The 143,769-nt window shown below is 42.8% G+C and overlaps 8 protein-coding genes, 1 long non-coding RNA gene and 2 other non-coding genes across 18 annotated transcripts; 8 read left to right on the top strand and 3 right to left on the bottom strand.

Annotated features, from left to right (window-relative positions):
* The first annotated feature begins 26,278 nt into the window (after positions 1 to 26,278).
* Positions 26,279 to 31,276, top strand: LOC142368826 (uncharacterized). The gene is made up of 9 exons (XM_075451024.1): positions 26,279 to 26,577; positions 27,296 to 27,357; positions 27,448 to 28,219; positions 28,330 to 28,394; positions 28,567 to 28,751; positions 29,122 to 29,528; positions 30,136 to 30,197; positions 30,287 to 30,435; positions 30,564 to 31,276. The coding sequence occupies exons 1-9, from the start codon at positions 26,284 to 26,286 to the stop codon at positions 30,650 to 30,652; spliced, it is 2,085 nt and encodes a 694-aa protein (XP_075307139.1). The 5' UTR covers positions 26,279 to 26,283; the 3' UTR covers positions 30,653 to 31,276.
* A 14,865-nt stretch (positions 31,277 to 46,141) lies between these two features.
* On the top strand, positions 46,142 to 54,118 carry LOC142368913 (claudin domain-containing protein 1-like). The gene is made up of 4 exons (XM_075451121.1): positions 46,142 to 46,955; positions 49,089 to 49,196; positions 49,401 to 49,538; positions 51,024 to 54,118. The coding sequence occupies exons 1-4, from the start codon at positions 46,664 to 46,666 to the stop codon at positions 51,242 to 51,244; spliced, it is 759 nt and encodes a 252-aa protein (XP_075307236.1). The 5' UTR covers positions 46,142 to 46,663; the 3' UTR covers positions 51,245 to 54,118.
* Positions 54,014 to 57,051, bottom strand: LOC142368914 (N-acyl-aromatic-L-amino acid amidohydrolase (carboxylate-forming) B-like). The gene is made up of 6 exons (XM_075451122.1): positions 56,792 to 57,051; positions 56,525 to 56,720; positions 55,697 to 55,790; positions 55,490 to 55,597; positions 55,238 to 55,350; positions 54,014 to 54,402 (listed from the first exon to the last, which is right to left on the bottom strand). The coding sequence occupies exons 1-6, from the start codon at positions 57,049 to 57,051 to the stop codon at positions 54,154 to 54,156; spliced, it is 1,020 nt and encodes a 339-aa protein (XP_075307237.1). The 3' UTR covers positions 54,014 to 54,153.
* A 2,966-nt stretch (positions 57,052 to 60,017) lies between these two features.
* On the bottom strand, positions 60,018 to 72,896 carry LOC142368530 (oxysterol-binding protein 1-like). Of its 3 annotated transcripts, none has more exons than XM_075450722.1 (17): positions 72,238 to 72,895; positions 71,022 to 71,192; positions 70,546 to 70,754; positions 70,203 to 70,362; positions 69,694 to 69,805; positions 69,319 to 69,502; positions 68,636 to 68,753; positions 68,322 to 68,376; positions 67,916 to 68,080; positions 65,462 to 65,707; positions 64,747 to 64,867; positions 64,463 to 64,566; positions 63,976 to 64,071; positions 63,611 to 63,798; positions 62,000 to 62,235; positions 61,835 to 61,873; positions 60,018 to 61,731 (listed from the first exon to the last, which is right to left on the bottom strand). In XM_075450722.1, exons 2-17 carry the CDS (start codon positions 71,153 to 71,155, stop codon positions 61,589 to 61,591), a joined length of 2,310 nt encoding a protein of 769 aa, XP_075306837.1. In that variant the 5' UTR covers positions 71,156 to 71,192; positions 72,238 to 72,895; the 3' UTR covers positions 60,018 to 61,588. The 3 variants fall into 3 exon arrangements, with proteins under 3 accessions (XP_075306837.1, XP_075306836.1, XP_075306838.1); XM_075450721.1 differs by having other exon boundaries at positions 68,322 to 68,379; positions 72,238 to 72,824; XM_075450723.1 differs by lacking the exon at positions 61,835 to 61,873 and having other exon boundaries at positions 68,322 to 68,379; positions 72,238 to 72,896.
* A 34-nt stretch (positions 72,897 to 72,930) lies between these two features.
* On the bottom strand, positions 72,931 to 73,017 carry trnar-ucu (transfer RNA arginine (anticodon UCU)). Its single transcript is given in 2 exon segments — positions 72,931 to 72,966; positions 72,981 to 73,017. It is a non-coding gene; the product is annotated as a tRNA-Arg (tRNA).
* Positions 73,018 to 73,552: 535 nt separating this feature from the next.
* coro1b (coronin, actin binding protein, 1B) lies at positions 73,553 to 82,174 on the top strand. 2 transcript variants are annotated; one of them, XM_075450758.1, is made up of 12 exons: positions 73,553 to 73,751; positions 73,884 to 74,029; positions 75,265 to 75,470; positions 75,659 to 75,781; positions 76,664 to 76,793; positions 77,944 to 78,125; positions 78,259 to 78,378; positions 78,500 to 78,604; positions 78,708 to 78,853; positions 80,093 to 80,150; positions 80,273 to 80,608; positions 80,697 to 82,174. In XM_075450758.1, exons 3-12 carry the CDS (start codon positions 75,267 to 75,269, stop codon positions 80,817 to 80,819), a joined length of 1,527 nt encoding a protein of 508 aa, XP_075306873.1. In that variant the 5' UTR covers positions 73,553 to 73,751; positions 73,884 to 74,029; positions 75,265 to 75,266; the 3' UTR covers positions 80,820 to 82,174. The 2 variants fall into 2 exon arrangements, with proteins under 2 accessions (XP_075306873.1, XP_075306872.1); XM_075450757.1 differs by having other exon boundaries at positions 73,553 to 74,029.
* A 1,601-nt stretch (positions 82,175 to 83,775) lies between these two features.
* On the top strand, positions 83,776 to 87,171 carry LOC142369059 (uncharacterized). The gene is made up of 4 exons (XR_012767503.1): positions 83,776 to 83,949; positions 84,319 to 84,424; positions 84,594 to 84,750; positions 85,881 to 87,171. It is a non-coding gene; the product is annotated as an uncharacterized LOC142369059 (long non-coding RNA).
* Positions 87,172 to 87,291: 120 nt separating this feature from the next.
* Positions 87,292 to 87,363, top strand: trnaa-cgc (transfer RNA alanine (anticodon CGC)). The gene has a single exon. It is a non-coding gene; the product is annotated as a tRNA-Ala (tRNA).
* Positions 87,364 to 87,979: 616 nt separating this feature from the next.
* dtx4a (deltex 4, E3 ubiquitin ligase a) lies at positions 87,980 to 102,016 on the top strand. Of its 3 annotated transcripts, XM_075451275.1 has the most exons (9): positions 87,980 to 88,142; positions 88,366 to 88,580; positions 89,944 to 91,120; positions 98,870 to 98,931; positions 99,133 to 99,309; positions 99,387 to 99,448; positions 99,785 to 100,105; positions 100,222 to 100,311; positions 100,408 to 102,016. In XM_075451275.1, the coding sequence occupies exons 2-9, from the start codon at positions 88,373 to 88,375 to the stop codon at positions 100,636 to 100,638; spliced, it is 2,328 nt and encodes a 775-aa protein (XP_075307390.1). In that variant the 5' UTR covers positions 87,980 to 88,142; positions 88,366 to 88,372; the 3' UTR covers positions 100,639 to 102,016. The 3 variants fall into 3 exon arrangements, with proteins under 3 accessions (XP_075307390.1, XP_075307389.1, XP_075307388.1); XM_075451274.1 differs by lacking the exon at positions 87,980 to 88,142 and having other exon boundaries at positions 88,198 to 88,580; positions 99,133 to 99,294; XM_075451273.1 differs by lacking the exon at positions 87,980 to 88,142 and having other exon boundaries at positions 88,198 to 88,580.
* A 2,746-nt stretch (positions 102,017 to 104,762) lies between these two features.
* Positions 104,763 to 106,688, top strand: msantd1 (Myb/SANT-like DNA-binding domain containing 1). The gene is made up of 3 exons (XM_075451200.1): positions 104,763 to 105,387; positions 105,468 to 105,761; positions 106,121 to 106,688. The coding sequence occupies exons 1-3, from the start codon at positions 105,134 to 105,136 to the stop codon at positions 106,410 to 106,412; spliced, it is 840 nt and encodes a 279-aa protein (XP_075307315.1). The 5' UTR covers positions 104,763 to 105,133; the 3' UTR covers positions 106,413 to 106,688.
* Positions 106,689 to 109,454: 2,766 nt separating this feature from the next.
* Positions 109,455 to 141,108, top strand: LOC142368493 (regulator of G-protein signaling 12-like). 3 transcript variants are annotated; one of them, XM_075450669.1, is made up of 17 exons: positions 109,455 to 111,278; positions 112,403 to 112,495; positions 126,058 to 126,079; positions 127,902 to 128,071; positions 129,868 to 129,960; positions 130,169 to 130,312; positions 130,961 to 131,143; positions 131,262 to 131,412; positions 131,588 to 131,685; positions 131,853 to 132,044; positions 132,278 to 132,351; positions 132,438 to 132,564; positions 132,947 to 133,043; positions 133,289 to 133,347; positions 133,842 to 133,953; positions 134,175 to 134,738; positions 139,946 to 141,108. In XM_075450669.1, the coding sequence occupies exons 1-17, from the start codon at positions 109,491 to 109,493 to the stop codon at positions 140,230 to 140,232; spliced, it is 4,254 nt and encodes a 1,417-aa protein (XP_075306784.1). In that variant the 5' UTR covers positions 109,455 to 109,490; the 3' UTR covers positions 140,233 to 141,108. The 3 variants fall into 3 exon arrangements, with proteins under 3 accessions (XP_075306784.1, XP_075306786.1, XP_075306785.1); XM_075450671.1 differs by lacking the exons at positions 109,455 to 111,278; positions 112,403 to 112,495 and adding an exon at positions 115,584 to 115,864 and having other exon boundaries at positions 139,946 to 141,101; XM_075450670.1 differs by lacking the exons at positions 109,455 to 111,278; positions 112,403 to 112,495 and adding an exon at positions 122,677 to 122,928 and having other exon boundaries at positions 139,946 to 141,101.
* Positions 141,109 to 143,769: the final 2,661 nt, after the last annotated feature.

Genomic DNA, 143,769 nt, shown 5'->3' with positions numbered 1-143,769 from the left:
ATAAATGGTATTCCAAGTGGTTCATCAAGTTCCTCTGCATTAAAAATATGACTCACTGTTGCTCTAAACTGAAAGCCCCAAGCAATAGCATTAAGAGTAAGATCTGTGCTGAAAGCTGTAACAAATTATGTCCATCAAAAGTTAAAGTATTATTTTGGTGAAAGGTTACTTAACTGTTGAGGGAAAATTATGAATGTATTTGTTCCATGAAAATAAACTGGGTGTGTCATACTGTGTGTGATTTTATCGTGCAATTTAAAGCAATTTAGACAAACTGTGGCATTGTAAATCAAGGTTTTATGGAAGAAATAGGAATTCTTTCATTGTGTTTTAAAGCACAATTATACTTGTAAACTGAACTTTAAAAATCTTTAGACATTTTGTGTTGGTAATGCTTTTTAAGACATCAGTTTGAAAGTGACAAATGATGAAAGAATGAGGTAGGATGGTTGGTGGTTGGGTAATGGGTTGGACTACAGATCAAGATAAGCTGCGGGAATGCTGTTTTTCTATGAAGATAGAGTAATGTGCAGTGTAATATAAGTCAGTTGAGTGATACTGGATTTTATATAGGCTTAAAGTGATTCACAGTATCTTGTTTTTCTTCAAAGAGGAACAAGTGCCTATTGGTTGCATGCTTACTCTTGCAGCGAACATAACAAATTACAAATTAATTACTTATTAATGACTAACATTTGGATAAATAAAAAAACGTCACAACAATATTTAATAAGGAATATTTAGAGTGACATCTGAAACATTTGAAAATAAGCTTAACCAAACCTCTCTGGGTTGGTTTACTGTAGCAGTTAACTAATTTCCCCCTGGGAATCCTTGCAGTGGTGATGATATATGTGCTAACGCAGCTGGATTTATAGCTTTTTACTAGAGCTCATACATGACATTAACTAACCACAGCCTATCGTGCCCATCGTAAAGTAAAATTCATCTGTTTATCCTAACAGGTTGAATTTAAATCCTGCACCATTTTTTTGTAAATTTGAGCTTTTAGACTTTGTTTGGGATAACCAAATAATTCAAACAGGGTATTCAAAATCAATGATTTAGCCTTGGGAACAATTTTGTAAGTGCACGTAAAGAGCAACTGAGCAACAAATAACAATGCTAATAATAATAATAATTACAATAATGTTAAATGTATAGAACAGACAGTCATTTGTTAGCCTTTTTTCAAAGAACATTCATGATAGTGGGAGCCAACATGTTCCTCTTCAGATGTAATATGATGCTGCCGATGAATCACATATGAACTATGGTATCACACAAGTGACTTCTGAAACAAGTAGCAAGACTCCTTCTAGACCTCCATACCCTCCTGGACACAAAGTGTAAAATAAAAGATAAATAAAACAGCTAGATCATTCAGCAAAATACAAACATTTTCAAACAATACCTAAACATGTTGTCTGCTTACAGTTTATAGGCTGAGACAAATTTTACAGAAACTGTCCTGAATGTGAATTTTAATGTTTGTGTGGTTTGAAAATACTGTACTGAATATTATCTACTGTAATAAGTAGGTCATGTGGAAAGAGTGATTTATTAGTATGTTGTTAAACTTTGGTTGGTAGAAGTTGGTAAATTCTGCTTGGAACTCAAATGAGTTATGAAAATAAATGAAATAAATATTTTATAAATCCAAAGGGAAAGGATCACTTCAGTAAGTTTTTTAAAAATCTATTTAAACAATTATTGTAATAGCAGGTATGACTTCCTTTACCTTTCTCTATTGCAATGGAGCTGAGGAAGCCTATGATTAAACACATTTAGTTGTTTAACGACAATGTTATTTAGTAGTTATGTATTGTCCATTCTGTTCAGTTGGTTGTGGATTATGCTTCTCTACAATAACAGTTCTAGGGTTCTCAAGGACAGTCCTAAGTAAAGTGTTCTGGAGCTGTTGGGTGAATGTTGGCCAAAAAGATAATTTAATGTTGGACTGATAAGTAAAGAATGAGTTATAGCTATGATGAACTGCTGAGCTGGATTCGGAAAAGTGATAATGAGATATTGCTCAGACAATGTTGTATAAAGTTGTATACTAAATATCATAGATTAGAATTTAAATCAATAATAAATAAATAAAATATCTGATTATTCATGGCTCTGTAGTGAAGAGCCATTGCCTTGTTGAGAAAAATTTTGTGACAATCCCGAATAGAACTTAAAAAAGTAATTAGAAAAGAACTTTGGAAAAAAGCATTAACTGTAATTTGTTTTTCAGTGGGTTTACAAATTGTTATGTAATTTTTAGTTAAATTGTACTAATATATACATAAACTTATCAAATATTGCAGGTTCAAATACAAACTACAATGGGCTTTGGACATACCTTGTCAGTACTGCTGATACTTGCAGGTAAGTTTATTATAATCTGAATTTTAGATTTAAGTAATTATGAGGGTCTAAAAAGAAGAAAGTTATTGAATAACACTGAATAAAATCAAAAACTTTATTTCTTAAGTGGGAAGATCCACCCCATCAACAACCACAGTTTTGTCCACGACAACAACTGCTTCTCCGAAGACCACCACAGATACACCAACGACAACCACAACTATGCCATCAACAACCACAGTTTTGTCCACGACAACAACTACTTCCCCGACGACCACCACAGATACCCCAACGACAACCACAACTACGCCATCAACAACCACAGTTTTGTCCACGACAACAACGAGTTCCCCGAAGACCACCACAGTTACCCCAATGACAACCACAAGTACCCCATCAACAACCACAACTTTGTCCACGACAACAACGGTTTCCCCTACGACCACCACAGATACCCCAACTACAACCGCAACTAGCCCATCAACAACCACAGTTTTGTCCACGACAACAACGGTTTCCCCTACGACCACCACAGATACCCCAACTACAACCACAACTAGCCCATCTACAACCACAAGTACCCCATCAACAAACAGAACTTTGTCCATGACAACAACAGCTTCCCCAACGACCACCACAGTTACCCCAACGACAACCACAACTAGCCCATCTACAACCACAGTTTTGTCAACGACAACAACAGCTTCCCCAACCACCACAACAGTTACCCCAACGACAACCACAAGTACCCCATCAACAACCACAACTTTGTCAACGACAACAACGGTTTCCACTACGACCACCACAGATACCCAAACTACAACCACAACTAGCCCATCAACAACCACATCTTCGTCCACATCAACAACAGCTTCCCCCACCACTACCACTCTTTCCCCAACGACAACCACAAGTACCCCATCAACAACCACAGTTTTGTCCACGACAACAACAGCTTCCCCAACAACCACCACAGTTACCCCAACTACAACCACAACTAGACCATCAACAACCACAGTTTTGTCCATGACAACAACAGCTTCCCCAACGACCACCACAGATACCCCAACGACAACCACAACTACCCCATCAACAACCACAGTTTTGTCCACAACAACAACAGCTTCCCCCACCACTACCCCTCTTTCCCCAACCACAACCACAGTTACCCCAACGACAACCACAAGTACCCCTTCAACAACCACAACTTTGTCCACGACAACAACAGTTTCCCCTACGACCACCACAGATACCTCAACTACAACCACAACTAGCCCATCAACAGCCACAGTTTTGTCCACGACAACAACAGCTTCCCCAACCACAACCACAGTTACCCCAACGACAACCACAAGCACCCCTTCAACAACCACAGTTTTGTCCACAACAACAACAGCTTCCCCCACCACTACCACTCTTTCCCCGACCACAACCACAGTTACCCCAACGACAACCACAACTACCCCATCAACAAACACAGTTTTGTCAACGACAACAACGGTTTCCCCTACGACCACCACAGATACCCCAACTACAACCACAACTAGCCCATCAACAGCCACAGTTTTGTCCACGACAACAACAGCTTCCCCGACCACAACCACAGTTACCCCAACGACAACCACAGTTACCCCAACGACAACCACTAGTACCCCTTCAACAACAACAGTTTTGTCCACAAGAACAGCTTCCCCCACACATACCACTCTTTCCCCGACCACAACCACAGTTACCCCAACGACAACCACTAGTACCCCTTCAACAACGACAGTTTTGTCCACGACAACAACAGCTTCCCCCATCACTACCACTCTTTCCCCAACGACAACCACAACTACCCCATCAACAACCACAGTTTTGTCAACGACAACAACGGTTTCCCCTACGACCACCACAGATACCCCAACTACAACCACAACTAGCCCATCAACAGCCACAGTTTTGTCCACGACAACAACAGCTTCCCCGACCACAACCACAGTTACCCCAACGACAACCACAGTTACCCCAACGACAACCACTAGTACCCCTTCAACAACAACAGTTTTGTCCACAAGAACAGCTTCCCCCACACATACCACTCTTTCCCCGACCACAACCACAGTTACCCCAACGACAACCACTAGTACCCCTTCAACAACGACAGTTTTGTCCACGACAACAACAGCTTCCCCCATCACTACCACTCTTTCCCCAACGACAACCACAACTACCCCATCAACAACCACAGTTTTGTCAACGACAACAACGGTTTCCCCTACGACCACCACAGATACCCCAACTACAACCACAACTAGCCCATCTACAACCACAAGTACCCCATCAACAAACAGAACTTTGTCCATGACAACAACAGCTTCCCCAACGACCAAAACATTTACCCCATCAACAACCACAGTTTTGTCCACAACAACAACGGCTTCCCCGATGACCACCACAGATACCCCAACGACAACCACAACTACCCCATCAACAACCACAGTTTTGTCCACAACAACAACAGCTTCCCCCACCACTACCACTCTTTCCCCAACCACAACCACAAGTACCCCTTCAACAACCACAACTTTGTCCACGACAACAACAGTTTCCCCTACGACCACCACAGATACCTCAACTACAACCACAACTAGCCCATCAACAGCCACAGTTTTGTCCACGACAACAACAGCTTCCCCCACCACAACCACAGTTACCCCAACGACAACCACAACTACCCCATCAACAACCACAGTTTTGTCCACAACAACAGCTTCCCCCACCACTACCACTCTTTCCCCGACCACAACCACAGTTACCCCAACGACAACCACTAGTACCCCTTCAACAACGACAGTTTTGTCCACGACAACAACAGCTTCCCCCACCACTACCACTCTTTCCCCAACGACAACCACAACTACCCCATCAACAACCACAGTTTTGTCAACGACAACAACGGTTTCCCCTACGACCACCACAGATACCTCAACTACAACCACAACTAGCCCATCAACAGCCACAGTTTTGTCCACGACAACAACAGCTTCCCCCACCACAACCACAGTTACCCCAACGACAACCACAACTACCCCATCAACAACCACAGTTTTGTCCACAACAACAGCTTCCCCCACCACTACCACTCTTTCCCCGACCACAACCACAGTTACCCCAACGACAACCACTAGTACCCCTTCAACAACGACAGTTTTGTCCACGACAACAACAGCTTCCCCCACCACTACCACTCTTTCCCCAACGACAACCACAACTACCCCATCAACAACCACAGTTTTGTCAACGACAACAACGGTTTCCCCTACGACCACCACATATACCCCAACTACAACCACAACTAGCCCATCTACAACCACAAGTACCCCATCAACAACCACAGTTTTGTCCATGACAACAACGGCTTCCCCGATGACCAACATAGATACCCCAACTACAACCACAACTAGCCCATCAACAGCCACAGTTTTGTCCACGACAACAACAGCTTCCCCAACGACCACAACAGTTACCCCAACAACAACCACAACTACCCCATCAACAACCACAGTTTTGTCCACGACAACAACGGTTTCCCCTACGACCACCACAGATACCCCAACTACAACCACAACTAGCCCATCTACAACCACAAGTACCCCATCAACAAACAGAACTTTGTCCATGACAACAACAGCTTCCCCAACGACCACCACAGTTACCCCAACGACAACAACAACTAGCCCATCTACAACCACAGTTTTGTCAACGACAACAACAGCTTCCCCAACCACCACAACAGTTACCCCAACGACAACCACAAGTACCCCATCAACAACCACAACTTTGTCAACGACAACAACGGTTTCCCCTACGACCACCACAGATACCCAAACTACAACCACAACTAGCCCATCAACAACCACATCTTCGTCCACATCAACAACAGCTTCCCCCACCACTACCACTCTTTCACCAACGACAACCACAAGTACCCCATCAACAACCACAGTTTTGTCCACGACAACAACAGCTTCCCCAACCACCACCACAGTTACCCCAACGACAACCACAACTAGCCCATCTACAACCACAGTTTTGTCAACGACAACAACAGCTTCCCCAACCACCACCACAGTTACCCCAACTACAACCACAACTAGACCATCAACAACCACAGTTTTGTCCATGACAACAACAGCTTCCCCAACGACCACCACAGATACCCCAACGACAACCACTACTACCCCATCAACAACCACAGTTTTGTCCACAACAACAACAGCTTCCCCCACCACTACCCCTCTTTCCCCAACCACAACCACAGTTACCCCAACGACAACCACAAGTACCCCTTCAACAACCACAACTTTGTCAACGACAACAACAGCTTCCCCAACCACCACCACAGTTACTCCAACTACAACCACAACTAGCCCATCAACAGCCACAGTTTTGTCCACGACAACAACAGCTTCCCCAACCACAACCACAGTTACCCCAACGACAACCACAAGCACCCCTTCAACAACCACAGTTTTGTCCACAACAACAACAGCTTCCCCCACCACTTCCACTCTTTCCCCGACCACAACCACAGTTACCCCAACGACAACCACAACTACCCCATCAACAACCACAGTTTTGTCAACGATAACAACGGTGTCCCCTACGACCACCACAGATACCCCAACTACAACCACAACTAGCCCATCAACAGCCACAGTTTTGTCCACGACAACAACAGCTTCCCCGACCACAACCACAGTTACCCCAACGACAACCACTAGTACCCCTTCAACAACAACAGTTTTGTCCACAAGAACAGCTTCCCCCACACATACCACTCTTTCCCCGACCACAACCACAGTTACCCCAACGACAACCACTAGTACCCCTTCAACAACGACAGTTTTGTCCACGACAACAACAGCTTCCCCCACCACTACCACTCTTTCCCCAACGACAACCACAACTACCCAATCAACAACCACAGTTTTGTCAACGACAACAACGGTTTCCCCTACGACCACCACATATACCCCAACTACAACCACAACTAGCCCATCTACAACCACAAGTACCCCATCAACAAACAGAACTTTGTCCATGACAACAACAGCTTCCCCAACGACCACAACAGTTACCCCAACAACAACCACAATTACCCCATCAACAACCACAGTTTTGTCCACAACAACAACGGCTTCCCCGATGACCAACATAGATACCCCAACTACAACCACAACTAGCCCATCAACAGCCACAGTTTTGTCCACGACAACAACAGCTTCCCCAACGACCACAACAGTTACCCCAACAACAACCACAACTACCCCATCAACAACCACAGTTTTGTCCACGACAACAACGGTTTCCCCTACGACCACCACATATACCCCAACTACAACCACAACTAGCCCATCTACAACCACAAGTACCCCATCAACAAACAGAACTTTGTCCATGACAACAACAGCTTCCCCAACGACCACAACAGTTACCCCAACAACAACCACAATTACCCCATCAACAACCACAGTTTTGTCCACAACAACAACGGCTTCCCCGATGACCAACATAGATACCCCAACTACAACCACAACTAGCCCATCAACAGCCACAGTTTTGTCCACGACAACAACAGCTTCCCCAACGACCACAACAGTTACCCCAACAACAACCACAACTACCCCATCAACAACCACAGTTTTGTCCACGACAACAACGGTTTCCCCTACGACCACCACAGATACCCCAACTACAACCACAACTAGCCCATCTACAACCACAAGTACCCCATCAACAAACAGAACTTTGTCCATGACAACAACAGCTTCCCCAACGACCACCACAGTTACCCCAACGACAACAACAACTAGCCCATCTACAACCACAGTTTTGTCAACGACAACAACAGCTTCCCCAACCACCACAACAGTTACCCCAACGACAACCACAAGTACCCCATCAACAACCACAACTTTGTCAACGACAACAACGGTTTCCCCTACGACCACCACAGATACCCAAACTACAACCACAACTAGCCCATCAACAACCACATCTTCGTCCACATCAACAACAGCTTCCCCCACCACTACCACTCTTTCACCAACGACAACCACAAGTACCCCATCAACAACCACAGTTTTGTCCACGACAACAACAGCTTCCCCAACCACCACCACAGTTACCCCAACGACAACCACAACTAGCCCATCTACAACCACAGTTTTGTCAACGACAACAACAGCTTCCCCAACCACCACCACAGTTACCCCAACTACAACCACAACTAGACCATCAACAACCACAGTTTTGTCCATGACAACAACAGCTTCCCCAACGACCACCACAGATACCCCAACGACAACCACTACTACCCCATCAACAACCACAGTTTTGTCCACAACAACAACAGCTTCCCCCACCACTACCCCTCTTTCCCCAACCACAACCACAGTTACCCCAACGACAACCACAAGTACCCCTTCAACAACCACAACTTTGTCAACGACAACAACAGCTTCCCCAACCACCACCACAGTTACTCCAACTACAACCACAACTAGCCCATCAACAGCCACAGTTTTGTCCACGACAACAACAGCTTCCCCAACCACAACCACAGTTACCCCAACGACAACCACAAGCACCCCTTCAACAACCACAGTTTTGTCCACAACAACAACAGCTTCCCCCACCACTTCCACTCTTTCCCCGACCACAACCACAGTTACCCCAACGACAACCACAACTACCCCATCAACAACCACAGTTTTGTCAACGATAACAACGGTGTCCCCTACGACCACCACAGATACCCCAACTACAACCACAACTAGCCCATCAACAGCCACAGTTTTGTCCACGACAACAACAGCTTCCCCGACCACAACCACAGTTACCCCAACGACAACCACTAGTACCCCTTCAACAACAACAGTTTTGTCCACAAGAACAGCTTCCCCCACACATACCACTCTTTCCCCGACCACAACCACAGTTACCCCAACGACAACCACTAGTACCCCTTCAACAACGACAGTTTTGTCCACGACAACAACAGCTTCCCCCACCACTACCACTCTTTCCCCAACGACAACCACAACTACCCCATCAACAACCACAGTTTTGTCAACGACAACAACGGTTTCCCCTACGACCACCACATATACCCCAACTACAACCACAACTAGCCCATCTACAACCACAAGTACCCCATCAACAAACAGAACTTTGTCCATGACAACAACAGCTTCCCCAACGACCACAACAGTTACCCCAACAACAACCACAATTACCCCATCAACAACCACAGTTTTGTCCACAACAACAACGGCTTCCCCGATGACCAACATAGATACCCCAACTACAACCACAACTAGCCCATCAACAGCCACAGTTTTGTCCACGACAACAACAGCTTCCCCAACGACCACAACAGTTACCCCAACAACAACCACAACTACCCCATCAACAACCACAGTTTTGTCCACGACAACAACGGTTTCCCCTACGACCACCACAGATACCCCAACTACAACCACAACTAGCCCATCTACAACCACAAGTACCCCATCAACAAACAGAACTTTGTCCATGACAACAACAGCTTCCCCAACGACCACCACAGTTACCCCAACGACAACCACAACTAGCCCATCTACAACCACAGTTTTGTCAACGACAACAACAGCTTCCCCAACCACCACAACAGTTACCCCAACGACAACCACAAGTACCCCATCAACAACCACAACTTTGTCAACGACAACAACGGTTTCCCCTACGACCACCACAGATACCCAAACTACAACCACAACTAGCCCATCAACAACCACATCTTCGTCCACATCAACAACAGCTTCGTCCACCACTACCACTCTTTCCCCAACGACAACCACAAGTACCCCATCAACAACCACAGTTTTGTCCACGACAACAACAGCTTCCCCAACCACCACCACAGTTACCCCAACGACAACCACAACTAGCCCATCTACAACCACAGTTTTGTCAACGACAACAACAGCTTCCCCAACCACCACCACAGTTACCCCAACTACAACCACAACTAGACCATCAACAACCACAGTTTTGTCCATGACAACAACAGCTTCCCCAACGACCACCACAGATACCCCAACGACAACCACTACTACCCCATCAACAACCACAGTTTTGTCCACAACAACAACAGCTTTCCCCACCACTACCCCTCTTTCCCCAACCACAACCACAGTTACCCCAACGACAACCACAAGTACCCCTTCAACAACCACAACTTTGTCAACGACAACAACAGCTTCCCCAACCACCACCACAGTTACCCCAACTACAACCACAACTAGCCCATCAACAGCCACAGTTTTGTCCACGACAACAACAGCTTCCCCAACCACAACCACAGTTACCCCAACGACAACCACAAGCACCCCTTCAACAACCACAGTTTTGTCCACAACAACAACAGCTTCCCCCACCACTACCACTCTTTCCCCGACCACAACCACAGTTACCCCAACGACAACCACAACTACCCCATCAACAACCACAGTTTTGTCAACGACAACAACGGTGTCCCCTACGACCACCACAGATACCCCAACTACAACCACAACTAGCCCATCAACAGCCACAGTTTTGTCCACGACAACAACAGCTTCCCCGACCACAACCACAGTTACCCTAACGACAACCACTAGTACCCCTTCAACAACAACAGTTTTGTCCACAAGAACAGCTTCCCCCACACATACCACTCTTTCCCCGACCACAACCACAGTTACCCCAACGACAACCACTAGTACCCCTTCAACAACGACAGTTTTGTCCACGACAACAACAGCTTCCCCCACCACTACCACTCTTTCCCCAACGACAACCACAACTACCCCATCAACAACCACAGTTTTGTCAACGACAACAACGGTTTCCCCTACGACCACCACAGATACACCAACTACAACCACAACTAGCCCATCTACAACCACAAGTACCCCATCAACAAACAGAACTTTGTCCATGACAACAATAGCTTCCCCAACGACCACAACAGTTACCCAAACAACAACCACAACTAGCCCATCAACAGCCACAGTTTTGTCCATGACAACAACAGCTTCCCCAACCACAACCACAGTTACCCCAACGACAACCACAAGTACCCCATCAACAACCACAGTTTTGTCCACAACAACAACGGCTTCCCCGATGACCACCACAGATACCCCAACGACAACCACAACTACCCCATCAACAACCACAGTTTTGTCCACAACAACAGCTTCCCCAACCACTACCACTCTTTCCCCGACCACAACCACAGTTACCCCAACGACAACCACTAGTACCCCTTCAACAACCACAGTTTTGTCCACGACAACAACAGCTTCCCCCACCACTACCACTCTTTCCCCAACGACAACCACAACTACCCCATCAACAACCACAGTTTTGTCCACGACAACAACGGTTTCCCCTACGACCACCACAGATACCCCAACTACAACCACAACTAGCCCATCAACAGCCACAGTTTTGTCCACGACAACAACAGCTTCCCCAACAACCACAACAGTTACCCCAACAACAACCACAACTACCCCATCAACAACATCAGTTTTGTCCACAACAACAACGGCTTCCCCGATGACCACCACAGATACCCCAACGACAACCACAACTACCCCATCAACAACCACAGTTTTGTCCACAACAACAACAGCTTCCCCGATGACCACCACAGATACCCCAACGACAACCACAACTACCCCATCAACAACCACAGTTTTGTCAACGACAACAACGGTTTCCCCTACGACCACCACAGATAACCCAACTACAACCACAACTAGCCCATCTACAACCACAAGTACCCCATCAACAAACAGAACTTTGTCCATGACAACAACAGCTTCCCCAACGACCACAACAGTTACCCCAACAACAACCACAACTACCCCATCAACAACCACAGTGTTGTCCACAGCAACAACGGCTTCCCCGATGACAACCACAGATACCCCAACGACAACCACAACTACCCCATCAACAACCACAGTTTTGTCCACAACAACAACAGCTTCCCCCACCACTACCACTCTTTCCCCAACCACAATCACAGTTACCCCAACGACAACCACTAGTACCCCTTCAACAACCACAGTTTTGTCCACGACAACAACAGCTTCCCCCACCACTACCACTCTTTCCCCAACGACAACCACAACTACCCCATCAACAACCACAGTTTTGTCCACGACAACAACGGTTTCCCCTACGACCACCACAGATACCCCAACTACAACCACAACTAGCCCATCAACAGCCACAGTTATGTCCACGACAACAACAGCTTCCCCGACCACAACCACAGTTACCCCAACGACAACCACAACTACCCCATCAACAACCACAGTTTTTTCCACAACAACAGCTTCCCCCACCACTACCACTCTTTCCCCGACCACAACCACAGTTTCCCCAACGACAACCACTAGTACCCCTTCAACAACGACAGTTTTGTCCACGACGACAACATCTTCCCCCACCATTACAACTCTTTCCCCAACGACAACCACAACTACCCCATCAACAACCACAGTTTTGTCAACGACAACAACGGTTTCCCCTACGACCACCACAGATACCCCAACTACAACCACAACTAGCCCATCTACAACCACAAGTACCCCATCAACAAACAGAACTTTGTCCATGACAACAACAGCTTCCCCAACGACCACAACAGTTACCCCAACAACAACCACAACTACCCCATCAACAACCACAGTTTTGTCCACAACAACAACGGCTTCCCCGATGACCACCACAGATACCCCAACGACAACCACAACTACCCCATCAACAACCACAGTTTTGTCCACAACAACAGCTTCCCCCACCACTACCACTCTTTCCCCAACCACAACCACAGTTACCCCAACGACAACCACAAGTACCCCTTCAACAACCACAACTTTGTCCACGACAACAACAGTTTCTCCTACGACAACCACAGATACCCCAACTACAACCACAACTAGCCCATCAACAGCCACAGTTTTGTCCACGACAACAACAGCTTCCCCGACCACAACCACAGTTACCCCACTGACAATGACAAGCACCCCTTCAACAACCACAGTTTTGTCCACAACAACAACAGCTTCCCCCACCACTACCACTCTTTCCCCGACCACAACCACAGTTACCCCAACGACAACCACTAGTACCCCTTCAACAACCACAGTTTTGTCCACGACAACAACAGCTTCCCCCACCACTACAACTCTTTCCCCGACCACAACCACAGTTACCCCAACGACAACCACAACTACCCCATCAACAACCACAGTTTTGTCAACGACAACAACGGTTTCCCCTACGACCACCACAGATACACCAACTACAACCACAACTAGCCCATCTACAACCACAAGTACCCCATCAACAAACAGAACTTTGTCCATGACAACAACAGCTTCCCCAACGACCACAAAAGTTACCCAAACAACAACAGCAACTACCCCATCAACAACCACAGTTTTGTCCACAACAACAACGGCTTCCCCGATGACCACCACAGATACCCCAACGACAACCACAACTACCCCATCAACAACCACAGTTTTGTCCACAACAACAGCTTCCCCCACCACTACCACTCTTTCCCCGACCACAACCACAGTTTCCCCAACGACAACCACTAGTACCCCTTCAACAATGACAGTTTTGTCCACGACAACAACAGCTTCCCCCACCACTACAACTCTTTCCACAACGACAACCACAACTACCCCATCAACAACCACAGTTTTGTCAACGACAACAACGGTTTCCCCTACGACCACCACAGATACCCCAACTACAACCACAACTAGCCCATCTACAACCACAAGTACCCCATCAACAAACAGAACTTTGTCCATGACAACAACAGCTTCCCCAACGACCACAACTGTTACCCCAACAACAACCACAACTACCCCATCAACAACCACAGTTTTGTCCACAACAACAACGGCTTCCCCGATGACCACCACAGATACCCCAACGACAACCACAACTACCCCATCAACAACCACAGTTTTGTCCACAACAACAACAGCTTCCCCGATGACCACCACAGATACCCCAACGACAACCACAACTACCCCATCAACAACCACAGTTTTGTCAACGACAACAATGGTTTCCCCTACGACCACCACAGATAACCCAACTACAACCACAACTAGCCCATCTACAACCACAAGTACCCCATCAACAAACAGAACTTTGTCCATGACAACAATAGCTTCCCCAACGACCACAACAGTTACCCCAACAACAACCACAACTACCCCATCAACAACCACAGTTTTGTCCACAACGACAATGGCTTCCCCGATGACAACCACAGATACCCCAACGACAACCACAACTACCCAATCAACAACCACAGTTTTGTCCACAACAACAACAGCTTCCCCCACCACTACCACTCTTTCCCCAACCACAACCACAGTTAGCCCAACGACAACCACAAGTACCCCTTCAACAACCACAACTTTGTCCACGACAACAACAGTTTCCCCTACGACCACCACAGATACCCCAACTACAACCACAACTAGCCCATCAACAGCCACAGTTTTGTCCACAACAACAACAGCTTCCCCCACCACTACCACTCTTTCCCCGACCACAACCACAGTTACCCCAACGACAACCACAACTACCCCATCAACAACCACAGTTTTGTCAACGACAACAACGGTTTCCCCTACGACCACCACAGATACCCCAACAACAACCACAACTAGCCCATCAACAGCCACAGTTTTGTCCACGACAACAACAGCTTCCCCGACCACAACCACAGTTACCCCAACGACAACCACAAGCACCCCTTCAACAACCACAGTTTTGTCCACAACAACAGCTTCCCCCACCACTACCACTCTTTCCCCGACCACAACCACAGTTTCCCCAACGACAACCACTAGTACCCCTTCAACAACGACAGTTTTGTCCACGACAACAACAGCTTCCCCCACCAGTACAACTCTTTCCCCAACGACAACCACAACTACCCCATCAACAACCACAGTTTTGTCAACGACAACAACGGTTTCCCCTACGACCACCACAGATACCCCAACTACAACCACAACTAGCCCATCTACAACCACAAGTACCCCATCAACAAACAGAACTTTGTCCATGACAACAACAGCTTCCCCAACGACCACAACAGTTACCCCAACAACAACCACAACTACCCCATCAACAACTACAGTTTTGTCCACAACAACAACGGCTTCCCCGATTACCACCACAGATACCCCAACTACAACCACAACTAGCCCATCAACAGCCACAGTTTTGTCCACGACAACAACAGCTTCCCCAACGACCACAACAGTTACCCCAACAACAACCACAACTACCCCATCAACAACCACAGTTTTGTCCACAACAACAACGGCTTCCCCGATGACCACCACAGATACCCCAACGACAACCACAACTACCCCATCAACAACCACAGTTTTGTCCACAACTACAACAGCTTCCCCCACCACTAGCACTCTTTCCCCGACCACAACCACAGTTACCCCAACGACAACCACAAGTACCCCTTCAACAACCACAACTGTGTCCACGACAAAAACAGTTTCCCCTACGACCACCACAGATACCCCAACTACAACCACAACTAGCCCATCAACAGCAACAGTTTTGTCCACGACAACAACAGCTTCCCCGACCACAACCACAGTTACCCCAATGACAATGACAAGCACCCCTTCAACAACCACAGTTTTGTCCACAACAACAACAGCTTCCTCCACCACTACCACTCTTTCCCCGACCACAACCACAGTTACCCCAACGACAACCACTAGTACCCCTTCAACAACCACAGTTTTGTCCACGACAACAACAGCTTCCCCCACCACTACCACTCTTTCCCTGACCACAACCACAGTTACCCCAACGACAACCACAACTACCCCATCAACAACCACAGTTTTGTCAACGACAACAACGGTTTCCCCTACGACCACCACAGATACACCAACTACAACCACAACTAGCCCATCTACAACCACAAGTACCCCATCAACAAACAGAACTTTGTCCATGACAACAACAGCTTCCCCAACGACCACAACAGTTACCCAAACAACAACCACAACTACCCCATCAACATCCACAGTTTTGTCCACAACAACAACGGCTTCCCCGATGACCACCACAGATACCCCAACGACAACCACAACTACCCCATCAACACCCACAGTTTTGTCCACAACTACAACAGCTTCCCCCACCACTACCACTCTTTCCCCAACCACAACCACAGTTACCCCAACGACAACCAAAAGTACCCCTTCAACAACCACAACTTTGTCCACGACAACAACAGTTTCTCCTACGACCACCCCAACTACAACCACAACTAGCCCATCAACAGCCACAGTTTTGTCCACGACAACAACAGCTTCCCCGACCACAACCACAGTTACCCCAACGACAACCACAAGTACCCCATCAACAACCACAGTTTTGTCCACAACAACAACGGCTTCCCCGATGACCACCACAGATACCCCAACGACAACCACAACTACCCCATCAACAACCACAGTTTTGTCCACAACAACAGCTTCCCCCACCACTACCACTCTTTCCCCGACCACAACCACAGTTACCCCAACGACAACCACTAGTACCCCTTCAACAACCACAGTTTTGTCCACGACAACAACAGCTTCCCCCACCACTACGACAACCACAACTAGCCCATCTACAACCACAAGTACCCCATCAACAAACAGAACTTTGTCCATGACAACAACAGCTTCCCCAACGACCACAACAGTTACCCCAACAACAACCACAACTACCCCATCAACAACTACAGTTTTGTCCACAACAACAACGGCTTCCCCGATTACCACCACAGATACCCCAACTACAACCACAACTAGCCCATCAACAGCCACAGTTTTGTCCACAACAACAGCTTCCCCCACCACTAGCACTCTTTCCCCGACCACAACCACAGTTACCCCAACGACAACCACTAGTACCCCTTCAACAACCACAGTTTTGTCCACGACAACAACAGCTTCCCCCACCACTATGACAACCACAACTACCCCATCAACAACCACAGTTTTGTCCACGACAACAACGGTTTCCCCTATGACCACCACAGATACCCCAACTACAACCACAACTAGCCCATCAACAGCCACAGTTTTGTCCACGACAACAACAGCTTCCCCAACGACCACAACAGTTACCCCAACAACAACCACAACTACCCCATCAACAACCACAGTTTTGTCCACAACAACGACGGCTTCCCCGATGACCACCACAGATACCCCAACGACAACCACAACTACCCCATCAACAACCACAGTTTTGTCCACAACAACAACAGCTTCCCCGATGACCACCACAGATACCCCAACGACAACCACAACTACCCCATCAACAACCACAGTTTTGTCAACGACAACAACGGTTTCCCCTACGACCACCACAGATAACCCAACTACAACCACAACTAGCCCATCTACAACCACAAGAACCCCATCAACAAACAGAACTTTGTCCATGACAACAACAGCTTCCCCAACGACCACAACAGTTACCCCAACGACAACCACAACTACCCCAACAACAACCACAGTTTTGTCCACAACAACAACAGCTTCCCCCACCACTACCACTCTTTCCCCAACCACAACCACAGTTACCCAAACGACAACCACAAGTACCCCTTCAACAACCACAACTCTGTCCACGACAACAACAGTTTCCCCTACGACCACCACAGATACCCCAACTACAACCACAACTAGCCCATCAACAGCCACAGTTTTGTCCACAACAACAACAGCTTCCCCCACCACTACCACTCTTTCCCCGACCACAACCACAGGTACCCCAACGACAACCACAACTACCCCATCAACAACCACAGTTTTGTCAACGACAACAACGGTTTCCCCTACGACCACCACAGATACCCCAACAACAACCACAACTAGCCCATCAACAGCCACAGTTTTGTCGACGACAACAACAGCTTCCCCGACCACAACCACAGTTACCCCAACGACAACCATAAGCACCCCTTCAACAACCACAGTTTTGTCCACAACAACAGCTTCCCCCACCACTACCACTCTTTCCCCGACCATAACCACAGTTTCCCCAACCACAACCACTAGTACCCCTTCAACAACGACAGTTTTGTCCACGACAACAACAGCTTCCCCCACCACTACCACTCTTTCCCCAACGACAACCACAACTACCCCATCAACAACCACAGTTTTGTCAACGACAACAACGGTTTCCCCTACGACCACCACAGATACCCCAACTACAACCACAACTAGCCCATCTACAACCACAAGTACCCCATCAACAAACAGAACTTTGTCCATGACAACAACAGCTTCCCCAACGACCACAACAGTTACCCCAAACACAACCACAATTACCCCATCAACAACCACAGTTTTGTCCACAACAACAACGGCTTCCCCGATTACCACCACAGATACCCCAACTACAACCACAACTAGCCCATCAACAGCCACAGTTTTGTCCACGACAACAACAGCTTCCCCAACGACCACAACAGTTACCCCAACAATAACCACAACTACCCCATCAACAACCACAGTTTTGTCCACAACAACAACGGCTTCCCCGATGACCACCACAGATACCCCAACGACAACCACAACTACCCCATCAACAACCACAGTTTTGTCCACAACAACGGCTTCCCCGATGACCACCACAGATACCCCAACGACAACCACAACTACCCCATCAACAACCACCGTTTTGTCCACAACTACAACAGCTTCCCCCACCACTACCACTCTTTCCCCAACCACAACCACAGTTACCCCAACGATAACCACAAGTACCCCTTCAACAACCACAACTGTGTCCACGATAACAACAGTTTCCCCTACGACCACCACAGATACCCCAACTACAACCACAACTAGCCCATCAACAGCAACAGTTTTGTCCACGACAACAACAGCTTCCCCGACCACAACCACAGTTACCCCAATGACAACGACAAGCACCCCTTCAACAACCACAGTTTTGTCCATAACAACAACAGCTTCCCCCACCACTACCACTCTTTCCCCGACCACAACCACAGTTACCCCAACAACAACCACAAGTACCCCATCAACAACCACAGTTTTGTCCACGACAACAACGGTTTCCCCTACGACCACCACAGATACCCCAACTACAACCACAACTAGCCCATCAACAGCCACAGTTTTGTCCACGACAACAACAGCTTCCCCAACGACCACAACAGTTACCCCAACAACAACCACACCTACCCCATCAACAACCATAGTTTTGTCCACAACAACAACGGCTTCCCCGATGACCACCACAGATACCCCAACGACAACCACAACTACCCCATCAACAACCACAGTTTTGTCCACAACAACAACAGCTTCCCCGATGACCACCACAGATACCCCAACGACAACCACAACTACCCCATCAACAACCACAGTTTTGTCAACGACAACAACGGTTTCCCCTACGACCACCACAGATAACCCAACTACAACCACAACTAGCCCATCTACAAACACAAGTACCCCATCAACAAACAGAACTTTGTCCATGACAACAACAGCTTCCCCAACGACCACAACAGTTACCCCAACGACAACCACAACTACCCCAACAACAACCACAGTTTTGTCCACAACAACAACAGCTTCCCCCACCACTACCACTCTTTCCCCAACCACAACCACAGTTACCCGAACGACAACCACAACTACCCCATCAACAACCACAGTTTTGTCAACGACAACAACGGTTTCCCCTACGACCACCACAGATACCCAAACAACAACCACAACTAGCCCATCAACAGCCACAGTTTTGTCCACGACAACAACAGCTTCCCCGACCACAACCACAGTTACCCCAACGACAACCATAAGCACCCCTTCAACAACCACAGTTTTGTCCACAACAACAGCTTCCCCCACCACTACCACTCTTTCCCCGACCATAACCACAGTTTCCCCAACCACAACCACTAGTACCCCTTCAACAACGACAGTTTTGTCCACGACAACAACAGCTTCCCCCACCACTACCACTCTTTCCCCAACGACAACCACAACTACCCCATCAACAAACACAGTTTTGTCAACGACAACAACGGTTTCCCCTACGACCACCACAGATACCCCAACTACAACCACAACTAGCCCATCTACAACCACAAGTACCCCATCAACAAACAGAACTTTGTCCATGACAACAACAGCTTCCCCAACGACCACAACAGTTACCCCAAACACAACCACAACTACCCCATCAACAACCACAGTTTTGTCCACAACAACAACGGCTTCCCCGATTACCACCACAGATACCCCAACTACAACCACAACTAGCCCATCAACAGCCACAGTTTTGTCCACGACAACAACAGCTTCCCCAACGACCACAACAGTTACCCCAACAAAAACCACAACTACCCCATCAACAACCACAGTTTTGTCCACAACAACAACGGCTTCCCCAATGACCACCACAGATACCCCAACGACAACCACAACTACCCCATCAACAACCACAGTTTTGTCCACAACAACGGCTTCCCCGATGACCACCACAGACACCCCAACGACAACCACAACTACCCCATCAACAACCACAGTTTTGTCCACAACTACAACAGCTTCCCCCACCACTACCACTCTTTCCCCAACCACAACCACAGTTACCCCAACGACAACCACAAGTACCCCTTCAACAACCACAACTGTGTCCACGATAACAACAGTTTCCCCTACGACCACCACAGATACCCCAACTACAACCACAACTAGCCCATCAACAGCAACAGTTTTGTCCACGACAACAACAGCTTCCCCGACCACAACCACAGTTACCCCAATGACAACGACAAGCACCCCTTCAACAACCACAGTTTTGTCCATAACAACAACAGCTTCCCCCACCACTACCACTCTTTCCCCGACCACAACCACAGTTACCCCAACGACAACCACTAGTACCCCTTCAACAACCACAGTTTTGTCCACGACAACAACAGCTTCCCCCACCACTACCACTCTTTCCCCAACGACAACCACAAGTACCCCATCAACAACCACAGTTTTGTCCACGACAACAACGGTTTCCCCTACGACCACCACAGATACCCCAACTACAACCACAACTAGCCCATTAACAGCCACAGTTTTGTCCACGACAACAACAGCTTCCCCAACGACCACAACAGTTACCCCAACAACAACCACACCTACCCCATCAACAACCACAGTTTTGTCCACAACAACAACGGCTTCCCCGATGACCACCACAGATACCCCAACGACAACCACAACTATCCCATCAACAACCACAGTTTTGTCCACAACAACAACAGCTTCCCCGATGACCACCAGAGATACCCCAACGACAACCACAACTACCCCATCAACAACCACAGTTTTGTCAACGACAACAACGGTTTCCCCTACGACTACCACAGATAACCCAACTACAACCACAACTAGCCCATCTACAAACACAAGTACCCCATCAACAAACAGAACTTTGTCCATGACAACAACAGCTTCCCCAACGACCACAACAGTTACCCCAACGACAACCACAACTACCCCAACAACAACCACAGTTTTGTCCACAACAACAACAGCTTCCCCCACCACTACCACTCTTTCCCCAACCACAACCACAGTTACCCAAACGACAACCACAACTACCCCATCAACAACCACAGTTTTGTCAATGAGAACAACGGTTTCCCCTACGACCACCACAGATACCCAAACAACAACCACAACTAGCCCATCAACAGCCACAGTTTTGTCCACGACAACAACAGCTTCCCCGACCACAACCACAGTTACCCCAACGACAACCACAAGCACCCCTTCAACAACCACAGTTTTGTCCACAACAACAGCTTCCCCCACCACTACCACTCTTTCCCCGACCATAACCACAGTTTCCCCAACCACAACCACTAGTACCCCTTCAACAACGACAGTTTTGTCCACGACAACAACAGCTTCCCCCACCACTACCACTCTTTCCCCAACGACAACCACAACTACCCCATCAACAACCACAGTTTTGTCAACGACAACAACGGTTTCCCCTACGACCACCACAGATACCCCAACTACAACCACAACTAGCCCATCTACAACCACAAGTACCCCATCAACAAACAGAACTTTGTCCATGACAACAACAGCTTCCCCAACGACCACAACAGTTACCCCAAACACAACCACAACTACCCCATCAACAACCACAGTTTTGTCCACAACAACAACGGCTTCCCCGATTACCACCACAGATACCCCAACTACAACCACAACTAGCCCATCAACAGCCACAGTTTTGTCCACGACAACAACAGCTTCCCCAACCACCACAACAGTTACCCCAACAAAAACCACAACTACCCCATCAACAACCACAGTTTTGTCCACAACAACGGCTTCCCCGATGACCACCACAGATACCCCAACGACAACCACAACTACCCCATCAACAACCACAGTTTTGTCCACAACTACAACAGCTTCCCCCACCACTACCACTCTTTCCCCAACCACAACCACAGTTACCCCAACGACAACCACAAGTACCCCTTCAACAACCACAACTGTGTCCATGATAACAACAGTTTCCCCTACGACCACCACAGATACCCCAACTACAACCACAACTAGCCCATCAACAGCAACAGTTTTGTCCACGACAACAACAGCTTCCCCGACCACAACCACAGTTACCCCAATGACAACGACAAGCACCCCTTCAACAACCACAGTTTTGTCCATAACAACAACAGCTTCCCCCACCACTACCACTCTTTCCCCGACCACAACCACAGTTACCCCAACGACAACCACTAGTACCCCTTCAACAACCACAGTTTTGTCCACGACAACAACAGCTTCCCCCACCACTACCACTCTTTCCCCAACGACAACCACAACTACCCCATCAACAACCACAGTTTTGTCCACGAAAACAACAGTTTCCCCTACGACCACCACAGATACCCCAACTACAACCACAACTAGCCCATCAACAGCCACAGTTTTGTCCACGACAACAACAGCTTCCCCAACGACCACAACAGTTACCCCAACAACAACCACAACTACCCCATCAACAACCACAGTTTTGTCCACAACAACAACGGCTTCCCCGATGACCACCACAGATACCCCAACGACAACCACAACTACCCCATCAACAACCACAGTTTTGTCAACGACAACAACGGTTTCCCCTACGACCACCACAGACACCACAACTAGCCCATCTACAACCACAAGTACCCCATCAACAAACAGAACTTTGTCCATGACAACAACAGCTTCCCCAACGACCACAACAGTTACCCCAACAACAACCACAACTACCCCATCAATAACCACAGTTTTGTCCACAGCAACAACGGTTTCCCCGATGACCACCACAGATACCCCAACTACAACCACAACTAGCCCATCAACAGCCACAGTTTTGTCCACGACAACAACAGCTTCCCCAACGACCACAACAGTTACCCCAACAACAACCACAACTACCCCATCAACAACCACAGTGTTGTCCACAACAACAACGGCTTCCCCTACGACCAACACAGATACCCCATCTGCAACCACAAGTACCCCATCAACAACCACAACGTTGTCCACGACAACAACGGCTTCCCCGACGACCACCAAAGATACCCCAATGACAACAACAACTACCCCCTCAACAACCACATCTTCGTCCACGACAACAACGGCTTCTCCCACCACTACCACTCTTTCCCCAACGACAACCACAACTACCCCATCAACAACCACAGTTTTGTCCACGACAACAACGGCATCACCTACGACCACAACAGTTACCCCAACAACAACCACAAGTACCCCATCAACAACTACAACTTTGTCAACGACAACAACGGTTTCCCCTACGACCACAACAGTTACCCCAACGACAATCACAACTACCCCATCAACAACCACAGTTTTGTCCACAACAACAACGACTTCCCCGATGACCACCACAGATACCCCAACGACAACCACAACTACCCCATCAATAACCACAGTATTGTCCACAACAACAACAGCTTCCCCCACCACTACCACTCTTTCCCCGACCACAACCACAGTTACCCCAACGACAACCACAAGTACCCCTTCAACAACCACAACTTTGTCCACGACAACAACAGTTTCCCCTATGACCACCACAGATACCCCAACTAAAACCACAACTGCCCCATCAACAACCACAGTTTTGTCCACAACAACAACAGCTTCCCCCACCACTACCACTCTTTCCCCGACCACAACCACAGTTACCCCAACGACAACCACAAGCACCCCTTCAACATCCACAACTTTGTCCACGACAACAACAGTTTCCCCTACGACCACCACAGATACCCCAACAACAACCACAACTAGCCCATCAACAGCAACAGTTTTGTCCACGACAACAACAGCGTCCCCAACCACCACCACAGTTACCCCAACGACAACCACAACTAACCCATCAACAACCACACATTTGTCCACAACAACAACGGCTTCCCCGAAGACCACCACAGTTACCCCAACGACAACCAACTCTAGCCCATCAACAACCACATCTTCGTCCACAACAACAACAGCTTCCCCATCCACCACCACTGTTACCCCAACTACGACCACAACTAGCCCATCAAACACCATAATTTTGTCCACAACAACAAAGGTTTCACCTACAACCACCACAGTTACCCCAACGACAACCACAACTAGCCCATCAACAACCACATCTTCGTCCACGACAACAACGGTTTCCCCAACCACTACCACTCTTTCCCCAACGACAACCACAACTACCCCATCAACAACCACAGTTTTGTCCACAACAACCATAGCTTCCCCCACCACTACCACTCTTTCCCCGACCATAACCACAGTTACCCCAACGACAACCACAAGCACCCCTTCAACAACCAGAACTTTGTACACAACAACAACAGGATCACCAACGACCACCACAGATACCCCAACTACAACCACAACTAGCCCATCAACAACCACAACTTTGTCCACGACAACAACGGGATCCCCAACCACCAGCACAGTTACCCCAACGACAACCACAGCTAGCCCATCAACAACCACATCTTCGTCCACAACAACAACGGCTTCCCCCACCACTACCACTCTTTCCCCAACAACAACCACAACTACCCCATCAACAACCACAGTTTTGTCCACGACAACAATAGTTTCCCCGACCACAACCACAGTTACCCCAACGACAACCACAAGTACCCCTTCAACAACCACAACTTTGTCCACGACAACAACGGTTTCCCCTACGAACACCAGAAGTACCCCAACTACAACCACAACCAGCTTATCAACAACCACAGTTTTGTCCACGACAACAATAGCTTCCCCGACCACAACCACAGTTACCCCAACGACAACTACAAGTACCCCTTCAACAACCACAACTTTGTCCACGACAACAACGGTTTCCCCTACGACCACCACAGATACCCCAACTACAACCACAACTAGCCCATCAACAACCACATCTTCGCCCACAACAACAACAGCTTCCCCGACCACCACCACAGTTACCCCAACGACAACCACAACTACCCCATCAACAACCACGTCTTCGTCCACGACAACAACGGCTTCCCCCACCACTACCACTCTTTCCCCAACGACAACCACCCCATCAACAACCACAGTTTTGTCCACGACAACAACGGCTTCACCTACGACCAAAACAGTTACCCCAACGACAACCACAAGTACCCCATCAACAACCACAACTTTGTCAATGACAACAACGGCTTCCCCGACGACCACCACAGTTACCCCAACAACAACCATAAGTACCACCACAACCACAGGTTCCCCAAAAACAGCTATTGTTTTGTCTACTTCTTCAACACCTTTTACTACCACAAGGTCATCCACAACTACTTCTACGACCACTACATCTGCAACAACTGCTGAGGCAATAACAACAAGGCGGCTGACTTTCAGGTCACTTGGAGAGACATTCACATCTGATTTGTTGAATCCATCATCCACAGCATTTACGGAACGAGCTGAACTTTTAAAGTTACATGTAAGTCTTTCTTTGAGTGTGATATGATAATGTCCCAGTTTTTGTAGTCCAATATTCTTCTATCTTGCAAACACATCAACTTTTAGTTTTAACCTTGAATATTCGAGCTTGATGATCAATAAATAAAAAATAAGCAAAAGTGCAAAATCCACAAATTTTACATTTTACATTTCCACATTCCCATGATATGTAGGTTATAATCTCAACATTTTTCTGCCACAGACCATTTATATATTAGAGTTAAGCAGCCATTACAGCTAGTGTCAGTAGAATATTTTACAACTATGTGAGAAATGTGGCATGTTTACATTGGCTGTATTTTATGCTCGATCACGGTTTCAACACCTGAATTCATTAGTTGTTTTTCTTACCTTTTTTTTTTTGGTTTGCTTAAAACAGTGTAATTTTGTTTTGTTGCCAAAACGTAACAAAGCAGTGAAAAAGAACAAATGAAAAGAACACAATCGTTTGACAGTTAACTAAATAGAGACTGTTGCCATTGCGTCAAACAAGGAACCACAGTCTTGGGAAAATGTGGTGAATTATACTACCAACAACCAACCTCCACATGCAGAATTACAGTTAAATGTTAAAAGAGCAGTTACTCAGAAACAGTCTACATATCTTATAAAACGTCTACCGTCTACATTGTTGTTATCAAGTTTACAATGAACCATAAACACTTAATTTTTTGTTTTTGTTGTTTCTCTTTCTGTAGCTTCAACCTTTATTCAAAGCACAATCGTCTTCATTCCGCTCTTTGACTGTGATTTCATTCAGGTAATTGTTTTCATGGTGGAGTATAATAAAAACCTAAGATTACTGATCATGAATTTTTACCAATGAAATAAAGTTTTATTACTTTTGCAGAAATGGATCAATCATCAACAACATGGACCTTGAATTTGAATTAACTTTAATTCCTACCAACGTTGAAATAGAAAGTGTTTTGATCAAAGCATCTCCAAACATCACAGCCTTCAACATTGAAAACGATAGTGTCGACGTACAACCCACAGCAACAACAGATGCCCCCGCCACTAAAACGGCTTTACCAACAACGAGTACAACAACAACCACGGCTGCCCCAACAACAACCACATCTGTACCCACAACAACAGATGCTCCCACCACTACCACAGCAGCCCCAACAACAACCAAAGGTAACCTAACAACCACCACAGGTGCTCCAACAACAACCACAGCTGCCCCAACAACAACCACATCTGTACCCACAACAACAGATGCTCCCACCACTACCACAGCAGCCCCAACAACAACCAAAGGTAACCTAACAACCACCACAGGGGCTCCAACAACAACCACATCTGCACCCACAACAATAGATGCCACCACCACTACCACAGCTGATCCAGTAATTCCTACATCAGGAACATCAACTACAATGGCTTCACAGACAACAACTATGGCATCACCAACAACCGAACATTCTTCACCAACAACTTCAGCAGCTCTGGAAACAACCGCTGTTTCTTTAACTACTCTCACTACCACTACTACAACTGAAGCTCCTCCACTCAGATTTGTTGTCCAAGCAGTTTTTGTTGAACCTTTTGTTGAAGAACTTAAAGACAAAACCAGCAAACTGTTTAAGAGTCTTGAACTAAAGATAACACAAATGGTGAGTGCAATGTTAAAACATATTTTGAATTAATATTTTGGGAGGTTACACGTAACTTCACATTCAATTGAAATGTAATTAATTATTTTTTGTGTGATTTCCTGTCACAGTATGACATCATCTACAAAGCTAGATTTGGCTTGCTCTTCGTCCGCAGTTTTGTCATTGAATTTAGGTAAGTTTTTACTTTTTGGAGGTTCCACTTCCTTTGCTTCACCATTCTAAGTGATATTAGCATTCATCAGTTTTGATATTCATAATGACAAAAAAAATTAAAAAAATAAAAACGTGTCCACAAGGTCTAAATTAGATGCGTTTCAATTTCATTATTTCCTGGGTTTTTACAGACCAGCGGCTGGCAGAACACGAATGGAAAATACTGAAGCAGAGATGGGGCTTGAGTTCAATAAAACTATGCAAATTGCTGAAATCCCAGCCGAGGAAGCTGTTCAAGAAGTTTTGATAGAAGCTGTAAATACCAGCACTGCCAAATTCAATCTAACAATTGAAAGAGAGTCTATCCAAATAATAGGTAAGTAAACATGATGACTTCCATTTTTTTACATCTTTACCTTTTTGTTCAACAAATTGTTTTATGTTTTGACACAATTTTGAGTGAGTTTAAAGGAGGCTTTCTTTTTCCAATATTGAATCATCTTTCACGGTCATGGCATAGTCCTTTTCTGATCCCTTAACAATTTGTTGGCATATCAACTGGCATGCACTCACTCACTCATGAGAAATTTAGTAGTGACAAACACTGGTAGAAGTACCTTACCTTACCATACATAGACATAAAGTATACCACACTGATACTGTTGTGATCATAAAAAAATGCTCCCAATCAAGTTGATTTTTTTTTAATGATGTTTATATCTAATTTTTACATTTCTTTTTGACAGAAACACCTGTAAATTCTATGGCTAATCCAAACTCAACGACCAATGCTACAACTACAACTGCCAACATCACAATAACACCAACAAGTCCTGCAAGTTCAGTTTCAAATGCCACAATCCCTTCCACAACTACTGTAAGTGCTGGAACCATCGCTTCAACCACAACTGCCTCTGAAACAACCCCAGCTGCCATTGCTACTACTACAACACCCTTTACAACCACAACTACCACAAGTACAACCACAAGTACAACCACAACAACTTCTACGACCACTACATCTGCAACAACTGAAGAGCCAATCACAACAAGGCAGCTGACTTTCAGATCAGCTGGCGAGACATTTACATCTGATTTGCTGAATCCATCATCTACAGCATTTACAAGACGGGCTGAATTGTTGAAGTCGACAGTAAGTCTTTCTTTGAGTGTGATATTATAATGTTATAACGTCATAGTGTTTGTAGTCCAATATCCTTCTATCATGCAAACACATCGACTTTTAGTTTGACCCCAGAATCTAGGATAATCAGGAAATGAACAAGAAGTATACAGTGCAAAATCAGCATGTTTGGAAGAGTAAAACTTTGACATTTTACATTTCCAAATACCCTGGATATGTAGGTTGTAATCGCAAATATTTTTTAGCCACTGACACATTAAATCTCAGAGTTAGGCAGCCGTTAGGCAGCATAATGTCAATACTATCTTACACAACTTTGTAAGAATTGATTGATTGATTGATTGATTGATTGAATCCTGAGGAAAATTCAAATGTGGTAAGTTTTTAAATAGACTTTCCAAGATGGAAAACCACTCTCTTGTCAAAGTGTGGTGAACTATTTGACCAACACCCAACCTCCACATACAGAATAAAGAGCAAATGTTGCCAGAGCACTGAAACATTGACAGTCGACAAATCTTTGGTTCTAGAAAATCTACTGACTGTGTTCTTATCAAGTTTATAATGAAGCATAAACACTTACAGATTTCTTTTGTTGTCGTTTCTCTTTCTGTAGCTTCAACCTTTGTACCAAAGGCAATTCTCTTCATTCCGCTCTTTGATTGTGACTTCATTCAGGTAATTTTTTCATGGTGTGGTATACTAAAATGTTAAGACTGCTGATCACAAATTTGTACAAATAAAATGACATTTTATTACTTTTGCAGCAATGGATCAATCATCAACAACATGGATCTTGGATTTGCATCGGCATCTGTTCCTAACAACATTGAAATAGCAAATGTTCTGATCAGAGCAGCTCCAAACATTACAGCATTCAACATTGACGTCAATGCTATTTTTGTGGAAGGCACACGTAAGCAAAAATTTAATGTTCATTCAATCAATTATTCATCAAAATGACATGCAACGTGACCAAAATTCTACAATGCCAAAGATCAGTTTTCTAATGATGCCTTGTTTTCTTTTTCCTAAAATTTACAGAAGTATCAAGTGGAGTAAGTCACCAGATCAGTCTCATCACTGCATCCTGCATGGTGCTGTTGTCATGGTTACTGTCAAGCCAGCAATAAGTTCATGTAAAATCTCATTAGAAAAAGTGTAGTTTTACTGTTATGAATAAGAAGGGCCATGCTGTAAGAATCCAAGACCTTCTGACGACCTGCAATATTGACATGACTTTGAACAAGCTTCTAAATATAGCATTTAACGTAAGGTTCACTTCACACACTGAAGTAACAAAGCGTATTGCAAGAGCACATCAACATACCTTTGACTGCACAAAGCTTTGGGAGAACTTTACCTTAATTTCCTGATATATTCCTCTAGAATCTGATTGATGAAGGAAACAACTAAATACAAATGAAGAGAGTAATGAAAGTTATTCATTGAGCTATCTGAGGCTATGCGTAACAGATTCGTGGCAAATAAATGTCACAATGTTATTATAAAATGTAAACTGTGTTATTTCAATGTAATTTATAATTCTTAAAGTTGATTTATGAAGGTATGAACTTAAATGCTGCTTCAGGCAAATCCTGATACATTTTCACTCTTTGAAGATCATAACACAAATCAAATGTAAGGTATCTGAATACGGTCCTAGATGACCAATTCCATTAGTTTTCAAATTTAGATGTATTTATATAATGTATTGTATAAGTATTGTGTTACTGTTCCTATATTTCTTCAAATTGATCAAGGATACTAAAATCTAAAATAACAATTAGATTAATCAACATAATCACAATTATTAGCTTCTTCTCAGTAAAGAAAGTGTATGTAAAAAAAAAAACTAGATATGCTTCTATTAAAGGCACTAACATGTATCAAACACTGTTTCCATTCGTTTTTTTCAAACTTACTTTTTACAATCAGTTGATCCCAAATGGGTCAATGAATCATGCTTCATTTATAAAGCAATAATATTGTTTTTTAGTTTCACATGCTGGTCATGATAAGGATTTGGACAGATGGAAGTATCTAATTGAAAGTAATTCATTTATATGCTCATAAAAAAACATCAATGACTGACATCATACCCCAAATTATCCTGGAATTGTTCTATAAAAACAATGGTAAACATGGAGTAGATAAGTACGTAAGGAGACTTAGTGGTAGAATGAGTTAGTTCAGGAGTGTTTGCAGAGATAACGGTTAGCTAAGAAGAATTGTGACACTGAGAGGACTGAAGATAGTAGGCAGGAATATAGGGATAAGGCCAAACAAAGGGCGTACAATGACTTGTATGCTATGTTGGACAGTAAGGAGGGAGAGAATCATTTTTACAGGTTGGCGAAGCAGAGAGATAGAAATGGGCAGGACATGCAGCAGGTTAGGGTGAATAAGGTTAGAGATGGAAATGTCTTGACAGTTACCAGAAGTGTTATGGGTAGATGGAAAGAGTACTTTGAAGAGTTGGTTAATCAGGAAAATGAGAGAGAACAAAGAGTAGAAGAGGTAACCGTTGTGGACCAGGAAGTAGCAAGGCTGAAGTGAGGAGTGCATTGAAGAGGATGAAGAGTGGAAAGGCCGTCGGTCCTGATGATATACCTGTGAGGGTATGGAAACATCCAGGAGAGGTGGCAGTAGAGTTTTTGACAAAGTCTTTCAACAAGATCTTAAAGAATGAGAGGATGCCCGAGCAATGAAGGAGAAGCTTGCTGGTGCCGATTATCAAGAAAAAGGGAGATGTGTAGAGCTGTGGCAACTACAGAGGAATAGAAGCCATACAATAAAGTTATGGGAAAGAGTAGTGGAAGCTAGATTAAGGGCAACAATTAACATTTTCAAGCAGCAGTATTAGTTTCATGCCAAGAAAGACTACAACAAATGCAGTATTTGCTTTGAAGATGTTAATTGAGAAGGTCAGAGGGAACTCACAGGGTGCCAAGAGAGAAACTGTTGTATTGTATGAGGAAGTCTGGGGTGGCAGAGAAATATGTTGTTGAGTGGTGCATGTATGAGACAGTGTAGAGGTGTACTGTAGGTGTAACAGAGGAGTTCAAAGTAGAGGTGGGACTGCATCAAGAATCTGCCCTGAGTCTCTTCTTGTTCACGATGGTGATGGACAGGCTGACAGACTACGTCAAACGGGAATCTGCATGGACTATGATGTTTGCAGATGACATTGGGATCTGGAGTGAGAGCATTGAGCTGGTGGAGGTATGCCCTAGAAAGAAGAGGAATGACGGTTAGCCACAGCAAGACAGAGTACATGTGTGTGAATGAGAAGGACCCAATTGGAACGGTGAGTTTACACGGAGCACAGATGAAGAAGGTGGAGGATTTTAAGGTAGGAAGACCAAAGAGGAGATTTATGAATCTAGTGAAAGAGGACATAAGGTAAGTTGGTGTGAGAGAAGAGGATGCAGAGGATAGGGTTAGATGGAGGCATTTTATTTACTGTGGCAACCCCTTAAGGGAATAAGGGAAGAAAATATAGTAAAAAATTTGAGTTTCCTCTTTTTTTTTTTTTTTTTGAGCACCAACGAGGATTTCAGTGGTTCTTTCTGATTTAAATTTGGGTGGTCTTTAGTGGATACATACCTCTTACTGCCCTCTTTTCACCCAGCTATAGTGTGGAAGTAAACATCTAATCAACATCCTCATATTAAGATCCTCTATATTTGCTCCTCTCTATAGTTTCCCAGCACCCATTATTCCATCGATCTTATCTATATGGTCAGAGGGAGAAAGCATGCAAAGCAATACAATGACATATTATGATGCTTCAACATATTTCACTGCCAGTCATGCTGATGAGGACAAAATATTCAGTTTGATTTGCATCACATACAAATATCTACTAAATGCGTAAGTTATGAAAGTTTCATACCATTGACATTCATTTTACTGTCCTCATGTATTTATGCTCTCCTCTTTGTGTTATAATTTGTTTACATAAAGCATGCTGAATTGTCTCTGTATGAGATGTACAGCACAAATATACTGGCCCTGTTTATTAATAACCCAATAATCGACACGCATCATCAAACTTTGTGACTATATTATCCTGTGTGTGTGACCCACATATTATTTTTTCACTGTTATATCTCAACAGGAGCTATCTTAACAGCCAAAAGCGTACCTGTCAGCAGGTGAAGGTAAAGTACAGGAACATATTTCAGAGTGGTAAGTAGCCTTTGAAGAAATGTGTTTGTCCAATAAAGAGAGCACCAAACTAGATATGGAACACAAGAAACTGAAAATAAAAAAGATCAAGCTAGAGATTATGAAACTGGAGAGGGATGTTAGTATAAATTCAGATAAAGGAGAATTTCGTGTTGTGAACTGTATTTAATTTTTTTTTCTCTCCACAGCTTGAGAAACATGTAATAATAATTAAACAATTCAACACAACTTGAACTCAAACTTGTCATTATTGTACAGTTCATGCAACGTGTTAGAAATGTGTTTTTTACATTTATATTCACAGTGGGGTGCCATGACCTAAACGTGTGGAAAGTTATAAATCATCTCTGTCCATTTAGCCTTCTTACACTTGCTCTGACTTAAACTGCTACTGTGTCAATGCTAAATTATGAAAAGAAGTTCTAACTCAAAGGTCACAACAATAAGGATCAAAGGAAATATGTGTCCCTGTATAGGTCCCTCACTGTGTCAGGAGAAACTGAGTCCCTTCAGGCACTAGAACTCAACAAAGAAAAGACTTGAGCCTGAAAAGTTGTCCACAAGACAAAATGTATAAAATATAGGGCTGTGACTCGATTAAAATTTTTAATCGAGTTAACTACAGGCTTTGAAATTAATTAATCGAAATTAATCGCATTTTAATCGCATATACTTTATCCTTTAGAAAATTAACATTTTCAACAATATTTCAACAAACACAGAACATATCCCTATTTGAAATCTGAATGTAGCATGCATGAAAACACAGTATATAGAATCTTGGATGTTAAGCTGCGTTGGGCCCCCGTTAGCTTCCACGCTAGCTGCTACATGTTTAGCGTTGAGGTGATATTTGAGGCTTGATACGCTGCGGTGATACGCAAATTCCTTGTTGCATAATCTGCACACAACCACGCTCTTGTCGACGCTTCAGTCCGTCTGTATTTAAAAAAATAAATAAAATAAAAAATAAAAATAAAAAAAAATTATAGTGTGCGATTAAAATGCGTTATTTTTTTTAACTCGCTAATATGTGTGTAGTTAATTAATCGAAATTAACGCGCTAAAGTCCCAGCCCTAATAAAATATGAAGTATACTATTAATTTAAGATGGCTCTGTCAGAAGTCAGCCATGGTGCCTGAGAACTTTAAGCAATGAACCTGTATTTAATTTGGCCAAAGGTCATTTCTATCCGTGCCCTTGTTTTAGCATTGTTGTGGAGAAATTAGAGTCGAATCCCGCGTTGGTCAGCCGTCCATTGGGGAGTTTATTGAACAAATCGTCACAGCAAATGTGCATACAGAATGTACAAAATGTCCGACGAGCTCATCTTGTGACACCCTTTTATACCGTTTTATCATAACAAGTGTACGTGGCCCTCTCTGGAGGCGCCTAGCTTCCGCAGTTTATCATCAACACGCTCATTCTAACTATCAACAATATTCATATGAACCAGTCAACAAGGCCCAGGATGTAACTAGGCCAGAAGTCATGAGCATGTCATGACATCCTTCTCCCACAGCATGTGCATGTGCATGCCCTTATTCCTGGATCAGGATATGGCGTGAGGAGGTACGGCCAGCATGCATAGCCTTTATCCCCAAGCAGGACACCATTGAACTCTCCTGCAGAATAAGAGAAATGTTGGTTGGATATACATGTGTTAAGACTTGGCAATTTGATGCAATATGTGCCTTATATGGCTATTTATAATAAAGCATGACGAGCACTTTAAATTTCTTAAGATGACCTCTACACCTGACCTCTCATTAGATCACCAAAATTCTGCCTATGCTACACCTTACTTCAAAAGTGCACTCCTTCGGGTAAGTAAAATTCTTGTGCAAACCTCTGTGCCAGTGAGGATGCTCGTAAGATCCTAGAATCATGAACTGATCCCGGCCATTTAGCCTCAATGTTGGAAATGAAATGACCTCCATCACAGATCATCTGTATGCACGGAGGATAGGAGTCAATGATGAGGTTTCACAGGGCATAAATGTAACATTGCTCAGCATTACTCAAAGGGGTTGATGTGGTATTTTTCAAAATGAGAAATCCAGTTCAGAGTCTATGGACAATTATCCCCAAGTGTACCTGTACATTTAGGATATGGAAAAATGTTCGGTTTACATAGTCAGCCTCCACGGGTCCAGCAGGGGCCTGGACAATGTGACAATGTTTAAATCCAGACTGAAAACAGTTCTATTTAGATGTGCATATGACACCTGAAAGTATTTTATCTGCACTCTTCACTTTCAAATTAATTAATTAATGATTTTTTTGTTTTTTGGAATGATTTTATTGCCTTCTTGTGATTTTATGTAGCTGTAAAGCACTTTGAATTGCCTTGTGTAGGAATTGTGCTCTACACATTGCCTTGCCTTGGATGCGTACATGGGTACAGTGTAGTGCACAGATAACATTAGGGAAGCCTGAGGGAGATGATGAACTTAATGCAAATACTTCAGCCAGTAGGCTGTTTTACATGATCGGCTACTGTAAATGTGGAGCAGCAGCCTGAAAGGACAGAGGTCATATTTTTAATATGGTAAGATGTTTTAATTCCTGCGTTTTATCTAATATCTTATTTGTACAGTGTCCTTGACTGTTTTGAAAGGAGCTTTCAATAATTTGTATCATTAACATTATTACCTGTCCCCCATTTTTCTGAGTCTGGTCCTACGTGGGTGTAGATCGGATGTTTGTTAGGTATTGATTAGTTTTAATGAATACCATGTTCTCTCTTATTAAATTTCATGTTCAATACGTGTGTATAGTTGCGTTTCTTTAGTTGCACTGGCACCGACTGATTGATTTTTCGAGACAGTGAAAGTGGTGATATGATAACCACAGTTTTTGCTTCGTTTTTTAGACAAGACATGAGTTGCGGGAGCGCAGAATTCTTGGTGAACATTTCTTTCCGGAGTCCGTTTCAGCCGGTCGGACATTTTTTGAGTTGCAGCTAAGCTAAGCTTCAACTTTAGCCTGCCCGGGAGCAGGCTAGTTCAGCAGCATAAATTACCATGGTTACTCAGCGGGCGTTCAAATAAGCCACCTTTATGGAACGGAACTCTCGCTAAATTTAGCCAGAAGTAGCGAAATAAGCCAGGCTTTCCGCTAAGCCAGCTTCTAGGAATATCCCCCAGGCTAGTTCAGCAGCATAAACTACCATGGTTACTCAGGGGGAGTTCAAATAAGCCACCTTTATGAAACGGAACTCTCGCTAAATTTAGCCAGAAGTAGCGAAATAAGCCAGGCTTTCCGCTAAGCCAGCTTCTAGGAATACCCCCCAGGTGCCCCAACAACAACAGCAGCTCCAACAACAACAACAGTTACCCCAACCACAACCACAACTGAATCCACAACAGAATCCACAACAGGTGCCCCAACAACAACAGGTGCCCCAACAACAACAGCAGCTCCAACAACAACAGTTACCCCAACCACAACCACCACAGCAGCTTCAACAACAAGAACAGCTCCCACAACAACAACTGCAGCTCCAACAACAACCACCACAGCAGCTTCAACAACAAGAACAGCTCCCACAACAACAACAGCTGCTCCAACAACAGCTTCCCCAAATACCACCACCACAGCAGCTCCAACAACAAGAAGAACTCCACTCACAACAACCACAACTGAATCCACAACAGGCGCCCCAACAACAACAACAGCTCCCATTACAACAACAGCTGACCCAACAATGACAACAGCTACCCCAACAACAACAACAGCAGCTCCAACAACAACAGTTACCCCAACCACAACCACCACAGCAGCTTCAACAACAAGAACAGCTCCCACAACAACAACTGCAGCTCCAACAACAACCACCACAGCAGCTTCAACAACAAGAACAGCTCCCACAACAACAACAGCTGCTCCAACAACAGCTTCCCCAAATACCACCACCACAGCAGCTCCAACAACAAGAAGAACTCCACTCACAACAACCACAACTGAATCCACAACAGGCGCCCCAACAACAACAACAGCTCCCATTACAACAACAGCTGACCCAACAATGACAACAGCTACCCCAACAACAAGCACAGCAGCTCCAACAACAGGAGCCCAAACAACAACCACATCTGCACACACAATAGCAATGGATTCCCCCACCATGACAACAACAGCCCTAACAAGAAGCACAGCTGCCCTGGCAATGGCACCCCCAACAACAACCAGAGCTCCAACAACAACAACCACAGCAGCTCCAACAACAAGAAGAGCTGCACTAACAACATGCACAGCTGCCCCAACAAGGATCACAGCCATGCCCACGACAACAACAGTTACCCATGCCAGCACCACAGCTGCCTCAACAACTACAACAGATGTCCCAACAATGAGCACAGCTACACCCACAACGACAGCCCCTATAACTTTTACACCTTCCCCAACAAGAACCGCAGCTGCCTCAACAACGACCACATCTGTACCCACAACAATGAATACCCCCACCACTACCACAGTTGCCCCAAAAATACTCACAACTGCACCCACTTTGATGGATGCTGCATCTACCAGTACCTTCACCTTCAAAATGACTCGTAAGTGGACGGGAAAATTTTAACTTTTCTGTTGTGATACAATTTTGAGTAAATTTAAAGGAGGCCTTTTATGTCATTCCCTAATTTTGCATTATCACTGGCTACGTTCACACTGCAGGCAAAAGTGGCCCAAATCCTGCCTTTTTTCTCCTTTGTGACCCATATCAGATTTTTTTATTACCGTCTGAACAGCACAAATCTGATGTTTTTTCAAATCAGACCAAGGCCACTTTCATATGTGATCCTAAAACATATATATATATCTGATGTTTTTCAAAGCAACCTCAGTCTTAACAATCATGTCGTATTTATTCCGACTTTTACCTCATTGAAGTGAGACGTCATTGAAGTGAAGTGTAACAATGGACAAAACAAGCATGGCAGACACCCTTGATGGAGCTAGTCCGTGGAATAAAGTGACATTTTGGACATAGTTTTGTCGGCTCCAATTGCACAACAAATTCAGAATTGATACACACACGCTGACATGTGTAGCATGCATATTTACTTACGTAAATGTGCTGCATGTGATGTCCCGTCTACATCTCCGCTTCAGGGCTTCAGGGCTTCAGGGCTGTAGACTGTTCACACCTGAGTCTGATGGCAGTCGCATTTAAATTATAATGTAAACAACCACGGAAAAAAAAACAGATCTCAGTAAATAATCGAAATTAAGACTTAAGACATTGAGACTTGCAGTGTGAACGTAGCCTTTCATGGTCATGACATAGTTCTTTTCTGATCCCTTGACAAATTGTTGGGATATCAACTGGCATGCACTCACCATCGCATGTGGAATTTTGAAGTGACAAATATAAGTAAAAGTACTATATCTTATCATACATAAATATACAGTATACCACATTGATGCAAACATGATTGTTTAAAATTGCTTCTATCAAGCTGATTTTTTCTATGGTTTTTACATCTTCTTTCTCTATATTTTTTGACAGAAACACCTGTAAACTACACAGCGAAAGCAAATTTAACCAAAGCAATTTCTGCTATAGGTTCACTTCAAGCAGCTTCAACCCCGACTGTTGTCAGAAGTTTTGGTCACACATGTAAGTAATTAACTTCTAATATGAAAAATACCATAATCCATCCAGCCATCTACTTTCAATACCAGCTTAATTCAATTCAGGCTCACGGTGGGGCTGGAGCCTATCCCAGCTGCCACTGGGCAAGAGGTGGGCGACATCCTGGACAGCTAAGCAGTTTATCACAGGGCCACAAAAGACACAAACACTCACTCCTTGGGACAATTTTTATTTTTGGATGGTGGAAAGAAGCCAGAGAACCCGAGAAAACATGCTAACTTCCCACAGAAATGCCCTAACTCAGAACCCTCTTGCTGTGAAGCAACAGTGCTGACCACCGCACCGCTGTGCAGCCCAGGCATCATCGTGTCTGTAAAAATTATTATTATTATAAGAATTATATTATTATATAATATACACGTGCCTGGTATGGTCTGGAAGTGCCAAAGTCAAAGTGGGAAATACCTCCAAAGGTGCTGAAGAATGACAGACCCAAGATCCTGTGAGACGTCCAGATCCAGACTAACCAACCGGATTGTAGTGGTCGACAAACTTTAGAAGAAGGCAGTAGTGATAGATACAGTAATTCCAAGTGACAACATCAAAAATAAGGAACACAAGAAGCTCAATAAATACCAAAGGCTGAAGGAGGAAGTTAAAAGGATGTTGGAAGCAGGAGCGTGGCTACTGGGGGGCTGGGGGGGGACACTCCCCCCCCCAGGAACAAGTCCTGACCCCCTGAGAAATGCCCTGTCCATCCAAAGAAAACTGGCCCGAAAAAAGGCCACGATTTATTATCTCTGTTTGTGTCTTGTATTGATAGAATAAATGCAGGTGGTGATTTTAAAAAAGCATATATCTGCAAAGTTAATAGCTTTATTTATTTTTTTGTTATCGTGTTCCCTCCCCCCTCTGTAACCTTAACCCCTTGCTGCTGAAAAAAAAGGCGATTTTCATATTTTCGGATGTTTTTGTTGTATATAATGATCTGAAATGTAGACTTAATGAAGGTAATAAAAAGCTGGAGTTGGCTGGATGTCTTGCCCCAAGTATCTACTTGAATTTAAACCCTCAATGGAGAATGTGGAGCATGTTAAACAAAAGCTATTACATCCTAAAGTCCTGGTCTAAAAACCTCTCCAAAATCGGACATATTTGCAACATGGCGAAGGGATTAAGGGGCAGAACAATCGTCAAAACTGCTTTCCAGTTGGTTCGTTTGAATACATTTCTTTACAAAAAAAAAAAAATTCATAAAAAAATTCCACACTGTTAACAAAATTGACGGTCATGCTTTATGCTAGTGTGACCATATTTTCATTACCGAATTGAATTATTACTACTATTATTATTATTATTATTATTATTATGCTTGAAGTTGTAGTAGTGGTTTTCCACCGATTTTTTTCAGGTATTGTTTTCTGCCCCCCCAGATGAGCTAACTGCCCACCCACACATGCCATTCTGGTCACACCTCTGGTTGGAAGTGAAGGCACCAGTGGTGCCAGTGGTAATTGGAGCACTCGGATCCATTTATACATCCATAATGTTATAGTCTAAGGGCACTTTCTGTAAAAAATAAAAATAAAAATCTATGTACGTCTTCTTGAATTTTTCACATGAGCAGCTGGTTAGAAGTGAGGTCTTAGTACTGAGTGATGTTGTTCACAATTCAAAACAGAATGCAAAACAGAATGGGAAATATATGTTTGCTGTGGTCACAGTTCTCTTTTTCCGCTTTGACTCCAGCACTTATCATCCCATCGATCTTATCTTCATGGTGAGATGGGAAAAACATATTTTAAAAGCAATACAAGGAAATATCGTGATGCTTCAACCTGTTTCACTGCCAGCTCACCTGAAGAGAACAAAATATTCAGTTTGATTTGCATGACCGACGCATAACTGATTTCACCAATGGCTGTAAGGCAGAAATGTTTACTCTGGGAATGACTTAAAAAGAAGCTCTAATAGCAAGACAGTAAGTTTCACTATCAGTTCACAGGGCAAAGGAATTGGAGGATGCTTCCCAGCTGAGCTGATAAACTAAAAGTTTTACCAGCAGGTATTGTATTTTTGCTCATCAGTAGATTCTGTCAAAATGTCTGAAAAAGAAAAAAATGATCACGCTTTTATGATTTTTAAAAATCCTTAATAGATGCAACATAAGGTGAAACTGTAGCTAAATCATAGATTTGAGGCTAACTGAATTGAAATTGAAACAGAGTAAGTACATTTATTCACTTTTTTAATATACTCTGCAAGTATTGACTGATTTACTTTGCAAAAATATTTCATTTCCAGGCTTCACCCAAGAATTGGGAAAGATTTAAGCACTTTATTCTATTATTAATTTCCTACCCATCAATAACAATGTTTTTGAAAAGTTTTTCTTTCTCTGGACATTGTAATAGTTTAGGTTGTGCACCTCTTAAACTCTAAAAGTGTTTCCACTTTAGTGTTATATAGGTGGACTGATTTAAAAAAAAAAATGCATTTCAGATTCTTTAAATTTAAATGGATGTAAATTCTATTTAAATTCCATTGCAGTTAAAATGTTATTAATCCATAGCAAATCTACATCTTCTAGATTATCGTTTATTTATTACTATCAGGTTTATTTGGGCTGCTGATTGTCATTAATCTAGATCATGGTAATCCAAAGAGACAAGAGCTCACTGGACCTCGTTTTTTATTCTTGAAGACTCTCCAAATGGATCTCTGTTGTCAAAATAGCAGATTAATGTAAATGTAAATGAAAGATAGACAAAAATATGCAGTCCCCAGTCATTGCCACTTCCAAAATTAAACTAATTACTTTACGTTACTGTAATCACAGACAAAGGTCATTTTAAAAAGCCAAAAAAATCCTTTGTGAGTTTATATTTCAAACCTCACTGTTTGATAAAGCAGGACTTCTCTAAATATGTCTTAAAAATGCTACCTGAATGTGCAGGTGTGCAGATATTTTACGGCCTGATCGTTTTAAATTGATTACTTGTCATCTGTGACTGGAAATATTCTCCAGGACTGGTGAGATGTTTCACCTTAGGGTGTTGTTTTAAACTGTCTGCAGATGAAGTTGACATTCAGACCTATTTATTTAGACCCATCAGTTACAAACTACATTCAGTCGACATTTGAGATTTTTAAGGTGGAATCTGAACCCCTACTCCAAAACGTTCACATGGATTTTTTATTTTATTGTGTTCATTCTACCTCTAAATAAAGCTGAATCATTATTTTATAACGTGCCATCATCACACTATCCTCTTCTGAAAAGAAACTAATTCAGTTGAGAGTTTGCTGAAAATATGAATGGGATCTTTAAATTTCTTTGATGTAGGACACAACTCTGGAGTTACATGCTTTGATGTTCAAAAGACACACAAGCATTGGTCCATAGGCAGGCTGTCAGGACCAGCAATGCTTTCTCAGCAGGACAAGAGAAAGTTGGAATTAGAAAATTAAAATAAGTCCATAAACATTTTCATTCAGATATTTGCATATTTTACAAAGTTTGTTCCAGTTTGTCGGTGATGGCATTTCATTACTGCTCTCACAGTAGCTTCAATGATTTCCACACACCTAAAATTAATTTGAGCTGTTCAGACTGTCAGCTAACAAATGAGCTAGAATGGTGCACAGAGAACTAGCTTTTATCTGTTGTGTTTTTTTTTTTTTTTAACTTAGCCTCATTAGTTGAATGAGGAGAAAATTAGAAAAATTAGATTTTGTCAAATATACTGGCAAGGCTTCTTTGAGGAGGACATTGTGAAGAAGGGCCTGTTGGCCCCACAGTTTGTATACTTGTCTCAGCTGGGGAAAGGATCTGTGTTGCACTTTGATTCACTCAAATAGGAAAGATACTCAAGACTTCGTTAGCAGCTTTGGTAAGTTTCATGCATCTTTATATGTTTTACGTGACATTCACGGCGCCATATCAAAGTCAAAGTCAAATTTATTTGTATCGCACATTTCATGTACAAAACAGTTCAAAGTGCTTTACATAAAAGTATTGCAGCAGGGAGTGGAAGAAGCATTAAAAATACATAAAAGAATATAAAGAGAAACAAATAAAAACAATTAAAATGAATTTAAAAACAAGCAACAGTCCAGATAAATTAAAAGATATCGCGCAGATTTCACACATAGACACATGAGAACAGAAATGTTTTTAACCTGGATTTAAAAATGTCTCCATTTGGTGAAAGTTTAATCTCCACTGGCAGTTTGTTCCACTTGTTTGCAGCATAACAGCTAAATGCTGCTTCTCCATGTTTAGTCTGGACTCTGGACTGGACCAGCTGACCTGAGTCCTTGGATCTAAGAGCTCTGCTGGCTTTATATTCTCTGAACAGATCACAGATGTATTTTGGGCCTAAACCATTCTGGGATTTGTAAACCATCAGCAGGCTTTTAAAATCTATTCTGTGACTGACTGGAAGCCAGTGTAAGCCATATGTTTTAAATTGGCTGTTTTTGTATTTAGTTTTTGTCCTGTCTGTTTTGAGCATTGTGCATTAATAGACAAATGGCAAAGGAATCTAAATCATTGATGGAGATATCTACTGTAAATCATCTGTAGTTAAGACAGCATAGTAAACTTTTAAAATTTAGACTTCCATGACATGAAGGCCAAAAATATGGCTATTATCATTGCATGTTATATGTATGCCTACAGTGATTCCAACATTAACATTATAGAGAAATAAATGCTTTTAGTAACTAAATATAAAGCTTTTTCATGTGTTATGTTGCTGATTAAAAGTCTCTGTGTTATTTCATTTTGCAGATTCAAAATACTTCAGAATGGATGTTGGAAAAATCATTACAATTTTTGTGATTCTAGCAGGTAACCTAATTTTCTTTGTGTTTTTTTCATTGAAAGATATAAGACATTGAATCTGTGATGTAAATATGTAATTGAAATTGCGACTACCAATGCTACCGCTGTTTCATCCCTAACTCGATAATAAAACTGCTGCACCTGTGACAGCTTATGCTACAACTTCTGCACCTGCGCTGCCAGTTCTACAACTGCATCGGGCAGCTCTACAGCTGCTGCATGCAATTAAACATTATTCTCATTTTATTCAACCTGAAAAAAGAAATTATATTTTGATAGAAGTTAAAGGTTAAAGAATGAGGTTAAAGCAGGCCTCGTCTTTTCTTTCATCAATCAATCACACCAATCTCAGATAGCACTACTGCAAAGCCAGCTTCAGTTACAACAGCTTAAACTATCTTTTGCACCCGCAGTTTTGGTGATGCAACTTTCTATGTCACAGGCAGATAAACATAACTTTAAAAGTTGTTCAAATGACCTACTTTAGTACAGTTCTTACTAGATTTCAGAATCAACCAAATAAGATAAACTATTTCTAAACAGTGATAGTTATTCCCTCAACTAATATTTGTTCTATTTTCTCCCCAATTTGCAGATTCAGCAGTTGGAAGCCAAGATGAGTCTTGTCACTGCATCCGGCCTGCTGTGGTTGTCATGGTTACTGTAAAGCCAAGAAAAGCATGTCCTCTCGCTTCCATTAGAGTTACAAGCAGAACATAAGACAGAACCATAATGTCTGTAAAAATGAGGGATTCTTGATTGTGCTGTGCAGCTTCATAGACTTACTTAGCTTTACTTTAGAACATTATTGGATGTAAAAGACGTCTTAACTTAAATGAAGAAAATATTCAGCTCATAAAGGGTTGCACATCTCAAACCTGATTCCACGCATAATGCTTGATTAAAGATCAGTGTTCATGATGTGTCTTCTGAAAGGTATATATATGTAATTCAGTGTGGTAGATGTTGTGTTTCAGAGAGTTGGAACTTTGAGCTGGGAATGATGTCACACCTATTTGATATCTAGAAGGATTTGGTCATTGTTGAGCTCACTCATCGGGCCAGACAGAGATTCAGTTATAATTCAGTTATATTAATATAGCGCCAAATCCCAACAAAGGTCATCTAAAGGCACTTGAAAGATACAGCCTAATTCAAGCCCAGGTGGAAGACTGGATTGTGTCATAACTGTGGAAAACTTAACAGGACTGCAAAGTCTTAGTTTAACTGGCAGCATCACCACAGGTACATTTTATTCCATCATTGTCTTTAAGAAAAAAAGACATTTAAATAGCTTGTTGAGGTGTGAGAGGCTTGGATCACTACAGTAGCAATGATGTTTACTATAAACCTGCAAAAATATTCAAACATCTCAGTAAATTCAAAGTTCTGCAGTTATTTTTTTGTGAGGACTGGATAGTAATATGTATGAGGAAATCTTAAAAACGCAAAGAAACAAGTCAAAATGTTAACAAAGGTTTCTGTCACAACAGGTGCACAAAAAAACAGGTACAAACCAGATTCAAGCACCAGTCAAAGGTTTCAAAGATTTATGCTACATCCCTGTCTAACATTACCCGTTCAAACTGAAATGTGATGGACAGCATGGACAGATGATCAAACAACAGGACCTTGGGCAAAGATGTGCAAAAGGCCCTCCAACTGTCCTGCTGCAGATCCAGACAGACACAGACTTTAAGTGACAGTTCACAACATGAACCGTGCAGATCTTATGCATCACTTTGCTTCTCCTCCTGCTTATTCTCCCCACGTTTTGCCTCAGTTTGATGGCTCCATCATTCCTCGAGACCAAAAGATAAGAATTCAACTGGAAACAAAGTTGAAACTCGCATGCATTCACTGAAGCGGTTTCACTGAACACTTTCATTTAGCCTAATATCCCTGCTCTCTTCATCATCTTGCTCCATAAACTGCATTGTGTTGCTTTCCACTGGTTTGCACCAGCTCAGAAACGATTATATGTCTGCTGTTCAGCGGAACCGGAAAAGGAAAGGTGGTGGATTAGTGTTTACAACTCCGAACATCCTGAGTGCACCCGGCATTGGCCTGCCGTCCGAAATAGACCCATGCGATTAGCTTTTACTGGCTGGTGCAGCTTGGGACACAACGCATCTTATTATTTAGGCCTGTTTAACTTGCGTTTGCAGCGGGTGGGGTGGGAATCTATTGTTATAGCTTTTGAGATACCCGCCGCAGCGTCTGGCCACCCACCATCTGTGGAAGTGGGACAACGGAACAGATGGCGCATCCAAGTCGGGCTGCTTTGCTGCTGACGCTGACTGTTTGTGCAGCACCGGAGATGAGTTTCACTCGTTAAAATAAACGCCTGCTATTGCTCGGCACCTTTTCCACAACCAGCTATGTCAGAGGCATTGCAATAATAAGGGGTGACGGGATATTGACTGAATTGATGCGCGACGGCTCTACTACCACTGGCATCAACTTAATCCCTTTGGACGCGAGGCTTGTCTTGGTGAACAATGGTCGACAACCGCTACGCCACAGCTCTGGTCATTGCCTGCGTGCTGAGCTTGCTGGCCACCGTTTACCTGTCGGTGGCCGTCGGGACGCAGCACTGGTACCAGTACAGCAGCCCCACCGTGCGCGGAGAGGCCAACGTGTCCGAGCTGCGCTCCCTGTACGAGGAGTTCATGGACGGAGAGTTTGATGAGAAAACCTACAGCGACACCCTGTTCCGCCTCAACGGGACCGTGGGCCTCTGGTGGCGGTGTGTGCTGGTCCCCGCCACCGCTCACTGGTACAAGGAGCCAGGTTTGTTGATGTTACCGACTCCACCTGTCAAGTAGACTAGTCATGCGATTCACTGGAAGTGTCAAACCAGGCGTCCTTCCGATATGGCTCATTGCCAGGTTAGAAATGAAATACAGGTTTTTTTGTTTTTGTTTGTTATCACAGATGAGTTGCGGAGATATATCAGCTACAGATCACATCTTTCATGCGGGCTACTGCCAAAACGCTTCGTAAATTCCATGACTAAATGTTATGGAACGAGTAAAGCAACGCTCACCTCAATTGTTATTTAAATTCAACGTGGGTTTTTACCGTCGCCTCCCTATGTACTTAAATGGAAAAAGAATCCACTCAGTTTCGGATCTGTCTCATGATCAAAGGCTGGATGACCATGTAGTAAAAGTGTGAAACCACACAAACCTTCCCAAAAAGCCCCAGAATTAAAGCTCCTTTCTCATTTCCATCTTATCAGCCATCTCGTGGCCCTACATGGTGTAAAGAGACAGTTTTAGAACAGCCGTGCTCATTTGTTGTTTATATGTCTTATCAATTTGCTTTCATCAGTCTGTGCTCAAAAAAGATAAATTCACACAGTATTATTCCACATGTAACACACAGTCCCAACAACTACTTACATTATCCAAAGGTCTGGCAACAATACCCTAATCTACTAATTACCGTTACTGTTTGGGGTGTAAAAATAATGACACTCATGAAGCTCAAGTTACTTCTTGTCAGACCAGCGTTCAGACTCCCAATAGGTGTATAGTTCACTTTTATAAAAAGCTAAACTAAAGAGAAATGATGTGCAGATATTTTCCCCAAAGAAGCCAATAGGTGCACACAATTAAGAAAAAATAAAATGTTTCAAATAAAAATGCAACAATCTACTACCCTCATTTATAGAAGATTTGAAAAATGTTGACAGATTCAATTCAATTTCAATTCATTTTTATTTATATAGCGCCAAATACAACAAATGTCATCTCAAAGCACTTAGATAATAAAGTCCAATTCAAGCCAATTGGAATTCAATTAATTGTAATCATAATTATTCATAAAATAATCCAATTCGTTCATATAGAGCCAATTCAAAAACAATTTCCTAGCTAAGGAAACCAACAGATTGCACTGAAAACTTTTTTTTTCGGTCCAATCTCCCGTCCTGAGCTTGCCTGAGGCGACTGTGGAGAGAAACGAATAGTCAATATGAATTGGATTCATTCATCTAGATCTTCATTAAACAGACACAAGTGCAAGGGAAATGTTTTGCTGTCCTCACTATCGTCATTAGATTTACAAGATGGTAACAAAAATGTTATTTTAAGCCAGCAACACATTGAAAAATGCTTGGGAGATGCTAAGAAAGGCAGGAAAGATTGAAGACTATTAAAGAAACACCTGTTCTAGCAGATTCCAGGATAACCAGATTAAGTGGTGACAAGTGAGAGTGCCCGGATTGGTTATAAAAAGGAAAATCTACAAACTAAGACCAGACTGTCCAAGCATGAATGGGTTGTGTCATCGCTTTGTCCTAAACTGCGTCAGAATAATCATATTTGCAACATCTACAGTGTATAGATGGGGTCGTACATATCAATGCAGCAGCAGACCTGAACGGCCCAGTACTCTTTAATCAGTATTTTGTCAGTTTCACCCCCACCAGTATGCATAGATTTAACAGATCAGTGGATGATGACCCCCCCGCTGCACCCAGAACAGAGAGTGGTGTATGCAGGCTGCTCTTAGTGGATTAAAGCTCAAATCCAGCAGATTTTTCTTCAAGATGTCAGACTTAGGCCTCCAACACATCATCTGCCAGTGGAAACAGGACTTCTGGGTGGGCCCAATGAGGATGGGCCCACCCACTCTTCCACTGTGTTACTCAGCATGAGCCCCTCAGGTCTGTGTGTTCAGCCCTTGCCCCGACTGTCTGCGTACTCATGTCTGTACGCCATCCCAAAACAGCAATGCTGTTATTAGAATGGGCAAGACAGTGTTGGGGTTGATCACTGAGGGAGACCGGATGGCATCAAATTCTATATTTGTTCACATTTTCTACATGCATTAAACATTTCTGGGTATGACTTTAGTAGTGGCTTGTACTGAGTGGGGTATAAAGTGCTAAGTAACTGACTCAACTGACTTTTTCAGATGTCAAGTTGGTGCTGGAGTGTCGAAGCTTCACTCTGTTTGAGCAGTTCACCCCGAAATACAAAGAACCGGGGAACCACAACAGTGGAGAGGACATGCTGCGCACCTGTAAGTTCAGCCTCAGAGTTTATCCTCTGCAGCTTGTAGAGAGTGCATCAAGCTGCCAGACAGCTGACACCAGAGTCCGCCTCTTCTCTGAGAAGTTAATAAATGTTGTGATGTTTAATAATACATAGGTGCCAGTTATGGCACTGATTTCTGTCAGGGCCTCGTTTACTAAGAAGTCTTACCTCCCTGTGTCTATCTGTGAAGATCTCTGGAGGTGCCAGTTCCTGTTACCGCTGATCTCCCTTGGGCTGGTGGTGTTGGCAGGTCTGACGGGGTTCTGTGCCTGTCTTTGCCAAAGCCTTGCCCCAACCCTGGGAATTGGAGTGCTTCACCTGCTGGCTGGTAAGACCTGTTCCACTGCACAGCTCAGCCATTATAATGATAGGTTGTAGATAACTTAACTGTGAGATACAAATCTAAGGTTATATTTTTATCTTCTTCTTTTTTTTTTTTTTTACCCTTCTCTTGCACTGAAATCGCATCAGCTAGTCACAGATTTCTTTAAGGGCTTATTGGATGAAACATAGCATATCCAGAAAGTCAAATTACAGCTCTCTCTTGGAAAATCTATAAAAGCTTTGTCTCAAAATAGTCATGTTGTGGAGCATTTTAGGCACGTTAAGTTTTCCAACATGCAATTAACCCGTGGTGCAGAGAGATCACTTACGGCTGTTCAGTAACAGCAGAGCAACGTTTGTACCTTTTGTATTTCCTGCCAGAAATGACATTTTCAGCTTCTGTTAGGGTTGCAGTGTTTCCCACACACGCACCTATAAATGGGAGAAATATACAGAGGAAGAAATTCATTCATTCATTGAGAATGAAAATCCAAATCCTCTGAAATGACACACACAGACCAAGCATTGAGTGTAACATTTACCAGATAGAAACATACTGGTGTAACGTTTCATGTTGTTCGTTATCGTTTACTGGATTTGGGCTCAAACATGGACAGATGGATTTGAGAGGCTGTGATTTCTAATGAAGAACAAATGATTATGTTCCTAAGCAGTTTGCTTTCAGTCCCTTCACACCTGCTCAGTGGCACCAGGTGCTGCTGCTGAGTGTCTGCAAAGGGTAGCGCGCCTTAAAGAGACAGCAGCTAAAACTTCTAGTTTCTGAGGCGCCGTCAGTGTAAGGGAAGAAGGATGCTTTGAAATGCGAGTCTGGCAAAGCCTAAAAATGATTGGAAATGAGCACAATAGGTCCTCTTTAAAAAGCTTGAGAAATATGATTGCACTGATCCACATCTGATCATTTAGAGTTTAAAGTTTGAACTGAATCTAAGATCGTTCTGAGCCACGATTATATTCACAAGACTCGAAGTTTAAAAAAAAAAGAAGAAAGAAATCCAGTATGTGAATGTAGAATACACAGTATTTATAATCAATCTGTTTCATTGTTGTTGTCATCCATGAAAACAAGGTCAACATGATGCTCAGGAGTAATTATACTAACTCTATCTGACAAATACAGACTTTAAGTGTCACATCAGGAGCCTATGAGGAAGTTAGTGTCTCAATTTAATTTGGCTGCTTCAGTTTCAGGGTCTTGGGTTAACCTGTGCTCGTTCTCAGTCCTGACATGCTTGTAATGAAGAAGAGCCATCATTACTGTTATTTGTAACCCCTGTTTGCCCAACAAGCTGTGACAGAAGCAGTGTTTCTGTAAAAAAAAAAAAAAAAAATATTAACCCATTTTAAAAAGACATTGCATTTGTGCTTCTTATGTTAAGAAAATATGCACCAATGCAAATTCTCAGTCACAAAGACTACCATCTGGTTAGTAAGGAAACGCTGAGCACACTCCTCTTTATGTGCCCTGCAGGTCTCTGCACCTTAGCCACAGTGTGCTGCTACCTGGCGGGGATGGACCTGCTCCACAGGGTGTCGATGCTTCCAGATAAGGTCGATGGCTCCCTGGGCTGGTCCCTCTACCTGGCTCTTATTTCCTCACCTCTCCACATGATGGCGGCTGCGCTGCTGGTGTGGGCGGCACGCAGCCACAGTCAGAACTACTACCGCATGACCGCCTACAGGGTGGCGTAGTCAGAGATTCAGCTCTGGATGTCAAAGCCCGTTTATATTCATCCCCCACTCGCCAAGATGCATTTTATAATGATGTCAAAGGAGCAAGATGTAGGTTAATCTGCATTCCCCCCCCCCCCCAGTAGATTAAAGTGCACATACTCTACAAATGACCCCAACAGTATGATGCATTAGTATATTTGCTCTTTTTACTGATCTCTCTCTGGTTGGTATGATTTGAAAACCAAGCCAGAAAGAGATGTGCAGTACAGCTCAGAATTACTGACACCCTGAAATAAGTACAGATGCTTTTCAGGAATGAATGCAAATAAACCAACTCTTTTCATCACATCATTTCAGAAAAAAAAAACTCCATAAGGATTCAACAACAGCAACAACAAAGAGGCTTTGATACAGTGGAATAAAATCTGCACCTGACACAGTTAGTTCCAGCTTTAATAGTACGTTATTCCACAAGAAAAAGGCAAAAAGACTCAGTTAGACATAATAATCCGTGTTCACGTGACCTAGATAACCAATACACGATTTTTTTTCTTTTCTTCTACAATGGTGAAGACAAATCAAAAAGCTCTACTCCAAAAGCTACAAGAGAATAATGTGAGAATGATTTCAAAATGCCTGTTTTAACTAAATGTACTGTTATCAAGAAGCTTTACAGGGAAGTTGGCTCCAATAATAATACTTGAACTTTATTGTTTTTTTTTCCAAAAAGATGCAAACACGTAAGCCCATTTCAGTCTAGTTGGCTGTTGAATCCCCAAAACCAAGTTTAGTACTTTTTTTACGGATTAACGAACATATTTAGGTGAGACTAAAAACAAATTTTATTTTCTAGTGTTGTATAAACGCGCTCAGTGTCAGAAAACAAGGGTTGAAGTGAAGGTCTTGGCTCTTTTCAGCAGGGCACACTTCAAACAGCTCCCAAGAAAACTGAAAATAAGTGTATGGACTGTTTTCAGAGCCCTGCAATGACTCCTGGCACAAATCTCAATGCAGAACTTTGGGGGGAGCTTAAATCTGCTGTTGCAAAAAGGAAAAAAGGGTGCAGCTGCTGATGTGTGACAACTAAAAGCAGAAAGCTTTTAGGGAGCTGCAAGAAAAGTTTAGAGGTTGTTAATGCGGCCAAAGGTTCTGTGCCAATAACTGCTGTTTATATCACCGTCATGCAAGCCTTTTTTGTTGTTGTCCTTCAACAGCTTTGGACAGTTTTTGGATTGGATTATTTGCATTTATTTCTGAACGTGTTCTAAACTCTGTGCTCGTATGATAGGTCCATGTTGACGTTACACCAATCAGAAAGGGAATTAGCCGTGTCCCAGTTTCACACTACACAGAAATTCAGTCAAATTAAAAACTGTAATCTTCCAGGAAAGGTTTCAGCTCTATTCCCCAGCTTCTGGGGAAGAGTCACACGCTCAGTTAACCTTCCCAGTCTTTCACGTCCTTTCGTATGAAAACAGGAAAGTCACTGCCTCCTTTTTGTCATTCGTACAGTAATGGAGCAGTAGATGTGCACAGCATACCTTTAAAGATTCTTATAAAGATCTGACTAAAGTTGCAGGGTCTTTTAAGATTTAAAGATTTTAAAAAAAGCGCAATGTGTTGTTATCAATCCAAAGAAATGATGTCCTCAACCATTTCAAAGAAAGAAAAAATAATACACAACGTGAGTTAGGAATTAGCAAAAATTCCTGTTTTAAAACGGACCGACTGACATCCGGTTATATCATCTGTGGCCGTAAAAAGTAGCACGTTGTAGAGATGAGCGTACAATGTTGTACACGTCGCATACAGAAGGTTTGTGTTCTGAAACTGGAAGGCACCAGTTGACTTCTCCCGCTGGACATTTTCTTTGTGCTGCTGAGAATCTTCCCCTTTTGTGGGACTTCTAACACCATCTGTCAGTAAGCCGTAGGGGTACCGGACATACCCGGAGTGTGTTTGCAGCAAAAGGTTTTTTTTTCTCTGACAGCAGTTTGCTGCTTTTGTACTTACTCAGAAAACGTGACACCAATGAGAACATTACTGTATTTATGTTTCTGTTACCGTTTCTGTTATTTTCATGTTTTTTGAAAGGAAAAGATATTTATTCTCTGCGGTTGTCAATGTCAGGTTGTTCATCTGGTGTATTGTTTTGTTATTTTCATGCATATTTGTAATATTTTCACAGATTTTTGTAGAAAAGGGGACTTTTGATCATTTACTCGACATTGTTGTGCTAAAATACCAACATTTTTTTTTTTAACCTCATAGACTCTTTTTTTTTGTAAATGTAGTTTCTCATCCTTTCTTCGTGTCATTTTATTTTATTTATATGTTCCGTTCTGTCATTGCCATCGGAAAAAGTGAAAAAAAAAAAAAAAAAAAAAAACCCCAGTTCAATTCAACAGGCTTTAAGGGAAACAGCTCTTCCCTTCTTGGCATTTTGAATGTACTACAAAGGCCATGTTATGATAAGCTACTGTATTCCTTTGCACTTAATGAACATATCCTGAATATTGCTCTTGTGGTCAGTAGTGAATTTCTATTTTTTAAAATGTAAATATCTTAGTAATTAAAACCCACACCATTTTAACCCGTGAAGCCATGCTGCGTGTAAATAGATGAGCAAGTTTCATGTAATCCATGGATCCCTGTGATCGATGCCCTATTTGTAACTTTGACAGCTCTCATGAAGAGCCGGACTGCATTTCATGCATTCAGCCCTCAAACACAAGAATCTCTTCTCTCCCCGGATGCGTTGTAACATATAACGTTTGTGAATCTCCGGTGAAAGTGATGCTGTAATGGTTAATCATTGTACACGTAGATTTTTGTGTGAGTGTGTGCAAGCGCACGTGCCGTCATTTCAATAAAAGCTTTCTGGAAAGTTTATTTCACATCAGTCTCATCATGTTGGCAGCGTCTTTTTACTCCTCTTCCTCCGACGCAAAACCCCGCTCACTGGCTCGTCTCTCCTCCTCCTGTGTCTGCGCCCGGATCGCAGGGATCGTCACGCGCCTCTTCCTGGCCAGGGAGAGCGCGATCCCCTTCTCATAGTAAGCGCATTCATTGATGAAGAAGGGGTAAAGAGGTTCATTGCCTTTGTACCTCAGGGTTTCCCCTGAGAATGTCTGAAACAGGGGTTCCTCAGGATGGAGCAGGCAAAAGTCTCGGTCCTGGGAGGAGAAGCAGACGATTAGGTTGATTGGTAATAAGATTAAACGGCAACAAATCCAAAAAGTAATTTCAAAGTGATATTTTCTCAGTTTTGATATTTAATATGTTGTTTTTGTTAAACGCCAAGAACAAAATCCTTGGAAACCCAACAGATTGCAGGTATTATCTGAATAACATCAATAATATATCAAACATTGAATGAGAGATAGTTCAGTATTTCAAGATAACTATTGGCTCGTTTTGAATTTGAGGGCAGCAAAAATGTCACAAAAAGGTTGGTAAATGGCCATTTCCACCACTCTTGTGGTGTCATACTTTATGATAGGTTCTTCTTGTGGAGATTCAGGTTAAAGAATCTCCACCCTCAGGTGGAGACCACTCTTTCAACCAGCTGTGTAAACTACCAGCTTGAACAGAAGATTCCTGGTATTAAAATCATGTAATAGATGTTAATTGGCTTCATTGCTCTATGGTTTGAAGCCATTTCACATGAAAGGGTCCCACTCTGTGTTGTGGACAACATGGTTCATGACGAAAGTGCTTAAAACGCTGACTCACATACTCAAGTGATTTATGGGCGAGAGGTGAGCCAACACACTGAATTATAAACATGATTCATAGGAAAACCTTTTAACAAAGGCTAGCTGTTATATCTGGACTAAAGGGATTTCTCTGTATTCAATTGTCTCAATAAAATATGCCCTGTGATAGTTTATGTTTATTTTGTATGATGTTTATGTTGTCTTAAATAAAGTTAATTGTAAACTACATAGATAGGTTAAGTTGTAATTAAGTCTTTAAATCCTAAAGCCATAAATACTTGTCAGGCCATACCTGGAGTTGAGGATGAATGGCTGCTGTGATGTTGTGAGTCTCACTGTCTCTAGGGTAGTCGATGTTCTTAACCATGGTGAACACGTCCACAAATCCTCCTTCAAATACAGTCCCTGATGGGTAAAGACAGAGCAAGCATTAAACTGTTTAAGGCCAACGCCATCTTCAAAAATGCACAAAGCTTTCAAGACTTGTGATCTTTCCGAGTTGCACAACAAAAATACTCAGTTGCTAACCTTGCACCAGATGTACCTGAGTTAAAAAAGCAGACCCAATCCAGCATGTGCTGCACTCCCGCTCTCATTACTGTGTAGATGTTTGACCTCACCACGCCGTGGGGCTGGGGGCCGATCTCCATGGCTGCAGAAAGTGGGGAAAATATCAAACATTTTCCAGCATTTAAATGCTTTTATTATGTTAAAAAAAAAAAAAAAAAAAAGGAACAAAAGCAAAACACACCGAAGCCATGTTTTCCTACTGAATCAAGGGAATACGATTCTTTATTGGTGACATCAAAATTGATGAATCTCATTGGTGTGTCCGGCATCTGCTTCTGAAAAAGTAAGATAATCACTTTTACTTATTTGCTTCCTCCCCCCACCAACACACACACACACACACACACACACACACACACACACACACACACACACGCGCTCACTCACTGACTCCAGTAGCACTGTGGGGTGTTAGATTGATGACAGTCTGAGTGAGTAAATATAAATGAGTGCTCTGCTTCCACAGAAATTATATGTAAAGTGGCACAAAATAACCTACAGAGCAACCATCTTCACCACTGGCTTCAAGCACAGGAATGACAACTATTAATGTTTCTCCATACAATGACATGATTTTAATGGTGATAATGACTTGGTTAAATAACTTATTACCACACAAAGCTGTGGTGTTAAAAAAACGGTCATGTTTTGCTACTTTTTTTGTAATTTACTGGCATTTTTTGTAGATTGAATGCAATAGAAGAGGCAGATTATCTTATCATTATTTGATCAACTATAAGATGCTAGTCCACTAAATGCAGTGAATATGGATACCCTATTGTGTACAGCATAAGTGTACTGAGCACTCTGCTGCCAGTATTTACTAAGAAGTCAAGGTGGGGGAATAGTCCAAAAAGGTACATATGCTTTGGCTCTACCTGAACCCTATTAGGGTTTAGCTTGAAAAATGGTACATTTTTGCGACCTTTGAAAGAACCATTTTGTAACCTGACGCAAATGTTGCTTTATATTCTGCTGTATGCGTGGGAAAGAAGCAGTTTTTTTCTACCTGCAGGTGATGGAATATGTGAAGACATATCCAGTCGCTGTCAGAGTACGCAATGAAGCACAGGCCCATGTTGGCGGTGGTGTTGTGGAGGTCACAAATGAGATCCACTGCCTCCTGGCTGCCTTTGGGGCCCAGCATGGCGTTCAGTTCTCGGGACCGGAGGATCTCGTAGGGAACCGTGTCTGATATCGGGCCACTGGGAGACAGACAAGTTATCACGATCAGACTCGTTACCATGAGCAACATCATCTCCTCTTACTGCCTTACTTGAGGGTTGCGTGGGTGAAGCAGCGGTTCATATCCGTGTTTATGTATCTGCGGCACTGCTGTATGGCTCTCGGGTTGGACAGCACCATCAGCAGAGACATGGGCTCCTCATCCTCTTCTCGTCTCTTCTCCGTCCATTTCCTCTTCACCTTCAGAAGCTCTCTCACTAAGTACACTCCAGACAGCTCATTGCCATGGGTACCACCACACACAGCGACCCGGGACAACCTCGGCAAATGCACCAGCTCTTCTACCTCCATCTGACTGAGAGCGAGCACAGTTGCAGCAAATGAAAGTATAAGAACAGGAAGATGAAACCAAATAACAGTTTGGTCCCCACAGTTTAGATGTCTTTTCATGAAGTGAGCATCAGCAAATTGGATTTCCCTCATTTGTTTCACTCTGTGGGATGTATCAGCTGTACCATAACACTGCAACACAAGCACGGATATAGATTTGTGAAATCTTACCTCACCTCACTGGCTTGCTGGAAACTGTAAATGGGGCAGTTCCGACTTCAAACCATACAAAGTACTGTACTCAAAATTAGCGCTGAGATTAAAGTCAATTCAAAGTCTCTTTGGGAAATCTTGAAGTAAATCAGGGTGAAATTGCAGCTCCACAGATAATCAATGAAATGAAAGACAAGGAATCATGCCGTGCATCTTTCCCAGTCTGCCCTGGCCGTTACCTTTCTCTTCCCTCCCTGTGCCGTTTACCCTCTTCCTCCCTCTCCCAGGCTTTCATGCAGTTTCACTGATTCAGCATTCTCATCCCTCCCTCTGTACAGACTGTGGCTGCCTGTTATGCACTCTCACCGTCTCTCAACCAACTCTCACACGGCACTGCACTACACCGTACCGTAGGAAGGGTGTGTCCCGAGTGTGATGTGGTGCATCAGTCCCTTCCTTTGGTCACAACAGCTGCGAGGTTGGCCGAACCCTAAGCCCCTCCCCCAACTTTCCCCAACTCCCCGTTTCTCTCTGCACCATGTATAGGATGGTAGGTTCCAGTCTGCCTTTCAGAAAACTGGCTGAAAGTAAATCTGCTGGCATGACACAGCAAGGGGGGGCGCGTGTGATGTGTACAGTGGAAGAAGCAACTCCTCTGCAGGGAGAATAACAAGAGCAGCACGTGAGGATTAAAAGGCAACCCTTATTCAAGCTCACTGAACACAGAGGTTGACAGCTGCATGAAAAATGTAACACTTTTTATGAAATGCCAGCAACATTTGCTTTCACCGTCACACAGTTTTTGCATTTTTTAATTCGCATCAAGTTTTTTATTCAAAGCGCAATTTATTTTAACCCATACACATTCAAATATTTTTATCAAGGAGGATGTCTTGATTTAGCCTTTTAAAATCCACCTCATCTGTGCTTCCCGAAATTGGAGATTTGAAAGTTTCTTTCATGAAAAAAAGCTCTTGCGGCCTTTGAATGGCTCGGGGTAGGACTACCTTTTATCACAGTGAATTCACCTCATTACAATCTATGAGTGGGCTAATGCCCTCTGCCCCAATACTGGTGTCCAATACTGGAAAATCAGTTGTTTTTTTTTTATCCCTCCATCCATTTTCCATACCAGCTTAGTCTATTTCAGGGTCACAGGGGGCTGGAGTCTATCAGGAAAGAGGTGGGGTGCACCCTGGACAGATCAATAAAGGCCAACACAGATGCAAACAACCACGTACACTCACACCAATACATGTTTTCGAAGGTGAGAGGAAGCTGGATTACCTGGAGATAACAATTCCAAATAAATACAGAGTTAGTATTGCTCATACTGATGCCTTTTCCAATGCTTTCCAATACTTTTTACTGTTAAAAGCAGCTTATGCACTTAAATGTAGGGAGGATTTATGGATACATTTTCACTCCATGTCCACTGAATGATTTAGTGATTTCTTTTTTTTTTTTTTTTTTTTTTGCTTTTTCACTGTAATTTAGTTAAGTATGTCCACTTTTAAAAGCCAGCGCAGAGTTTAAGTAAATGAAAGGGCACCACGTTCACCACTGTTAGAGCATTTTTTGCATTCAACAACTTTTACTGAAGTTGTAAACAAAAGTTCAAAGGAGGTTTTTAAGAATATCAGATTTAGTGATCTGGTGTTTGCTATAAACAAAAATGTAACACAGATTCAAGATTTGACCCCGTGATGATGCAATTGTTAACTCGCACAGAACTATTTCCTTCACTGTTGGCCTATTTATACATTTATGCATAAGCCACAAGCTGAGGCCTCGATTTTGGAATTTGGCCATCCCTATTTTGGAATAAGGGACCATAGTTAAACAAGAGAGTGGAGCCTGAGAGCGCGTGTCCTTTAAATTGTAGAAATATTCTCAAAATGACCAACAGCACAGCAGCCAGGAGTAAATCTAACTAAAAATGCCAGGATGAAAAAACACAGAATGAAACATTTAATGATCTTGCATTTTACATGAGTAGTTGATGCATTTTGAATGCGTCCATTCGAGCCAAGGATGATAGGAGACAACCTGTAGTGACCGCCTGAGGGCATTACATCTTCAGCCTCTTCATTATCAGCTTCACACTTCTGGATATCGGTTAAAAAGTTAGTCTGCCAAGAGGGAGCAGCGTTTTCAGCCTTGTTTGGACAGATGAGCGTAAATTTGGAAGTGGCTTGTACGTCATTATTATGATATATCATATTCTATTGACTGACATATATGGGTTAATGAGTAAATACCTAAATTCACATCACACAGTTTATTTTAAACGTGTATTTATGTTTTCCCTCAGCTAAGAGATATCTGTGTTGCCAGATCTCTCAGGCAGGATTCAAATAACATTAACCGTCCTCGTACATTTTTTTCATGTTTTTTTCCAAAAACTAAAAAACTCATAATAAAATTGCATAACTTACATAATTAGTTACTAAAATAGTGTTAAATAATCACTACTTTCTCCTTGTTTTGGGCTTCAAGCTGGTGTGCAGCTATGTTTCAGACGTTACTATAAAGGATAAACTACGCAACAGCATCACTGTTGGAAAACGACCTCAAACATACACTTTTGTATCATCAATACTAATATTTAGCAGTGATATTAGTCAATATTATAGCCCGGTTAGGCTTTTTTACAATGACTTTACGTGGTTCAAACCAGGTTCCGTAAACATACATAATTAGAACTGATTTGGTAAAGTACCAAACTGATATATGATGAGAACAGTGAGATTAAAGAGCAGCGTGAGAAGGCATTTGTTCGACATCACAGCATTTATTACAGATTTTTTCTGTTTCTGTTAATACAAAATACTGAACAATGTCATGTCTTCTGCTGAATCAAGAACGTAAACTCCCTTTTTTTCTGAAAATGAAGACAGTCCCCTTCCAAAATATCACAAGAGGAACCGGAAATACAAGAAAAAAAAAAACTACAAGTTATCCATACTATATGAATTTCTATACATTTATAAAATCAGTTATTTGCAATGACTTTTAAATTCTTTGCTTCTTTATTCTTCATTTTAAGTACACTTACAAACAAAATGATGAATTTCACACACACACACACACGCACGCACACACACACACACACAATTCATGTTTTTGGTGTTAAAAAGTACTTGCATATGTACGAACTCCTCAGCAAAACACACGGGGACGTGCTGTTCATTTTTACCACTGAATTTGCTTTTGTTTTCTTCGCTCGCCCATCTTTTGTCGTGAAAACCGATTTAAATTGCTTGGTTACTTGGTTACTTTATTGGCAAAACATCCTTCCGTCTCTGGGAAAAAAGGGTCACCTCATTAGGAGTAATTTAACACGACTGCTTGTGTGATCATTTCCTTAACACGTCTGTACACAAAGCCAACTATGAATTTAAGTCTTTTGGGTGTGACGTAACTGCTCGGGTTTAAGGCAAAGGTACATAATGTCAGTGTCTTGTATCCAGACCCAAATTTATACCATTATTTCCATTAGACCTACATGAAAAAAAAAAAAAAAGAAAAATAATTGCCACCTATAAAACATGACAGTGTGGATGGTCAACCGGTAATTCTGGACTGTTCTTGAGCACGCTGTGAAGCACATTGGTCGTGTGGAATAAAGATGGAAGAGCAGATAAAACAGTCATACACACGAACACATTAGAACCTTCACTTCATTACATTAAGACACTAAATCAGAGATAAACAAAAAATTCTCGCTAATATTTTGAAGGCCACCAGTTGACATTTTAATGATGATCATTTTAAGCATATTTATATTTAAATGTATATATTAACCAGCTTCCACCCAACCCACCTTCTTTTTTTTTTTTTTTTTTTAGAGTCATGACTAAAGCAGAAAACTCTATGGATGACAGTAGGAATACTACATTATCACGCAGGCATCTGCTCAAAACTTCTTTTGCTCCTGATACCAAGTTTGAGTCTCTCTGTCAACTTGAGACTCAGAGAATCATCTACAACAGATTTGGAAGAACTTGCTTTTTTTTCTTTTTTTTTTTTAAATCCCCTCCTCCTTTTTGCTGACCCAACTCAAACCCACCATTTCTTATTCCAGTCCTTTCGGATACGTGACAGCGACAAAAGGGTAGATGCCGAGGCTCAAGGAGACGACAACCGAAATGGGATGCATGAGGGAAAATACTGCTCTCCCACTGAATCAGACAGCAGCGACTGTCCGGAAGATCTCTTAGAACAGAGAGCCGCTGGAGAGAAGCAGCCATCCAATTAGGGGACAAGCAGGGCTTTGTGTAGCCGTCCAGCAGGCAGTTATGTTGGTTAGTCTCTTCGGGTCACTTTGCAGTCAGTGACGAGGTCAAAATATATCAGGGCAGTTTTCCCAGCTGCCTTGCTCCTTAGCTTCCCAGTAGCCTCCTTTATAGATGTGAACTTGCTCACCTGTGATTCCGTCCTCGCAGCGCTCAAACCAAAGTGCTCTGTAGCTGTCATAAGGTGTGCCTGGAAGAGAGGAAACGTATGAAAAGCAAGAAAATCAAAGCGGACGAAGATGAATGAAAACGTGACCAAGTGACAGCTGATGAGATTAAAGAGGAATACTTGCTTTTCAAGGTAGGATCAGAAAAAGAGTCCTCTTCGACGGCTTTTAGAAGAAAAAAAGAGGGAGGGGGGAATCACTTTTTTTTTTTTTTTACCCCTTAATTCCAGGATTTTGCCCCAAGCGAGGGAGATAGGAATACTAACACGCATTAACACGCTTGATTCTCACCTTCTTCTGATTGGCTGGAGGTGCGCTGGCTCACTGCCTCCCGCTCCCTCTCCCGCCGGGCGATGCGCTGCTTCTCCTCCAGCCGCTGCTTTTCGGAGTTGGCTTCGTCCCAGCGTCCGTCCTCCATTAAACGCTGGTCAGGCCTGCGCCGGCTGTCAGTGGGCGCCACGCTCTCCTCAGACTCGTTGAGGGTCAGAGCCAGGGCAGTGAAGTAGTACATGGTTTCTGCTCCCTCGCTGAGCACAAAATTAGAGGAAAAGCAGCATGGCGAGTCAAAACTTGGTCCAATCTACGTCACACAAAACTGCGCACAATGTTCAATGCTAATACTTATATCGTGGTCCTCATTTATGATTCCATTAACACACACAAAGTGTGGAAAGAATCAGAAAAAACTAAAACATTTTAGGTCATATTTTAGACATTCGGAACTATTTACTTTAGTTATAAAATAGAACTCTTGTAGGACTTCAGTATTTGTAGAAGAGCTTTTGTACCCGAGCATGAATGATAAACTCGGATGCCCACAGAGGTAATTAAACTCTAAAAGTCTCATTCAGGGCTACAAGACTGCATCAGTGCTAACTAAAAATAATCACAAGAAACAAAAACATGTACAGAAAAAGCAATTAATAAGAAGAAGTGTAATAAGGCACAACGCTGTTTGTCTTGTTTTGAAAAAGGTCAACGAACAGAAATCGCAGAATTTTGCAGCATTTTGCTAGCCTGGGCGAAAGCCGACTGTTGACTCTGTCAAACAGTCTGGGAAAACCCAAGAGGAATCCGTTTCCATGGAGGGCGGGACCTTACCCAGCAACTTAAATTCATTTGAGTAACGGAGTTCCCTTAACCAATCATAATGTTTAGAAAGGACGTAGGTTATGCGCCGAGGTTCATGCTTGCTCGCGAATCACGCTTCCCACATCCGCTTTCATTATACCGGTACCATTTGATAAATCAAACTTTTCCCAAAGCCAGTTGGAAGGAGAGCTACGACATCCTTGCCACTAACAAAATTGACGAGGCATTACTCTTGCTCTTGTTTTAATTGTGTAATGCTCTCCAGAGTTGGGACAACTTCATGGATAGCTTCTAGCGTTCTTCCGTCGCCATGTTTATTTCCGCTGCGGTTGAACTACAATTATATGGACTACAATGGACTCCGCGCGTAAGTTCTGCGTCACCACTCGCAACTGTTTGCTGATTGGCAAAACACTGAGCGAACCGAGGTAGAGGGATTTGGCCAGACTATGTGCGGAGCCAAAATCTTTGGGCGGAAGTACGTAGGATGGCGTTGCCAGGCTAGCATTTTGCTGCAACGCTGCTGTTTTCTGAGGACGCTCCGGGTCATTAAACACTGACTGTGTAATTAAAGCTTGCATAACAGAGGTGAAAGCATTTCAAGCGCTTTCGTTTTTTTTGTTTTTTTTCTTCAGCATCGAAACTTTGTGTTCCAAACTCCCTTTTGTTGTTCAGAAACTTGGAATGACTTCAAAATCAGAACTGGATCCAAAGACAGGATAAATAGAGTAATAAGGAAGTTATTAAAGTTGGCTTACTTGCAAATTACCGAATTAATGGTTACCCATGGCGTGCGATCAAAGTACTCACGGTAAAGGGTTCCTCCTCCACACCTCTCTGGCTTTGAGAGTTTGATAGACTGTCTTCTGTTTGCCCTCTGCGCCATTCTCGCCTCCGCGACTGCTCTGCATTACCCTGGAGAACTCCATCTTTTCGTCCCATGTGCCCGACAGAACGTAGTGAGCCTTTCCGTCCTTGTCCATCACCACGCCTGTCACCTGAAAACGGGAGAGACGGGGTTAACAGAAAACAGATACAGGAAAAAAGTTTATTAACCCAAAAAGAATAAGAGACAACGAGGAGATTTCTTTGTAAGGAGGAAGCAAAACAACAAACACAAACAATAAGATGGCTGAAGGCCAAAAAAAGCAGGTTTCTTTCGTGTTCTTTCTGACCTTTCTTGCTACATCTCGAGAGAAGTAGCTGTAAGGAGCAAACTTCAAGTGGCAGCGGTCTCCCGTGGTGTGGTTCACCACATCGATCTCTCCAGACTAGAAGGGGAACAGAATGAGTTTGAGCAAAGCTGCGGCGGGGATGTTATCCGTCTGATTCTAAATAAAATCTCTGCGCCACTTAAACAGCACCGTAGTTTTATTTGGATGACGGCAGGTTAGAGCTGAATGGAAAAGTGCTGTTGTGTGTGTCAAAGAGATGTTGCGAGTAAAGTCAAGGCAATATGTGTATCTGCTGCAACGAAGCACCATGATGTGTCAGGTATTTATTGGCATTTGCCAGGTCTTATTCGAATTAAAACCACTTGAAATACAAAGAGTTTTTCAGTTGATTTCAAAGCAACTTTCCTGTTTCATATGCCATCAGGGTCCAGCGGTTTATTCAATCCTTCTACCTGCACTGTCTTGTACAGGCAACTGTCAGTCCTACCTGGTCGATCCAGAGTTTTCCCACGATGATGTTGTGCACTGTAGTGGTAACTTTCTTCCATGTGTAGTGATTGTTGCCCTTTTCAAAGATGGCATGAATCGTGCCTGAGAAAACGAAACACACACAAGTAATTAAACTGGGGAGGTACAAAAATTCCACAAGCTTTTGTCATGTGTGCTTCATTAGTGTCATACTTTTATGTACATTTGGTACATTCATACCACACCCTAAACCATCCACTAAAGGAGCCAAAAAAACGCTACTAGTCATAAATCATCCCTCACCTAAAGGCATAATGGAGATATATTTTCCTCTGAACTTGCTGGCAACGGTGATTTCCTGTCTCAGAGTCCAGCCACGATCAGAGATCACATGATGTGCTGCTGCAGGGGGGTGGTGACTCACCTGCAAAAGGAAAAACATTGGAGTAAACAAAAGAAAACAACACGGTACTCTAAAATTGTCACGCTATTGTTTGTAGGCTTGACCCGATCCCTGCTGGGTATGACTGTTGTAAACATTTCTTTGACAACAGCAGTGGTGCATCACAAATAACCCAATGCAGAGGATATTTAAATTCAAAACATATTATACTCCTTCAATTAGATTAAATGATTCTACCCACTAGCCGCCGAGCTTTGATGCTCAACTTGGCTACAAAAACAGCCTTTAGTCCAGTGTGCATCACATCCAAACGACTCCATAAAATTGCTGTACTTGCAGTTCAACCTGTTGCTACCTGAGCTCTCTACAGTCATGCAGAAAATGACTGAATGAATGAGAAAAACAAAAGAATCACCACCACCGCTCCGCATGAATTTAACTTCTGGGTAATATGTGCAAGTATGTGCTCACGTCTCAAAAAAAAAAAGGAAGCTAAATTCTCCCTGAATGCTTAGTCAGCGGGATCCTTCAAGTCATTTTCCCTGACACGGATTCTTTTCTCACTCTCATTTCCTGGCTGAAATCCATCGACAGTTCATTTTTCTTTCCTCTTACCTGCTCACAGAGGGAGCGGTAGCCGCTTTCTCTCCTGCGATCCAGCTCGTACGTCTCTCCCAGCAGAGGGTTGAAGGGCTTTCCAGTGCGGTAGACGGTGGTCGAGTAGGCAGAGACGCAGAAGGCCGCTACGTAGCACATCTGCTCCAGAGAGCTGTGACTTTTAGAGGCTTTATCCAGCAACTCGTGATACTCAAGGTCCTCCGACAACCGCTGCAGCATGGAAATCGGCTCGTTGAAGTTTACCTACAGAGCAGAAGAAATTAAAAAAACAACAAGTTTATTCATACTTATTCGCTGTGTTACTCAATACGGACAAATGCATAATCACATCGGGCAAAATGGACACGGAGCAATAATTGTCTGCAACGGACAAGTGAATAGTTGAGCGATTATCCTGTAAAGGTTATCGAAACAAACCTCTGAAAAAGTTATTTTTGTTTATCCAAAGATAAATACAAGTGAGAAACCACATTCAAGCCTCAGCACAAAAGAAACTCTGGTCTATACATGAAAGGATTCGTTTATTATTATAGTATTACAAAAGCAAAGCTTTCACTTGTAGCCTGGCATTGTGTCCTACATGCACAGTGACATGAGATTTGTCCTCTGAGTGGCGCCCGTCTCTGCCTATTACAATGGGAGACATATGACTTTTGTTTGGCCTTTGCAATTTAAACCTCAGCGCAACAAAAGAAGTGAAAACAAGACTTACTGGTAATTACTGGTGATTACTGGTTATTTATATAGAAATGTATTCTTTGCATGAGATACTAATAAGAACATATTCAGGCCTACGTGTCTTGTTAGTTGGTGTTCCTTTTAGGTGCGAAATCAATTCAATTCTATTTAATGGCAGCTCAAAAACCAACCTAGAATTCTTTGTAGATGTTCTGCTTCAAATTTAAGGTTGTTGTGAAACCAGCCGAGGCATTAAAGAGCCAAAGAAAACACCTTTACTTTACAGGAATCAGCTGTTTCATTGTCTCTAGCAACAGAGTCTGATACATAGTGTAATACAATTTTTTTGCACAAGACTTTCGAGTCATTAAAAACACATCAATCATGGAAAAGAGAATCCCTTTCTACCCTTCACTGTTGTACAGAAAGCAAAGCTCTACACTCCCGAACTTGCAGCTTCAGCACCCCACAAATGAGTCTCTGCACTGCATTTAGAAGGAGTAGATTCAAATATTCTAATGCGAGTCCTGTTTTACTGACAGCACCAAGCTACGAGCCAGGAAGTTTCACTGCGGTTTTGCAGAAGCGCAGCAGTCGATCGTGAAGCAGGTCGGGCTCATTGTAAAAATATCAACTTGTCATAACATGCATCAGCTTCAGTTAGCATACGTCTGTCTTTTCCCATCTTTTTTTGAGTTGCTCAGTCAGTGAAATAACTGCTTGACAAAGATGTACATGAAAGAATTCTACAATACAGATCTCTCAGATGCGATGTGCAGCAGTAACTGGTTCCACAGCATCTGTCGGTTAAGCTCTATTACTCACAGATGTAGAACAGAATGCTGTCGGACCCGTCTTGCAGGAATGAGAATCGGTCTCATGAAGACTGTGGAATTGTAGTATGACACGGTTGCTAAAAATGTGCTGAGGTTATTCCTGATGTAGGGATTAGCTTGTTAGAGCAGTCATAGTTTTGTTGTAACAATAGAAAGTTGTGACAAGCCCAACTGACCAGTTTGGAGATGAACTAGGTTAAACTAACTGAGGCTTAATATTTTTAAAGTGACTTTAGAGCTTGTAAAATCTGTATAACATTGTAAATAATTGACATACAACCTACTGTTAACACAGCTTATATTTATTAGTTACAACTCAGAACAGATCTAAAGTCTGAAGGACTTTTCTGGTGTTCTTATGAGAAGAAAAAGCATCTTTTTTATTTTATTTTTTTAGTAAAACTGCAACAAGTGACGAAGAGACAAATGAGACCTGTCGTGTCCTTTTACCACAACCGACGAATAATCAAAACGCTTTTGGAGCAGTCAATTGTGCTGAGTGACCATGGCTGTGACTTTGGAGATATCCCAGACTAAAGTGTATATGCATCTGTAGAGTTTTGAATATCTAAAAGGGCTGTGTACATCGTTCACAATAGAAATCTTCCTGCTGCTTCTTGCTCGATCTGTGCATGGAAGTGTGTCTGCCATGAACTGAGTTACAATGAGCAACAAACTGTGCTGACCCCTAAACGATGTCGTTCATGCAAAATGTTGATGAAAATCAACAGATTTTCTTCCCGTTTAGCTTCAAAAGCCAAGGGAAGAACGAGTCATTCAACTTCGTGACATTAAGCACAATGAAGAACGCCATCAAGAACGCTGTCATTTAGCATTGTGAAAATGTTGCAATAGCTTTTGTTATGGCCACAAAAGATGTTCTCAACTGCTCTGAGGAAAGAAAACTGAAAGTGTTTTTTTTTTTTTAAATACTCACTGGCATCGGGATCTTGGACAGTTCTTTGCCTATGCAGTTCTTCATGATACTCCAAAGGTTAAGCGAGTAGTTGGGCTTGTCTGAGATGCGTGTCCGTCTTTTTTTCAAAGGCACCAACTCCTGGGTGGAAGACTCCTGGTTCATTGCCAGAGGCTCCTCATTAAGCTAAAAGCCAGAAACGTTATCAATAAACAGCATAAAAGTTCCTGGAAACAAGCTTTAAAACACACAATACATGGTTTCCAGCTGAGTCGCTGTCATCAAGTCTAATGAGATTCATCACGTTAGTACGAGACTCACACCCAGGTATTGATCAATACCTCCCAACCCAACTTTTCTCCACAAATGTGCATTTAAAGACCAGAAATTATTGGAATTTAATCAAACTGGCAGGAATGGGACCTACCGACTGATCATCTGGACACATTTCACTGTTGAGACAGCTGGCGTTACTGCTCGACCTTCTAAAAGAGATTTGAAAAAAAAAAATTCAGATCAAACACATTATCAGTGTCTTAAGAGCAACTATTTCAACATGCAGGGAAGAAAGCAAATGGCTGAGCAGGTCTTTAAAACCAAAAAAATACGACTTCTGACTGGGCAAACGGAGGAAACATCGAGCGACAACTCTGCAAGACTTAAGCACACAACAAGCTGACATGTGACATAAAAGGATGTGGGATTAAAAGACAAATAAGGGCTGAAAGACACGACACTGACTTGTGGAACTGTGGGTCTGCAGGTACAGTAATAAACTCTGGAGCCTCCTCCATGGCATCAAAAAACTCGTTGTCATCATCCTCATCGCTGGCCTCGCCTTTTCCTGGCCCAGTAGCACCTTAGAAATAAGTTCAAGGCAACAGTTACATTTTCTATTACAGACTCTTTAAACCTTTAAAGAAAATTCTGCTAACAGCTGCCATTACTCCAGCAGCTAATCACTTATCAATTATTCATTATTTGGCATCTAAAATAACAGAAAATAGTTAACAATCATATTCAAAGGAAGAAAAAAACATATAACAAGTGACATGGTGTCGTCTTATTAAACCACTGAGACCTGATGTGACACACGAGCATAGCTGTGTCGAGAGCACAGATGAATTAATATGGCTATAAATCATATTTGTTGGCAGCGATCTAAAACACATTGCGTGTCAACTTTTAGAGGTTATCAGATGATCAACATGTGAGGCATGAAAAAGAATTAACAGTGAAACAGCACAATGTAATCTTTGAACTTTGTTTCCCTGTTTGACTTTCCAGACAGCTTTCCCTCAACTGGAAGTTAATCTCGTATAAATACATAAAAAAAAGAGACAAAGAGGCAAGTGGAGGGCAAGTTTGGGAAACAATCGGCCATTTTCCAGTGTGAAGTGTTCAGCGTTGGAGTCACAACTTACTTTTATTATCAGAACTAGCGTTAGCCTGTGCAGCCCCTCTGAACGCTCGCTCCAGGTGATTGTGTTGTTTGGCCAGCTGCTCTAAAGTCTCCTCCAGCCTCACTCTCTGCTCCCGCTCTGCCTGCAAGGCCTTCTGCCACCGCTTGCTGTGAGCTTGAGCCAGGGCGAGGAAGTCTCTGCACGCCTGAGGGCACCGAGATAAGAACTTTTAAAAATCAAAGAGCCAGGACGTGCGAGCAGCTCTGACCAGTACATTCAACCTGCAAAGTGAACTGGTCAAGCGTGCTCTGGAGCATGACCACCTTTCTCTCTGTGATGTCACACGACAACAAAAGAGCAGCGAGGAGATAAACTGCGTCAGGAGGTCCCACTTACGTTAATCATGGCATTAGAGGTGATGCGGAACAATGTGGCCCTTTCTGTCACCTGGCGGATCTTCTCGCCGGCCTCTCCAGTCAGACGTAAACTGTCCAGTTCAGATAAAGACCTGAAAGAAATAATAATATATAGCACATGGATAAATAGTTGAGACAATATTCAATCAATTTAAAAGAATAAATTACCACAAACATCAGATTCTATTAGTTTATCAACAGAATTAATATCGTTTTGCTTGTCAGATGCAGCATGCCGATTTTGCAGCAGCATACTTTGTAAACAATAAAACACCAGACTTAAATTCAGCATCTGAATATCAAAATTTACATTAATATGAGTTTTATTTTAATTTCACTGTGAGCAGGTGAAAGCTGGGACAGGCGAGTGTAGAAAATATATTGGATTATGAGCACTTAAATGCTCATAATCCATCTATTGTCTGAGTCATAAATACTTCAATAACAGGTAAAAATGACACGAGTCATGCGATAAACTGCAAGTCTGACCTCTGTAGGGCAGAGCCATGCTTTAAGATCAGGTCATTGCATGTGCTGAGATCCTCCACCTTGCTGCCCAGTGTTCTGAGAGCAGACTGAACTTCTGAATTTTGTGACCCCCCACCTTGCCCGGGGGCCACTGGTTGAGAGAAGTCGTCACCAGAGTCATCTGTTTAAAGCAAAGCCAGAAGGAAAGAGAAAACAATCTGATAAATGCAATGCCTTTTGCTGTTTAAAATAAGAAAATAACAGATTTCTTCTTTTTAAAGTAGATGGGGCTCACACAGCATGAGCACTTTGTGTTTTTCACCCCCCACCCTCTGGGTAACTTCCTCCCCCATGTCTGTTTTACCTGACTCAGCCTGCATGCGGGCTGCTTTAGCTTTAGCCAGCTCTAGCGCTGTGATCCATCGCTGACGCTCCACCTCGCAGCTGGCCTTGAGGTGATATGTCTGAGCTCCGCCATTGGAGATGACAAAGTTGCATGCGTCATCCACAGTGATCGTTGCTGTGGCCAAGTTGATTGTGCCCCGACAAGTGTGACCCATCTCTGCCTGGGTCCTAATAATCAGAGGAGCGCCGCTTAAATTTTCTTTAAAAAAAAAAACGAGCACTTAAAAGCAAACAAGAGGTTTTCTTCAACCTCACTATCCTGTCCCTGCAGAACAGTGTCGGAGTGGTGTGCCGTAAATGCAACATGTACTCAGCTTTACTCCGATGGGTAAATCACACTAAAATAAGACTCATTGTTTCATGCTTTGAAATGCTTTATCTGGTGTAATAACAAAGGTTATAGCCCTCCTTTGTGATATCAGCAAAAAAACATACCTGTAGTATGACAAAAGCCCATTGCTCAGGACAAACCACCTCCGCTGATAACCCTTGATGTAATTTGTCCACTTGAAGACCCATCCTTTGTATGTGTCGCCAGCAGGGGTAGTGGGGGTCTTCGGTTCTGACATCACACCCCCCAAATATTAAGATACAGATCTGAGGAACCTTGATAGAAATGTGACAAATCGTTGCACTTAAGCTTTCGTGTGAGAATGAAACAGTTCACACAGAATAGAAGACCCGCACACTGTCATGTGTGTCACTATTGTGAGTGGTCGAGACATTTTTGGTCTTTCACCTGAACAACTTTTCTTTTTAAGAATGAAAAGTCAATCTGGTCATCAATCACTTCATAAGACACTAAATGAATAGAAAACCAATTTTGATCACGTAAAAGCCAAAACTTTAAATCATACATTTAGTAACTTTAACTTTTCAAATGCAAAACAGAAACTGTTCTTCTGCCATATTAAGGCGGCCATTTTTTTAATGTTACGACTTTAGGTTGAACAGAGGAGGACACTTTCATATTAGCTTAAGTTTGTGAAATTGCTTTCTCATTTAGCAGACATGTCAAAAACAGAGAACAGACTATACTATATTTAATTACTAATGATCATAATCGTAAGCTTACTGTATCCCTGTTATTATGCCTGGACACAGATTTTTCAATGTGGTATGAGGGGTCGAAGGTCAACTTCAGAATCAATGCACGCTAACTGTGAACATATTTTTTACAAACAACATAATTATTTCAACCTCGATCTTTTATTTACGAAGGAACGGACGAATAAAGAAAAAAAAATCTATTTCTGTCCTCTTGATTACAAATTATCGATTGAATGTCCTGCTGTTTGAAGACTTACAAAAAACTGTTTTCTCTTTTTTCTTTCCAAGAAAATGTGACAATAGAACAACTAAAATGAACAAAATAAGCTGAGAATAACAACACACTCCTTGAAGTAGTGTTTCATATACTGACGAGCCTGACAGCAGAAGCTAGCCTACACTGGCTACTTTGACTACAGATAAAACTTCAAATTGCAGTAATAACAACTCACTGCTGACAAGAGACAAAGTGGAGAAACACAAACTGACACGTCTGTTCAAAGTTTTATCTGCTGACGAAAGAAGTGAAGGTAGGATTTATCGCTGAACACTCGTTTGCTTACTAGCTAGCCTTCAAATTAGCTGATAGCTAAATGTTTACCTTGACGTGTCCAAAATGTGAGATGAGGAAACCAGGCAGCCGGTGAAGTCACTGCTAACTCTGACACCCATACGCTACTGTACCTAGCTGAGGAGGCTAACGCAGCTAACTAACCAGTACGGGAAGGCTAATGCTTCAAATAACTAAACCGAGGCCGTCGGCGACAACTGTAACTTAATTAAAAAATTAAGAGGCGACGCCTAGTGTTACCACTATCGCTCTATAGTCATGTTTTTTTTTCTACATCTGCGTAAGATCACAATTATCTAAAGCTAGCTGGCTACATCTAACTAGCCTAATATTAGCTTGTAAGATACATCCGGTGCAACACGATTAGATCCCGTGTGGAAACTCAGCTAAGGCTAGCTACTTTGTTTTCCGATTGGCTGCATCAAGCTAGTTGGTCACTATACTTAACCGGCCCAAACCGGTGTTTTGCTAAGAGTATGATAACACATAATGTCCGTATTTGACACATGATGTCGCTGTAGATGTCGACAGTATCCAAACAACTGTTGTATAGATGATGTCTTCTAAACCCCTGTGATACTTTAACGATGGAAAGGTCTCATTTACACAAACGTTAAACTGTCATAAAGTCAGTTTTACGATTGTGTGATTTTTGTCAAGCTTCATGGTTAAAACGGTAAGTTCGTTCTTCCAGGCACAATTTTTTTTCACGGCCAAAAAATGCGACTCCGGTGGGACTCGAACCCACAACCTTTGAATCCCTTCGATTTTCCTAGAAGTCCAATGCGCTATCCATTGCGCCACGGAGCCACCTGTTGATACCGGATTGTACCAATGTATTGTACCTACTATATGGTGACAGATCCATCACTAGGTGGCGCTCGAGTCGTGGCCAAGGGCCTCAGGAAAATTATGCACGTTCTGTAATAATTGCTTATACTGTACTATATTGTGATAAAATGTAACTTGACAAAATGTACATAGTCCCACCGTAAGTCTAAATGTTTTTTTTTATTTCTATTTCATTATATTGTTACTATTAGTTGTTGCGAATAATGTAGTCGTTTGTCAAAATAAATCAAGATTACAAAGTTGTTTTTGTACTAACCTCCGCTCCCTTCATCCATGGGTTTCATAGGCGTACGTTTAATAAATATATATATATGTTTTTGCTTTAGCATTTGTATGAAACTGTAACTTTTTTAACGCATTTTTTCATCGGTAAAGCTATACACCTTTTCTGAGTAAGTGCCATCTTTTATTTTTGGCAGGTGCTTACTCATATATCCCGGCATGCCAAACAGGACTCTGGGAGTAAAGGGAGATAACCATCTTGTCCACTTTGTGTCTTTGACACATCCTGCCATGAGCGGAAGTGTCTGGGATTCTGCTCAATCCATCGCTCCAAAAGAGGCGTCTGTAAAGGGAGACGAGGCGAAAAGCATCCGCATCTCTTCCCATACCATCACCGTCCATCGGGCTGCATTCACCGTCGCCCTGCATCGTTTACTGTGGCGTTATTATCACGGGACATGCGCTGTCAGGTTAGACTTAAGCTGCAAGAGACATGCGCAGTTACTAGGAAACCAAGAGGAGGGCAGCTCGGAATTAACCAAATGTAATAAATAAACGAATCGAGATTTTATTTCATCCTTAATAATCATATTTTATTGTAGGCCTGCGCAATCGCCGTGAACGCTTGCCTGGACACTGGAGAGGATTAAGTTACTGCTGCTAGCGGTGGATTATTTTATTGGCCTGCTGTCACGCCCGCGTCTCGGGTGATCCTTTTTCCAATTAAGAGAGGTCGCTCAAAACCCAGGTATGTTGTTGTACTCGGGGAGGGGGGGAAAGAAAATCTTTTGAAATGTCTGACTGTGGGGGTTAGCCGCGCCGCAGCGTCCATCTTTAATTGCTCACTCGTGTAGTCACTCTTTGAAAGCCCAGTTGGCGTATCCACTCCTCGCATTATGAGCAGACAACAATAGACATCCAAAGGGGGGAAACGGTGTTAAGAATGCGGCTCATTCTGCAGGAATGTGCAGGAGCTCTTCGGGCGTCATCGTACAAACGACACATACCCAAACATTCGGGGTGTTGGGCTCCTCTGCGTACAGGTTTTAGAAGCGATTGTTATCCTCGCTCGCAAGTTGTTTTTCTGCATCCCTCACAATATTCAATTTGCTTTGACAACTGTGAAGCTTGATGTGGATGCCATATAGAGTTACTCTGCCTCTCCTGCCTCAGCGGCTTTGGCTGCCCAACCCCCTTCCCCTCGCTGCCTCGGCATGTTTTGGTTTCAGGCAGATCATGCCCTTTTGTCCACTGAAGCCTGGCTGTAATTTTCAGGACGGATCCAGTATGAAAGAATTTCCCGGTTATTTTAACAACCTCCATGTGTCTCAGTGATGCTGAAGTGATGACACAGATTCACTGAATCGACTTTGAACTCATTTCCTTTCTTTTTCTTACCTCTAACATCCACCATGGCCTTCCTGAATCGCTTTAAAAGGCATCTTTACTGCTTACTTTGTTGTGAAGCTGATTCAGAAAAAGGAATCTTAATTTTATTCATTTTCACAGGGGCACATTTGAGCAATTTGTTTTTCTATTTGTTCCTTTTATTGGTATTGAAATATTGGAAACTTTGATCCACTTAATGGTTGCAGCTTTTGGAATAATGTCACTGTCCAAAAGTATTAAAAAAAAAAGCTTGAGATGACTTTCTAAACGTTATTTTGGTCAGTATGCAATTCAAACAAAATGCTGTCCATCAATAAAGTTAAACGTGACATACTCTTTTTTTTATTTTTTTATTCTTTACTTATAAAAACTCCCTTTTTGCAAGAACAGAGCAAATTGTGCTTAATACATGACTCAAACAGTGATTAATTTGTTGCTAACTTCTCTGCGGTCCATCAGTTCTTTCGCTTCAAGTCACGTTTTACCCGTTTAAAGTGGTTGCTTTTGGGTTAATAAGTACCGTTTTGTTCCTTGCTTTTGTTTTTACCTGACCAGTGTTTTTTTTTTTTTTTTACCATTTTAATTCCCCCACAGATATGTCTTTCCGAAGAGGTGTGGTCAGGCAGAGCAAATTCCGCCACGTCTTCGCACAGGCCTGGAAATCGGAGCACTGCATCGATGATGTCCGAGTGTCCCGGGTGACGTGGGACAGCCCTCTCTGCGCCGTCAACCCCAAATTCATTGCAGTCATCATCGAAGCGGGCGGAGGAGGGGCCTTCCTCGTTGTTCCGATCAGCAAGGTTCGACCTCCTACATTGAGCATCGGATAAAGAGCGGATCAATAGTCGCAAAGACGACTAAAAGCAATGTGTTGGCCGCTCTGACGCCTCGCTGCATGTCTGTGAAATCTGTATGCTGAGATTTTACACATCTGTAACAAAGTACCTCCCGAAGCCAGATGATTTCAGCTCCTTTTTTCCTCCCACAGAGCGGCAGAATTGACCAGTCCTGCCCCACAGTCTGCGGACACGCGGCGCCGGTGCTGGACATCCAGTGGTCCCCTCATGATGACAATATCATTGCAAGTGCCTCAGAAGACTGCACAGTGAAGGCAGGTTACCGGTTGAGGCTTCCCTACCTCCTGTGACGGCGGGTTGTGGCCACGTATCAGATAACTGTGTCATGAGCTGGCACGAGGCACTCTGACCACAGATATGTAAAACAGGTTTTTAAATTACTCTGAAGAAGAAAAAAACATCTTTATTTTTTTTGAAGAGCTGCCATCTTGTTATAGGTGCGTTAGTTGAGGTAAAGGAATGCTGCTCAGTGACTGCAAGAAAGCAGATAAGTGCTATTGATAAAATGCCACGTTGATCTTTTAAGGTGCTCATGTAGGAAAAAGAACACTGAAGAGAAAACATTGTTCAGGCTGTCAGAAAAGTCCTGACAGAAGCTTTTTTTTCTGGGGTCTTTCCCAGAAATGACAGCCTTTTAGAGGGTCCTAAGGAGGGACTACACGGATTAGTGGAGTATCCTCAGCACTCTATTGCTTCTCTGTCTGAGTCGTCTCACATTTAATCTCCATTTTAGGTCACAGAATCATTAATCTCTGACCCACGGACATGTGTAACATTAGCAGGTTTTGAGTTGATACAACTGAAGCTCACTTCCTGGTTTTGCTCCCCGCCGCAGCATGCTGACCCGCGCCGCCACCCTGACACTCCAGCGAGGAAGGACGTTTCACATTTCAACATCATTTGCCGAATCTGCCCCGTGCTTTAGAGCGGAAATGCAAACGACCCAGGGCTGGAATAATGCTTTTAGCTCCTTGGAAAAAGCCCTTGTGCTGTTAACGTGCTGAGTGCTCAACCAGCCTCACCAGACCTCAGGCTCATTTTAAGACATTAAACCTGTAGGATGCAACAATACTATAAATGGGTTTGAGATTTGGATCCGAATCCTGCACCTCATTTGTCCTGCTTGTTGTTTGAAGGTGTGGCAGATCCCAGATGGGGGGCTCACAAGTCCAATGACGGACCCCATCGTGACCCTTGAGGGACACAGTAAGAGAGTGGGAGTCCTGGCTTGGCACCCAACTGCCTTCAACATCCTCCTGACTGCAGGTGAGATCACTTGTTTACTCTCCCGTATGGAAAACAATCTGGATTTTCTTGTTTCTCTGCACTGCAAAGAGGGCGGTTTGTAAATTAACCAGATGTTGTTTTCCATGCATTTACATGAAAATACGATGTAAAATAAATGCTTGTCCTTGCAAACCATATAAAATTAGTTTTTTATTAGAAATTAAGGTCATATTGCCTTTTCCCAAATTTCTAGGGATAATTATCCTTTTTTATTAAGCAACATGTAACCCCAGGTTATCTGTGAAACCTGCTAAACTTTCACATTATCCAGAGTTAAAATGTGTATACATGTATTTACACATGCATCACTATTGTTAAAAAGTGAGAGTTGAAGTTCTCAACTTATTGTGTTGGTGTTCGATGAATACTGCTCCATAATACAAGCAGGGAATAGGATACCTCAGCAATTCATACAACTTTAAGGGAGAGTGTCATCAAACTGAAGAAAAATTACACGTAATTCCAACGCTGTCAGATTGGTTTAATTTCGATAATCTTTTAATAATCGATCCAAATCAGCGTAACAAGCCCGTACAACAGTTTCTGACGCTGTGAGCTCTCACTTCTGTTCGTACGGGCTCGGATGCGTTGGATGTTCACGCCGCGTCTTCTTCAAGCTCAACTCAGCCACTGAAGAGTCGGTGCACGACGTTGGTAACTGAAGCCGCAGTCGCTGTTTAACTCAAATAAACCACACTGCGACAACGTTTTGCCATCGTTGTCATGGCGTCTAAAGTGTCTAAGTGTATAAAAGTGTATAAAAAAATAATAAAGTGTCTAACAGAGCTTTGTCTGGATCGACTTCGTGATGCAAACTGACATCTCGTATGTGAAATAATCCAAGCTGTTTGAACATTTGCAAAGTATTATGCGGTTTATAAGTGACCGTGTTGCATCAGCGGGGCGGATGGAACTTTCTGCATGACACCCGAGCATGTTGTCAGGAGATGACTTGCTAAACGCACCCCCAGTCATAACGCCACTGAAGAAGAAGCTTTAAACCAAAGTGCGTCTTTGCACTGACTCATCCTTACGGTTATTGATTCAGTGTCTGCTTCACAGCAGTGAAGGCTTACCTTTCAGTGTCTCCTGTTGACTTCTTTGGATGGTGTCTGTTCCCCCCCTCAAGGCTGCGATAATGTGATTTTTGTGTGGAACGTGGGCACGGGGGAGCTGGTGTACCAGCTTGGAGACGTCCACCCGGACCTCATCTACAGTGTCGGCTGGAACAAGGATGGCAGTGTCATCTGTACTGTGTGCAAGGACAAGGCCCTGCGCGTCATCGACCCACGAAGAGGCACTGTCCTTAAGGTGACTTACATTCGTACGTTGGGTGCAGATGTGCAGAATATGGCCGTCAAAGGGGGGACTTACCGAAGTACTCCTATAGTGCTTATTTCCTGGACCTATGTGGTTCTTCTTTAACTTGTTATTGTTCTACCAGGTCAAAGAGAAGGTCCACGAAGGTACGAGGCCCATGAGAGCCGTGTTCCTGTCTGATGGAAAAATCCTCACCACAGGCTTCAGTCGTATGAGCGAGAGACAGCTTTCTCTGTGGGACACAGTGAGTCTCCATTACATCCACGCTTTGCTTTGTCACGCTGCTCACAGCGGAAACCTTGAAGTTCGAATGACGTTTGCATGTCATAACAAAGAGAATCAAATGAATGTCTGTTGTCTTACAGAAAGATCTCTCCGAGCCTATGGTTGTACAAGAAATGGATACTAGTAATGGAGTTCTTCTACCCTTTTACGACCCTGACACAAACATGGTCTACCTGTGCGGAAAGGTGGGACCTCATAAGCACACGGCAAACATGAGATAAGCTTGGAATGCGCAGAATCATTTCCCGTTCCTGCCGGACTGAGTGTCTTTGCTCCTCTGTCTTTTAGGGGGACTGCACCATCCGATATTTTGAAGTGACGGATGAATCCCCGTTTGTTCACTTCCTCAGTTTATACAGCAGCAAGGAGCCTCAGAGAGGCGCTGGCTTTCTTTGTAAAAGAGGGGTAGACGTCAACAAGTGTGAAATTGCCAGGTAAGCAGAGGGTTGCAAGTTCAAATCCCACCATTACCTCTCCCTACACATCTATCCATGGCTGAAGTGCCCTTGAGCAAGGCACCTAACCCCACATTGCTCCTGGGGCTGTAACCAATACCCTGTATCTAAATAGCTGTAAGTCGCTTTGGATAAAAAGCGTCAGCTAAGTGTAATGTAATGTAATGTAATGGGAGCTTTGCTCAAAGTTATTCTAAAAGATAAAGCTGTCAGAAAGTGGCCCATCGGATTATTCGCAAACGGAAAGACACCTGGACCCCATGCAGTCACCACCATGAACTCCTCTGGATACCAAAGTATTCCAGAGTCCGTCCGTGAGGCCGTCTGTCCGACAGCTAAAGCTCGGCTGAATTTGGGTCACGCAACAGGACAATGATCCCAAACACAGCAGCAGATCGACAACAGAATGTCTGAAAAAGAAAAGAATCCAGGTGTTGCAATGCTCCAGTCAAAGTCCAGACGGGAACCTAAAGAAAGCTGGGCATCAACAAAGTCTCACAACAGTTAATGAGCTGAAGCAGAAAAATGAGTGGGGCAAAATTCCTCCACAGCGATGTGAGAGACGGATAATGTCCTAAGTTATTGCTGCTAAAGTTGGTTCTATAAGCTACTGAAACATGGGGTCTGCTTAGTATTTTTTACACAGTGCTGCAGCACTTGTGCTTAGTTTTTGTCTGATAAGTATTGACAGTTGTAATGTGTCATAAGGACCAGATGACTTTTTATTTTTCCCTGAGAAGTAAAACCAGACAATAGAAGGGAGAATGTACTTTCTTTTTACCCTGGTCTATTCGTCTGTTTCATAAGACTGTATCTGATACCCTTAAACATTGTTACTTTTAGTTTATTCTAACCCCACATACACCTTATGTTGCTTTAAAGTGACGATCTAGAAGGTTGTCCTATAGATATGCTGTACTTGTGTCGACACAGCTCCATCTTCTCAGGAAAGTAAAAAAATTTCTGCGTGCCATGTTGCAGTCTCTCACATGATGATTTAATAAAGGCTGTTGTTGCCGGATACTTTTTTTAAAAACTTCTTTAGTTTTGTTGTCTCCAGAATTACGGGACCTGAAGCATTGATCCACATTTGCTTTAAACAGCAGGAACAAAATCTTCAAGACTTCCTTTCTAAATGCTCAGAAAGCACCCAGCTGTTGCTGTTTGGAAGTAACTCAGCCTGAACGGCATAATTGTTATCCTTCTGCTCATCTTCAGGTTCTTTAAACTGCATGAGAGGAAGGTGGAACCCATTTCAATGACTGTGCCGCGAAAGGTAAGTCTCACACAGCCAATAAAAGAATATTTTAAAGATCAGTCTTTAAAAGCTGATTTATAGAACCACAAAACCTATTGATTGGTGGTCAGAAGTGACAGTTTTCCTCTTTGGTTCTCCAGTCAGATCTGTTCCAGGGAGACCTTTACCCCGACACAGCTGGCTTGGAGCCGGCTCTGCTGGCTGACGAATGGATCGCTGGGCAGGACGCGCCGCCGCTGTTGGTCTCCCTGAGCGGTGGGTACACGGCTCATCCATCCAAACACAGAGACAACCTCAGAAGCAAGCCCAAGCTCGTCTCTCAAGACTCGGGGACTGGATCCGCCCCAACTTCAGCAGGAAATGTAGCAGCCGCGTCTACACCTACCTCCGCCGCCAAGGAGACGGAGGAAGAAACGCCACAACAGCGAGTGGCTACAAGGGAGACGGATGGAAATGCCGAGAGGCCGAGGAGAGAGGTGTGCTGACGGATGCAGAGACGTTAATCTTGCACATGTTTCCTCTTCTTTGAAGCAACTGTCTGACTCGTTTCTCTTTCTCTTCTAGGATGAAATGTTGACTGAGTTGTTGGCCGAAATGAAGGCGTTGCGGGCGGTCGTGCTCGCTCAGAACCAGAGGATCGAGCTGCTGGAGAGGCAGCTGGCCCGGATTGAAGACGGGGATGTATGAGGAGGCGGGAGATTCACTACATTCGGACAGCGTTACCTATAAACCAATAGACTGTAGCCTTACTAGAGTCAACAGTACCTGAAGCTGTGGGAGTGGAAGAATGTAGTGTAGCGACTAACTCAACCCCAGTGGCTTAGATTTCCGTCAGCTGTTGTGATCTAGATCACAACTTGAGTTTGAGGTGGTTTTCCTGGTTGGGGTTGAAAATTGGGTGTTATCTGCAGCAGAATAACATTGTTTTTCATATGAAGGATAAGTTAGCAGTTGTTTGATGGTTTGCGAAATCATGCTTGAATTTTGAAAGACTCTAAAGGAGTTGCAGTACCAGCACTGCCTCAAATTAATGCAAAAAGTGCTAAGCATCATATTGAATCTAATGAAGGTTGGCATAGTATAGCAAAGCAGTTAAGTACCTCTTTTTTGTTTTCCTCTGTCTTAAACACTCACACATGTAACCATTAGGGCTATTTAATCAGGTAGTTTGAGCTGCTGAACTGTGATGTCATATCCTGACTCATCGTGTGACTAGTGCTTTGTTTTCACTCTCCTTTGTAGGTCGCTGTGTTCACAGTTATAACTAGAAAATCTTCTGCAACACAAATCAGGACGGCGAGAACAGTGTGAGTGATAGGTGATGAGAATGTAGTTGCATATTTACGTGTATTTTAATCCGAATTAGTCTTTGCAACCAGCAGAAAGGTGCAAGACTTGTGATTTTGTAGCTCACGTTGTCATCTGAGACCAGTGGCTATGTAAAGCAAAACACACTGAGCACATTAATCGTAATCAAACACTTGCTGTTTCCTTCTCTTTTATTTCTATCTTACGTGGAAAGGCTGCAGTGTCGCACGCCCCCCCCCCCCCCCCCCCCCCCCCACCCCCCCCCCCCCTAGAAGAATTAGGAAGTTCCGTGTTTTAGTTGTCACATCTCATTAGCTAAAAAAAAAAAGACACAAGACCTGATCTGACACCAGAGAGACCCAGTAAAACTCTAAAAGTCTCAGCTCTGCATTTATTTTAAGCGGCAATGTTTGCAGTCACAAGAAAAAGGAAGCTAGAATGAAATGTGCAACATTTTCTACAGTGGCATTTGTATTGGTGTAAAAGATGGAAAGCACTTATGATTTTTATTTTTGATTTTATGTTTTTGACAGTGCTGTATCTCTATTTGTTACGTGTGTTTCTGAGTTGTAGCATAACAGTGGTACTGTTCATTCCAAATCCAGATGAATCCTTTGTTACTTTATTTGTGTATGCACTGACCTCTGAACACTAACTGTAAAAACCAGCAGCAGGTTCAATGAGACTACATTGTGAAGACTCATTAAACATTAATTCCTACTTTTTATTGAAAACGTGGCTTTTCTTGACACTAATGACCTTCTCATGTTCAGTTTGTGCTTGCAGTGCTCTGTTGCAGTTTTTTTTTAAATTGATGCATGCACATGAATGCAAACACACTCCTCCTCTTAGCTCCAGATTTGATATTTCTTTTTATAGTTTGAATGCTCGTACTTATTAAAATGTCTTACACATATAAAGTGAGTCTCGCAGATGAGTCCCATGTAGGCATTCTTGATTTCAGGGAATAGCATCTGTAAAACATCTCAACAAAGTAAGCGAGCAGGATTGACAGAAGAGATGACGATAGAATAAATTCTGGCCTGCACTAGAAAGCAGGAAGGACTTTTCATTTTAAGGTTTGTAACAAACGAGCGAAGAATGTGAAAAATCTGTGGTATGGCAATATGAAAGCTAGACCCCGTCAACTGTGCAAACCACTGTGGGGCGTCTCCATGGTTCTGCAGCTCAGAGGGCTAAAGCACGATCCTGCATGAAACACTCTTTAGAGGCAAAGTTTCAATGGTAAAAAGCTTTGAGGAGCCTCTGAAGGTTAGGATGATGGGTCACTTTTATCTAGCAATCGCTGTCCAAACTGCTTTAGGGAGCATCCAAAATTCAGTCCTGGAAATCTCTTTAGACTGACCTGAAGTTGACAAACCTACAGCAAAGGTAGCAGGACTTCTGTGTACTTACCTGAACGTAAAAAAAATAAAGCTTTTGTTAACCTTTTGATTCTAATGATTTTTAAGCTGAGTCGGGTGAGATTGATGGAAAGTAAGAAGCAAGAAAAGAGTTCAAACTTTGTGATCCTAAAAGGAAAAAAAAGAACAAACGTCTCCAGTGATTGTTGAATTTGCAAAAGAAGAAAACAATGATTCTCCCTCATTTTAGCCTTAAGGTAAACAATCCGATGGCCTTTGAGAGAGACCATCCATTAAAGGTTCTACATTCAGATTATTCACGACACATCTCCAGGGGCGTACAGTGCAGAGTTACTGTACAGATTTGGTTGAGATGTCAGTGAAGCGCAAACAGGATGTGGCCGACTAGTTTCAAACTCAGATGCTGTATGCATCTTTTGAAATTGATGTCTTTTCTGGTGGGCTGAGATTCCAGCTGTAATTATGACCTTAAGATTTTTACTTAGATCAAAGAAAGATTTGGGTCATGATTGGATTGGTGGCTTTTTCTAGGTTCAAAGATTCATGCTGTTGCAGTGGTGAATGTTGATGGTGACATTTTTACACACTGGTGTCACGTTTGCTTCAGATGTCCTCTGTGGAGTCGAGGCTGCATTGACAACCCATGGACAGATGCACCTGCTCAGGAAACAGAACTATATTTGGGCAGGGTGAACTTAAGAGAGTAAATGTTTGTTCTTTAAATAAATCATGCATGTATTACAACACGGTCTGCACCTGTGTTGTCAAATTAAAGTATCGAGTCAGCTTGGAAGGAAAATTTCAAATGTCTCTTCCTCTTTCTATATATAATTATGCTTTTTCTTATCTCTACCCTCCACCACGCCCTGCTGCTGTTGTGGGTTCCTGCTGCAAGTTTTTTTCTTTAATCTGCGCTCTCACCCTCCTCAGCCTCCACCTACCTCAAAAGGTTTCAGTAAGCTTTTCTCCACTGCATCTCATGCATTGCCCCCATTCTCTTCTCCTCTCCTTCTCCTTCACACACATGCTGTTCAAACACACCCTGAATGACATAGGCCTGTCTCTTACCAAGCTTCTCTCTTTGGCTCCACAAACTGCAGATATACCTCTACCTCAAAACTTTGGTAAGTTTGTTAAAAGAGCTTATCAACTTTCTTGGTTTTTTTTCCTGCTGCTTATGTGTATTCTGATGCAATTGTCTGGTTTGCTTTCGTATACACGATTTTAATACAACTGATCTAAATCGCTTTAGAAACTTATTCAAGATGCATGCGAAACTGTTTTGTAACCACACCATTGTAGGCATTTCATATACCGTTTTGTTCAGCTGCTCTCATGCATTCAAGCTTAATTTATTCTTTAAATGCTCTCTTTTCTATCAGTAATCTTAAGTTCAATGTTGCAGTTTACAATGTCGCATCTCAGTTTCCACTGCTAAAAAGTTTTCTGTTGTGCAAAGCTGACTGACGCTGTTCAATTATCTATTTTAACAGGAAGCCAGCAATGCTGCTAGCGGTCTGTTAAGCTTCCTGTCGTTCCAGTCAACACAGACAGCTTATGATTTCGTATTCACGCGGCAAAGCAGTACAGACATCCTGTGTATGTATAACACTTTATGAACCTGCAAAATACATTTCTGCTCACAAGAAACCAATTATTGAGCACTGATTTTGCAGTTTTGAATGATTAATTAGAGCTTTCTCTTTTTTCTTTTTTAGCCCAATGTTACATGATCATTTAATGAATTAATTTGATTTTTTTTCCCCAGGCCCTAAGTCTAAACGTAATGGATTTTCTGATGACAAGTTGCCTGATGCCTTGAAGAGTTTGTGACTGCAACGTTCAACCTGCAGCTCAAGCCCCCAAACCATTTGAAATTTCTTCTTTTTTTACTTTTTGTACCCAACTGCAAATTTTCTAAAGAGGTACATAACATTTCTACCTTAAGATGAAGTATCGTAGCATGTAAAAGCTGGATAACACAGAGGGGTCATCTTGCTTTGCTGAAATGAATGAACTGGATTAAGACTTTGATCACCATTTCAAATCCAAACTGTTCTTTTAAATGAATGAACATGAACATGATCGAACTTTCGAGTGCTGAGATGTATTGACTCTATTGAGTAATAACACGACTGCTCAAAGTTAACAAAGTCTGCCTACCAGCAGTTCCTAAGGCTCACAAATGCCCACTGGTAAAAGCTTAGATTTGCTGTTTTACAGGGTTTTGTGCCTCATTATGTCTTAGCTTGGAAACTTAGCACAGAACCAGGCTAGCCTATACTTTTAATGCTACCTTAATCTAATAGCTCATGGTTTAAATAAAAGTTTCCAGAATAAAATTTGCTATTTCAAACTACAAATACAGCTAATTTCAATGTTTCGCAGCAAACTACAACAACATATAAACCGAAAGACAAGTCGACATTTGGAGGCAGGAGGGGTAGGAGTGGATTAGGTTAGCACACATTTGTCTGTAAAGCCACGCTTGGATTCCAAAGTGATTTATAGATTAATACTAATGATTTACATTCAAAGTAAACATCCTGGAAGTCGGTTAGATGCTTTCAATGTAGTTTTGTCTTATTTTCCATGATCTTGAGGACTACACCAGAAAAAAAAAAGAGCCTCATCGTACCATCGTCTCCCTTATATGTCTACTGTGAAAAAGCAGTTAATTGAGTTTCTATCGATAGAGTTTCTGTGGTGATGCCGCGTACATTTAAAAACATTAAAAGCCACCACGATGGAATGTGTTGCTGCAGGGTTTGTGTACGCTTTACGCATAAATGTCAGCCTTGGATGTCAGCGTTAAAGTCTCTTTTGAGTCTGATAAAATAACCGTTTTTTTACTAAATTACTGAGATTATCTGCATAAACAGTTTCAGACACATTTTTTACAGTACAAATATGATAATCTTGGTTATTTCTTTTCTATAGAATCCATAATCTTGAATCCTTTAAGAGATAGTCTGACAGAAAAAAATCATCCTCTGAAATGAACATATCTTATTATGTCGATGGTAATCTGACCGCTTGTCTCTCCTCTCTTCAGGTATGGCTCAAACTGTGCTGATCCTTTTTTTCACCCTGATAGCCCTAATTGTGTTGCTAATTTTCATGTACAAGAAGTTGAACAGGGAAGCAAATGGTGAATATACAATCCGGCGCATGGTATACAAAGAAGGAGGGGCCCGGGACCAGATGAGAAGTGCAGTATTTGCTCTGGAGACACGTCTTGGGATCCAGCTGTTGCCTCGCAGTGATGAGGAGGGAGCAGAGATGGAGAGCGTTGAAGAGGGACCGGGAGGGAGCGTAGAAGATGTTAGTAACCAGGGTAGTGACACAGACGGGGAAGATAAAGAAGACGAGGTGGAGGAAGATAGCACGGACCAAAGTAATAACCCAAAGGATAAAAGTGATGATGATTCAAGTTTGGAGTCAGGGGACCAGGAACGACTAATAGATGAGCCAGAGGTGAAGGATGAGACCGGGGAGAAAAGGGAGGAAAAGCAGGAGAAAGTGGAAGTAGAGCAAGGTAAAGCGGATGCAAGTGGAGGGACTGGATTGTTGATAGACCTGAAGCAGTTCTCAGGAAGTGCCATCTGGTCTGAGGAAGAGAAAGGTGAGGGAAGGAGTGGTGATGTAACAGCACTGTGAAAGCACAATTCAGGAAACCAGGAAATACAATTGAGAATTCATGAAAGACGATGGAGAATTTTAGAAATACAGAGGTCGCTATTCCAAGTAAACCCAAGTGGCTGTCGAGATATTTGTACTTTATTTTCCCCGCACAAAGATCAGCCTAAAAGTTGTCAATCAGTGATAAAATCACCTCGTTTTCCTCATCTTTGTAACATAAAGGTAGAAAAAGGGTCTGATGAATGAAGCTGTTATAAATATACATTTTAATGTTTGTGTATGACTCGTGTGACTGTAGCATATGTTTTTTTTATTGCTTTAAATGTTTATCCTAATTTGTATGAAAATTAAGAAATTAAATTGTGCTTTTAACAGTTGTGAATGTCATATATAAAACTGAAAAAACAGACGAATGATTTGGGTAGTTTTAAAAAAAAAAACAGCTACTGGAAAATAATGATATAAAAGTTACTTTCAGCCCCATTCACATCACTGCAGGAGGGATTTAGACAATGTCAAAATAACTCCAAAATATTTGCATGCCACTGAGCATTAGATGTCACTTCCGTGAAATGAATGCACTGAAAAACATCTCATGTGTTTGTTAAGAAAACGCTGTAAAACGCGGGTTATGCGTTTCATGGCGCACTCTGTAAAGGAAATTTATAATGAATAAAAAAAAAGTGGCTTTTACAGTAAAACCATTTTTGTCTATTCGTAATTTTTCATTTTTTCAAACATTAGAAGTGATAGAATCAAACTTCAACCGCCTTCTGTCTGCCAGAAGTTAAAAAAGTAAAATTTTCCGACAATACCTTACCAACGGGGATGTAGCTCAGTGGTAGAGCGCATGCTTCGCATGTATGAGGTCCCGGGTTCAATCCCCGGCATCTCCACTCCTTTTATCTTTCCTCCTTTGACTCACGAACACTTCATCAGGTGAGTCGGCAGGTTTGTAAAACCAGAAGCATCGAGTGATAGATAGAAATAAACATTCTTAAACGAATGTCTACAAGAAATAAAGTCCATTTTTGATTGGTCAAAGGGGAAAGTGCTCGAACCCGATTGGTTGTTGAAACGTTCCCATACAAATGCCAAACATTATTTTCTCCATCTTCATCATTGGCGGATGAGGGCTTTCTGTATGGAGGCGTCACTGATGAACCAGTAAGTGAACCAAAGCTGAAAAATTAGGTCAAATTTAAGTGTTGTGAAAATTTAGGTTATCATATCAATTATGTAAGCAGAAGTGGATCTCGATCCTAAAGACGCTGTAACAACCAAAAAATTGACAAACTCAAACAGTCCCACAAAACAGTGATTTAACAGGAGACGGTGGGCCGGATGTAACCTGATAAACATTTATCTTTTTTAGATAGCATGTTTTTTTTTTTTTTAATAAACAATTTATTGCATGATCAAAGCCAACCTGTCACAGTAACCTATTTAAAGAGTGTCGCGCCACCTTCAGCATCCAAGTTGCATTTTCTCCTCTCACCCAAACTTGATTGTGCCTGAGAAATGCTTTCTGTTGACGTCACTCATCTGCATAGGGAGTAAAATGCAACCATCCTGCAAGGCTTCTTGCGCCCCAAAACGCTTTGTATCCTTCCCATGCAAAAAGAAAGAAAAGGACTCAGTGATTGCTGCACATCTGAAACTACAGACATGGAAGGTACAGTTTGCATGGACTGTCATACCTAAATATATAGTTGTTACCACAGGGAGAGGACACATCTGGGCTGCAAGCTGTCCAAGATGGATGCAGCGCCGCTGTGCGCAGGGATGCGCGGTGGAGAGGCGGCGGCGTGTCTTTAAATGCCCACCACCCCCGCGTTTTCTAGTTCATGTGCATGCCTCACCACTGTCGACCTTTATTTCTTTGTCGCCTTTTGCAGGAGTAGGATGTTACTAGCATCCGCCGTGGTGGTATGGGAATGGCTGAACGAGCACGGACGCTGGCGGCCGTACAGCCCGGCTGTCTGTCACCACATCGAGGCAGTCATCCGGAGCGACCCGCGCTGTGGTAGTGTCGTCCTCGGCCAGGTGGACTCTCGCCTCTCGCCCTACATCATCGATTTGCATTCCATGCACCAATTCCGACAAGACACAGGTGAGCCTCAGAGGAGACGGACAGAGACACAAGGCGGTGGGTGTAACATCACAGCTAGGCCTGATGTAGAGAGAGGCCTTTTTATTTCTCAAGTGTGTCTACTTTATCTTCTCGATCTCTTTTGATGATTTTCCTACAGACCATTGATGCTTTGATTCAACACTTTGTTGTAGGGGGGCTCCCCCCCTACAGGATCGGGTAAAGATAATCTTCTCGATAAATTCTGTTATATTTGGCCTATTTTGAATTCCAAAATGTTGCCACTGAATGGTTCCACCTGCTCCATTTCCCGGCTTCTCTCCCCTAAGATTAAAGATATGGGATGTGTTGCACATTTGTAATTTTGTACATACACGACTCAAATGTCTGATGGGCACAAAAAGCATTTAATTGCACGTTACCATCAGTTATCTTTACAAGGAGAACATGGAGAGAAGAAGAAATCTTCTTCGAAAAGAGGGTTGTGTAAGCCTGTAGCTTACTTTGACCGAAGCTCCAGTATTGCCCCTCTTTTCTCTCTCTGACAAAAAAGCCTTTGTGTAGTTTGTTTTCCCATATCCCAAACAGGCTGGAGTGGAGATGGGCAGGGTGCGCCAACTTAAATAAAAGAGAGCAGTGGGAAGAGGGAAGGGGGGGTGGTGGAGGAATTTGAGGGCATTGATGTAATGAGGTTGACAGCAGCAGATTTTGTAAATCAGCCTGAGCATTGTCCCGTTTCTATGTTTGCATCACAAATTAAAAAGACTCCTTTATGACACCAATTCAGACGCCACGACTAGTTGTGTTAAATGTCGATAATGTAGATTACCCAGTTTCTGCTGACTGTTGTGGCAGATTAAAGAAAAATAGAAACAACACTGACTCAAACAGATTGAAAACACATTTTTTATAGAAATTCTCCTCTCAAGTTCATTCATCTGAAAGAAAAGTGTGCTCCACTCCCAGCGACAGGATTTGTCGTGTGGAGGCTTTACAGTTTGAATACTCTGTTGAGTTCATTTGCACACCCAGGGAAAGCAAACAGAGCCAGCTTTGGGTCAGATCAAGGCCGCCAACCAATCAGAATTCAGAACACCATGTGCTGTTACCAGGGGCAACCTATCTTCCCAGATTCATAGGAAGAAATAGCTATGAAGCGCAGTAGATGTTGAATCTGGTAGGGTTGTAATCACCTTGATTACAGCAGATAGTCTGGTCACTTAACTCCTCTTGCATCCTCTTCTCATCCCCCAGCATCTTGCTGTGGGTCAGTAGTCAAGAAAAAAACTATGCTTGCAGTAAATAAGTGCTGACTTTACAAGTCATAATACAATTCAGAGACACCACACTCTTAAAGTTGCTTATGCTGTGACTTCCGCTTCAGGCACCCTTCGACCTGTACGACGTAGCTTCTACGATCCCACCTCGGCGCCAGGCCAGGGCTGGTTGTGGGAGTGGGAGAACGACTCTGGCAGTTGGACCGCATACGACACAGAGGTGGGCATCGCCATCCAGGCAGCTCGTGATCGTCAGCAGCCCTGGCTGGACCTGGCGCCACTGGGTTTCTGCTACCTCATTGACTTCGAAAGCATGACACAAATCAATGGGCAGACTCAACGCTGCAGACGCATCCAGCGACGTTCAGACCTAGCTTACCCGCTTGTGTCCGGCCCCTTACCCAAGTCCCACCATGCCTGGGGCCCAACATCCATGCCTGGACATGGAGGACTTCTAGGTGTTGACGTATCAGGTGTAGGCATGGGGGTCAGGATGAGTAGCAGCGGAACTGGAAACGGGAGTGCGTACCCCAGTGGGGCGCTGCCCGCTTCAGCCATCACATCTTTGGGACAGCCCTGCGCCTGCCAGCAGTGTATGTTGGTGCTAAGTGTCAAAGCTGGCACCATGGCGACCGCTCACACTCTGGGTCGAAGACCACCGCAGACCAAGCCGCCCAGTCCCAAACTAAGTAGTTACCCTGTCCCAGGAGGTTCTTACTCACTAACACTCCCTCGGCCTCCATCTCTTTCAAGATCACTTTCCCCCTACAGGACATCTATGGTTGGGGCTACAGGCGGATTCAGTGTAGCTGGTATGGGTGGTGCTGGAGGTGTGGGTATTGTTGGTCCTAGTGGTGTCGGCAGTAGCAGCCTCAGTTTTGGAGGAGGCTTCGCCCATTCCCTTTCGCTTCTTGGGTCTGCCACTGCCTCTCTCTCCATCTCCAATCGCCCTCCACCTCCTCCTCTCCCACCTCCTCCGCCCCCTCCTCCACCCTCCATCGCTCCCTCGTCGTCTGTCACCTCCCCCCCTCACCCCTCCGCTCCCTCTTCCCTCTCCATTTCCTGTTCTGGCCCCTCAGCAGCTGCCCCGGCCCCAACTCTCATCTCCACAGCTGCCTCCACCTGCACGCCGTCGCCTTCTGCCCGCGTTCTGGGTCCAGTGTCTTCATCTGGTGCTGCTGCCTGCGCGGCCCCTCTGCCGCCCCGGTCCAGCCTTGCAGGCCTCAGCCGTCCTGCACTGCAGCGTATCGCCATGGCTCAGTCGCGAGCCCTTATCGCCTCTGGGTGAGTACAAAAAAACTGCACCAGTGCATCATATTCTGCTTACCTCCACCACGAAGGGCCTGTGGTTCGTTGGCTTTGCTCACATGCTTGTTTGCTAACAAAAAGGTTTTGGACCAGTGCTAATGGGAAATTAGCCAGAGTTGGGACATGGCCCATTCTTAGATGAGATGTAAATCTGAATCTAAATCCAGGAATTTCCTGTTCATCTGCTAAAATTTAAGCATTTCCTCTACAAAACAGGTGCATGACTGTGATGTAGTTTTAAAGAGAATTGCTTTCCACTCTTATTAATGTAGGTTTTATAGGTCAGGCATGTAGGTAGCTCCTTTTCATTCAGTGGCAAGTTGTAATTCATGTAGAATGTGGTTTGGCATTGTCTTGCTGAAATAAGTTAGATCTTCTCTGAAACATTGTCTGGATGGAAGTAAATGTTCCAAAACGTGTATAACATCAATGGTGCCTTCACAGATAGACATACCATGTGCAGTGCAATCCCATGCCCTCACAGTGGTGCTAACATTTGAGCTCTGAGCTGATAACCAGCCTGATGGCCTCTCTTCTCCTGAGCCAAGGGGACGCAGCGTCCAGAATTGCTTAAAAAACGAATGAGAAGTGGAGCTATGGTTCAGAGAAGGCGTTGGCATCTTTAGATTGTCATTATATTTGCTCTGCAGTTGAAAGTTTTAACTCAGATTTGTGAATGCAGCAGTGTTGAATTTCACTGCAGATTAGTAATTGTTTTCAACTTCGTGCTACCTGAGGGCCCAGAGATCATGGCTATTCAGTTCTGGGTTTTAGCCTTATCCTTTGTGTACATAGATTTCCCTGAATTCTCTGAATCTCTTATTGTAATTATGTATGTTAGACGATGAAGTCCCTGAATTCTGAAAATAACTGTTTTATATTAAGACACTTCAAGCATGAATTATTGAGCCATTTGTCTAAACTCACCATCTTAACTTCTGGCTTTCTCAACATCTCTGGGATGATCTTTTAGCATGTTGCCATTTAACTAAATTAGTTTATTTTCTAGATTATTTTTGCATCGCACAACTATTCCAGTCTTCTGTCCCGTCCCATTGTTTTTAAAGCATGTAGTTGGCTGGGCCAAAAGAAAAGTTGCACTCTTTAGTTTTGATTACAGTAAACTATCGTTACACATCATTTCGGTGTTAATAATAATAATAATAATTTTCACTGTCAAAGTCACGACAGATCTGGACTCAGTGGTGGCTGATTCATTTGTGAAAATGATGTATAATCCTCTATGGACCCCTCTTTCACCATTTGAACCTGACAAATTCCTGCATTGTCATCTACTACATTTTCTACTTCACTGCTACTTCATTTTTGTCACCACACAGCAGTACTATTACACAACTCCTCCGTGACTGTCTGCTGTGTGCTGTATTTTTATACCAGCAGCACGGAATTAAATGACTGTTTGTCAGCTGATGTGGAAAGAGCTGCTTCAGATAATTATGACCCAGAAAAGATCCTCTAATGTCCGTAAAAATAATAATCCGAAACTTTTACTGCAGCTTGTAAATTATAAAGGAACACATGAATCATGATCCAATGTAGAAAGACTTTTTGAAGGTAGGTTGTTTCGCCTTTATGAATTAAAGTGTCCTGCTATCTATGAACAAATAATATTCTTAAGGCATTGTATGTGTAATACATTGGATTGAAATTATTCGGATAAGATGCTTCTGATGATCATATTGCACGTTATTTAACTGTGTACAAAAACTGAATGAGCCCATTTAAACAGTGGGACATGCCTCCTTGTTGATTGCAGGACTTTCTTATTTGTTTGGAGCTCTGGACACAATGCTTTACATCTGCTTTCATTAGCATTCCTAAGCCTTTAATCTTCGTGACAAAGCTCATCGGGCCTGTTCATTTCCATGGAAAAACAATGATGGGCATTCATACTGAGCGAGCCGAGCTCTCAGAAGCGTTTCCCTCACATTTGTCATGCAAATGTCCAATTATTGTGGTACTTGACAAATGCAGAGGCAAAGCAATGTGCCTCTGCCTTTGGAACAACACAAATTCACCAGCATGTCGGAGACATGTTCCTTAATCTGGCCTCAGACTGACTCTGATGTTGAGTCAAAGTCTCTGCATGCGTGTGGGCTGATTGTAAATCCGAGAAATGTATTTGGGACGCGGGAACACCTCGTGATGGTCCATGTTGGAGAAAAATCAGAGCATCTAATGCGTCTAAAACTTCTTCACGTCAAAACATACCTATACTTTGCACAAAGTTTTTTGGTCATATAGTGTGGAGTTTGGGGCCTCTGGGAATCATAAAAGCCTGGAAAGACTCTGAGAGAATGTCGCTATTGACTCTTGGGATGGTAACCATAGCAACACCTGTTGGCTTATTTGAAAAAAAAAAAAAAACACGTTTGCTGAGTTATATTCAGTTAAAAAGCACTGGAGGAGATTCTAGATTTGAAACCAGAAACCACATTTTTAATTTACACGAAATATATCCGTGAACTGGAGCTTTTAGCCAATGGTCGAGTGAGAATAGGTGGAAAAGCTAAGGTTAGTTTGCTGTATCCAGGGTTTATTTATGTAACCGTCCTGCATTTGGACAGGCATGTCATGTCATTACCCTTCAAGCATTCAAAAGCGGAAACAATTCAAACTATTAAAAGCCTAAATTTACACTCTGTAAGCATTTTCACATCAACACTGCGGTCCGGAAATCTAAGGGGCCTAATACACCAAGCTGATGATCAGCCCTCAGGAACATCTGGAGCATAAATGCATGACTGTACCTATTTTTCTTTTCAGTTTGTAACGCATCGTTGGCTCTGCCAGACCCTGTCAATGCCTGTTTTTTTTGGTCGATTAAACATGTTTAATCAATTGAAACACGGGTTTTTGAGTCCTAACACATGAAAACATTCCTAACTGAGCTAAAAACTGAAATAATGACTCTACTGATCACTTTGTTTATATTTTTTTTACCGTATTTTGCAGATTTAGTTTCCATGTCATAGCTGGCAGTTGGAAGTTGTGTCTCTGGTGTGTTCCAGTGCAATTTAGTTTTTTTTGGTTCTTGATATCGGTTTGGTGTATAAGAGCCCGAAGGCTGGCTTCACCACCAGGTGGTTGGTGGTGTAGCGTGCTGGAAAGCCAAGTTTGAGGCCAGTCCAAGACAATGTTTTTCACTGGCCTCTTAACACTTTACTCTCATTCACCAATCCTCACTTTTTTTACTTCGCTCACACTAAATGTTTAGTGTTAAGATGTTAAAAACTTGTGGTTGGGAATAAAAGAAAACTTATTATTCCTGACATGCCACAAGAGCACTACCAGCCGTAGATTCGTTGTAGAGTCACGATTTCTAACTTTAGATTGTGAGACTGTTACGTTCTGGGTAAACATGCCTACTGCACATTTTCTGGTGAAAAAGGGAGTTGGTTTGACTGAAAGAACAATCAAAGGTGCTTGTAATCATGTGGTTTTCTGGTGTTGAGTGCCTCACTGTTTTGCATCAGGAGAGAGTTGATCGATGAGGGAAGTTGTAGTGCCCAAGGTCCAAATGTCAGTGATCAGTATTTGGAAGGAGCAAACCCTCACCATTGTTGCTTTCTGCCTTGCCGGCAGTTCTGTTTGTGTTGCCTGTTTTATGATCTACATATCATAGAGTCCCACAGAGTGGTTGATTTCTTTTCTTTGTTTATGCAGTTGCCAGGAAAATGAATTTGTCAACGGGCAGTAAGAATGTTAACAATAGAACTGTCTTATCCCTAATTATCCCTCTCATCTGTGAGTAGGTCAGCACAAAGTTAGTTGCCTCAGCTGTGATTAAACATTAAGACATGACCGTGTGTTGAGGATAAATTCCTTGTGACCAAATCCAACAGTCCCCCAGCACAGTAACCCAACTAAATAAATCTTTGCATTAGCTAAAACAAACCACTTTCACAACCACTAAGCCTTGGTGAAATACCAAAAAATGGCAGATTTAATACTTCTGCCCCAGTAGTCTTTGTGTTTTGTGTCAGGTCAGCTGTATGATTGACCGCTTCTTTGAACATACCTGGGGAGAGTGCTCCTCTTTTCAGCAGATGGTCCAACCTGCTGCTGCAGTAAAACCGCCAACGTCACAGATCAGGAGTGTCTCTGATCCCATCAGCCTGGGATTCTCTACTCACTGCTTTATCCCCAGATTCATTCATGACACCACATAAGAACCGATGCACATGAAGGAAAATCCCCTGAAGGTGGTGAACCCAGAGTTTTACGCTTTAACTCCACACTACTCGTCACTGGACTCACTCATTTATCAAGTTTGTTATTTAAAGCGTGGTTTAGTGGCCTGTTGGCCCTGTTGCGATGCTACACCTCACGCTTGATGTGTCATTCACAATTTGGTAAACACAAGAGATGAAGCTCAAGCTAAAACTTTACAGGAACAATGACTGGTATGACAGACATTTGGGGGACAGAAATGGGTCCTAAAGGAGACATATTATGCCCTTTTTACACAATTTCCCGAAGTATTCATGACATATCCGTGACACGCTTTGGTTAAAATAACACAGCGAGACACGACAGCAACTCCATTTTCTCCCATTAATCTACATGTTTATTCACGTGGATCATTTTTGTGGACCTATCTTCCTCAGGGGCGGCCACTTTTGAGATGTGTGGTACTTAATAACCCTTTGAGCACGTTATCTGCTTTAGGATCTTGGTGTAGAAGCTTCCAATCACACCTTTTTTCCAAATTGTGTTAAGCTTGTTTGGATGTTCCACTTTAAATGTCTAACACTGAATTTAGCTGAGGTCCAAGGAGTATCACCACTCCAGAATCTAATAAATATTTCTTTCGCAGTCAAAGAAAGGTTTTCGATTTGCTCTTCAAACAGTCCTAGCAGCTGTTTTCTTGAAAGGTTTTCTACGTCTTTGCTTGACCACCACAGTTCCTGCTGTTATCTCTTAATTATATAACTAACTGCACAAACAACTTCCTTAAAAGACTTTTCTGTCTTTCTACCCATGAACTCGGCATCAGGTTAGAGTAGATTGTGGTTATAATGTCACTTTCATTGTTTAAAGGACTGCCTTTTGCTGGTGGATGACTCAGTGAACGTTTGCTGTTGTTGAAAGTGTGACCACAGTGAAATTAAACAGATGGTCTTTAAGTGAGGTGTTAAAGTCCGAGGGGTCTCCAACGTCACTGATTATCACGGTGACGAAAGTTGCCTTTGGAGCGCACACCTGTTGCACACAGCTTTCTCTTGTTGCTGCGCTGGATGGGATGTCTCTTAATCATTTGTGCCTGAGCAGAGGTCTAACTTCTGCGCCTCAGGTTTGTTTGTTTTTTTATTCAGCTTGATTCAGGGTGTGAGCTTACCTGTGCAAAGTGCACAACTGTGTGCATACGTGCCATCCGTGGCAGCTTGTGTACCTCCATCATTCAGCACTGCAGATGGACGCTGCTCTAATGCCACTAGATTAGCTCGGGATCACAGAAACGTGACTGGGTGATGCTCCTCTCCTCCTCTGGTTCCCCTCCCTTTCTCTGCTTCCGTTCAGGCTCCTTTAATCTTTTGATCATATCGCTCACGTTTTCCTGCCTGACACACAAATGTCCGTCAACTTTTCCCTGCTCAGGCTGGACCCAGCCCGCTGCATATTTTCCTTTTCAGTCATGGAAAGAACACTTGCAGAGGGAGTAAATACCGCGTCAAGGACACGCAGTTGGTAAACAAACAAATATAGTGACACAGTACAGTCTAATCAGATTGACCAGTACAGGAACTGAAGAGCAAGGTTTCCTATGTCACCGTTACATAATTCATTTACACCACAATACCACGGGCATACAAACAAACCTGTTTCTCGTATTTTTATTCGCACAAGAGCAAGGTTGAAAACTGCCTTTTTGTTAAATGATCTGATGTTCTTCAAAATGTAGACTTCTAAAATCTTCTCGATCAGGTGTTTTCAAAGTGTGAGGCAGGCTCCAAACAGTTCCCCAGAAGAGGCTCAGTGAGGTATCAACAGTTCCGATCTGGTTGAAGAGCTCAGATTGTGAAATGAGTTGTGAGGGAATTTAACTGTTTATCAATACATCGCCTAAGATGGGTCCTTTATGTATTAATTGTAGTCTGGATGTGAAAAGGTGGCAAAGTGGACATAGGGGAAAAAAAACTAAACGCAGGTAAGGAATTAAGCGATTGAAGATTCTAGTAAAAGTAAAAGCAAGTTGGAATAAAATCGCAGTCAATTGTGATGATTTTTCAAGTTGGACAAAAAAAGAACACAGTAAACGATCAGCCACAAGGTTTAAACCGCTGACAGAAGACGTGCACTACGCTGATACTTAAAGTGTTACAGATTAAGGTAAAATGCAGTGTTCCACATTTGGCTTTCAGGCAGCCTGTCCCCACCCCTACGTCACAACACTTTCCGTAGGCAACAGTCCCCAAACAGGACAATGTGCCCTGTCAGCTCTAACTTTTAAGTTGTCATCAAACTTTATATTAGTCAATGTACACAGACAGTCAAAATGTGATTACAGTGAATTCAGTAAGCCGGCAAGTGCGAGTTTTGATTTGTGAGAGACAACAAAGATTTCAAGGCAGTTTCCCAAGTCTTAATTTTATTATATTGACACTGCTGTAATACTCTGCTTTTGTATTTGTTTGGTGCTGCCTGCTGTTGTACATGCTCATGTCTGTCGGCCTAATGACCGCCTGGCATTGTGACGTGATAACTGACAGGTAATCCCCTCCCGTAACGAAGCCCTGGCCTATAACCAGAGTTCAATCAACAGATGGGAACAGGTGGCTTAGCCCTTTAAAAGCAGGAATGAGACGTGACAGCAGCTCAGATGCAGAGGAAGAGGGAGACGGGGACAGAGGAGCTGTCAGGCTAAAACAACAAATACCGCAAACAAGTGGACTTTGTTGCTGGAATATTTTGACTCTTCTTGTGGTCTTTGGTCCTTTCGAGCAGCGGCGATGACGGTTATCAAAGGTGGTAGACCGTAAGTACACACCTCTGACGGCACAGCCGAGCTTGTGCTCATCACTGTCTGTTGTCTCTAGTTTCAAGTTTGAATGTTTTCACCTCTTTGTTAACAGAAATACTGAATAAAAGTGGTTTGGAAAAATAGTCTGGCACCTAAAGAGAGGCACTTTTTCTATCATCATCACATTTCATGACCTCACTGAATAAATCAAACACGGATCTGGGTCGATTCCAAGATTTTTTTTTTTTTGTAAGTTGAAAGTACCTTGGTTTGTCTTACAAAAAGGGAATGTTGGTCAAAACTCATGCATTATGGCACGCAATTATTGTTGATTTTTATTTTTTATTTTATTTTTTTAAATTAAAAAGGATCAGAATAACTCATTTCAAAGTTTCTCAGCAATATTTCCCAAGTGGTTAAGTGTCTGGTGCCAACTTTAAGCCTCACACAGCAGGAAGTCATGTATCTGGCAATTATAGGACAGCAAGTCAAGCCGAAACGATCAAAATCTGCGTGTGTCTCGGCATGACTCTGCAAAAGCCTCTTAACCTGGTGACATGTGTTGAACTAGAAATGAGCATAAGCGGCAGGCAGCAGGATGTAAGTCCACCTTGTTTACATGTGACTCTACAGATTTGACACCTCCGGTCTGGGCTTTGGTGACCCGGTCCGCGGGGGTGCATTCTGTTGGTGTGTCAGCGATGTGTAGATTAACGCAAGTTTGTTTTCTTGGGTTTCAGAGTGCCAACAGTTCCAGTGAAGAACCTGAATGGATCCAGTCCTGTACATCCTGCACTGGCAGGTAAACATATCCCTAAACAACACCCTATATACAGTATATATGTCTCTATATTTCTCTCTATATCTAGTTAGAAATATATATAGCTCCATAGTATTCCACTAAATTAATCAGGATGGTTCAAAGTTCTCAGGTCAAAGAGTTTAATGACTAAAGAATTAGTATTGCAGTATGTCATAATCCCCGTCTGTTTGCTATTCTCAGGCATTACGGGGATCTTAATGAGTGCAGCAGGACTACCTGTCTGTCTGACTCGCCCTCCTAAGCTCGTGCTTCATCCTCCACCTGTCAGCAAGAGTGACATCAAACCTGTGCCGGGGCTGGGCCACTGCTGTCGTAAGACCACAAAGAAACAGGCCCGGAAAGGTGGGTTTTCAGCAGGTAACAGCCTCTCTGCCTGTTATTTGTGCTCGTGAGGCCGTGTGGCTTATGAACTAATAATTGTTTTCCTCTCGTAGGCAAGACGCCCGAGGAAGTTGTGAAGCGCTACCTTCAGAAAGTCCGCAATCCTCCAGAGGAGGTGAGTTTGCCCTCTCGCGGAGTAGTTTGGAAGCAGGTTGGGTGTAAAAACTGTTTTTGTCATTAGTTTGATCAGTCTGTACTTTCAGTTCAATCTGTTACACCGTAAATGGAAGAAAAACTGAATTATTAAATATAATTTGAAGATAAAAAAGCAGGAGAGAATGGAGATGACATTTTTACCATGTTTACTTAAATCTATTATTAGTTAAAGAAAAAAGTTCCATGTTCAAATTTATGAAAACAGTAACTTTATATCGTAGATTAACTTTTTCCCAAGTAGAGAAGAAGTGTTGGCTTGGAGATATAATTTTTTTTACTCATCTCCCCATGTCAGGACTGCACCATCTGCATGGAGGCCCTGGTAGGACCATCAGGCTACAAGGGTCCCGGCGTTGGGGGCATCTCCCGGGCTGAGTTGGTGGGCCGCCTGGCTCAGTGTGGTCACCAGTACCATCTGCAGTGCCTTGTTGCTATGTACAACAATGGCAACAAGGATGGCAGCCTGCAGTGCCCAACCTGCAAGACCATCTACGGAGTCAAGACAGGCAATCAGCCCCCCGGCAAGATGGAGTACCACGTCATCCCCCACTCGCTGCCCGGACATCCGGACTGCAAAACCATTCGGATCATATACAACATCCCTCCTGGCATCCAGGTAGATTCAGGACATCAGTGTTTCTGGGAAACTAGCTTCAAAATCATCAATACAAGAGGTGTCAGTGTCCTTATGTCTTCTGGGATGATGTGGTAAACTTTGCCTCTGCTTTTTAGGGACCTGAACACCCAAATCCAGGCAAACCCTTCACCGCACGTGGGTTCCCCAGACACTGCTACCTCCCTGACAGTGAGAAGGGGCGCAAGGTAAATAAATCCTTCATCACGTCAAAACATCTCTTCTGTCTAATTTTCCAAACAGCTTGATGATTACATCTTTCCATCCCTCATCTCTTCCCTCAGGTTCTGAGGCTGCTTCTGGTGGCGTGGGACCGCCGGCTCATCTTCTCTGTAGGTACGTCCAGCACCACCGGCGAGTCGGACACGGTGATCTGGAACGAGGTGCACCACAAGACTGAGTTCGGATCCAACCTCACGGGCCACGGCTACCCCGACCCCGGCCACTTAGACAACGTCCTGGAGGAGCTGCGGGTTCAGGGGATCACAGAGGAGGAGTGTCTACCCAGAGAGTGAGCAGAGACATTCAACGCACAGACGACACAAGAAACCAGGCTGCAGTCTCCAAACACACAGTCTTGGGAGTTATTTTCTGACAAAGTGAACAGACGGAACACGACTTTAAAAGAGAACTGTTCAGAGAAACTTTGCAGAAAAAATTTCAGCTTCTTATGACTGCATGAGTCAGTTTTGTCCGTCCCGATGCAGTAACGCCATCAAGTTTGCAGTGAGACATTCGAGGCCGCTGCGTTCGTACGAGTCAGTGTTAGTTTAAAAAAAGAAAAAAAGAAAAAAATGTAAATCATTCATTTATACTGTGAGACTTCATATCATGAATGTAACTAAGTGATTTTTTTTCAGGAATGATGACGTATACCACTGCTGCTGCTATGTGGGAGCGAGGGGAAGTTGAAAAGGGGCAAAGAAGTGTTGGATTTTTGTTTTGTTTTCATTTATTTATTTTCTTTAAAGTGTTAGTCCACATGCAGAAGCAACGTTTCACAGCAGATAAATCTTTCAAGCGTTTAGCTGGATACCCGAGCATGGACACTTGCTGACCCCTAGTGGTGATCTTTCAGAACTACATTCCTTTTTAGGTTTGAATTTTAAATGCTATTACCTTATATATGATATTGTCGCCATGTATTCATGTTTTTATATTTTGATTTTACATTTTGTTTCATATGGTGCATCTCATTACTGTTTTTTTTTTGGGTGTGGCGGACTGGCTGAAACTGCCAGTTTAGATAAGCTGCTGCTGTACAGTGATTTGCCTGTCACTCCATATGCCAGCCCCTTTTCTTAAAAAAAAAACAACAATCATTATCAGTATTTTGTATTTGATAAGCTCACAAACTGACATTCCTTAATTGTTTGGCCCTCAGAGCATGGGTGTGTCTCTAAAAGCTTTCTATGTCCTCCTGTATTAATGTCAAGGACTGATAGAAGGAACCTAACATGGATTACAACCCCAACAGGAGGAGCAATTTCCCCAAAAGCTAGGATTGGACCCCCTGCCTGAGCGCTGATTTGCACAGTGCTTTCTACTTAGTATCAAAAGGAAACAGCTCGTATCTACTGTATTTTTGTGTAGGACACACACCAGCCTCTAATCACACTACAGAATGTGGTCATCAGATGTCACTATGAGCAGGATTAAAGGACTGTCATGATGTGGATCCAGCTTTGGCCAAAGTGGTCCAGTCAGTTTGCATTCAGTCCACTGCGGACCGGTTTGTCACGAGGGGTGTTTGAGGCCATAGACAACGGCATGTGTGGACATGCTAATGTAGGCTGACATAAAAAGCATTTATACTTTACGTACTTTATGTATGCACTGTGTATGTATGTGTTCTACGTGCACAAATTTGCATTAAATGTTTTTCTAAGGCTCAAAGAGAAAACTGAGCCCTGTTTGCTCTTCATTTTTTTTATATTCGGTGACAATCGTGTTCGGTCCACAAATGTGGCGTTCGTTGCTTTTAAGGTGAGATTTTTTAATAAGCAGGTGCTTTAAAGTCGAAAGTCAACAGTTGATTCAGCAATAAATTTGAACTTTACAAACATTAGTTACAATAAGCAGCCAGTGACACAATTTTTCTCATTTTAAGGGTGATATAGGATCATTTGAGCTCACTAATTCCCAGAACTTTTTTTTTTTGTTTAATTGCAGGAACATTTCCCAATTTTTTTTGTGTGTGTTTCACCATAAATTTTTATCTGGTGTAAATCTAATTTTACTTTTTAGATGCATGTTTTGATTCCCCTAACGTTCACCAGAACAACCCAGTTTGGTTGCATTAATGTTCACTTCACTTTTACGCTGTGATCAACCTTTGGAAATCCTGTACGACAACATTGCAGTTCGGTTCTTTATTGACTCCCAGTCTGAAGTTATGTCAAACACTACGAGTCACATAAATTACTCTGCAACATCTCCAAAGCTGCAAGCAGTTCCCAATTACACAAAAAACATTAAATTTGACACTCATGTAAACACAACACAATTATACATGTAGAGAAAATAAAATAGAAACAAGTCACAGATTTAAAAAGGAGGAGATTTGTGATTCTATTTATCTATAAACCGTTCATCTGTGACCGGGGGCGGAAAAGATTAGCTTTAGATGTGTTCCTACCTCTAATTCATTAGAATCTTCTTTAGATTCAGCTGGTTTTGCTGTCGACTTCACACAGAGGGAGCAACCCTAACCATAACTCCCGACACATCACCCCGTACAGACCAACCATAGACTCAGTTGAACACCTGAGATGAGGCACTGGCTAAGCTGCCTGAAAATAAAACTATTAACATGTGTTATGTGATTACTGAATTCAGGAACAGCGTGTGTACCCCAGACACATGACTAAGGTTTCATACTGTTTGAGTTTTTCTTTCATTTCCAAAACAAATATGGGATGTACCTTCTGCTATTATACCTGTCACAGTTCACTACTTCATGTGGATCTAAACCCACTGACTTGTGTACGAGCTATGGACATCTGTTCCAACATGCACCAAAAAAGACAAAATCCTTTGGGCTATCAAATCGGAACTTGCTGAGAGTGGAATTGACCACTAAAGAGTGCTGGTATTTTAAGTTGCTTAATTTTCTCTCCAAGTCCTTACTTAATAAGCTGATTAATGCATCTTAATCCTCCATTAGTTAGTTATCTTTTAAATGCTTTGTGTTAATTCATTGTTGACAAGTTTTAGGGAGCATTATGTCTATATTTCTATGAAATATTTCCCGAAAATGTATTTGTGCATGCCTTGTTATATTGGTTGGATGTTAACAATTGGCTAGATTATCTACATGATATCACTCACAATTCTGACTTCTGCCTCTCGACATGAGCAGTTTATCTGTAGATTAGTCTGGCTGCTGGATTAGCAGACAGGATTACTTCCACTGTCATGAATGACAAATTTACAGAGGTATCTAAACACATTTAAAAGAGGACCATAACAAAAGGTTCAGCCTTGATGCTGGAAGAAATAAGGAAGTCCAAAATCGCCAGCTTCAAGGAAAAACCAAGCGCTCGAGAATAATTTCAAAACTGATAACAGGAGTCTCATGCTCATGGCAACTAAAATCCTGCAAAATTGAGATTTTACTGTCTGAAAGACAATCAGGTTATATCCATGAGACCTGTTTAACTTCTTTTCACACCAAAACCTCTCACATTGACATTCATTTCCCCCTTAATTTCTGCAAGAACAGAGCTTTATGTTCAGTGACAGGTGTGATGGATTGAGCCGTGCTGTCAATATGTGGCATGAAAAAGCACCAGCTGGCTGTCAGGTTAGCCAAGAGCAGAAAGGTTAATGATCTAATCAAGCAACAACTGAGTTGAGCCGGACTGACAGCAGCTAGTGGCACAAATATAGGGGAAGCGATAGCAGATGACTTGCATTTTTTGCTCTTTTCAGGTGCAAGAAGTAACATATGGGGAGACACAACAGGAGGCAAAGGGCTGCAGAAAAGAGTGTTTCACCAAAATGTTGTATGGGTCTGTTTCAGAAATGTCCCTGAAAGGAAAATGAGAATAGAAACGAAGGAGGAGAAGCAATGCATATAAAATAGTAGATTAAGCTGCTTTAGTGTTGGGTGTTCTCCCCCTTTGCAGAGACTTATAGGGGGGGAGGGGTTTTCAAGTGGTCAGAGAAACAACTCCTGCAGGGGTGTATTGTCTACCACCCATGGCCATGCAAAGAAAGCTGATTACACAGGACAGCATGTTGTATTGCTCTGCAGGGCTGCCCACAGTCGAGCACTGCCTGTTACCATTTTGTCTGATGTCTCTTCCTGTAATTCCCACCTACAGAGCTTCACATTTTTTCAGTGGAATGCCTTTACTTCCTTTTTAGCTCTAAGAACTGCAGGCTGGAGCATTTTGCTTATTTTCTGCATGATTCCAGATAAAGCAAAGCCTCCCTCTCCACCCTCTCAAAACGACTTGTCTATTATTAAAAGCTTTTAAATGGAGCAGTGTGTTGGCTGACTACCAAGTCCATTGCCTTGTTGCCAGGGAAACACATCCCCTCCGCTCTCTTTTTTTCTTCCTCCTCCCCAGAGGCTCATATTTCAAAACTGTCAGCAATCTCATGCGCTCACACTGCTGCCTTTCAGCTAAAAGCTTTTTGTGCTGCCAGTGGAGCAGAATGGAGGGCAAAGGAGAGCAGATGGGAGTGGTAAGAGGAGAGGGGAGGGAAAATAAAGGGCCTCTCTCACCGTTGCCAGGGCAACTTGATGTCACAGTGACATCATGCGGCATTAAAAGCTTTTAACCGGATTGCTCTCCTGCCTTAGGCCCCATTTTGAGTCCTCTTTCAGCTAGGCTAGGGGGAAGGGCAGAGGCAGGGACGGTGGGTTGTTTTCTTTCTTGCATGAATCCCGTCTTTACTGCAGACTCGGTTCTTAGCACAGTAAAAGACTTTCAAATTCAACCTCTGAGGATCCCATCTCTGCAAACCCAGCCAGTGCAGGCCAGGAGAGCCATTTAAAAAATGGCAACAGAGGACAGTTTCAGCTACCTGATGCCAGGCCACAGTGAGAAACACAGACGGGCCCCGAACTGGACCGATGGTGAAATGAAAGCCCTTCTGTACGTGTGGGAGGAGTACCACCACGAACTGAAAATGAGCAAGAGGAACGCCAAGGTTTACGATAAAATGTCCCAGAGATTTTTCCAGCTGACTGGAGAGCAGCGTTTCAAAGAAGAGATCAAGATGAAAATCACCAACATGTCTTTCCAGTACAGGCAAGTACTCCACATCCAAAGACATGACTCCAGATTCCAGCTGTTGCTTTACTATAAAAATGCCTTTTTCCCCCTCACAGGCGACTGAAAGCCACAGCCGGTGAAGGTGGTGAGATGCCGGACTGGCCTTACTACAAGGCCATCGAAAAGATCCTCTCCAAGCCACTGGAGAACGGCAGGGGGGACTCGCTGGAGTTTCAGGGCTCAACTGCCGGCCCTTCCACATCCTCCCAGTCCACAGACCACCTCTTGTCCCAGTCAGAGGAGGGTGTGATGGGATTCCTGCCAGAGTACACAGGCTCGTCTGATGAGATGGAGATAAAACAAGAGCTGGAGTCTTTGAGCTCTGACAGTGAGCACACACACGGCTCCAGGTAACCGGAACAAGACGAGACACAGGTCGCATTTCACATCGCATTAGCTCTTCTTCCACAGTCTTAAATGTATTATAACAACGATCTCTAAAATGCAAACTATCAAGAAACATACTTACTAGAAACGTTTTATTTATTTAGACTTCATAAAACGTTTACAACATGATCATATATAATGTACTTATTCTAGATGCTGCTTTTTTTCACATGGAAAAAATTAATTATGTGGCGTGTTGGAAATATTCTAGTGAATATGAAAGGAAAATGCATTCCTCTACAAGCTTAACATTTCACTTAAAATCCGCACAATTCATTTATGTACTGAGCTTGCTGTAAAAGCTTCTATCTCTGTTTTCCAGCTCCCATCCTATCTCAGCCAAGAGGAGGAAAACCAACAGGAATCTGTCGCTGAAGAGAAGGAAAATCAATATTTTGCAGGCCATGCTGCAGCAACAGAAGAGGTCTCGTCGGGCCATGGAGGAGACGTGCAGGGAGGTCCGCCGAGCCATGCATCAACAGAACCTGCTCCAGGTCCAGTGCCTGCAGCTGCAGGAGAGGATGATGAACCTTCTAGAGAAGATGATTCAGCCTCACTCTGCCACGTCGGTGGCATGGGGTCAGAGTGGGGTCAAAGATTCAGGAAAACCTTGAAGTGTGGGGAGTTGTGATTGTGTGGGAGAGATTTTCCCCTCTGGTAGCCTTGTTAAAAGGCACAGTAATGCATTTTTGTTTTGGATTGTACTTATACTTTGTTATAACTCTTACCAGTACATATATGATACCCATGTGCCCCAAAATATGCCTTTACCATTTTTACATCAGTACTAGAGACGAATCATCGTAATAACTGTAGAGCTCGTTGTTGCAACTTTAGCATCCAACTTAGGCTCCTGTGTGTTTTCAGTTTTAATACTAGCTGTATCAGATAACGTGTCAAGTATCCCATTAAAATTACTGTGGGAACAACAGCCTTGTGGAATCTTGTCAAATCATTTTTCAGTGTGCCAAGTTAATTGCATGTTAGAAGGGTTCTGTGCAAAAATAAGGCAAGCTGAGCATCATGAGCCAGGAATTTAAGGCAACAATCCCTACTGTTATTAAAGCCATTGGAAAGAAGCTGCCAGAATATGGCTCCAGAAACCAACACAGACTGGTACAGATGTCGAGGATGCCATTTCCAGTTCTGGCAAGGTCATATTGAACTTCTCTCTCAGACACAATAGTTTCAGACCTTGAATTCACAATGTAACAAAGACTGAAAAAGACAGATGACGGATTGTGACTACAATGAGAAGTCTATTGTACAGCACTTAATCATGGATATATATATACATATATATATATGTATATATATATATATATATATATATATATATATATACATATATATGTGTATATTGAGGACTATAAATTTTAAAAATAGCAAACACAGAATTTATTTTAAAGCATGCAAGGAAATATGCCATTCTCTATGTTTCAAAATGATGCTAATGTTTTGGCTGCAGTGTGATCCTCTGTGGTACTTACTGAAATACAAAACACAGAAGGTGATAGAGCTGGAATGTTAAGGGCATTGGCTTTCAGTCTATTTTAAGAGGATTTGGATATATGAGAGCCTAAGCTCTATCACAAACCTTACCAGTTCAATGATAGTCCATCCTTCAGGAAAATGACAAAGCAGCTCTGCTTTTTACTCCCCACGGCACCACATTATGAGACCTACACACCAATGATAAATAAACCACAATGCTTTTTGACTTACAGCATTCCTTTTGTCACATGACTGTTAAATGACTGGTATCCCTCCCTTTTTCTTTTGAAAACGTGTGAACGCCACTGCACATGTGTAGTAAACCCAACCGTTGCAGCCCTTTGACCACCTGTTTACACATGATCCGTGGCATCTGTGGAAAAGACCTGGGAAGACCCACATGGAAGGTAAACGTGGGATACAACTAAAACATAGTCTATCGGTGAGACCTAACCCTCTGAATTTATTAAATGTGCCATTATTAAGAAGTTATTATTGTTCTGCATTGTGTGTCATACATTTTAACGAGCTACTTCGGTACAAGTTTTCGGGATTATAACGTCATTTAATGTAAGGGTCCAACTTCTGAGTTTCTTGGCGGAAATTAATAAAGAAAATGTTCTGGCTTTTAAATTTGATTTACTTAAGCGCAAAATAAAGGCTACCAACTGCCATCGTTATTAGCCAATAGCCTCATCCCAGTCGTTTGAATATTGAACGTGACAGGCGTGGTGATTGGCCAGAAGGAGATGTCACGTGCTTCAGGGACGTTACGCTGTCATGGATACAATGAAAGAAGCTTTGTGATTTCCACGGTTTGTGAATGGAGGGAGGTGGTGCCGTAGTGTGTTGCCACATGGACTTTGTTGCCATATAGACTAACGGCATACGACAAGAAATGTTATAAATAATGTGAAAACAAAAAAAGATGCCTTTAAAGTGAAAAAAATGTAAACGCGTGGAGTTTTATCAAGAAGAACATAACATTGTGGGAGTTTTTGCGGAAGTTTCCGACGCTTAACAGGTAAACGGACGATTATTGTGTTGGTAATATAAGCGTCAAAGTTATATGGCTTTATTATTCGATTGTGTGAATTATCTTTGACAAGAGTGAAGAAGCAGCTAAGTTTCGTTCGATTTTTCCAGCGTTGACAACTTCAGCGGTGAGTTGAGTATTGGAACATGTAAAAACTGCGGTTGTGGTTAAATGTTGGTGAGTAGGGAGCCAGCTGGCACTTTGTTTTGGGGGAACGGCTGGAGGGGTGAATGAGTAATTTACAAGCTGTGAACACGAAAGCGGCCTCTGTCTTATCTTTTGACATATAATTGGTAAAATAAGATTGATGTCAGCTTTATTATTTGGTTTGTTGAGCAAGTGAGAGTAAAATTGAGCTAGGATAACACACTCCCATTAAGTGTATAGTGATTCTGATTGAAGTAGAATAGAATAGAAAATAGAATAGAAAATACTTATAATATCAGTCAAGTAGCTCAAAAAAATTATTTTTGCCTATTTTTAGGCTAAAATATTAGGCTAAAAATTATTTTAGCCTAATATTTAATTAAATATTTAGCCTACAATGATTGTATATTAGGAACAACAATAATAATACCAATTCTAATAAAAAATACTACTACTACTACTACTACTAATAATAATAATAATAAATTACTAAATATATAAATATCCATCCATCCATTATCTATACCGCTGAATCCGTCGATCGGGTCGCGGGTGGGCTGGAGCCTATCCCAGCAGTCAATGGGCGAGAGGCGGGGTACACCCTGGACAGGCCGCCAGTCCATCACAGGGCCACATAGAGACATACCAGACAAACAACCATGCACGCTCACACTCACTCCTAAGGACAATTTAGAGATGCCAATCAACCTAACATGCATGATTTTTTGGACAGTGGGAGGAAGCCGGAGTTAAATATATAAATAAATAAATTAAAATCTATGGCCTCAATAAAAGCACACTAGAACTAAAATTTCCTGGTCCTTTATGATAATCCTTCAATCTTCTTTGTGTAAATTTGATACACTGCAAACTATTACTTTTGAAATGTGCTATTTTCTTTTTTTTCTTTTTCCCCTCACTTTGCAACTGCAGGATGACAACAACACACTAGTGTTGGCAATCGGCAAATGTTTCATTTCCCACACGCTGGATCTCACAGCACTCTACTACCAAAATGAGAATACAAGGTCAGCCTGAGGGCGCAAGGAGGCGTCTGGATTTGAATGTCGCTGGGGAGCTCAGGGGCGTGGAGCTCATCCGTGGTCGTGCAGGATATGGCTTTACTATTTCTGGTCAGAGGCCGTGTCTGTTGAGTGGCATCATGAAGGGGAGCCCTGCTAACCTGGTGGGGCTTAAGCAAGGAGATCGCATCATGTCCATCAATGAAACTGATGTGTCCACTGCATCGCATGAGACTGTGGTGCAGCTGATTGGAAGCTGCAAAGGACCCTTACGTTTGGTGGTGCAGACAGAGGGTCGATCAATAGAAAACCCCATTCTTAGTGATGCAAATTTTGGATTTGTTCAGAAAAGGGGTATCCTCCAAAAACAAGGCGTTCTCCGCACAATATCTGTTGATTCAAGCAAGCCCCCTTTAAACACAAATTATGCTATCGCGACTAAGCAGAGGCCAGTTTCAGAGCCTGATATGTCACAGTGGGCACAACAGTGGAGTGTTTTATCTGCGCGACCAAAGGCGGAAATGACCACAGTGAGGGACACAGATTCTGTTTTTACAGACACAGAGGAAGCTAGTTCAGAATGGGCATTTTTAAACATGACTTTGGTGGTGGGCTACCTGAGCTCCACAGAGCTGATTTTAAACACTTGTGATTCAGAGGACGAAAGTTTAAAAGTCATGCGGGAGAGGATCCGACAGCTGGGCACAGAGCAAGATACCCATACTCTGGTGATGATGAAGATCATGTTTGATTGCATTCGACTGTGTGACGATGCGGGAGCTGTTTTAGCCGCGTTCCCTGCTGAGAACCTTGTCTTAGGAGCTGTGTGCGCTGAAGACCCCCGCTTCTTTTGCCTGGTCACCACGGCACATGTTATCAATGGCCGTGTACCAGAGGATGGTCCTCTGCGGGCCTCCTGCCATGTATTTTTTATTGATCCAGAGCTGGGGAATCATGACGACCACATTGGGATTGCTGGCCGCTTTGGCTTTGACTGCACTCCAGATCCGGATGCCTTGGGCTGCCTGGAATTCCCTCCGACTCCTCAAGATGTCCTTCACTTTGTAACAGTCCTATACAGTGACATGGGGGAGGCAGTAGAAAAACTTAGAGTCAAACTTGATTCTGAGGCTCAGCAACAAGCAAAGGGAAACGACAGTGCCAACAAACAAGGCAGTGCCAGCAGCCAAGTGGACAGTGGTATTGGAAATGCTTCTCCCCCTGAAGAGAGAGCGGACAGGGATTTCCCTTCTGAATTCCAAAACCATCTCAGGGCCCACCTCCCCAGCTGTCCATGGGATTATCCTCCAGCTGAAGACCTCACCCCAATAAAAGTCTCCAAGAACCGCCAAATATTTAATCCAGAGAACAGCGCCAGCACAGATTCCCTTTCAGAGTCTCTACCTGGCCCAGATTCTCTCACCAGCTTTTATGGAGGTCCCCCACCCAGGCTAGAATTCCATTTTAAGCCCCCACCCCCTCTTCTACATTTGGATAAAAAAACAAACTTCTTCGGAGACCCTCTCAGAGGTAGCCAAAGATGGTTCTCAAAGCCAAAGTGGTCTAAAGTCCTAAGTGGTGACTCTGCTGGAGAGACATCCACCAATAACGGTGCCTCCAACATTCTCATTAGGGCCAGCACAAATGACCTCCCCCCTCCAGTAAGCTACACTCCAGATGCCCATTCACTAAAAGTTATGATGCTGCCTCCAAAGGAGGATTGGACCAAAAGGTTTCTTGAACAGAGACAGAAACAGCGGACAGATGGCAGCAATAAAAATGTAAGTAAGACACTTCTTTTCTCTGTCAAAGCAGGAATCTGCAGCCTGAAATAGTGGATCAGGACATGCGTGTGTATTTAACCTGCTGATGTGCCAACACACTGTGTTTCGTCTGTTACTTTCAGAGGCCTTAATGGGTTTAAATCAAACCATAATCATTTATTGGCTTGAATTGGATTGTATATTTGAAGTGCTCTAAGTGGACATTTGTTTTGATTTGGTGCCATATAAATAAAACTGAATGTTCAAATAAAGCTGTTTTTAAGGAGATATGACTGAGTGTTAGTTCATTCACAATGTCAGTCATAAACATGGAAACTGCAATTATTTTTGGTGTTGGTCTCTTCTTTGACCACAAGATGTCCCTCTGCATCCATGCAGTCTCAGAAAGAGTTATTTGCGTGTGTATATAAATACAGTTTCTTTCACACAGCCACACCGAGGACTCCCAATTAGTCAGCATGTTGGCGAGTGTGTTTGCAAATCAAGGGATCACGCAGGGTGTGTTGGATAAAGTTTGGCCTCAAAATCTTAAGATTTTCAGCTCCCATTTGCTGCATTCATCCGTTTTCTCCGTTTCTGAGGAAGAGCTGGATTTGCGCGTTTGTCCCCCAGCTTGCTTTAGATCAGAAAGAAGACAATCTTGGACAGGAAGCCAGGCAAATTACAGGGTAAAGCCCATGTCATGCAGTGGTAATTATCTGCAATTCTTAAACTCTAGTTTAAACATTAGGCTCAACCTCTCCAATCATAAGAATACGGAAGGCTGAAATGGTCAAAAATGTGATTATATTTTATGGTGGTTTTCATTCGGATGTGAAAATAGCCCTCAGAGTATGTGGATGCAAAAGCTTTAGCTGAGAAGTCTGACTAATTTAACTCATACTTCATGAGCAGCTCTAACATCTGTGTCAAGTTCGAACAAACCTAAAGTAATCAAATATTGTGTTTTTCCCATAGTCAGTCTTAACTGATTGTGTGTAATTTAGATAGTTAATTGCATTTGAGTGACAGTGTTTTAGTGTATAGTATATCTTATATCCACTTTTTCATATTTGACCTAAGGTTAGGGTATTGGTCTGTTTGTGTTTCCTAATCTGCCCTATTTTTTTTTACTATAATAGGGATCCAGGTTTTGGGGTATTGGAGTCGCTCGTGCCTCCAAACGCCGGTCTGCCAAACGTCTCAGCCTAGCAAGATCACTGGATGATCTGGAGGTAGGCATCAAGTTACTTTACTCACCTGTACTTTTCCGTCCACTCCAGTTTGGAAGTTTGAAACCTGTTGAAAGCTTTTGTCTTTGTCCCTTTTGCCTTTAATCATGTTGGTTTAAAATGTCCTTTTTTTTCTTCTTTTTTTTCACCTAGACTCCCTCTTAGTTTTCTGGGCTTCCCTTTCTGTTAAGTTTGTATGCAAAGAAGTTGGTTTGCTTCATTAATGTATACATTCAGCTGAACCACCCCCCTTTTTCTATCTGCTCCACTTTCAGCTCTTTTCTAACCTTTCATTTCCGTTGCCTTGAACTCTGTGTTTGCTGCTAACTTGTGGCGAGGAGTGGCTCACAAAGTGGTCTTTGTGCGAGCCAGAGGCATGGACCTGTTTGTTTGGTCTTGCTAATGAGCACTGCTGCACTGCTGAATATCGTGCCCACATTCTCTCATATTAATGTCACCGAGGAATGCTCTTTTCCCAATTGTCTGTACATGCACGCATTACTCACACACACTGATTCATATTCAAACACACACAGTTTCTACATGTAGTGATTGCTTTGGACATACATGAACGCAGTCTAAAACAAACACAAAGGGTGCATACTGCATTGTACATCGATGCATAAGTATCTCATCCGCATACCACACATATTATTCAGTGTGGTAGACCACAAATGTGCTTGTCAGGTTTGACCCAAAACATCTTAAATTCTGCGGTTGGCAGAGAGCTCCAGTTTTTGGGCACATCTGCCCCAGATGTTATGAAAAGTAGCTGCATATTTCTTTCGTTGTTTTCGTCCGTCATCCACGGTGCATGTTCATGCTGCAGGAAAACAGTTGGAGCTGCCTTTCTGTGATCAGTTACAAACCTTTAACAAGCGTGGATATCACATTACCATTTGCTTTTGTCTTCTCAGTGACATTTGACCATATTACCGACTGTGGTTTCCCAGAAACAGCCAATAGCTTTGCATCAATCAATAGTGAAATTACCTCTGAGTTTACGATCACCTCTGCAATTTATGTAGTGCTTTTCTAAGCATTGCTCTGAGACTGTGGGATTTCCCCCTCTCCCTGTTAAGTTGCCATACTCTGCTGTACAAAAGAACTTGGGTTGAGTGGAGAGCTGGATGTTTTCCTCTGTGGTTATCTGTATCTTACGCCGTTCGTTTGCTTTGTTACGCAACGTTTGGTACGTGCAAGATCCAAACTTCACACCTGTCTTATCGGGACTTGTGCTACAGCACAGATCCACAGTAGAAATAAATAGATGGCCATCACTTTGAACATGTGAAGTTGGTAGAATTCAGTTTGTTTTGGAAAGTAGAACAACTATAAAATGAATGTTAAATTATCTGCTGAAGCAGTCACTGCAAACATAGCTGCCTGCTCTTTGTGTTTGCCCAGAGGCGCTTTGACTCCGGTTGTTGAGAGGGTGGCAAAAAGAGACATTTTTATTGAAAATTTCCCAAATTGATGACAACTCTAGACTTCCAACAATCAGTCCCGTCTAATCCTGGAATTTTGAGACTGCTCTTGAGATCTGAAAGAAAGAATAAAACAAATGAACCCTTATAAAAACATGATGTTGTTGTTTTTTTGTTATGAAATACATGCAGGACGTGTCCTTTCCAAAACATTTCACAGTTAGAGGCCACTGTGGACTATCTAGTTACAAATCACTGCAAATATACTGTACTTTTCAGCATGCCTGTACTATAATGTCCTGTTATTTATCGACAAATGTATCAATTTGGCTCTCATTTCATTTTGGATAACACCCAAGAACAACATCCTCTGTGCTGCACTGTTGATACTCAGACTACATCTGATCATGATCAATATGTAATCTGTGCAGTTTCAAGTCATTTCAAGTCTATACATTTCATTACATTGAGAACACTGAAAGTGCGCTATTTTGGTCGTCCATCCTTAACTCATGCTTTCTAAGGAAGAGGCTACTTTCATGGTCAACGATCAGTTACACACACGCAAAGTATTGTGGTTTTGGAGAGCTGCCTGTTTTTGTTTAGTCCCAGTATGAGTTGTAACACTGGAACCAGCACAGACTGTGCACGTGAAACATAACATAACCAAGAAAGGGAAGCTGCCGGTATGTCCTGAATGGCAGGGTTAGCAGAAATACATGATAAGCTGTCATTCAGCGGACTCACAAGGACACTGTGAGACTATTTTGGAGTTCCCCATCATCCCTTAGGGCAGACACCTGTGGATAAGCCCTGTATATGACCTTGATACGAGCAGTACAGGAGCGCAGAACAATTTGAAAGTGGGTGGCCATCAGGCTTTTTCCATGGTCAGTGGTGTGTGTCATAATGGCTAGCGCAAGATAACCAAATCCTTATTGTTTATCCTGAAAGGCTCTGGCATAAAGCTGTTGCAACCAAGTCTGAAAATACATATAATCTGTTGGCTTTTAATATGTGCCTTTCTAGTTCAGTCGAGGCTGGAAACAGCCGTATAATTCTGTGTTTGTGTGTTCTGATTCGTTTTCCCTACATCAGCTCTGTCAGATCCCTTTCTGTTTGGGCATGTCAGAGTGCGGCTTTGAACCTCCTTGTCCTGTTACCTTACAGAGCTTGTCAAAGCCCTCTTGCAAATGCCCCCACATCCCACGGCACTGCTCCCCCACGATGAGCCGGTTTCTTTCTCATCACAGACTCCCTGTTTTGTCGCTCCAAACAGATGCTTTGCTCCTGTGACACTCGGCAGATAACAGCATGTTCAGCTATGCAGAGACGACACCATTAGTAGGTTGCTGTGCCTGTGTTCACGCCGACTCTGTCTTCTAAGGTGTTGCTGCATCTGAAAGCATCTGTTAATGTGAGCCGTTAGCTAAGGCACACTGTTGTATTCAGGCGTACCCCCAAGTCCCTGCTGGGAGACATTTGGGGCACCTCTTTTGGTCCACGAGCGGGAAGTTTCTTCTCTCCTTTAGATGCGGAGACATTAGCAGGTCTTGTTTGCAAGCCTGTGGGTAATAGATCTATCCTGTGGGCGTAGCAAAAACCAAGAGAAGGCATAAAGACACAGAGACGGCGAGGGAGGTAAATAGAGAGGGAAAGAGGAGGAATTCACAGCAAAGAGGGAGGGAGGGAGAGGAACCGGCAGCAGAGGAAGAGAGAGGGAGCTTTTGAACTCCCAGTAGCTGTCAGGATTTTCGGCTCCTCTGCATGCGCTCTCCTCCCCCGTTCAGCTCCGTCTCCGCGCTGCAAACAGAGACTCGCACACAGCTCAGATCCAGCGGATGGGCTCTTCTACACACACCAGCCGTGAGGAACAGCGCTGAAGACGAGCCAAACACACACACACACAGCGCCATACATGGAGCAAACTTTAACTCTTAACTCTGTAAGTCCAAAACCTCGAGGTCTTCGTTGTTTCATCTGTCTTCACTTCTCTGTCTGATAGCATCTTCATGTTTCACACTTTTTCCTTCTTTGGGCTCTTTATAGCTCCTGTTGTAGCCTTTGCGCAGTGTACAGTGGTTAGCTTGTGTGGTCTGTCAGAGGAATGTTTTGACCAGTGCCAGCTGAACTCCCATGTGCTGTATGACACACTGCAAAGACTGCTGTATGAAGCAAAATGTGGTCCTGCCTCTTCATCAGGATGCACGCTGACTTTGAATTAGATGTCACGCTAAGAGTTTTGTGAAGTGACCCGTGCTTCTTCTTATTAACTGCACGGGCCTTTGAATGAAGTGCGCTCTGTTGCACTTGCCCCGAGAAATGACCCTTTTCGCAGTCAGTGGGTGATATGTGGAAGTTCAATTTAGTGTGAAGGACATCGAGATGCGAGGCTGTTGCTGTCAAACAAAATCAAATCTGCCGTGAACGTTCAGTGGCGTTGTATTCTGAGGGGATCGTGTTGCAGCCACGGTTTAGTTTGAACTTGAAATAGTTGCCTGTGGTTTTACCTTACCCTTGTTTGCTTTGTGCAGACATGTCTCCTCTGTGATTCAGCACCCTTCTTAATCTTTTTTTCTCTAAGCACGCTCTGGTAGAAAAAAAAAAAAAAATGTTGTTCATACATTAACCTGCTGTAGCGTAAGAGATGCATGTGCTAAGAAGGCTCCTCTGGAATAATATACAGTATTTGCAAGCAGATATCAAGGTGGATTTCTATGTTTATGGCTATTATAATGGTTACAAAGATTAGATCCCAAACTTGATTTCAGCCATTCCCTCTTCCGTTTTTGATGTGAAAATTTAAAAAGATGAGCAAGGATATCGCATTCCTGGGGATTAGCGACAGAGACACGACACACTTTTATCTCCCTGACATCACATGGCCCGCTCCGGAGAGTGGGTGGACAGTTGTGCTCCTGAAAAGTGTCCTTAGGCTAGCATTATAGGAGGCAAAGACTAAGCAGCCTGACATTTTCTAAATGTCTTCACAATGATTCCTCTTTTCCTTTCCTACTCCCACAAGATGTTTTATTACAATTACATATGCTGTCCTCTCCAAACCCACCAACTGGAAAAACAGTAAGACAACACAGGTTGAGTAGAAGGTCTGTAGCTGTCCAGCTGCTCAGGGTATGAATGTGAGACAGCCAATAACCAGATGACCAGATGTGGCTGTGGTTGCTGAGTGTGCTGTTTGACCAAACTGTAACCACGGAAAATACCCACTGCCTCGCTATCTCCGGACAGAGATGTACTGCAGCTCCACTCTTGGCTGCTGTCACACCAATGCTATGACATCATCTATCGACATTTGGGATTATGGTATAGTTTTTAGTTCACCGCAGAGCTTTTCATTAACCCCTGATGATTTGCTGTGCCTGAACCAGTACTTCAGCTTTTGGAAATTACTCACTCTCTGTTTACCTTCTTCACTGGAACTATTATATTTCTCTGCTTCATTGAGGGAGAATTGTCTGCCAGGGGTGTGAAGGTTACTCAACAAGGAACGGCTTTGGAGCAGCCAAGATCTTTTATCACTTCCCTGGTAACAGTTCAGACTTGTCTGGTATACAGGGGACTACTCGACGTGTTCAGCTTTTTTTACCCAACACCTGTTGCTCAGAAAACGCTGGAGCATGTTTGCTTCATGTTCTGGCTTGAGGGATCTTCCAGGCTGGCTTGGGGAGTGAATGCAGTTTGTATCTCTCTGGCCTTGTGTTTGTGGAAGATTCTGCCAAACTAGGCCAAGGTCTTGCCTACTTCATCCTGTGGAAGTCATAAATATTGATTGTTGAAGTAGCCAGCTGGCTGCAACTATGGCTGTCTTAACACAAACTTTCCCCCGTGGTCTATTTTTATAGCATCTTTACCTTGTGGAAAAAGTTTTTCTGTTAGTTGATTTTTCCAATATATATGCGACCTTACTGTTTTAGGTTTTTTAAAAAAATATATAAAAAAATGAATATAGTTTTTTTTTGTAGCCTTTTTTGTATTGTGTTGCCTTGACATGCAGGTATACATTGTTAGATTGTTAGTTTACAATTAGCTGACATAAATGTGTCAAGACATTTCGAGGCAAGAGACAGGGCATCACACTTTGCCATAAACTTTTCAAACATGCATGTAGACTTAATGCCCTCAACCAGTAAGAATGAATGCAGATCAAACTTGCCAGTGCCTCTTTTCCATCTTATTCTAATGGCCCGTCTTCCCTGGACAAACACAGGATTGGACAGTTTGATGTGAGGTCAGCAGGTCAACATTTATGGCACTTCTTGTTATTGGCATCATACAATGCGGCCCTTTAAATTCCCGAGATCTGGATACAGCTCTATGTCGCGCTCTTATCAAAACACAATAAATGTGCCCAGATTCATCAAAACAGTGCATTCAAAGCTTTTCGTTTAGTTCAGTGGAAAATTGGGGGGACTCGCAGAGCTAATTATAAGTGTCGGGTTTCAGGTTGGAAAGTCCACTTCTGCTGGGGTTTTCTTTTTTCTTTTTTTTCTTTTTTTTTATGGAAAAGAAAAAGAGCAGAAAGAGGGTGTGGTGGCATCTTATGTGGTTTATCCACCTCGAGCCCTTCAGGCTCATGAGAGCGCAGTCCTTTCTCTGCGATGATAAATTGCAGTGGGAGGGGTCGGCACTGGTTCTTGTTTCCCCCTGAAGTTATTCTATTTGTGTAGTGGAGTTCAGCCGTGCCTTGTGAATCAAATGTTTCTGACTCATTTTATAGGTTATATTTCCTCCAACCAGCACCTCTGCGACTTGCAGGGATCGTGTTGTGTTGCTTCATAACAACAAATGGAATTAGACTGGTGTTTTCAGAATATGAGTCTAATGCCATGGGCTACACAAGATAAGGCAAAGTTAGGACTTACTAAGAATAAAACCTACATTGTTATGAAATTCTGGTTGAAGGTTAACATCACAACAAGTGGTTAACGCACACCAAAAGCAGTGCAACAAATCATGATAATGCCAGTTTAATCCAGACAAGAGTGGGGATGTATCCATCTGCTGTGGCTAAAAGCTGTTGGAACTGGGGAACAGGCAGTAGATTAGTGCCGATGGGAAGGATTAAGAGATGAAACAAAGTGTGACGACGGCCTCTTTTTGCATGCAAATCACACATGCAACTCTTTGAACTACTCATTTGTTCACTGAAGTGATTACACTTAAAAATCACCTCCACACAAGTCTGGACTATTTACATGAGCAGGTGCCATGACCTGTGTACAACACGTGTATATCTGGCCTCATCATAGAGTCTGCTAGAGGATCCTTATCCGTTTATAAGAACACTTATTTGATCGAGGGCTTTTCAACTAAACTCAGAGATCACAATTAAAATGTTCATTCTAAATTTATACAGTGTTTCTTCCATTAATATAACAGATTGAAATGATGCTTTATTTACACACAAGTTTGGAAAGAGGAAAACCTTTTTTCCTGTTTTTTGCCAAAGTATTCCTCTACATCAGAGATACTCATTGCGCGGCTCGCGAGCCACATGCAGCTCCTCAAGCTTTAATTGGTGGCTCGTACTCGCATAGTAGCTTATAACAATATGGTAACAATAACAATACATTTTTCAAAATAGCGAATACTGCACAGTATTAAGTATTTTTTATTAAGTATTAATTAAGGTTTAATGGTGTTTCCTAAAGGGGGCACTGTTAAACCTGGCAACGCAGCCCGCTTAAACCACCGTCACACTTGACCGCAGAGCACACTAGCTCCTTTAGCCAGCGTGAGATGCAGGCACAATGGATCGGTTTTTAATTAAAAACAGGGCAAAAACCAGCACAAAAACCAGCACAAAAACCATGCTCATCTTGAATGTATCACTATGATTACAACAACAAACTACAAATACAACATGAAAAAAGTCGAGGACATGCATGCCAGCTTCCGCTCATCCCAGTATTAAGGTAAATATGGTCTTAATTGAAAATGTATTGGCTGTGTTGTTTCTTTTTTTTGTGGGATGTTTTATATGTAGAAATGCATATTTGCAAAAGGGGACTTAGTATGTTGTCATAAAAGTGGCTCTTCCCTTGATTTTGTTCTGCCAATGTGGCTCTTGTGAAAAAAATAGTGAGTATCACTGCTCTACATTTATGTGTGTGAAGCCAGGTATCTCGGAGAAACTGTATTTTGTCCAATATTCAAATATGACATGTTCTAAATTGAGTTTTTAAAGTAAAAACAAAAGTCAACTGGTTTCAAAACCTTTATTAGCTTCAGCATTAATGTAATGAGCCCAACGACAGGTTGTTCAGATTTGTTATGTATTGTGCAGTCCCTGATCTGTGGATTAAATCTAAAGGGATGTTAAGTTATGTTCAGTTTGTTCCTGTTGTTTACCATTCCTCACCCCGTAGCATACTGACATCATCAGATCCTTCTAATGTGATGGAGTCTTTAGCAAATTTGTTATGACTGCCAAGATTTCCCTTAGTGAAAACACTGGATCCAACTCCTCAGCCACTAAAGTCAAACATGAGGGTATCTGTCTACACTCGAAAATTGTCAGAAGGGTTTCATAATTCCCCAAATCAGACTATCTCGCTCTCTCCTCCACACTCCTCGCATGGTTTGGAAAGAAATGTGTCTTCCATCTTATCAGCTGCCGCACCCTCACCCTCCCTCCCTCAAAAGGAAGTTGCTTCCATGCAAGGCTCTTTCTTGATGTTATTTTCAGGGAATAGTTTGTCGTCTGCCACAGATAGCAGGGCTCGATTATTTTCAGTCTTAGGTCAAGATTGCCTTGTTGAGGACTTGGCATGCAATTAGTCTTGTGACAAGTGGCAGTTATTGATGCCATGAAGCCTGTCTAGAATCGCTTCCTGAATCAGTTAAATCAAGTCGAGCCTCCGCTTCCTCTCTGTTTCTTCAGTTAGAAACACCAAAGCAAGGAATACAATAAGTTATTTTGCTGGAGTCATTTAGTTTGAAGATTTCCTAAACACTTTGTGCTCTTTTTGTGCTCTTTTTGTGCTCCTTTGTGCTCCCCTGGCTGCTGCGATATTTCTACCTCGTGAAGGTCAAAGGGCAAGAGCAGACCTGGAGGGCTGAAGTAGGTTGTTCTGTGTGTCCTGAGATTTGTGTGGCCATGGTTATTGATGACTCAGCTCAGCACCGAAAATAGCTTCTAATTACAGCGTGACAGATTTTTATCTTCACATGAAAGCGTTCACATTCTGCCTTTGTGTATTGCTGTTCTGCACTACATCCCAAAGTACACAGACGGAATATTACGCTCAAACTTTCCTTGAGCTCTACGAGCTACATCGGTGCAACAATAAAGTCTTTCAGCTGTGACTTTGGCCTATCAAAGGCATATTCATAAATTAAATTAATGGATTAGGCATAGATAACGTTTTTCTGTGAGCACATAAAGTGCTGAAAATCAAGTCTGAAGTCGAGCAATATTTGGAAATCCACGTCTATCTCTTCTTTAGGTCTCAGCATGCATCAGATGAAGTGCTGATCAGAACATCTGAGACTATGTTCAGACCAAAAAAGCAGCTATTTCTCTCCAGACCGCTCCACTAAAGCAGTGTGAGTGTTGATGTAGACAGCAAAAAAAAAAAGGCATCGTCGTGGCAGAACAGCTTAAGACACGTTCAACATAATGCTCTGTAATAGCAAGAGGCTGTGTTCCTCATCACATAAATACAAGTTCAAATTCTTGGTTCTTATGTTGGAACCGCTTTGCCAATCTCAGGTAAACTAAAAATGAAGCTCTTCGTACGACATTAAGTGGCAACAGACACGCGGGAATTTATAGATCAATGCAGAGCTTCAACAGAATCCCTGCTTTAAAGACAGTTAAAGATAAAGTTTATGTTTAGGGGTTTTGGTCCATATCCTCGTCGTATCCAAATCATTGCTTCCAAATAGGTTTTATGAGGCCATCTGTCCCTCAGTGCCCCATGCATCCTTCCTCCTTCTTCTAACGTGTTTACATACATCAACTCACACCAGTCCTGAGGTCAACAAGATTGCACTCTCCAAACTGTAAACGCAGCCATGCACACGTAAGATAAACATCTAATTTCCAAGCTGATAGATAGTGGTCAAATCTAATGAAACAGGGGAAATGTACCATGAAAACAAGGCTGTTGATAAACACTGTGTGTCTTTACAGCTGAATTCAGTTCAGAGAATCCTGTCTGCTTTGCAATGAGCCACCTGTGCTGTAAGAATGATCGTTGATCTATAAACAGTCGATATACTGATTGTAGAAAAATGTGGAGGCACAGCCCTACAGCAGAGAGACGGACTGATGCCAGAAATAAAATAAAATAAAAAACACTTCTTCTTCTGGTACATGGGCTTAATTGCAAGCAGAAAACACTAGCTGACACGACTACCATTTGGAGTGCAAGAATAGCGCTCTGTGACAGCAGATAATAAGGCTCAGAGTTGAGCTCATGGCCTACCAAACTTTTATTTAGAATAAACTAAATTCATATGGTCTCAATTTAAACCGACTGGGTATTTCTTCTCACTTTGAGAAAGTTCCCCGACTGGATACATAAGAAGGGGGTTTTGTGGACCAGTGTGGTTTTCAAATAGCGAGCGTATGTTTTTTGCGAGGGGGAACAAATGGGGGTTAATTCTTCTGATTCTTTTATGCCAATGTGGCAGAGGCTGTATGTATTGTCAGGCAGGTTGCCATGGCAACAGCTGCAAAGTCAGGAAATCTTTCTTTCCTCCTTCGCACTCTCTGCTCTGTTTTTCCTTTTCTGTCCGGTACCTTGTCAGATCTCTTCCTCCTACTCGCTCTCTCTCTTTCCCTTTCTCCAAACTTGTACAGACTTGGTTTGCGGAGATTTGGGTGGGGAATGTTCAGGTATGCGTTTCCACACACAAACACACACACACACACACACACACACACACACATTCTGTCTGTGTGCTGCTGGTGTAGCAGACCAGGGAACAATGAGTCTCAAAAAGAGACTTTCCTTCAAAAGGACCTGGAACTTCAACACTGTAAGTAAACAGTGGCTGAGCGGCTGAGCCTCTTCTTCCTCTTCAGTGTGAAACGAGGAGACTCCTTTTGTTCAGTCAGCTGTTTTTCTCATTATTTTCCGTCTTTGTCGCTCGTCTCGCTCCCACTCAGAACAGCTGTTTGAAACGGCCGGGACTCGCTGCTCGTTTGTTTGCGGGGTGCTCGAATCCAACTTTGACTCGTGTGAAAGTTTAGAAGAAGTTCTATTTTTCAGAGTGCGGTAAAATGCGAGGTTATTTCTCAACCCAATCTTTTCAGGATAGAGACGTGTCGAAACAAGCCTCGAAGACAAAAGGAGTCACTTTTAAAACCTTTGAGAAAGATGTTAATTAGTGCATTTAATAGTTCTGTGAATGTACTCTGTCTTTCAACTGATGCAGCTGTGATCACTGTTTACATTAGTTGCGGTGTCTCACCACAGATCATACACTGTCTCAGTGTGATTATCTACAATCCTACAGTATGTGTTGAGGTGTCAGACTGTATGATGTGTGGTATGTACCACAGTCTTCCAACTGAAGAGCAAATCATGCTCTGTTCAAAGCCACCAAACTGACTTTGACTTCAGTCGTGATTCTGCCCATTTGGTTGACAGCCCGAGGTGGGCATCTTTCGAGTTGATACAAGCTGGGAAATGGGATGTTAGCAATTTAGCCTCGTATAAAGGGAAAACCTAGAGGGCCTGTGGTGCTGCAGAGCCACCCACAGTGGACCGTTTGTTAGCAAAGGTGTCAACAGAGGAAGGGAGTGTAAGGACAAGGGGTGATGGTCCACATGGGTCATCAATTCAGGCTCATCGTTGAGGACTTGGAAACAAGGGAGCAATAACAAATCAAAAAAACACACACTGCTGTGCAGCTTCATAAAGAAAAATGACATGCCACTTTATGTATATTTAGAAAATAACTAGCTGGCCAGTGAACATCAACCAGACAACATATGCTGTTTTTAGTCTCTTATGTATGAGGATTTCCCACTTTTGTTTTACATTCAAACTAAATATACAGTTAGTTTGGGGAAGTTGTTTAACCTCAAGACATGCCACTCATCAGCAGAACTCTTTCTGGTATGAGTATGGGTTAAACAATGAGATACTGCAGGAACCGCATGTGTCGAGGCAGCATGATTAAGTGCAACTCTCCCACTCTTCTCTGAATAACCTCTGCTCTTACATAAAGTGGCTCTTTTTCACATTCGTCATCCATATAGTTTCAGTAATAAGCGTATTCTTGACCCCGAAGCACTGACGCAATAGTTAAAACGTCACTTCATAATTATTTCCGTCTTCAACTTGGAGACGTTTTGTTAGTTCAAAACCAAAACTGATGTCACATTATGTGACATGTTGTCTGCCTTGTTCTCCAGAATGAACTGCACTTGTATGTATTTAAGGTTTGAGGCTACGCTGTTTTTAGACCCAAAGGGACAAACTGATGGAGTGGGTGTTCTCTCTTGTCTCCCTCTTCTGTTTTGGCTTGATGTTGGTCCTCCTACTCCCCACCCATGATTACTGTACAGTTGCTAGCCACCACAGAAATGGTGGCTTCTGGGTGTTGACGATTTAGGGGTGGACTCAGAAGCAGAGTTGTAGGAGGCTGTGACAGACAATTAGTGGTTCAGTGGTCTGTGTCTGATAAAGTTTTTACATGTGGTCACTCCCGAAATGGAATCGGACGTCATGTCAGTGCACATGACCCACCCTCCGCGCTTTCAGATGACCAGTTCAGACTACAAAAGAAGTTTAAATCCACAATGTGACTGAGCTTGATCTAAGGCAGATGTATCAAGCTTAAAACTACTAACTGAAAAAGAAAAATGTCATCTGTTAATCTAAGTGTCAAAAATAGCCCAATCAAAAGTTATTGTTATTATTCTTTTTACTTTTTATCATTTTATGACATATCAGCTCTACAATTCAAAAATATGCCAGCACACTAAAGCACAAAATGATGTGTGCTGCTCAAAGCAAAGCCCAAGCCTGGAGAGAAGAGCCTTGTTTATGCATATTATCAGCTTTTAATATTCACACTTTGAAGTGGCAGCTCAGAAAACACTCTTCTGGAAATAGTCTCCTTTTCAGATGAATCCTCCAACGCACCAGTTTTGCGACTGTGCTTGGACTGAATCCTTATATATCCTTCCCTGCATTTACCTCTAATTGCGACAGCAGCTCCAGTTTGGGGTTTTAATCTCTCTTTCAATCAGTCTTACTAAATGCTGAGACCTTGGCCTCAAAATTATGATGATATGAAGTAAATATTATTTGATCCATCACAAGATTGGACATGAGTGGTGTTGTAGCACATTATTCTATGACGACATCCAGTTGGGTTGCAAGAGAATCTCCATTATCAGTTCATCTGCAGATTAAAAACTTAAGATGTAAAGAAAAAAGCTGCTGCTTCATGCTTTTTATTGGAACACATTTTATTATCATAAAACAGGGAGCCAGAAAATGCACACATTTGAAAAGCTGGAACCGGAGAAATTTGTCATTCTACCTGAAGGAAATGAGCAAAAATGTGTGATTAAATTGTGGAAATGATTTCTGATCAAATATTCCATCGACTGTGTAATCAGGTTAGCAGCTTACCTCAGCTCCACGTCGCCAGTCATGGAACGTTCACTGTGTGGCTTCCCTGCCTTCGAGACGTTTTATTGGGCTGTTTGCCTTTTCTATAAGCACATTTCCATACACATGAACCACCCTAAATTAGCAAGTGAAAAGAGGACCATTGCAGCGACTGATGGCCTCTCGAGTAGACTGCCTGATGAGCTCTTATCATTGTGACTGCAGTTTGCAGCAATGCACATAATCAGGATGTAAATGTGTGTGTGTGAGTAATATAAAAGTTGAGTCCTGATGGGGAGGTGCGAACAGCAGTGTGTGGTAGAGGCTAAGGGTCCACCCACACTTAAATTAATGGGCTTGTGTAAAGTCCCAAGATCCAGCCCAGCACAGACTCACACACTCTCAAGACACACACCTCAGAGCAGCTGGTGTAATGCCTGAAAAAACTCTGCCACCAGCTCAGGGTTCAGTCTCTTGTCTCAGCACAGGAGGTCATGAGGGCAGCTTCTCACTCATGTCTCTCTTTGTTCTCTTCCAGTCGGCGGCTTCTTCAGACGGTGGTGAGTACAGTCACTTTCTTTTATTTCATGAGACTTTTTTCTTTAAGGGAGATCTAAAATAATCCAAACAAAATCCCTTCGAATGAAGAAAGGATCTCAAACTGTGTTAACATGTTTTAACAATGTCGGCAATTTAAAGCTTTTTCTTTAATCGTCCCTTTCACTAACCAAGTGAAGCTCTTTGATCTCAACCAGCTTTCTGTGCTTTGTCTACTTTTTTTTTTTCAATTTAACCTCAACACAGAACTTTGTGGTTGTAAAATGGTCTAATAAAATGTCTTTTTATGAGGATGATGTATTAACTTTAGGCAGCATGCCTCATTAACAAAGAATGTGTGTTGCTGGTGTTGTTGCCGCGTATTCTGTCCTTTCATACCTTCCACTTTTTATGACATTTACTAACAGATCTATTTTAACATCAGCTCAGCTCTGTTCACTGTTGATGAGGATCAGACAAATGAGGCCGTTGGCTCTCTCCGAAGCCATCTCATTACCAGAGCAGCCAACAGTGCGGTGAACACGGATCCCGAAGCCTCAGTCCTAATACATTAAACCAAGTTCAAACAAATGGCTTTTCAGAAATCTTGACACATGGAAACAAATTGTTTGGCTGTTCTGAAATTAAAAAAAACCCCACGTTTCTTCACTGTAGTCAACACAAAGGCTGCCGTGTGTAGTTACAATGCATCTACCTTTCCAGTTGAACTAAGACATACCGTGGGTTTGAAAGGTCACACCGAGGCCATGTTAGTCATTCTGTGATCTCAGACACTATTCACAGTGCTTTTATTTCTCTCAGCCAGTTCCACTACACCTGTTTGTAAATCCCTCCTGCTTGTGCAGGCGTATTGGCAGGGTGAAGATATGCACTACTGTTCCTTACTCGACCGAACAAACATTTCTGTTCTCAGATGCAAAGATAAACTCGGTAAACTCCAGTTGCCCATGACAACCAGTCGACTCTCCACAAAATGACAAAGACTACGTATTTGTAACCAGTGCTGCTGTGACCCTTTTGTTTTTACTGTGCACTCCTTGCTTGGGCTGCCCACAGCTCTAAAGTGGCCATCTGCTGCCATGATAGCAGGTACTCTACAGGCTGCAGCCCCACTTTTGCTCACCACCAGTTCCTGTATCGTCACCCACTCTTCCTCTTTGTGTCCCTGTAATCAGCCGCGTCCCCCCATTCTTCTTCTCCTTTTTTCATGCTCTCTTTCTGCTACCTCCTCCCTTACAAAGTGAGCAACATTTGCCGTTTCTTTTTGTGGGATTCAGTACAGTATAGTTACCCTGTGCTCTTAACTTTGTTATTCACTCATTGTATAATAGACACCAGCTTTAGCAACAGGTAGCATAAAGTTGATCTACTTTTTAGCTCTCATGGCCTTTTTGAGTTTGTGTTCAGCTCAGTGTTAGGGCACCTTTTGCCACTCCACATTATCACAGTAAAGTTTAATAAGAATATTAATTGAATTAGGGGAGAAGCCCTAGAACCTCAATTTGTTTTCCTCTAGTAAACAAAAAGCAGATATTTCACCTCCTGTGAGTGCCTTTTGTAAAAGAATGCTTTTGGCATCTTTGATAAGGTAAAACTGGAGGATTGATTGAACAAAAAAATGGGTATAGTTTGCTCTCTCAAATGTTCTGACTTGCGAACAAGCTAGATAAAGATAAAAATGGTCAAAGAGAAGTAAAACCCCAAAATCCACTGGAATATTTAGAAGAGATGAAAGGGCACACTGGAGAACTGGTTCTGACATCTCCTCTGGCTGGAGTTATCCTTTAACATCCGACTTTCCCATTGTGTTCACCCGTTTCACAGACTACAGTGGGATACAGTTGCAGGGATGCTGCAGTCAGACCAGCTTGAACAGTAATGGGAGTCTTCCAGGAGCGAGGAGCCATCGAGGGGGTCCAGAGCACCGCGTGGCCAGCTGGTCCACTTGCTTTGAGCGGCTCCTCCAGGACCCCGTGGGCGTGCGTTACTTCTCGGTGAGTTGGGAAAAAGTTGAACTGGATTGAATTCCCCTCAGAGGTTACCAAAAATGTTGTCAAGCTGCTGGCATTAAACTTCTTGGTGCTTTGGATTAGGCAGTAAAACAGTGAGTAAGTGCTCATGCTTAAGGATTGTATTGATTCTGTTTTTTTTTTAATCTGGTTCTTTTCAAACCCTTGTTTTGATTACAAAATATTTAGAAGGCAATACCATCTGTTTAAAGATAAATATTTATATTATCACTTCACTATTTCTGGCACTTGGGAGCAGTGTAATGGTTACATATCAGGCTTGTGCTTCTTAGAAAGCGCTTTCCTTATATCTATCCAGTAGTTCTAGAGCAACATTAGGGTTTTTCTGCAGGACACTTGATCAATCTTAAGGCTAATATTCCGTCCTCTTAGCTTCATTTTTAACTTCACCATCTCCTGGGGGAAGTATTTGAACTCTTAAGCTCCTAAATGAGTGCATTTGGCAATTAAAGGGTCAAATCATCACCAACAAGCTTCTATCTAGCAGGGTTTCTGTTGCTGTTTTTGATTCACGTGTGGAAGTAAAGAAGAAAAAGCAAATGAAAACCACTGATGTGGAAAGACATGTATGCAGTTGCTTTTTTAAAGTTTTGAGGAAGAATTTCTACACATCACAGGTTATGGAAACGCTTCAACAAAACATGTCTGACCTGGAAAAGATTAAAATGATGAGACTCACCAGCTGTTTCTGGTCTCGGCCGGCACAGTTAACTCACTCGGCTGACTGCTGTTATCCCAGATAAGATATACAACCTAAAAATCTAAGAATCTAAAAAGAAATGATTCGCGGTTATTTTTTTCTCTTCCTTGAAGCTTTTTTTGTGGTTTGGAGAACTACTTCTTCTACTGAGTTGTAACCACAAGCAGCGTAGCTTATACTGCCCCCCTCTGGCTACTCTACTCAGACTAGTATTTTTGCTTCAAACCAGCCAATGGAAAAATGTCTAGCTTTGTTTTTCCACTGCACGGAAGGGGATGGTTCAACAGATAGTGTTTCCTTGAAGAAGGTGGGATCAGGTGCTTATAATTGCAGTTTGTGTGAAGCTGCAGCAACACAGAGGCGGCATCTTTGTGTGGGTGTTGCAGTTTACATTGATTACTGACACTTTTATCCGAAGCGACTTACAAGTGAAGAGTATAGACGTGTTGTTGTGCTTAATGACTTTGCCTCAGGCTTTTAGTTCAGAAGGGTCTGAGTATCCTTTGTGGGCAGAGTGATCATAATGACAGCTCTACAGAGGAAAAACAAAGATCATTCTGTAAATTCATACTCTCAGTTAACAAACTCGCTCCACTTGTACATAGTAGTCATGCCCGCAAATGAGATGTCTTTGATTCACGTTGAAACTGAATTCTTCCATATAGCTAAAAAAGTGTGCTGATAGTCCCTGTGACAGCAGAAAGATGATTCACATTAAAGTGCATATCTGATAGAGTGCTAATAATTATGGGTTAGTCTGTACTTTCCTGTAATATCACATATTTCCTCCCACATGGAAAATATATCTTTGAATTTAGCCCACAACGATTTCAGAAAACTCAACATTAGGTTCTGACTTGGCAGAACCATCTCCCTCCTCACCTTACCTCCTCACCGATCAGCTGCACTCACCCACACCATCCTGTGCCTACACTTACATTACACCAGTCTTGTTACATTACACCCAGTAATTTCTGCTCTCACTAATGCTCTTAAAAGCAACAGCACTGGTAAGATGAGAAAGTGATTGCCAGCTTCAACCTCTTGTTTGCTTCCACAGGAATTTCTGAAGAAAGAATTCAGTGACGAGAATATCTTGTTCTGGCAGGCCTGTGAATACTTCAGTCATGTCGCTGCAACAGATAAAAAGCAGGTAAGTGCAGCTCCAGATGCGGCTAGAATTTATTATGCAGACGATTTATGTTGTGACCCCATATTATTGGATGGGATATGAGTTGCAGGGATTTTCCCTTTGTGCAATTATGAAGAGATTCCAGATTCAGACATTTTGAGAAACATATTTTGAACAAACATGGAGCAGCACGATTTCCAACAGTTTCTCACCGAGACTCTTCCTGCAGCTATCCCAGAGAGCAGGAGAAATTTACAACACCTTCCTGTCCAGCAAGGCCACCATGCCGGTCAACATCGACAGCCAGGCCCAGCTGGCTGATGATGTCCTCACCTCCCCGCGTCCAGACATGTTCAAGACCCAACAGCTACAGGTACCAGCAACCCAGCTGTTGAGTTAATCTGTTAGGATTCCAAAAGCTGCTACTTGATAAATAATGTGGTGTCTCTAAACTCATTCAATTATAGCACGGAGACAGTTTTTTTTTAATATTCGGTGGTTTGAGCAGAAGATCAAAACCTTTTCTAGACCGTGTTTATCAGTGAGGGATTCTGCGTGCAGTGGGGGGGGGGGCTTAGTTCTCGTCTAGCCTTTAGTCGCTTTGCGCGAGCATATTTTTTTTTGGTGGCCATCTGGGTTTGTTTACAGAAGGGCTCTGAGGCTTTACCAGAGAGATAAACACAAACTGGCACACACCCACAGAGAAACAAGCACTTACTAGACACACAGAGCCATTGACATTCAGTCAGAGATCTGTGTATTTTCAGCCTGCAGATGAGCTTGATTAAATGTGAACTGTTAGGACTTCTGTCATAACATTAACTGTAACCATAGGTCCACATTAGTAGTTTCTCTCCTTCTGTTTCATTTTCTATCTCACTCCCTAATTGTTCAAGCCAAATGCGACTTTGTGAGAACAAGCCATCTTCTCTTATTTCCATTGTCTCACTTTTACCAACTGTCTTGTCCTCATATCTTTGCCCATTTCCCCCTCACCACTCCTCTTTCCTCACATTCACAGATCTTCAACCTGATGAAGTTTGACAGCTACTCACGATTCCTCAAGTCCTCCCTCTACCATGAGTGTCTGCGTGCTGAGGAGGATGGTCAGCCCCTGCCGGACCCCTATCAGATACCCTGCAGTCCAGCACCCTCAAAACACAGTGCCGGCTCTGACCGCTCCAGCCTCTCCACTCCAAAAAAGGTACCCCTACAGCCTGACTGTATTTCACGGACTGCGCATGGAGGCTTTGGATTGTTGACAGTGTCTACACCTGCTCACACCGAACAATAAGATAGATTTTTGTCACCTCCACCCGCAGGAAGCCAGAAAGCAGAAACCAGGGAGGTTGCTGAATGAAGACAGCAGGGACGAGAGTGCAGACAAGAAACGCGGCATCTTCTTCTCGTGGTCCCGCAACAGGAGCTTTGGGAAGGGTCCAAAGAAGAAGGACATTGGAGACATTAATCTTGGTGAGAATGAATGACTGTAAAATCCTTCTGATTTAAAGGATCACCATTGTTCCCTGTTTTTAGATCACAGGCCTCTGAAGCGCTTGAGACATTGACATTGTGTCAGCTAGTGTGAGCAGCATGCAAATGTCTTCTGTTTGCATGAGCTCATCAGGTTCTTTGTTTTGTTTTGCAGACTACTGGGGCAGTAATGGGCGGAGAGAGTCCCAGGGATCCTTGTCATCAAGTGCCAGTCTGGATATTCCTACTTTTGGCTCTGCTAACAAGACTGAGGTAAGATTCCCCTGGTCAGATCACCATGGCAACAAAGGTGTGGGGAAGCCATCAAAATAGCCCAGAATATTTTATCTACTTGTTTAATTGGCTCTTTTTTGCACTTGAATTATTTAATCAAAAATAACTGTTTAATTTTAATCTTTTAATGGATTTCCTGACCTCAGTGTGACAATCGCCACTCACTGGGAGGGTGGGAGCGAGCGCCCAAACATTGTAGCGTGGTGCTGCCTGACGGTTCCTGCTCCTCTATCTCCCTCCGGCCCGGTGCCTCCATTCGAGAAGTCCTGCAAGATCTGTGTCACAACATCAGCGTCAACATTGCCGCTGTCGACCTTTTCCTGGTGGGAGGAGAGAAGGTAAGGAGCACAGGACCATCTCAGGTGGCGGAACAGACGCGGAAAGTGTTTTTGATTTACAATAAACACATCAGTCTAACTTAATTAAGCAATTACAATTTTAACATTTCATTGTGAGGAGACCTCATTAGATGTTAAACTAAATTCAGTTGTGAAGTGAATCCAAAAATGTAATTTGATTACTCTGCAACAATGTAACAATGTGTTTTTTGAACTTTGTGCTTTTCCTGCAGCCGTTAGTGTTAGATCAAGACTGTATGACCCTCAGTTCAAGGGACCTAAGACTGGAAAAGCGCACCTTGTTTAGGTAAGAACCTTTCAATCCTTACTTTTTTGTTTATACTTTCTAATAGTGTCAAATGAACTTACTGTACGCTCTTTGTTTTCTCTTAGATTGGACCTGGTACCCATTAACCGCTCCGTGGGGTTGAAAGCCAAACCTACCAAACCAGTCACTGAGGTCCTGCGTCCCGTGGTGGCCAAATACGGTCTCCATCTCAGTGATCTTGTGGCAAAAATAGTAAGTAATCTCCAGTGACTACAATGCTTTCGAAGTTCCTGTGTGTCCTGACAGCAGCCTGTGCAGTGTGTGACGGTGCCACAGGGTGGAGTATCATGGTCAGGGGAGGGAGACAACCACATCCTTTTAGCGCTCTGACTCAGCCCAGCCTGTGAAGATGGAGCAGCAGGGCTATAATTAAGAATGACGACACTCCTCAAACATGCCTTACCCCCCCTCTTTAACCCCTGTCAGATTTATTTTAGTCCTGTAGGTTTCCAGGCATTATAACTGCATTATAGACCAGACCAGAGCTGAAAGATGACTTATAAATTAAGCCCAGGCTCATGCACTCAACCAGCCATATGCAGAGAGGTGATGATGCTACTTTGTTTGGTCCTAGAGCGGAGAGACGGAGTCTTTGGATTTGGGTGCTCCCATTTCAAGTCTGGATGGCCTGCGAGTTGTGTTGGACCGAGCAGACCCATGTTCAGGGAAAGGTAAAAACCAACTTAAACTATTACGCAGTATTTACCACTAAAAATTACAGTAAAAAAAAAACAACCTCTGTTTTCCATATTGGAACCTGTAAACATGAGCTTTTAGAAAATTTGCTGCCACTTATATAATCATGCTGAACATATTAAGGTCTTGCATAACACATTTGTCTTAGGTACCCTCTTCCACTCTCCCTGCCTCTGATCAACCTGATGAATAATTTTAATGAGCTCTCTTTGTCTAATAGATAAATCCAAGTCTTCCTCGCTAAAAATCCACCCTCCGACCAGGAGCAATTCTAAAGCAGTGAGTACTCTCAACACTTCTTCGAATAAATGTTCCTAAAAAGTCCTGATGTGTTGTTCTTTTCCTTTTTCTTGTGCTGTGCTGCTTCTGCAACGTTGGTTACCATTTAAATGTGGCTCATATTAATCTTTATTAACATTCACCCATACTAATCTGTCAGTTGGTGTTTATTTTCTTGTTTTTGTTGGGGTTTTTTTGTATTCTTCACTCTTAACTCTTTCTGGCTCAGTTGCTCATATTTTCCCTGCTTTTGAAGCACTGCACCATATGTAGGCAAATGGTGCCTAGTTTAGACACTGTCACACTCAGTAAAGACCCGAAGCTGACAGATGGGCCAGGCTCATCTTCTCACGAGGGTCTCCATAAATCTGGACACTGCTCAGTAAGGTGCTTAGCAGCTCATGCTTAGCCTTCCCCTTACGACTCCCCCCCCTCCCATCCCATCCCACCCCTCCATCCCCTAACAGAGCGCATTGTTATTGTTGCATCTGCAGGGAGATGAGAGGTCAACACCAAAGGACTTTTCTGTGGGAGCAAGTGGACCAGACTCAGCACTCCCAGGAGAAAAGAGAAAACAGAAAAAGATTAATATAGATGAAGCTGAAGGTAAATCCCCCCTTTTCTTTTTTCTTCTCCTTTTTTCAAAAACTTGTGGTGGATTCCTGTGCTTTGCTTTGCGTCAGGACTAACTTGTGTGTTTGGCCATTCTGGAGGTTTTTTCTCTGTCAGGTGTGAGGCTGCTGTGCTTCATGTTAAATCCAACTAAAGCTCGTCTTCCATTTACTTGAACAGTTTAAGTGAGGAAACTTGTTTGACCTGTTTTCTAGAATTCTTTGAGCTGCTAAGCCGAGCTCAGAGCAGCCGAGCCAATGACCAACGTGGACTCTTGAACAAAGAAGACCTGGTGCTTCCTGACTTCCTGCGCCTGACTCCGCCCAACTTCACCTGCTCCGTCTCCTCTGATCTGGCCTGCTCCACCCCCGCCTCCCTGAAACAGAGCCGAGAGAATGGTGTCTCCTCACGGGGGTGCCTGACCTCCAGCCTACGTTCGGAGAGCCTGGACTCCTCCCTCAGCTCCAGTGCCAACGGACTCTCCGCAGGCAGGCGGTGCCTGCTGCCCCCTCCTCGCCACACAACTTTCGGCACCCACCTGTCGCCTATCCCACGGCCTTCAGACACCCGGCCAAGCCTGCGCACAGTGGAGGAGGACGTCAACTCTGACCTGACCCTTGTGGGTGAGGGCGACATCAGCAGTCCCAACAGCACTCTGCTGCCACCGTCTCCATCCCCCATGCTGTCCTTCGAAAGCAGCCTCCCTGAGGCCAACTTCACTCCACCACCACCCTGCTCCCAATCTCAAGACGCAGGTGGAGAGGGAAAGTCCAGTTCAGGTACCTCAACAGTGTAACAAAGCAGTGATCCGTGTGTTTGTGTGTGTGTATCTGCATGTGTGTGCTCTCTGTGGCCAAAATCAGATCACCATGATAAAACTCTATACTGACTGATGCACTTTAATGACAAATTGATTCGGGCTTTCTCAATTTGCCTGATTTGTTCTATTAAACTCAGTAAAGCACGTGTGATTGATCAAGATTATACTCAGATCGACTTGTAAATAGTGATGTGTATATTTTGTTGTTGTTTACTTGGAAATCCAATGCCGCAAAGTGTTGAGTTGATCATGTGACTGGCATTTGTTGACTCCAGTTCAATATTTCCTGTTTATTTTGTCATTTTGAGTGCATGCAAATGTGACTGACTGCAGATCTGATGATTATGTTAGCACATGCCTAATGCACACAGAGTCACGATCAATATTTGACAGTGTTGTAGTCGCACAGCGTCGTACTGAAGATCAGAAATCAGACACAAATACACAGTTGAAAGTGATGAGATTAGCATCCTGTGCAAACAATGGAGCAAGCCACGAAACAGCTTCACAGTGGTTGGACCTGCCAAATACTGAGCAGTCATCGCAGAACAAACGCTGTACGCCTTCCATCCCACCACCTCTAGTTAAAAGCAGTTCAACAATGTCCGTATCTCAGAAAGCTTTTATTTTTTTATCTTACTCAATTCTTCAGAAGCTCTGAGTCATTTACACTTTTTCAGCTCACGCTGTAGCAGTTGGAGCAATGGGGAAAATAATTAGTCATTGGAGGACAAGTGCTCCTTAGTGTCAGTGACATTGTTGAAGTGCCTGTCACTCTTTTTCTTCCTCATTCACTTCCTCTTTAGCTGCCTGTTGTAGATAATCACTGCCAATAAACTCTGTACCTGTGATTGAATAGATCTAATAAATGTTAGAATTGGAAATCACTCTCGTCTGTCCTTTTATACGTTTGTTAGATCAGTTTTCTCTCCCACCAGCTCCCTCTCTCCGCCTCCACATGCCTTTTCTTGTTCTCCTTTCTCTCTGCCTTATTCTTTCTCGTGGCGTTCTCCTCTCATCAGTTCCCACTCCTTTGTGTACTTTCCTGTGTGCGCTCATTTCGCGGTGCCGCTCCTCGATGTGTTTTCTGCTCAGATCGCTCAGTACTGTTTGTTCAGTGTCGCTGCTTGGCCTACTTGCTCGTTGTATTATCTTTCCTTTTTTATGGGGCCGGTGCTTGTGTTGTGTGTAGCTTTATCTTCACGGCGTGGATCTGTTGAGTTTGTCTTTAGTTGAGCTTGTTTTTCATTGCTTGCTGCATTGTGTATGGAGTGCAAGGTCATCTTCTGCGGGTGGTTTTCATCTTCTTTTCTTTCCCATACGTGTCGCCCCTCTCGCTCCTTCATTGTGTATTTTTCAGAAAGTTATACAGTAAAGTGGGAAGATGTTTTTTTTTTATGTGGTTCTTCTTCTACAGCAAATGTGCCAGTGTTCAGAATCTCTTCCTTGTGTTCAGATAATCCACATTGAATTAACATCTTGTCATTTTGGGCTTCAATGAAACTCTGTGAACTTGATTAAAAGAAGAAGGTAATCACATTTGATGTGTTTCCCCAACATAAAGCCCATTCTTGGTCACCAACATGACGTGACTTCCTCTTAAAAGCCCCTCTTCAATGTAAGGAGTTATGCACACACGATGACGAGGAAGGATCGAAGCCTTTCGGCTCTTGAACAGCCTCTTTTCTGGTTGCTAAGTAAGTCGGGCTGATTCTTCCCACCACCGGGCGCCATGGTAACCTTCTCCACAGGATGACTGTGCTACAGATAGATACTGTCACAACTGGTTTTCGTCCCAGCCTGTTTCTGGCTCTCTTTTTCTCCCACCTGCCAGAATAGAAACTTGGCTAAGATTCAGCGAAGCCACCTCGGTACTGGGCAAAGTGGAAATGCAACAAGTTAACACGCCTCCATATTCCCACTTCTTTTTAAGCTCTTACATTTGCCTTTGGTGTGGAAGTCCTGCTGACTGGGCTTTATGATTACTTCCAGAGATAAACACCCATCCACTTATTTCAAATGATTTCAGATTTCAGCATTACTCCTCTTTTGCTTTCTGTCTGTTGCCCGACATTACAGATGTGCCTCTTCAGTTTGTGTATTCATGTTCGACTGACGCCCTCTGCTGTTCCAAAGAAACAGATTACACTAATTGCTTGTCCCCTCCACAGACATGACGCTAAATCTGGGAAATGCATAAAGTTCTGCTGCTTCTCTTTATATTTGACGTGAATAGACAAAATACACACCGCCCCCCCCCCCCCCCCCCCCCCCCCCAACACCTTACTCTAATGACATATCACCAGTGTTGCACACATGTTCAAAGGATTACAGGATGCTTTGAAAAACAACAAAAGTTCCACCTGCGGTAAAAACTGGCGAACCCTGGCACCAGTTGCTCCTCAGGTTCTCTGCCTCTGAATGCATCCAGCTGTAATTATGGTTTAAATGGCTTAACTTGGTGTGTCAGGTGTAAATTAGCCCCGATTAGACCAGTGAAAAAAAGCCCAAACTGAATGGCTCTGGTCTGAGTCCAGAGAAGCAGAGCTGTAATTGCTTATTAGCTTCTTCTCTTCTCTTCTCTTCTCTTCTCTGTAGGGAGTAGGATGTCCACTAGGGGGCCACATCACACAGTGAAACTCCATTTATAAGACACTGATCCACACTCTTATGTGGTCTATTTAATTAACCCAACAATGAGAGCAGCTTCTTTCTTCATTTGAACATTTTGCAATATTTTGTGGAATACCAGGCAAGTTGGTGATGGGTCCCTTCTTTTCCCTGCAGTCACACTCAGATCTCAGTTGCTTTGGCCACTAGGAGATGATTAAAGGCTTCCTTGGGGCATTTAGGGCCGTATCTGAAGGCCAGGCTTCTTTTTTTTTTTCAAAAAGTGGTTTGTAATGTGTCTGTTTCAGCAGCGAGCACCCGAGGCACCATAAGGCTCCGATATCCCTCAGGCTCTTTTTATGGTCCTCCTCCTCGTGTCCCACCTTGTCCTCCGTGTCAAGGCCGACAGCCGCTGATCCTGGGCCAGCCTTTTTATCCATCTGGCGGTCAGAAGCAGGACTCTGTACAGATCTTTGGCAGCGAGCCTGGGCGAGGACTGTATTTGGGTCTGTTCCAGCAGCCTGCTGCTGCCATGGCTGCTGACAACTCTTCACAGGAGGCATGGCCGTGTTTAACTGCTCATCATTTCTACATGTCACGGCACAGTCAGAGATCCCAAGCACTGGAAACATGAGTGGAATTGATGGATGGGTAAATAGTGGGAAAGCCGACCTATTCTCGTGAGGTCCTGGCTCACTGATGGGGCAAGATGAGTCTTTAAAGAGTCTTTAAACCAAGAGTGGACTGTAAATCCTCTAAGTTTGGGGGGAAAGCAGTGGTTCCCAAACCCTCTGGCTTGTAACTGGGCTTGAATTGATAAATTGGTCGCACAGTTCTGACATAATAGCGAGAACATTTTCCCACAATTGTCTCTTTATTTTCCCCTAAAGTTGAGGAAGATGTTGTTAAATGACCGTATAATAAAGTTTAAAGTGTATAGTTTATAGGTATATACGTTTCAAAGCAACATAATAATAATAAAAAAAATCTTTCGTTTTGGTCAAAACTGCCACCTCTCTTATCTCTGTGCTATGATCCCCGGGGGAAGTTCCAGCCTTCAGATTGTGAATCACTGGCTGATCGGGGATGCATGGATGGAAAATCAATGACATTACACTGAACGCACACAATTCTTCAAACGCGTCATCTAACAGCTGTCCATGCCGACATTGATGCATCACAGAGAGTGGAAAACCCGGTGACAAATATTTATGCGGCGTTAGCAACAGCTATGAAGAAGCTGAGAACAGTTTTTTGTCCCAAAACACATCTCGGTGTAATCCTAAAGCAAAACTTTAGGATTTCATGATTCAATCGCCCACTTAGTTGCAAGACTATAGGCTTTCTGAGACTCTGCGGAAGGTCAGCTGCTGCAGCTCAAATCCTGTTTACCTCTGCGTGGGACAGCAATGAATCACGGCCAGCAGAGAACGGTGCATCTCTGTGCTAAAGTGCTGTGTTTGAGTGAGTCTGCCCTCTGTGTTTACGCTCTCTCACTCGTCATCGCTGTGATGTCACAGAAACTGTGGGTTGGAGGTTCCCCCAGTGCACTCTCATAAGAACAGAGAGGTGTTGGAGAATGTTTTATTATAGTTATGTCTCATTTTGAATAGGTCATGCATCTCGTAATTATTGGACACAAAATACAAACAGTGGAGTTTGAATATACCACAGCTGACATAAACGCATTGAGTCACTATATATTTCACGCTGTCCAACATTCATTCAGTTCTACCATCGGGTTTGCACTGATTGCTTCAGAAGTAACATGTTCATTCAAGACATTACGAGAAATAATGCATCCGCACCCGCCTGATTAGTTCCTCAGAACCAATCTGAAAGTAAAAAGTAACAACAACAAAAAAAGACCTGTTTCTAATATGTACAGATTCGTTAAACATTCCCACCCAGAATTAAAACGCTGGACAGAGACGCAAAGCAAAAGGCAATGACATTTATGTGTTTCATATTTCTGTGTAGCAGAGGAAGCTTTTTCTTTCTATCAAAGCAACTTTGTGACCTGTTTAAATCATTTTATGCCTGTTTGTGTTCATTTTTAGTTGGATTTTGTTTATGGTAGTTTCTAAAACTCTTGTTGTTTTGAGTCATTTTACTCTCTGTAGTTGTTTGAATGGTCAGAGCTTCTCTGTGTACTTATTATTCTGTGGCTGATCCGAACCATTTTGTAGCTCTTTTGGGGTGACTTTGACCATCTTTGTAGTTGCCATCTTATTCATTCTGTAGATATCCAAGTGACTCAGTGACTTTTGCAGTGGAATGCATTGAGTCTTTGTAGTGGTGTTGCTTCTTTCTGAGTATCTTAATAGCTGCTTGGTGTCTTTTCATCTACTTTGAATAATTTTGTAACTGCTTTTTGTGATTCTTTTGTGCCTTTTTAAGCTGTTTTAATTGACTCAAAGCGGTGTCAGGGGTTAGGGTTTCTTTACTCTTCGGGGCCCTGGTCCATGTGCATTCAGTGATTCTTGCAAATTGTTTTGACAAAATTAATAGAAAATATATATTTATTGATCTGTTTTTATTTTCTCGTGTGAACAGAGGGAAGAACAGAAACGCGCCGCAGCGCCAAACCACCCGCTTACAGAGCAGCTGCTAAGCCGACCGTTCAGGAGGCGATGGATGTGGAGGGAGTGCATCTAGAAGAAGGAGCGCTGGAAACATCTCAGGGAGAGGACTCTGAGCTGAGCCTGAGTTTCCAGGGCTATGTCGCCGAGCTGCGACAGTGCCAGTCCAAAATGAGGAACGCTAACATGTCCCAGAATGGCCGCAACCCTCCAGAGGGCAAAGACTGTCAGACGGACCTGTACAAGGCCACGATTGTCTAAAGGGAAACCCCACTGCTGCACTTTTTAAGCCTTAGGGCACTGAAGTCTGAAAGAGTATTCATCAAACCATGGGCTGCATGTACAAGCTGTCGATTGAAAATCAATATTATGGTGATATACATGGTATATTTGTTGAAAATCCTGCCGCCCTCTTGTTAAGCTTCATTGCTGGTTGTAATTTTGGAACAGTGTTGTGTTTTTGTTTTTTTTGTATTTAATAATTAAGTGAAAAGGAATTTTATTATTAGTCATGTTAGACTGTAGATAACCATAGAACAAGTGTGAAACTCACTGTTGGGTACCACTTTCTGAGAAGGCTTGCATTACAAAACGCTCAGAAGTTGTAATTAATTGCTGTAGGCAGCAAGAATGAGCTAAAAAGTACCTTTTTGAAAAATGAATACCAGCCAAACGGGATTAACCATTAATGAAGCTATTAAAAACCAACATATAGACACATCAAAAAGCTTGAAAGAAAGATCTCAACCCGGCCAACATTTCCACCAGTCTTTTGCTGAGGAAAACAATGAGATACAGATGAAAGCTCTGGAACAGGTTTGTAAATCTTTGTGTTAACGGTTAATCAGATATTAAGTGGCAGAGTTTCCACTCACTTGCAGTCCATGCTAGTCCTCCGCCATGGAGGGCTGTTAGATGTTCTATTAGAAAGTAGCACTCACTGTAGGACCACAAGCCAGACACAACTGTCTCCAGGATATAACAGAGGGCAGACAACAATTTCCTTGGATATTTGACTTTTTCTTGTTAGTAATCTTCTTTGTCCTGTGTTTTACAGATAATACATGGTGGTACCTTTATTGTCTGTATTTCCTGCTTCTGTGGTTATTCAGGTTGTTGAATAATTAAAAGGTTTTGATAGCTGCTAACAAACTGACTCTTGCCTTTTTGTGGTTCTAGCCAGCTTTGGAAAAAGATTCTCTTGTATTTTACAACCCAAAGTCTTACATCCGCAGACCTTAGTCCTCCTTCTTGGCATATTTGGCCGCTTAAATGTATTTGTTAGGTTAGTTAGTACTGTCAAATATTAACAGAGCAGATGTCTTAGTTTAACAATTTTCCCCCTTGAGCTGCTTTATGCTCATGCTTGGACTGGATACTTTTGTGGACGTGCTCATACGTTGTGCAGCCTCCTGTTTGTGTTATTTTTAGCTCAGCATCTGGAGGAAGATTATTACAGCTGGTGAAAATTAGAGGTTAGATAATAGGACTGGAGATTTAGTCTTGAAGCGGCATGTCACTGCTGGAATGCTGACAACACACGAAACTCACAGGTTTAGATGGACTCATTACTTTTGAACTTGCCTAATTTCATAGATACCATCTTTAATGGGGTCATCAATAGAACAATAGAACTCCTTCCTAAACTTTCCCCTCATAATAGACTTTCATCTAAAGTCTGGCCTCAACAACCTTTAGACTGCTTTCATCCTCTTTTTCTCCGGCTGTCTTCTGGGAGCTGCAGAGCTGTGGCACGATGTTGTCGGTTGCCATTTGCTTTTGAAAGCTAAACACACCTGTTTTATCTGTGGCGTTTTCAGCCACATTCGGTTAACTGCCAAAGTGTGATTCAAGTCCTGACGTTGCAAATATTTGGCGAGCACGGTCACTTTTACAAAGGATTCAACTGTTACGGGTGAATCTAAAAAGGGGAACATTACCCACACTTGGCTTGTAACTACATTGTCTAATACCATTACGTTAGGCCTCTTTTTTTATCTATTAATCTTTGCCAACACATGATCAGATAATACTTAACTGAATTAATTGAAGTTGTGGGGGATAGGATGATGAATATTTATATAGAAAAAGCAAGTAATTTTTGAATCAGCGGTAGATCTATTTTGACTTGTGTTTGCAAGTGTAGCTTAAGTTTAAGGAATACAGCAGTTGTAGACCGAGAGAAGTAAACATTTAAAAGTGTGGTTCCACTGCACAACAGATGCCGACAATTCTAGGTGCCCACAAGTGTAACAAGTATTTTGCATTTGAGGGCACAAACACAAACAATCTGCAAAATCAGCATAACTGCATTGCGTACAGGTGGAGAAATGCAGCTCTCCACTCCCTTTTTATCAAAGGTGTGTTATGCAGGATGGCAGCCTTCGAGCCCGTGCAATGCCATGTGCAATGCTCAGAGCATCATCTGAATCTTTGCTCACAAACTCAGCTTCAGAGCGCTCAGAGCTGGAAGGACTTTGTAATTTGGGGGGGTGATGGACAAACTTTTGCTTTTTTTTCAACCTATCACTTCATAAATACTGGCAGTGGTAGTACAAACATTTTCTGGAGTAGAACTCTTAATACCGCAAAATAGGATCATTATCACACAAAAAAAGTCCTTTTTTAATGTTTTACTTGGAAGTAAAGACTGATGAATACATCATCAGCATTATGTAGTTTAAATGAGTTCACATTTGAAAATATGTTCTTACTCTAAAAGGGAAATTCTAATGTTGCAGGATGATTTTAAGCTGTTGTTTGGTTATTGGCTGGAAATTCAAGATTCAAGATTCAAGAGGGTTTATTGTCATTCCAGCCATATACACAGTACACAGTGCAATGAAATAACGTTTCTCAAGAAGTTTTCAGTGCAAACAAACAGCAACAACAAAGAACAGCTGGGACAACAAAGACAATACTAAAAATGCTACAAGTAACTGCAAGTGTGGTGCACAAAAAAATGCTTGTAAAGTGTAAAAGTGTAAAGTGACTGTATTATTATTTACATGAGGTGCAGTAGTGCATCAGACAAGTACAAAAAGTACAAAAAGTGGCTCAGGACAGTATAAAACAGAGGTGATCACATCAGTCTCTGAGCGTTGAGGAGTCGTATGGCCTGGGGGAAGAAGCTGTTTTGTAGTCTGGTGGTGACAGACCGTATGCTGCGGTACCTTCTGCCAGATCGGAGGGGTGAGAAAAGTCTATGTGAGGGGTGGGTGGGGTCTTTAACAATCCTGGTTGCCTTGCGGATGCAGAGTGTGGTGTAGATGTCTGAGACGGAGGGGAGAGTGGCTCCAATGATCTTTTCAGCCGTCCTCACCACACGCTGAAGGTTTTTGCGGTCCAAATACCTCCTTTACCACTCTGTGTTACAATGGAGCTGAAGATGCCTCTGACTGAACTCACTTTGTAGTTTCATCACTGCGTTGTGTACAGGGTGCAGTATTGTCGAATATGATCACCAACTGGTGCAAAATTCTTGGAACATTCAGCTCCAGGGCAGACCCCAAACACGGGGGTCATCTTGGTGCAGACACTGGAGGAGCTAGGCTTCCGAAAGGCTTTTTTGAAGACAGTCTCAGTGTTGCATGTTCAGTCTCGTAAATATAATAATCATAACGCCATCTTACTCAAAGTCGTCGTCAAAATCTGATAAATATTCTGCCATGTTGGACAAAACTAGCAGTAGCAAACTTCGTGTGAAGATAGCCAACCGCCACAGAACAAGGAGTAGATAAACTGTGCTGCAGCGGCGCGCGGCGATGACGTCATCCCACGAGATGAGTGTGTAGAAAG

This window comes from Odontesthes bonariensis, chromosome 19, assembly GCF_027942865.1.
Source record: "Odontesthes bonariensis isolate fOdoBon6 chromosome 19, fOdoBon6.hap1, whole genome shotgun sequence".
Classification (NCBI taxonomy): Eukaryota; Metazoa; Chordata; class Actinopteri; order Atheriniformes; family Atherinopsidae; genus Odontesthes; species Odontesthes bonariensis.
The sequence above is the reverse complement of the archived record's forward strand: the minus strand, read 5'-3'. Positions and strand labels throughout refer to the sequence as shown.

Bases quoted from the DNA above. Each gene is read 5' to 3' on its own strand.
- LOC142368826 (XM_075451024.1), top strand. From the start codon at position 26,284: ATGACAACAACGGCTTCCCCGACGACCACCACAGTTACCCCAACAACA. The intron at 26,578-27,295 runs GTAAGTCTTTCT...CTCTTTCTGTAG, and splicing joins CTGAACTTTTAAAGTTACAT to CTTCAACCTTTATTCAAAGC. The intron at 27,358-27,447 runs GTAATTGTTTTC...TTACTTTTGCAG, and splicing joins TTGACTGTGATTTCATTCAG to AAATGGATCAATCATCAACA.
- LOC142368913 (XM_075451121.1), top strand. From the start codon at position 46,664: ATGGTCGACAACCGCTACGCCACAGCTCTGGTCATTGCCTGCGTGCTG. The intron at 46,956-49,088 runs GTTTGTTGATGT...TGACTTTTTCAG, and splicing joins TCACTGGTACAAGGAGCCAG to ATGTCAAGTTGGTGCTGGAG. The intron at 49,197-49,400 runs GTAAGTTCAGCC...CTATCTGTGAAG, and splicing joins AGAGGACATGCTGCGCACCT to ATCTCTGGAGGTGCCAGTTC.
- LOC142368914 (XM_075451122.1), bottom strand. From the start codon at position 57,051: ATGGAGGTAGAAGAGCTGGTGCATTTGCCGAGGTTGTCCCGGGTCGCT. The intron at 55,791-56,524 runs GTAGAAAAAAAC...TTACTTTTTCAG, and splicing joins ACATATTCCATCACCTGCAG to AAGCAGATGCCGGACACACC. The intron at 55,598-55,696 runs GTGTGTTTTGCT...CACTTTCTGCAG, and splicing joins AGTAGGAAAACATGGCTTCG to CCATGGAGATCGGCCCCCAG.
- LOC142368530 (XM_075450721.1), bottom strand. From the start codon at position 71,155: ATGTCAGAACCGAAGACCCCCACTACCCCTGCTGGCGACACATACAAA. The intron at 68,081-68,321 runs GTAGGTCCCATT...TCTGGCTTTTAG, and splicing joins TGTGTCCAGATGATCAGTCG to CTTAATGAGGAGCCTCTGGC. The intron at 64,868-65,461 runs GTAAGAGGAAAG...TTCCTTTTGCAG, and splicing joins ACCGCTCCCTCTGTGAGCAG to GTGAGTCACCACCCCCCTGC.
- coro1b (XM_075450758.1), top strand. From the start codon at position 75,267: ATGTCTTTCCGAAGAGGTGTGGTCAGGCAGAGCAAATTCCGCCACGTC. The intron at 75,782-76,663 runs GCAGGTTACCGG...TGTTGTTTGAAG, and splicing joins CAGAAGACTGCACAGTGAAG to GTGTGGCAGATCCCAGATGG. The intron at 80,609-80,696 runs GTGTGCTGACGG...TTTCTCTTCTAG, and splicing joins CCGAGAGGCCGAGGAGAGAG to GATGAAATGTTGACTGAGTT.
- dtx4a (XM_075451273.1), top strand. From the start codon at position 88,286: ATGCCCACCACCCCCGCGTTTTCTAGTTCATGTGCATGCCTCACCACT. The intron at 98,932-99,132 runs GTAAACATATCC...TGCTATTCTCAG, and splicing joins TGTACATCCTGCACTGGCAG to GCATTACGGGGATCTTAATG. The intron at 100,312-100,407 runs GTAAATAAATCC...CTCTTCCCTCAG, and splicing joins ACAGTGAGAAGGGGCGCAAG to GTTCTGAGGCTGCTTCTGGT.
- msantd1 (XM_075451200.1), top strand. From the start codon at position 105,134: ATGGCAACAGAGGACAGTTTCAGCTACCTGATGCCAGGCCACAGTGAG. The intron at 105,388-105,467 runs GCAAGTACTCCA...TCCCCCTCACAG, and splicing joins AACATGTCTTTCCAGTACAG to GCGACTGAAAGCCACAGCCG. The intron at 105,762-106,120 runs GTAACCGGAACA...TCTGTTTTCCAG, and splicing joins GAGCACACACACGGCTCCAG to CTCCCATCCTATCTCAGCCA.
- LOC142368493 (XM_075450669.1), top strand. From the start codon at position 109,491: ATGAGAATACAAGGTCAGCCTGAGGGCGCAAGGAGGCGTCTGGATTTG. The intron at 111,279-112,402 runs GTAAGTAAGACA...TTACTATAATAG, and splicing joins CAGATGGCAGCAATAAAAAT to GGATCCAGGTTTTGGGGTAT. The intron at 132,565-132,946 runs GTAAGTAATCTC...GTTTGGTCCTAG, and splicing joins GTGATCTTGTGGCAAAAATA to AGCGGAGAGACGGAGTCTTT.